Source organism: Pteropus vampyrus, unplaced genomic scaffold (assembly GCF_000151845.1).
Source record: "Pteropus vampyrus isolate Shadow unplaced genomic scaffold, Pvam_2.0 Scaffold66, whole genome shotgun sequence".
Taxonomy (NCBI): domain Eukaryota; kingdom Metazoa; phylum Chordata; class Mammalia; order Chiroptera; family Pteropodidae; genus Pteropus; species Pteropus vampyrus.
The window spans coordinates 1,063,070-1,188,529 of NW_011888847.1; the positions used below are offsets into that span (position 1 = coordinate 1,063,070).

At 36.7% G+C, this 125,460-nt stretch overlaps 2 protein-coding genes, 1 non-coding gene and 4 pseudogenes across 10 annotated transcripts in view; 2 read left to right on the top strand and 5 right to left on the bottom strand.

Moving 5' to 3' along the window:
* The window catches only part of PPP1R21 (protein phosphatase 1 regulatory subunit 21), a 51,890-nt gene extending 30,693 nt beyond the window's left edge, over positions 1–21,197 (bottom strand). The window contains exons 1-9 of one of the 2 annotated variants that reach the window (XM_011361301.1): positions 20,979–21,197; positions 12,346–12,414; positions 9,509–9,655; positions 7,234–7,335; positions 5,768–5,932; positions 5,524–5,582; positions 4,415–4,509; positions 645–697; positions 1–146 (exon numbers count right to left, since the gene is read on the bottom strand). The exon at positions 1–146 is cut by the window's left edge and continues 4 nt beyond it. In XM_011361301.1, the coding sequence (XP_011359603.1) occupies positions 1–146; positions 645–697; positions 4,415–4,509; positions 5,524–5,582; positions 5,768–5,932; positions 7,234–7,335; positions 9,509–9,655; positions 12,346–12,414; positions 20,979–21,035 (893 nt within the window). In that variant the 5' untranslated portion in view covers positions 21,036–21,197. Of the gene's footprint in view, positions 147–644; positions 698–4,414; positions 4,510–5,523; positions 5,583–5,767; positions 5,933–7,140; positions 7,336–9,508; positions 9,656–12,345; positions 12,415–20,978 lie in introns of those variants that run through there. The other variant, XM_023531278.1, reaches the window with a different exon arrangement.
* An 11,638-nt stretch (positions 21,198–32,835) lies between these two features.
* Positions 32,836–32,951, top strand: LOC111740620 (annotated as a pseudogene).
* Positions 32,952–50,402: 17,451 nt separating this feature from the next.
* Positions 50,403–105,790, bottom strand: FOXN2 (forkhead box N2). 7 transcript variants are annotated; one of them, XM_011361306.2, is made up of 8 exons: positions 105,595–105,790; positions 104,399–104,493; positions 98,668–98,734; positions 74,618–75,168; positions 63,259–63,383; positions 61,056–61,120; positions 56,083–56,151; positions 50,403–54,752 (listed from the first exon to the last, which is right to left on the bottom strand). In XM_011361306.2, exons 4-8 carry the CDS (start codon positions 75,152–75,154, stop codon positions 54,229–54,231), a joined length of 1,320 nt encoding a protein of 439 aa, XP_011359608.1. In that variant the 5' UTR covers positions 75,155–75,168; positions 98,668–98,734; positions 104,399–104,493; positions 105,595–105,790; the 3' UTR covers positions 50,403–54,228. The 7 variants fall into 7 exon arrangements, with proteins under 7 accessions (XP_011359608.1, XP_011359605.1, XP_011359610.1 ...); XM_011361303.2 differs by lacking the exons at positions 98,668–98,734; positions 104,399–104,493 and adding an exon at positions 80,896–81,024; XM_011361308.2 differs by lacking the exon at positions 104,399–104,493.
* LOC111740656 lies at positions 66,273–66,391 on the top strand (annotated as a pseudogene).
* LOC111740625 lies at positions 69,389–69,507 on the bottom strand (annotated as a pseudogene).
* Positions 77,895–78,013, bottom strand: LOC111740681 (annotated as a pseudogene).
* On the bottom strand, positions 91,318–91,436 carry LOC111740635. The gene has a single exon (XR_002780699.1). It is a non-coding gene; the product is annotated as a 5S ribosomal RNA (ribosomal RNA).
* Positions 105,791–125,460: the final 19,670 nt, after the last annotated feature.

Sequence of the window (125,460 nt, forward strand, 5' to 3'; positions counted from 1 at the left end):
TGATTCAAAGGCGATATAGTGTCAATGGCAGAATCAACAGGAAAAATCTGAATCCTCTGTTCTGTATAGGTATGAAAGTTCAGAAGAGCCATCACAAGATCTTGAACAAAAGCCAGGGCCTGCCCGGCAATGTCCCGCATCTTCAGCTTTAAAATGAAAAATATATAATCAACTATCAAATTTTTATTCTCAAACTACTATATTAAGATTACTTTTAGAGAAAACATTTTAATTCTAGCATAATTATTCCTCAATTTATATTTATTTGTTCCTACTTGGATTTTAGTATTCCCATCTAAGTAAATTAGAAAGCCACCAGTTTGGGCAAACACCCCTCTTCCACTTAACCAAGACCTTTTAAGTGAAGGTCCACCAACCTAGAAGGAAGGCATGGCTCATAAAATTAGTGCATTCCATAATTCAGTTCTAATGTTATCAGAAAAAGAAGATAACAAAAATCTATATTACTTATTAATTCAATAAACAGCAGGTTATGCACTTTTAAAAAAAAAGTATGAAAAAGTAAAGCAAAAGTTAAACACAATGGTTTAGTGTATTAAACAGAAGCCCAAACAGCTAATTTTTGTTTCTGAGAAGTTTGAAATGCACATTGCTGAAAACAAAAACATGTACTTCATCTTTACCTGATGTCTCCTATTATGGAGTGGAACATTCAGAGCGTTATATTGACTATATTCTACAAAACAAAAATGGATGTATGTTAAACCTCTAATTTTACATTTATAGAAAAAAAAGCTTAGTTACAAAATAACGATCTGCAGCAAAATCATCTTTACCTAGAATTTAAAATTATCAAAGCCACAATCACAGTATAGGAGAATAATAGAATTTATAAAGAATTAGTTGTTTCTCAGATAAAGTAATACTTATACTTTACCTTTAGAATAAAAAAAAAAAAAATGGAAAAAAAATCCCTGTGTTTCTGTTTCTAAGAAATTATTCAAAAAGTTCTTTGGGGCCTAGCAAATAGATTACTTAGAAAGGCTCATGATCATGTTATCTTCACTCATTCTTTCTTCTGAAATACCCTGCACACAGCTGCCACACTAATCATCCTAAAATACCATGCTGTCATGACACTATAATATTTGAAAATCTATCACTGTCTGCTACTGGTAATCCTAACTTCTCTGGGTTGGTTTCCCTATCGTTCTCATAGTTCTCTCCTCTACCCTAGTCTGTCATCAATCTCTGACAGCTTCCCAATACCTGGCCTCACACTTCTTTGTTCTCCGTATTTTAATGACCTTCACCCTCTACTAATCTCTGCACACCATTTCAACCACTCAAACCTTCACTCCTCTGCCTGTAGTGTCAGTTAGAATGATCCCAGTGCCAAAATCTGATTTGGAAAGTCGCTAAAACCATTCTTATCTAATTCTCTTATGTTTTCAATTCTATTAAATCAACTTGGTCTCCAGTCCACAACCAGTCTCAATTTTCCTATCAGTCTTCTTAGAGCCTTGCTTGTTTTCCTTCCCAGCCTGGTCCACCATTTTCAACAATGTTCTTGCTAATGCAAAACCTGATCAGGGTCCATATTCTACCTAACTTAAGGGGAGTTTTGACATTATTTAGCAATCCATGATTTTATCGCTGTGTCCCTATCATACTTCCATGATTTTTACTCCAAACCTTTCCCATTTTAAGCATCTAATACCATTCATTCCTCTCCTTCATGAGTGAGTTGGCCTTCCCTACAATGCCAAGAAGACTAAAGCCAAAGCACAAGGGGTTCCTTCACTCCCTACCCTCCACCTCAGAATCTATGGCTTCATATGTCCTCTACTCAGCTAACCTTCCTCCTAACCCCTAGCAACAGCTCCTCCCTCAGGGCCTAGTCCATCAATAACCCCCTCCTTCCTACATCTTCAAAATTACCTCATGACAAAAAAAAAAAAGAAAGCATTAATTGTAACTTAACTCTATCTCTGCAGTGATTTTTCCTACTTTATTTATATCATACTTAATTCTCTGCCCTCCCCCACCCCTTGCACACACGACCTTTTCTTTGACTCCACTAGAGTACTGAGCTCTCATCCTTTCCCACCTCTTTCATTCCCACTGTTCAAAAAACAGCATGTCTCTGCCTGTTTCCTCAACATCCACTTCCCTTGTGCTAGCAAGCTAGTGTCCACCTCTACCATGCACAGAAGCAATTCTTTCAAAGGCAACACTAGTTCTCTCAAAGTCACCAAACCTAGTCGCCTTTATTGTCATTACTCTACCTGACTTCTCCACAGCAATGGGTAGAAGTGACTGGCACCACCAGGGCGAACACTCCCTTCTCCAGCTTCTATCTCACCTCCTTTTCCACCTCCACTTCAGCCTCTCCTCTTCCTGATCACTGTCAAGGAGAACTCTCTGAGGATCCTACACAAGCCTCTTTGCACTTAGTACTCCTTAGTGCCATCACTCTCAACAGGGGAGATCAGCCATCCTAAGAGTGTCAACATCATTTCCTCTCTGAAGGTCTAGGCTTTTATTTGTTAACGCAACACCAGTAGATATATACATATACAACAATCTATCTGACAGAATGTTAAACACCAAAAAAGTTAACCATATCATCTTTCCCATAAACCTGCTCTTGTTTGCCTCTTGATTTCTGTCAACTACACTGCATCTTTCCACCATACTGCCTTCTCCTTCTCTGCTGCCTCCTTGCATCTCCCTGACAACTCGGGCTCAAGTCTCCATAACAGCATATCAGGACTATCATCACAATAGTCTGGGTCCCCTTTCCCCATTCCAGGTTAGTCCCCATTCTTGCTAGATTTACCTTAGAAGTACACAAATCTCATAATGACATTCCCTGGATCAAAAGGTTCTCCAACAATACCCACTGCCTTGTGAATTAAATCCCAGGTCCTTTCCCCAGAAATCTGGGTCTAGTCCACCCACCCTTTTAGAACCTACTGTCATTGCCTTCCACATCCCACTCAATTTGGTCCCCTTTCATACTTTACTATTTACTGATCAATAGGCCATGACAACACCTTTTGTCCTATGTACCACAGTCCATGCAATTCCCTGGCTCATTCTCCTTCATCTCTGCCCAGTAAAACCTACCCATGCATCCAGGCCCAGGTCGAAGCACAGTTATTCCAAAAGGCTTCTCCCAAACAACCCCACCAGCAGTAATCTGTCCTTCCACTGAAACCCCAACAGGTTCTCTATGGAATAGTTTAGCTTACGTTATAGACATTTCTATATATTATTTCTCTTCTACTGGACTATGAGTTCCTTGAGGGTATAGATTTTTGTTACAAATTTTTGCATCTTTTATGCTCCCTATCCATCTGGGCAAATGATCTCTAAATATTTCAGAACTAAAACAAGTAGCCCACAACAATATGAGGATCTAAAGCAGAGAGAAAACTAGTATTGGAAAAAGATAAACCCAAAAAGAGATTCAGAAGAAAATTATTAGAACCTGATGACTAACTGATACAAAAATTAAATGGAAAATAAAATGCCAAGGTTTCAAGTCTTGTAGATAAAAGATTGCTAGTGCTATTCACACTAATGTAGAAATTAGGAACAGGTCTATTTCAGAGGAATTTAGGTTTCTAATATAATAATGACATGTGCTGATCTTAGTATTAGATCAAACTGCTACTTTTATTTGGTGTCTTTTCTTTCTTCTTTTTTTAGGTCTTCTCCAAGAAAAATTTTAGGGGAAGTAAAAAAATTAATTTCAATCATGCGATTGTAAAAAAAGAAAGCTGTACTTATTTGAATATAATTTTCAAAATCCAAACAATTAAACATTTGTTTTCAAGGTTCTGATTTAATTCTTGTCTAATGGTTACTATTATACATGTAAGTTGATTTTTTTTAAGTCCTTTTTATTGCTCTTGGCTGTATAAATTAGCAGGAAGAACAGGGAATGGGATTTATCCAAGTCATCTCCCTATCACTGGGGATTGTCCAGGGGGCAGCAGATACCAGGCTCAGAAGATCCACCTCCCACCCGCTCCACCATGAACAACTTTTCTTGTACAAATTTTCAGGTATTTTATGTATAGGTTGGTTTTTACCTTGGGATATGGTAAATATACACAATTTTAAAATGTGAATTTGGGTTTTTTCCAAGAAGGCTGGTTTTGGAGTAGTTACATGACAATTTAAGATTTCCTATGAAAAAAAAAAAGAAAAGAGAAAAAAGAAAACAGAAGAAAATGAACAAAAAATTTTTAAAAACTCCCTATGAAATATGAGGGCCCAAGCTAATCAAAAGAACAAAAAGAAAGCAGCCTTCTGTTTGGCCAATGAAGTTTTTTGCTAAATTGATTAGAAATTATTTTAATTAGTTGGCTACCACAGAGAGGTTCAAAGTCACAAATAGTGAAAAGAGGTTCAAAGTCACAAATGTACACATAATACCTACTTGTATCATTAAAAGGTACTTTTTCATTGATGATGGATAAGGATTCCTCTAATCTACCTGACAAATCTTCATGAAGATTCTTTAACTGTAATTGGCTGAGAGAAAAAAATATAAAACCACATTATCACCAATCAGACAGTGGATTCTCATTTGCTTGTTAACTCAACAGTTAGCACCAGATTTTCAGAGAACTGAGCCTGACATCTAGGATACTCTTGGTGGTAGAGAGTTATTAAAAGATGAAGATAAGAAAAATAGTAAGTCTTGATTCTAAATCCCCTGGAACTTCTGTTTAATGATGTTGAAGTTGAAAAAATTTATCATAGTCTCAGTATCTTATATAATCTTAAATTTATTTCCCCAAGCGCAAAGTAATCTCAGAGTCACTTCAAAATCATAAATGTTCTCTTTACGACACATTTGTTCAAGCGTTACAGTAAAGTTCTTTTTTGAAGTATTATATAATTTTTTCCATCAGTTCAAAATCAGCTAACTTTCTTGATTTTGATTCAATTATGAAGTATACATCTAAACAATGCATGTTATTCTACCAAAGCAACTAAATTGAAGAAGCTTACTTGACCGAGTCTATTAAAACCTAAAACAGTGTATCATTTAACAAATAAATGTTTAAATAAATAAATAAATAAATAAATAAATAAATGTTGGAGTAAGCTTTTACCACCAATGATAGGCAGTATTTTAAGATTTAGGTATCTCTAAATTAGATCACATAACTTCTATCTTATTCAAAATGGGCTGTTAAAAGGTTGGCACAGTGATTATCAGTCAGTTTTCCTGCCTGGGATTACCAGAGGGCTCTCTCTTTAGTGTAGTCTGAAACAGAAAGTATCCAGTCCTTAGTACAGAAGCCCCAGAACACTATCTGCCATGGCCCCAAACATCTGTAGGCTCAGGACTAACACACAAGCCACTCTATCCAGAATGCGTAAGGCCCAAGAGATAACAGAATTGAAAAGAACCCTGGAGATTACCTACTCCCATCTCATTTCAAATGAGAGAAAACAAAGACACAGGAGCAGCTAAACCAAAAGTCAGGTCTTCTGATTCTTACTTCAGGGCCCCTTGGAATTCACGTTTCCACATACCATTCTTCTGTTCGAAGCCGACATTCCTTGGCCTCCTTTTCTAGAGCCTGAGATTTTACCTGAATTTTAGAAGAAAAAGAAAAGCAGATGGCTTGGGCTATAGTTGAGAGCACACTTAGGAGACACTGCAGGCAACAATCTCACCTTTAATGACTAACTTTGTGCTCTATTAAGCGCACAAATGATTTATTTTACAAAAGCCTTGACTATTTCTCAAGGTGCTCTCACCAACAGTGGGGCTTACTTCTAGTTTAGCCTTGTCGTTCTGCAGTTTTTCAATGGTTTCCATGTACTTCCGTGTCAGGCCATCAACCACAGCTTGGTGCTGAGCTGCATCCGTCTCCAGAGTGGCCAGCCGACTCCTCAGCTCTGCTTCCACATGCTTATGTTGTTCATCGGCTTCAAAAAACTGAAAAGAAAAGATCATTTTCTCTTCTCACAATATCCTAATATAAACAAATGAAGAGAAAAACAACAGCAGGGACTATTCACTGAGCAACTTCCATACGGTTCCAAATGCTCCCTAAGCATGATCGCAAAAGCATGATCACACTGAATCCTCACAGTATGTCAGAGGTGGTGCTATTGTTAGCCCTCCAAAATTTAAGGGGGGCGGCTACATAACTTGTCAAATGTTACCAAAATTTAAGGGGGGCTACATAACTTGTCAAATGTCTCACAGCTGAAATATAGTAAAACTGAGATCGGAACAACGGAGACCTATTCCAAAGGCTACACCTCTTTCTTCTTAGTCTCATAAATTTCTATTTCAAAGAGTTTCTGGCACACAGATAATTCAACTGACCAAGGTATAACCTTTCTACTAGGCTAACCTCCATAATTAAATAATCAAAATTCGAACAGATTTTACGTCAGTTTAACGAACTTTAAAAATTAATAAATACATCTAATTAAGTTTTAAAAAAAAATAAAACGTTTATAAGATGAAAAAAAATTCGAACAGATTTTATTTCTAAAAGGTAAAGGTCTTTTCCTTAATGAGCATTTGATACAAATTAAGAATTATGACTACCTAACACAAAATGCACTGAGGTCAGAAATTCATTTTTTTTAACACTTCCGAAGATTGAGAATTAATGCATATTTTCCACTATTTGACTATGTCCATCATTTTACCAAAAAAAAAAAAAACAGGAAGCATAACTGGATACACTACACTATGACTCTTACAATATGCTGAATGTTTAGAGGCAAACATTAATTAGTCAACATTACATTAATATTTGAGGTCCTGCCCTGAGTGAGGCCCTATTCTAGGGCTGGGCATACAAAATCAATATTATCTATACCCTAATAGGCCTTACAGACTAATAGATGTACAGATAAAAACCAACTAAACAGTAATAAATTAAAAAGCAAACACTACTTATTGATAAGCCTCTATCTAAATGATCCATCCACTTATTTCCTATATAAAATGAACAGTGCCCAGTATATTTCTCTATTGTTGTTACAGTTATTCTGTTATCCTCTAAACAAATGTATACTTCAAAGCACATGTCCATATTAAAAAATATATGAGATTTAAGAAATGAATAAATAATAGTGACATATATATCTAGCAACCATAGGAGACATTAAAACACCCATACATACACGGAACACTCTATCTTGAATTGGTTTTTCCACATTCCAGATCATATGACCCATTTTTTTAATTCATATGGAAAAACAGAAAGATCTTCTCACTTGTATATGCAACCGTTCATTCTCTTCTATCTTCTTTTGCAGATCTTCATCGAAAACACTCTTCTGCTCTTGACTCAGCTGAGAAGAAGAGTCTCCACTTTTCTGATGGAAAGAATAAGTTATGTCCACATAACTTTCATTCTTTAGAGAGAAACATCCTAAGGTACACAGACTCTCTATCACCTTATTAGCTTGTCTCTTCTACATGTTCACCATTCTCAAACAATTCTGCAAAAGGTATATAGTCCATCATTTTTTCCTATGTGACATACAGTCCATCAAATTTTCCTATGTGACACAAGTTGAAACTGCAAATATTGCAATGGGCAGGAAAGCTTAAAAAGAGAGAGAGGAAAAAAAAAAATAGAACAGATAAGGCTCGCTATTCTTTGCAGATGAATTCAGGAGTAGTTCTATTGGAAGACAAAGAAGACCCAAAAAGCTAGCGATATAAATATTCTTTTGGTTTGGGCAATGACAATTTTAGCAATTCCATTAGTCTTGAACTGTTAAACTCCTCTAAGATACTATAATAAATTACTTAACATTCACAAAGATAAGTTCATACAAAAGTTCAGGTAAGTTTCTAGTTAAAAAATATATAAAGCTGTTATAAGCGGAAGGAAAAAGCTCAAAGATGATGAAAAATACCTTCCTTTTGCTTTTCTTTTTTTTTTTTTAACCAATATTAACTTTTCTACACAGAAGAATAGCACTATTTAAAAGAGCCAATAATGAACATTTGTTTTCATGGAATACAAGAACTGAGACTATTCAAGGGACAGCCTAACAATGAAACTGTGTTGAGACATCCTTTCTCTGCTTTTCTTATGCCCTCACTCCTCACTTCAAATGAAGTCACTTACTAATCCAATGTGAACTAATGATTAGACTAGCTATATTTTTAAAAAAGAAATTAAATATCCATCCTGTTTGGGACATAAGAGGTACAAAGGAGCACTGCTGAATGACATAATCTGGGTCCTCGGTGCTTCCAAACTTGGAAAAGTTTAACATGAATTCAGAAGTGCTACCCTTACACCTCTGCTACAACAACCCTGGGAGGGCACCTCGCTAAGCTGGGGAGCACAAGTGAAGTATAGATAGCTATTCCGTCTTCAAGGGTCTTTCAGAATTTCCAGAGCACGTGTATTTTGAGACAGTTTTCTAAGTGATTCTAATACCTATCTGTTTTGCCCTCTCAGTTCCCATTCGAAAATTACCACTCTAGAGAATTCTTCCATGTAAAGAAAATGCATATGGAAAGGCACTAACATATAATTACGTCAACTGCCAATCATATGGCAAACACAGTCCTAGGCACTTTTATATAATTCCATGATCACAACAAAAATGAGAGTATCATCCTCATTTTTCTGATAGAGAAACTGAGGTTGCAAGGCTAAAAAAAAAAAAAACAAACTGCCTGAAGTCATAGAACTATAAATGGCAGACAAAGAATTCAAGGCTGAGCTTTATTTCAAAGCCTGCACTCGTCCTTCCATACTGTGCTATTACTAAATTACTGTGGGTCTTCTTCCCTCCTACCATTCTATTATTACTGTCTTAAATCTACACATTTCGGGGTGGGGGGGTTCTACACACAAATACACAAATACACACACACACACACACACACACACACACACACACACACCTTAAAGATTCAATCACTAGCCCTTACCCTCAAAAAAAAAGTAACTTCTTAATCACCAAATATTCAAAAGTATCAGATCATCCATCTTAGAGCAGTAAGAATCTTGCCTCACTATATAAACCATAGGGGAAAAGCTTAATTTCTACATCTTTGGACAAGAATACCAAATTGGCCTCATAATAAAAAGCAATAAGAAAAAATACCTGCAGTGAACTTACAAGCCTAAAGTATATAACTGCTACTTTCACATGAGCAGTTACACTTTGACAGTATTTTTCATTTTACTTGCCCTACCTTGAGTTAATGGAGATTTGGTATTAACTGAAAGGCATCAATAATTTTGACCAATCTCAGATATTCCATTCAGTTTTCTTAGCCACTAAATCAAATAAGTACGTTTATTCCCAATAAATTCTTTTAAACTCACACTCATAGGAAAATGCCTCTAATATTTAGTACATATTAATAGCAAATATCTGGTTTCTTGACCCAAAATCTAGGTGTAATAATAGAACATTAGAGAATTTGGAGATAGGGTCTTCTGTTACAACCATGATGGCCTAGAGAATGTCTGTAACTAATGACAAGTTCATACTAACTTGCTCTTATCTGACCTACCTTGTTTTTCTTGCCTCGGGGTTCACTTAGAGCCAGTTCATCTTGAAGCAGTTCTACTCTCTTGGCAAGCTGCAGATTTCGAAATGTCAAACTGTCCATTTCCTGCTGTAATTTTCTCAATGACTGATCCTTCATTTTTAGCTGTTCCTACATCAAAGTAAAAACAGATCGTTCTTTGTAATTTAGCCTGAAGGTTTAAAAATAATGAAAAAATTATTGTGTTTCAACAAAATATAATCAACACCAATAACTTCAGGGAATTCAAGTTGTATGTTTATCATTTTAGTTCCTATGTTTTTAGCTTTATTTTGTGACAAAATTGTTTTTTGACCAAACTAAGTAAATTTAAAAATAAAAAAGTATGTATATCAGTTTAGTATATACTAAATTGACAGTCATCAACTTACAGTAAAACATCCACAACTATACGTTGTTATATAATGCTGTTACATATGAGTTTGGTAGTGAGAAGACAGAAAGCCTGAGGTTACAATTTTATAAACTTGAAGTTTTAAAGAGAATCTCACAATTATGATGCCCTTCAGTAAACAAGAACAGAAATACAATTGTACTCATTTTTTTCTATAAATCCTCCCTGAATTTTAAGTCAGTTGAAATGAAGTCTTTTCTTAATTTTACTTTGAACTATTCTAATTTGTCAAAGATAAAAATCATTGTTATCCGAACCCAAGAATATTTTCAGTTGCTGTTCTGCAACAATTCATTTTAAAATTAAGTGAAAAGATACACAAAATCTAAAATCTAAACAACGCATCTTGTGCCTACCATTCTGTACTGTTTATACCGTAACAGGATTAAGAAAATGGGAGTCTTGCAAAATATCTAGTGTCACTATTTTTAATAAAATATTATTCTAAGTATATTTTACTTAGGACGTTCTGACATCTTTGTGTTCACTGGTAATCAAACACTAATGGTGATATACTACTGTATATTTAAAGAATCAAACTTTTATTACTTTCACCAAAAAACCACTGTAAAGCTAAGAAGAGGTCAAGTTTAAATGAATAGGTTTACTAAAACAGCAAACCTAAAAACCATCAGCTGGTATCTGCAGTCTACTGACATTATTTACATGTTGAGAACAGGACTAGAGGGACAGAATAATGTTTCTATTAAGCAGAAAGACGCTTTTCTCTTCTACTGTTTGTTTGTAAGCCCTTAATATTTACCTGAAGTCCAATGGTAAACTTAGGCCCACCCCATGTCTCAATTATCATATATTTCAAATTAAAGAAATTCAAATGAATGAATGCTACTGTCTCCAACAACCCACTGAAGAGGCAAACCCAATATAATCAAAAGCCTACTATAACAGAAGACATCCTAACATTCCTGTTGAGCAAACTGGCAAATTGTCATTCTTACTATAATTACGATGACCACTGCAATGAATAGTAAAACAAAAAATAATTGCTTTACATTCTTATTATTAGCTAATCACCCACTGACTAATGCTCCAACTCAATTAACCAATCAGTTTCAGGAGACATCTATCCCAATCTCTCTGCAAATCCTACTTTCTGCAATGGGGATGACAATGTTATCTGCCCTCATGAGTTGCTCTGTAGGCTGAGATCATGGATGTAATATGCTTATTTAGGACAATGCCTGACAGTCAAGTGAGTGCTCAATAAATAGAGCTGTCACCATCACCAATGTCACCACCATCAGAGTTACTCAAACACAACCAGCAACAGGGGAGTATGATATACCAGAGTGGGGTACAAAGACAAGCTAGGAAATACTTTGCCCAGGAATAGGTTTTAAACATCATTAAGAGAAATAACGATCATTCCTTTAATGATTTAGGCAGAATAATAAGTTGACTAACACATCTTGACTACGAAGCTTATTTTTCATTATCTTGGTTTGGGCGCAGAGAGCTTTGGAAGTATGGGTAAGGTGTCCTGAACGATCTCTGCCCTGAGTCTGTGGAACAGCACCCGAGGAGGGAGCACTCCCAAGAGGCAGATTTCTCCAGTAAAAGGTCCAACACTGGCTAAGTAAAACAATCTGCTTCTGGGTCTTGATTACCTGAGTGGAACTACCCAGCATACACACCAGTTGGGGGCAACTCTACAAAGAGATAAGGGCAAAGGGAATCCTAATCCCTTTGGTGTAAAGAAGGAGCAAGGGAGAGAGAGCAAGAATGAGGCAGGCAGTATATTTAACTGAGAATTGGCCAAGAAGGAATCCATATCCTAGAATTAATTTATCAAATTCAAAATATCACTAAGCCATATTTATTGCCTACTAGAATGAGGGAGAAACAAATTCCTACATATTTCTCCCCTTAGTTAACAAAGATGCTGATGATAAAATGCATCACTCAGTGTCTCTTGATTAACACAGGTTATTACTATTAAATAGCTCAACCCAAAAGCAAGATTAATGGACTAAATGATTCACACTTTCGAATCCATTTATTAGGAGACAACCATCTGCTGAATGCAGGATATAGAAACATGAATATGATATTGCCCCCCTCAGAGTGCTGTCTACTGATTTAAACAGATAAGAAGCCCCATTAATTCAGATGAATTTAGCTAAATAAAGGCCTTGAAATATAAGAGAAATGCATTAGATAGTCAAATAATACATTTTTGTAACTTTTAGCTCAGGAAATGGAAGCACATCATATTCATACTGAAGCAAGTAGGAAAGTTAAACACAAAAAATATATTACTCATTCCTGTACCTAGTGAATCAGCATCAGAATTGTGACTTTAACCCAAACAACCAGCCAAATTCCCCGTTTTGAGCATTACCACTCACTCGCTTAACCCTCACAATACAACTGTCTTGTTGCATACCTTTAAAGCAGCAGAATTTGCCTGTTCATCCACAACACCTTTTTTCAGGACCTGATTCTGTGCTCGAAGCTAAAACAGAGTAAGCGATAATTAATTTTTAATATAAAGCAATCACTTAAAACAAGAAAATCACTTAACATTACAGGAATCGTTATGCTCAGTAATTATCTTCTCACATATAGATTTAAAAAATATTAGCCTAGAGGAGGATAGTAGGTATTATCATTCTGCCATTTTACAGATATGGAGAGTGCCTGAGCTGCCAATAGCATAATACTAATCTGTTGCAAATTGAGACTAAAATCGAGGTCTCTCAACTTCCAGGACATGGTTCATTCTAAGAAATCAAGTCACCTCCCTAAATAAATACTATTTTCCTTGAAACTCTAGCACACCATTCATCTCTAAAACACATATAATTGGACCAATAATAAGAATTCTACAGAAAATCAAAGTGTAGGTTATCAACATACCCGGCAGGACACTGGGCCTCATATTAGTCATATAAATGTCATCAGGAATGGAAGACTTGTTTTCAGGCATCAGCTGAGGCAGTGTATGAAAGCAACTAAGAAGCAGGCTGAATTCAGAAATTAATAATAACAGCAGCTAACTTCTGAATGCTCATTACATACCAGGCACTGTTCTAAGAGCTTTACATGTATTATCTCATTAATCCTTATAACTCTATGAAGTAGGTACTATCTTATCTCTATTTTACTGATGAGCAAACTGAGGTACAGAAAAGTGACAATGCTGAGATTCAGACTCGAGTCAATTTGACTCCAGAGTCATAATGCCATTAGACAATACTACCTACTATTTTATAAAGCTACATATAAATGAGAAAAAGAGTGAGTTGGGGCGGGTGGGGGAAGCCTTTGAAGAGATAGGACTTGGTTATTTTTCATAGCTAATTTTTAAATTGTGGTCTAACTTTATTTTACATAATGTAGGCAAATCAAAAATTATACAGCTTGATGAATTTTCATCTGTGTATGCATCTATATAACCACCACTGGCAGGGCTTTGAAAGATAAAACTTGAGCAGTAAGTAATCCACTTCTGCAATAAGAGGAAAGTTCTCAGCAAAGATAACACAGAGCACAGAAGTATAAATATACCAGTTCAATGTAATTAAAGCAAAAGGTTTACAGACTAATAATCTGAGGGTTCAGACCATTAAAGACCAGGTTCTTCTCTGAGAAACTAAACAAATGGGATGATTTTATTGAAGAGCTTAAAAGAATCTAAGTCTGCAAGCTCAGACCTGTCTCCTGAGAACAGAAATGACCTTTTTCTATGTCAAAAGAGCAGGAACATTTGAATATTAAAACAAACTGAGTATGTGAAATGCAACAGAAAATTTAGCTAAGATTTTTATGAAGAAAAGCAAAATACTGCAAGATATTCAGTTTAAATGAGTGACTCAAAAGATGAACTTCTATTTCTAGAAAGTTAAAGATCACAGTTCACTAACAACAGAAAGAAGGCCCAAATCTTCCATTCACTAGAAATATAAACTTGAGAAATTCACTTAACCCTCTGAGTCTCAGTTATATGGTCTATAAAATGAGTAAACACATCTACCCTATCTTCCTTCTTCTGAGGTTGTTGTGAAAACCAGATAAGAAACCTATGTCAAAACACTTCCTAGACCATAACGTGCTCTACAAATGGAAACAGAGCTCTTACTAGAATAGAATATAAGGCAGAACAGATATATTTATAATAGTTTGCCTGTGTAAGGCATTGAGCTAAATGATATTGGGAAGAGAAAGAAATAAAAGTGGTCTCTGTTTTCAAAGAGCTTACAGTTTAAAAGGGAAGATAAAAAGGTAACTAGCAATCCTAGTATGTTCACTTAAAAAGAAAAAAAGCAGTACAGACATTAAATTCTCTAGAACCGGGAGTGGCAAACTAAGGCCCATTGGTCAAAATGGCCTGCAACCTATTTTAAAGTTTTACTGGAACAAAACCACACTCATTATCTAGGTATTATCTATTGTTGCTTTTGAGCTACCATGACAGAGACAAGTAATTTCAACAAAAACCATATGGCCCCAAGCCTAAAATATTTACTATTAGGCTCTTTACAGAAAAAGTTTGGGGACCTCTGCTCTAGAAGTTAAGAAATACCCCTTTAATGTTGACTTATATCATGCAGTATTTTACTTTTTAAGCAATATCAACATACTCTTGGATAATGTGCTAACAAAGTAACAGAATTCAATAAAAACTTTCAAACCCATTTAGCCAAAAGACAGCAATACTACTTGGATATTTAGGTTTCATTTCATACCCCTGTTCTCATTTTGATCTATGGTCTCTTACATGTCTTCTGTGTGTGGTTTTCAGAAGCTCCTAATGACTGCTTCAAGGCTTAAGGATGAAGCTTGAACTCAGCTAATTTTCTGTAGGACCAGAACTACAGCAATTAAAAAAAAAAAGTGGGGGGAGAATCATGATTCTGAGGTCTGGTGTGGACACTGGAATGACAGCACAGAATAATCTATGACTCCCAGTACCTTAAAAAAAAAAGGCACACTTAAAAGATACCTAGAGCAAACTGAACAGCCTACTTTGTTAAAAAGCAAAAACAAACAAGAAAATGTTCAAATTACTGTGGTTTGGAATTTAATCTGATAACAAGAAATGATTTTGATTTTCCTTTGGAAAATACTTTTTGCTACATTAGTAACAATTCAAAAACAGTTTGAATGAAACTGCTTAATATGAAATGCAGCTTTTAGAAATATTTATCTAAAATGCCTTTCTAATGTTTAGTAGGTAGACAAGGATGACAATAATAAACCATATATTCCATTGCCACGTTAAGTACACTTTGTCGCATTTGGTGTTTTCCTACATTTCAGCATCACTACTGCCACACTTCTGCATTACTGAACCAGCAGCTTGTCAAATGCTGATGCTGCTGTGATCGGTCTGGTCTTTTAGAATCTGTCTCCTCACCAGCATTCACCAACAGAGGGGAGGCAAATGCCCATTGTTCCTGTTTTAGAAACAGATACACCATCACCAAATGGTTCCTAATGCTGTTAGGAGACTCCAATGCACACAGAGGTAACTGAAAAACAAATGCCCTGGTCTCCATTGGGACAGGAAAACTCTCCAGAAGATGATGCTGCCTATTTCCAGCAGCTGTGCACCAAGCTATTCCATTTCCTTCAGCAGAGGAACAGTACCTTTGAATCCCACGCTAAAGCGCTTAGTCTGTTTACACCTTATTTTCCATTGTGTTGTAATCTTATGATTAACCTTACCTTTACTCTGAAAGCACAGCCCTTCCTCATTTTGACCAACCAAATCCCAGCTGTTTAGTCTACTTCCTACCTCTGTCCTACTTCCTCCATAAACTTTTCCTAACTACTCCCTGTGGTCTCCCTATGATCTACAGTGAGCTTGCCCCTCAGTTCTCTGGCATTTACCAGTATAGTAACAAAACATCTCTTATTAAACTGGTTTTAATTTTACTTTTTAAAGTAGTAAATTTTACATTTACTAATTTATGTATGATTTATGATTAACTTATGATTTCTCTACTTATCTCCCACCTGCCAACTAAACTATCCTTCACAGTAGAGACTACAGTATAACTCTTCTATCTCCTGCCTACAATGAAAGATCAATGCTATGGATAGAGAAGGTATTCAATAATTTTTTAGATAATCAGATTAAATACTGTATACAAAAGGTGTTTCAACATAACGCATTATACAACTATAAGAGACTGTCATTACTTTAACAGTCCCTAAGACCCTTCTCCAAATACTTTGAATCTCATGGTCCTACTGGACTCAAAGTATCCTCAAAAGCCCTGAGCCTAACTCTCTAACAACCACTGTCCTGACCTCTTCTATGAAACTTTGGTTCAGGAACAGCTCAGCCTCAGTGAGGCTTATCACAAAGCTGTTTCTCTAGGGACAGAGAGTGGCAGAGAGCCAAGTATGATCTCTCTCATGCCACTTTGACAATCTGTGGTAGGATAATTGGTCCAAGATTAAGGATTTACAAACTTCGATCATAAATTGTTAGAAGAGTTTGTGGGGAAAGCAATGAATCATCTATAAACATTTTCTCATCTAGTCCTCAACAATCTTCTGTGTAAGAACCACTCTTACATAGATATTTTCCTGCAATGGACATTTTGATATTTGTACATGTTTTACAACCCTATAAAACAAGTGTTTAAACATACAGCTTTTCTTCATTACAAAGTAATGTGTGCAACAGACAACCTGAAGCAAATCCCTAACCTAGGCCTCACCAAAACCTTGATTTGCAGCTTCAGAATACTGAAGTCATCTGCAGGCCCTAGCTTCAGTATCTCTGGCCTGTATGATCCCTAAAACTCATTCCAGATCTAATATTTTAAGTATTCCAAAGTGCTGGGAATATCACTTAGTCTTTCTCTCTCTACTTACTTGTTCCTCCCCCTGGAGGGGTATAAAGTATCTTTAGACTATGTATTCTACGCATTAGTGGCTGAGGTTATTTTGTCATTGAGGCAGGAAAAAAAAACCCTCTCCTCTCAGACTTACCCTTTTTCTTGCTCCTGCTCCTGTTCCTCTGCAGGGAAACGCATTGGGACAAAACCCCCAAGCCCCAGTCTAGCTGCCCCATCAGCGACTTGGATGGGTAAGTCCGATGAATTGAAGAGGAAGACTGGGATACTCCTTGTCTTTCTAGGGCCTTGCTAGTCCAAGTGTGGACTGTGGACAGCTGCATCACCTGGGAGCAGAATCTGAGGCCCCACCCAACCAACTGAACCAGAATCTGCAGTTTAACAAGGTCTTCTGTGAGTCACATAGACATTCATGTTTGTGATACAATGATCTAGGAGCTAAGCTAACAGAGCAGCAAACAGCTACATGTACCTATTTAAATTTAAATTATTTTAAATTAAATAAAATCTAAAATTGAGTTCCTCAGTAGCGCTAGCCACATTTCAAGTGCTCAGTAGCCCCACATGGTAGTGGTTACCCTACTGGACAGCACAGATACAGAGTATTTGCACTCTCATGGAAAATTCTATTGGATAGCACTTAACACAAAGCTATTTTCCAATCCAACTTCAGTAGTCAATCCTATACATCAGGGTGAAAAAAAGCTGATACTTGATTTTAATCCCAGCTCCTGAATCTGTTTCTCTTAGGAGGGAGAAATTAATCAGGTTTCCAGGCCCTACTATCTGGAAAGCAAACACATAGAATCACAACTGGCCCTTTCCCAGTATGAGTAGTTCTATACTAAAAGAATAATCTGAAAAGTTCCCAAAGGTGATATCCTTTGTAACTAAAAGCATCAATTGCAAAGTAAACTGTTAGAGAAATAAAGGATGTCTGATTTTCCCATTGGTTTTTGTTTTGAAAAGAGTTTTTAAAAGATTACTTTTGAGCAAAAGCTACAATACTGATATCATTCCTTGAGCAACCATTCTCAAACTCTGATGTGCATCCAAATCACTGTGGAGGTTTATTACAACATAGATTGCTGGTTCTGACCACCAGTTTCAGATTCAGTAAGTCTATGGTGGACCCCAAAATTTGTATTTCTAACCTGTTCCTAGATGTTAATGATGCTGATCCAAGGGCCACGTTTTGAGAACCACTGACCCAGAGTAACACAAATACTGGAAAGACAGAACTTGAAATGTGCTTACACATGTAGTACCAGGCAAGAGTGCAGGAGCCCCTACAAAGAAAGCAGGCTGAAATCAAATGAGCCAAGACTGAGTGCACTTAGCTTCCCTTCTCTATAATGAGCTATACCAGAGCATCAGAAGAAAAGCAGGTAATAGATGAAACACCAAGTAAGAAATGGTCTTTGATTCATCTTCAGTGTACTAAGGCCCTAAACAGCTTTCCCTCAAATCTTAGAGAAGTAGCCTCCATCTATTACCTATTAAATTCATAAACCTCTGAAAATCAGCTTCTACATATCTTTCCCTTTCCCCAAACTCCATTAAACCTGAAATTTTAAAAGCTTCCAATGATCTCCTAATTGCGATTAAAAAGGATATGTTCGGAAATTTCCATCACATTGTCATTAAAAGGATGAAAAATGGTCTGACCCAAAAGGGGGAAAAAAGCTCAACTCTGGCAGACCTGTTACAGTCTCTTTAGCATCTTCTCCTCCTCTTGTCACGTCCTTCCCCCAAGTGTTCCTCAAAAAGTCTATCTAAAATGTTCTTCCCTAATTAACTCTTAAAGTTCCACTATTGTCTTTATGGGAATTTTTCCAAAAGCTCTGGCCTTTGTCCCAACTTTTAGGTAGTCCATCTACACCAGAAATTTTCAGCAATTACTCCAATATTATCCCAAGCTACTAAGCAAGTAAGATAGCTTTAATATGCATTCCAACCCAAAAATTTTATGATCGCATCTATCTTTTAATCCACCCTTTCGCTTCAAATTGATTTGCCTCCCTGCCCACCCTCCTCTGTCAGTGTCACTCATGTTCTGTCATCTCAGAAATTCGGGGTCAACTCTTAGCCTTTCCTCACTCATCACGTCCTGCAGAATGAATAAAACACAAAGATGGGTACCTCATGCATTCCTTGTATCTGTCTTAAGTTTAATGCTATGCAGAAAGCAGGTATTTGGAAAAGAAGCTAAAAGTATTTTTTAACCATGATCTAGGCCCCTTCTCCACCTCAACTGTCACTATATTTAATCCTATATTACTCTCCCCAAAACTATACCAACAAACTACAATCTGGTCTTCTTTTCACCAATCTTCCCTAGTACAATCCATTCTCCAAATTCACCAATTTCCCTCCTAAAAGTATTGTCATTCCTGTTTAAAAAGCTGTCTCTCTATTACTCAAAAGATAAAGTTCAAACATCTTATTTGACATCCACAGCCCTTCATGATCAGGTCCAATTTACCTCTCCAACCATATTCCACCACTCTCTGCCATGTATCTTAATATGCTTTAAGAATGTCAGCAATCATAGCCTGTTCACTTTGCTTATAATGCTACCGTCCCTCCCTCCTTCCTACTTCCGTACTCCCCAGAGTAACTTCTACCCTCACCCTCCATGTCTTCTGTGCTCCCACTGAACTATCACTTGTCACACTGTATCATAATTACGTACAATATTTGACCATTCTGTTAAAGGGATCTCCTTAAATTGGAACTCCACCTCACTCAACCAACTCTGGAGGACTGTTCGCAGGGGCACCTAAGTGTTGAATGGAACAGCTTACATGTTCAAAAGGATAAAATCTTTCTAATTTTTTATTACTTTGAGAGGTTATACATTTATTTAATTTTTGGCACTCTTTCGCCATTTGGAATTGCCTTCTGAGTTTGTTTACTCTCTGGAGAAGAAAATCAGTCCCCTTACTTTATACTTATGAAACATTTTCACTCCAAAATAGTAGAGCCAACTTTGTATACTACTGCCATTCTCCACCCATCCCACTTCATCATAAGGGTTTGTTCCAAACAACTTCTGGCCCCTTTCAAACAAGAAAATATTCCTTCAAAGGATGAAAACTTATCACTGGCATTGTGCCATAGACTCTCAAGACAATTTCAAATGGAAACAAAGTTTTGCCAATGGGAGCACTGCTGGAGTAAGTGTAGTATCTCAACAGGCTCTCATTTGTTGGTGAAAAGACTAGTATGGTTAGGCACAGGTTTTATTTTTCAAAGGATATTTCATTTCACCATGCTGAATATTAAAGTCGTGAGAAAAAAATTTGTCTGTTTCTCCAAATTGTAAAAAGGGAGCTGTCTCCCCATTGTCTCCATAAATGCCAACATCACTGAAAACTAAACTTAATGACTGTTGACTCGACTTCTAAAGATGTAAGATTCTGCTTTTATAACTTCATTAGAATATTCTTAAGACAGAAATACCCTACCCAGAAGCAGCACTGCCTTTTTCCAAGGAAAGAATTCCATCATTTAAAAGACTGATGGCATAAATACGACAAAGGGACAGGTCTCTATTTTGCTTAATTCAACATGTATTGAACACCTGCTGGGGGCTCTGTCCCACTCCAGGTGACCGAGGGAATAGAAAGAGAAAAGGACACAGCCCTAGTACTCAAGCTTTCAAAATCATTTCCAGACAACATCTTGCTAAATCACTGAATATATTCATAACCATCCATGCCTGGTGAAGCAGTTTACATGCATGACTCTATTTACTCTCCGAGATTGACTGGGGGCAGATAAATTTCTTTATCCTCATAACATCCCTGTGGGAAGGTGAAAAGCTTGATCTTCCCCATCACTCGGCTGGGAAAACTGAGGAAGCAGCAGACGAGGGGTGGTCCTCACCTTACCCTTCCCCTCCGGGCCAGCACCAAAGACAGAAGCCAGATTTCTGACATCCCAGTCCCATGCCCACTAGTTCAGTGAGAAGGAAGAATCAAACTCCTGCTCCTTCCCGCAGACACGCACACGGACTCAGACACCGCCCGGCCCCATCTCTTGGGAGCTGCAGGTGGAGGCATGGTAATGGTGGACATGGGCGGCGGAGGAGAGAGGAAGGGTGCGCTCGTGGCCCCTCCGCAGTCCCCCACCGTCCCGACAAGTCAAAGCAACCCGAGGCCTCAGGGCCGGGGACCCCGTAATCCCCACCGACAACGGGTACCTTCGAGTACTCCTGAGCCAGCTTCTGGTACTTCCCCTGCAACTCTGCCGAGGCCATGGCCTCTCCCGCCCCGTCTAGGCCAGGCTGCCCAGGCCGCTCAGCCCCGCCCCCCGCCCCCAAACCCAGACAAGCTCCAGGGTACGGCTCCGCCAGCGCCTGGCCGCTTCGCCACCGCCGTCGCGCCTCCTCCTCCACTTCCGGGTTCGCCCAGTGGGAGGAAGGTGGAGTGGGACCAGGGCGGAGAAACTACCGGGGGCGGAGCGACGTCTTAACGTCACGCCCCACCCACGGCCCCCGAGCACGTGCGTGCGCAGCCTCTCTGGCGCGCCTTGGCTCTTCCTCTGGGACCAGGGGGCGCCATTTTGCATGGCCCAAGATGGCGACCTAGGACGTAGGAGAGAATCAGAAGGGGAAGACAATGATGAGAGACCACAGAATGGGCGGGGAACCGAGGAAAGGAGCGGTGGTTGCGAAGAGCAGAGGCCCGGAAGAAGAAAGTCTAAGCGTACCAAGAATTCTGGCTGATCCTCCCTCCCCTCCCCGCTGGTTACCAGGGCAACCGTCTGGAATTTGATGGTTACATCTTTCAGAACGCGCAGAGAGAGAAAGACCACTAATTCCGCTGTCTCGTTATCCGGATGTGGTAGCATGCCCTGCGCAGTAAACTCTCAGACCACCTCCTAATTTATAATGCTTGCTGCTGCCACCTTCCCCTGCTCCACATTAAACAAACCTTTGTTGTCTTATATTTTGACATTGAGATTTCTTTGTATCCTTTATCTATCCACTCCATCTGCCCACTCCTCCCATTCGCAGACCACAACAGAGCCTTGGGTAAAAAGCGGTGGGGGAAATATCAGGAATGACGCCTGCCACACATGCAGATAGGGTGAACATTAACGACAGATGCATGGAGAACTAAGACAAAAAAAGAGTCGATCTGAGATATTTTAGGCCACTTCTGCTTGTATTAAAAGCCTGTCTCCAATAATTTCTGAGTGCCTGGTTTATGTTTAATGTTCTAGGCATTTCATTTGTTGCTACACAGAAATATTCATTGATAGAGGAATGAATAAATAAATTTAGAGCATATGTTTGCCATAAATTACAACACGGCAGTTAAAACTAATCTAGATCTGTATATATCTGCATATATCAGTAGATATCAACATGACAAAACACTTTAAAATCAAGTTGCAATATAACATGAAAAGATATTTTAAAAATGTGAAGCAACATTTGTATTGTTCATGAACACATGAATATGTACTAAAAACAAGAACTGGAAATGTACACATCAAATTTGGATATTGGTTGCCTCCATTAAAAAAAAAGGGGGGGGATGAAACAGGAGAACAAAGGAACGTAAACTTTATTTTGTAAAAGTAAATATGACAGGATGTTAACATTTATTATCTAGGTAGTAGGTACCAGGGATATTACTTATATAGGCATTTTAGAATGCTTGAAATTTTCCATGATTCGAAAAAACCACTTGTGATTTCCTGGTTTCTTGTTTGGCTGTAAGCCTGATATTTTATAGTGAAAGATTGAGCCCATATGCATTTTTCAGCCACTTTAATATGTAAAAGGATTACAAACTTTTACAAATGTTGTTTATATTTTTCAATTTGCTAATAGCCAAGTCCTATTGTTCCACAAACTTTAAGAACAATTTTTGTTATTATTAGTTTTCCATGGCACCACCAAGCGGCGAAATTAATTATTGTATGTATATTTCTGTGGTTTGAAATGTAATGGAATTTTCAATCATTTAAAAATAAAATGCCATCTCAGAAATAACATCTCAAAGGAAGAATGTGAAACTTTAGCTATAGAGCCTGTATGAGTTCATTTTACTGATTTGAGAAATTTATTTTCCATTGCTTAATCTAGTTGTTCTATCAAATGAATTAAGTTTAAATACCAATTGATAAGTCTGAATACATTAAAGACTCTCTTCTTCAAAAGACACCATTTAGGTGAGTGAAAAGGCAAGCTACAGAGTGAGAGAAGATGTTCGCAACATATGTATCCAACAAAGGTCTTACGCAGATACATAAAGAGCTCTTACAAATCAAAAAGGAGAAAGATAACCAAATAGAAAAATGGGCAAGAAAATTCAACAGGCATTTTACAAAAGAAGATACACAAACGGCCATTAAACGTACAAAAGGGTGTTCAGTTTCATCAGTAATCAGGAGGAAGTGAAAGTAAAACCACAATGAGATACCATCCACACCCACACAAATGGCTAAAATTAAAAAGACTAACAAGTATTAGTGAGGATGTGGAACAAGAGAAACTCTCTTAAAATGTTGGTAGGAATGAAAACTGAAACGATCATTTAGGAAAACAATTTGATATTATTTTCTCACCTGAAAAGATATATACTCATGATCTAGCAACTTTCTTACATATATACTCAAAAAAATGTGCATGTATTCACCAAGAATATTCATAACAGTGTTATTTATAAAAGTTAAAAGATGTCTATCAACAGAATAGATAAAGATTATACATTCATATTATGGAATACTAAACAGCAATTTAAAAAAAAAATGAACTGCAACTACAGTTAACTACTGGATGAATCTCAAAAAATAATTTGGAACAAAAGAAGCCAGATCCGAAAACATGTGTTATACACATGTATGACTTCATGTGTATAACATTAAAAGGGGGGGCAGTTTTCAACTACAAATTTTAGGGATATATGCTTGGGAAATAAAACTAGAAAGAAAAATAAAGAAGTGATAACCATAAAAGTAGGGAGTTTGATTACTTTGGAGAGAGAAGAGAATGATAACTATTGAGAAGGAGGACGAGATGGGCTTCAAGGGTGTTGGCAATGTTCTATTTCTGTGAGATAGTTACCGGGGTACTAACTTTGTGATAATTCCTCATGAGATACATTTTTGTTTTGTACACTTCTTTTATGGGTGTTACATTTCACAATTACAATTTTTTTAAAAATCTCGACTCTCTCATATACTTGCCAGCAAGTAGTTCCCAACCTATAAACATAGTATACTTGTGGGGAGTGGTGTAAATGAAGGTTGCTTGGAATTATTGTAAATATACAAGTGCTGTGATAATCATTAAAACACTTAAAATCATACTGTTTTGGTTTTTTTTTTTTCACTTGCAGGTGTCAGAACTGATACTAGATTGCACTCAGAGTGGGTATTTACTAGAAGGATATATGACTAAATCACAGAACAAAAGGAAGAGGACGCTGAGTGAAGCTTAGACCAGAGATCTGAATGCCTCTGTAACTTTCATACTCTGTGCATCATCCTGCCCATCTACCTCTGCTTCTTCTGGGTATTAAGCATAGCAGCCTCAAAGCCCTGAGCCTCTCATCTCATAATTTTGCCTCCGAAGAGGAACTAGGTTGCTTAGTTCCAGTTTGAAAAATCCCAAGGAAGTTCCCTGCTGGTCCCTGCTCGGTTGAGGTACATCCCTGGGTCAGTCAGCTCTGGCATGAGGTCTCAGTCACATTAGACAGGCCTGTCTGCTGGGAGAACCCCTAGGCCATGACCAAATTGAGAGAGACTAGATCATTCTTTCCCCAAATGAAGACTTCTGTGGCCGGTCAGGCAAGAGACCATCACTACAGAGGCCACTGAGGGCCACAAAGCAGCACCAGGACCTGCTCGATATATATCCAAGGTTCCCTGTGCTGCCCTCAAAGGCAGTGTCTTCTCCACAACCCCAGAAGTCATCTTGGAAGGTTAAAAGGGAGGGAACAAAACTCAGAACAAATAAGCATTTCCTGAAAGGAGAGACTGTTGTAAACTAAAGAAAACTGCTTTGACTGAACAGACTAGGGAATTAATTGATGAATTAGGCTTTCTCCTTTAAAGGAGAGACTGTGAGGAAAACCAGAATTGTCATAGAGAAAAGAAAGGCTCCATTTTCCCTATACATTTAAGTATAGTTTGAGACAATTATGGTCTCACAGAGTAAGCAAGAAAAAGTTTGAGGTTGCGTCATTTATACTCCATCCTGAACAATAAAAGATCTGGCATAAAACAAGACTTGAGGACTTCTTTATGCATTGTGAAGGAATAAGGATAGAGAACAGAGCCATTGGCCATTAGTTCAATGTTGATGAATTGACAGTATATCTTAAATAAGGCATCTTTAAACAGAAACATACCTAAAATAAAGTGTTGATTGGTTGATGAGAAGCTCATAGAAACCTGACCCTTTATTTTCTCTTGGAGCAATATTATTTGCTAATTCAGTGTTTGTGGTGATTTTATAGATTTTATGAAACATAACTACTGCAAATAATGGGAATCAACTGCATGTAGATAGAGAACAGTGTGGAATTTCCCTTAGTCATATGACAGTGATCAATTATGCCAGCAGGTTACTTAGATAACACTGTCAGTCTCTGAGTGAACGTTATTTCATGGTACAATAGAGTCATGTGTTTTCCACCTTTGCATACATCTGAAAATCAAGAACTTCTTTCAAGTTTCAAAGCTCTGTCTTTTGAAATTATACATTCTACTTCATAATAACCTGCAGGTACGTAGCAGTTACTACAGTGATGTCGGAAGACCAGCTAGCCCCACCAGCATCTCCCTACACAGTCATTAAGATAACTGAGTAAAGATTTTCTCTGGCATGGTTTCACAACCCCCATGGCTGGTCACCACTCTTGATTACTGAGATAATGGACAACAAAGAGTGTTTATATAAGGAAAGGATTAAAAAAGGCAACTTGTGAGCCTTTTATTATGACATATTGTTCTCGTCATTATTTATATTTTTAATCTGGTGGAAAAATGCATATCGCTCTACCACGAAATTAAAAGAAGGAGGTTGAGGGTAAAAAGGAACTTTCCTCCACATGATTTTCTCTTGAGCAGCTGGCTCCAGAGTTCAGGTTTTGTAATGAGTACGCAATGAAGCAAAATCTTTAGATTTGCAACTTTGAGGAGCTCTACTAAAAATAGAAATTCTGGACTTTGAGATTTTGCAACTTCTTCCTTTAGCTGTGCTCCGATGCGTTGCCTATCTCAGTCACAATGAGACAGAAGAATGACAGAATAGGCACAGAGCCCGAACATATCTTGTCAGAGTCACACATAGCAGACACTGGCAGAAGCAAAACTAGAACCCAGGTCCTTTGCCTTTGCTGCAGTCTGTATTTTCTCTGTTAGGTTAAGTGCATACACATGGGAAACCCTTTACCATTTAGCTTAAATGAGCAGAAGGTGATCCTCACACCTAGCCTAGAGTCCTAGGCTAGGTGTGAGGATCCAAAAGGTGCATTATTCTCCTTGATGTTTGTTTGGACTTGTCCCTTCATGAAATAGATACCATTAGAGCTGTTTAAAGTGAAAGGAGCAGCAGCAAAATGTTAATCTTGATTATCTCGAAAATCTCTTAAATGTTAATCTTAATAATCTATTACACTTTGATATTAAAGAATTGCATTTTCTTAAGCATGGTGCCTTCTCTTTCTCCAGTTTTCTACCTGCAAATCTTGATTTTTGCCCTCTCTAGTGGCGTGTTAGTCTGTAAAGTGGCTGTAAAACCAAAGAAGTATACTGAGGAACAATGAGTGATAAAACTAGATATAGGAGGACAGAATGTATTGGCTTTTTAAGTTTGGCCTTTGGACAATGGGGTGGAGGGAGGTACAAGAGGAGGAATGTAAAGATTTAACTTTCATATTTCTGGAAGTCCACTCCTGAATTCTACGGTATGAGCATCATCAATTTGTGTATGTGGGTGTGTGTGTGAGTGCGTGCATGTGCACGCACGTGTAGTAAACATGTCTAACATAAAATTTACTATTTTAACCGTTTTAGGTGCACAGTTCAGTGGCATTAAGTATATTTACGTTGCTGTGCAATCATTACCACCATTCATCTCCAGAAGGTTTTCAGCTTTTCAAATTGAAACTCCATATCATTAAACAGTAACTCCTTATTCCCCTCTCATCCAGCCCCCAGTGACCACCATTCTATTTTCTGTTTCTATACATTTGACTACGCTAATATCTCATATAAGTGGAATCATACAAGCTTTGTATTTTTGTGCCTGGCTTATTTCACTTAGCAAAATGTCTTCAAGATTCATCCATGTTGGAGCCTGTGTCAGAATTTCCATTTTAAGGCTAAATAATACACATTTTATTTATTCATTAATGCATAAATGGACCTTTTTTTTACAATAGCAGTCCTATTGAGTGCAAAGTGGTATCTCACTGTGTTTCTGATTTGCATTTCCCTATTGATTTGTGATGTTCAACATCCTTTCATGTACTTATTGGCATCTTTAATTATTAAAGATGTTTTGCCATTACCCATTGTTTATTTGCTTACTCTATTGCAAATTTAAACATTTTATTCCTTCCCAGTACCACACAAAGGAACAGAGTAAGGGCACAGGCCTTTCTGACTCTTTAAGTGACCCTTTTGGAACAGCCTTTCTCCACAGCTCTGCAAATAGTACCAATCATCAGTCCTCACCTGAGGCAACTGGTCTACCTAAAAATGGCCTCCTAACTATCTTCCTTGATTCCAAGCCACCCTCCTTCTTACTACAGATTGCTAGCTTCATAAATCAAAAATAGCTTCCAATTTCCATAGGTAAACACATGAATTCCTGGGCCCCACTTACCTTTCCCACATTCTGTTTCTCTAATTTCCATAGGAAAACACATGAATTCCTGGGCCCCACTTACCTTTCCCACATTCTGTTTCACTGGTTGTGATTTCCCATCAGCTTTTCCAGAACCCCTCTGTCTCTGTGCACACCCCCTCTCTCGCTCTAAATGTCTTCCTTGCTTCCCACCATCTAGACAAATGCTTCTCCACATTGACTTCTTCTCTTCTGCCTGTTATCCTTTCTCTGATGTCCTTTAGCATCAGATTGCAAAAATCTGGACCATTATTGGCACTTATTTTCTTTAAATTGTTAATTGCTTATTATACCAGGTTTAGACATGGGCCCTCAACTAAACTGCAAAATCTTTAGGATGAGAACTATCTCTTATTTAGTCCTTTAAGGCAAACATCATTTGAAACCATTAGATGAAGGATTGATGGGGAAGTTTACACTGGGGGGGATCAGGCTGCCACCCCCTGGGTCTACTGATCAGTCTTGGTATCTTAATTAAGAGTAGCCACTTATGTGCTTTCCAATGAGATGTAGAGGAAATTACACAGCATTATTTCTCAAGCATTCTCGCCAAAGTATTTAAACTGAATCTCATCCAGGTTTTAGACAAAACTTGTTTACAGAAAACATAGGGGTTAGAGGAACAAGTTAAGAGATACCACAATGTAGAACTATTGGACAATTGAAAAAGTGCAAGAGCAGGGAGTGCTTATGAGAAAATTTTGTAAGAAAACCCTAAGTTTGTAAGAAAACTTAGGGTTTTAAATATATACCTTCACTGTGACCAGTTATTTTACTTTGGAGTATTTACCCAAGAGAAATGAAAACGAATGTCCACATAAAAATTTACACAAAAATATTTATAGCAGCTTTTTTCATAATAGCCCAAACTGGAAATAATTCAGATGTCCAGCAACGGGAGTGTGCATAAGCTTATTGTGGTACACGCATACAACGGAATACAGCTCACGACAAAAGGAATGTGCAACAACATGGGTGAACCTCAAAAACATTATGCTGAGTGCAAGAAGCTACACACAAAAAGGTACATACTGTATGTTTCCATTTTATATAAAATTCTAGAACAGGCAAAACTTATCAATGGTGAAAGAAGCCATAGCACTAGTTGGGGGTGAGGGGAGAGTTGGCTGTGAAGACACAGGAGGAAACTTTTTGAGGTGATAGAAATGCTCCCTATTTTGATAAGGATGTAGGTTATCAGACATATGCATTTATCAAAACTCTTCAAACTATATACATAATACCTGTGCATTTCACTACACATAAGGATAAGTCAATTAAGGGGGCAGGGGAGGGGGGAGGAAGGGGTAGAGAAACCAAACAACTAAATGCAATGTGTGAACTTGGATTCACAAACAACTGCAAAAAGACAGTTTTATATTCAAGGAAACTTGAATTTAAACTGTTTGTATGGACATTTAGATGCCTTCAAGGGATTATAAATGTTTAGATGTGATAATGGTATGTGGTTATGAAACAAAATGCCCAGGCTTTAGAAATGCATTCTGAAGTACAGCACAGTATTTAGGGTAAAGTGACATAATGTCTGGGTTATAAAATTTATGGGGAAAAAAGCAACCAAAAAATTAATGAAATATATAATGCAAGAGTGACAAAATCTTGATAACTCCAGAACCTTAGTGGTGAGTATACAGAGATTTATTGGTCTTGTCTCTATTTTTGTGTATATTGGAAAACTTTTGTAATAAAAAAAATTCAACTGCCCTAGATAAACAAAGAGAAACATAATACCCAAAATGCAAAAGCAGAAAGTATATGGAAGCTCTCAAAGTTATGTTCTCTTTCCTTATCAGACCAGATATCAATTCTCCCTGCTTTTTTTCTCCCTTGGTATTTTCACTGTTGATTAATATTCACACATTCCAAGATCACAATTACGAATGGATTATACTAATCACTTTAATTTTATATTTCAACCAAGAAATGTTTGTTGAGAAATAATCATTAATATTCCTCTCTGAGAACGTTCCAAAAACATCACCCACGCTTTAAAACACTACCCAGAGGAATCGCTCACTCAGCAGAATGGGTTTTCTGACTGGTATAGCCTCTTCTTACCAGTAGGGGGCGCGCCTTCACCAAATTTGCTTTGGGAGAGAGGAAAATCAGATCCACAGACTGAGTAGCTGGTTACCAGCCTTGCCGCACCCATGACCAGTGTTTGTAATCGTTTAGGCACGTCTCTGGTGACTTCATCCTAGCTACACCTGAGTCTTTTTGAGGAAACAATTAGCCTGTTTGAACAGAACAGGTAAGGCAAATTAGTAACTGGAAAATTATTAAGTTGTTCTACAGGACGTGTTAGGACATCCTGTATTCCCTTAAGGCTTAGAGTTTGGGTGTGGACACTTCTTCCTCACTTGATGGCTGGGAAAAGAAACAAGTCACCTCTCTCCACCGGGTGCAGCCCATTCTTTGTCCTGGGTAGGCAGAGCAGGAGTAGAGGGGCCCCTCCAGCTACCAGCTCTGGGGCCACAAGATACAGCTTTCAGAAGCCTCTGTGGAAGGGAGGACCTCAAAGAGGTGGGGACTTCTCTACACTGCCATGTGCTCTGAAAACCCCAGAAGAACCAGCTCTGGTTCTGTCTGACCATGTGCTGAGACCAGTGGGTTCCAGGCCACGTTCCTGCTCCAGGAGTAAAGCCTTTGAGAACACAGGGCTTGAGAGAGAGGACGAGCAAAGGAAGACTCTCTCAACTGCAGTTTGATCCTGCTACTTATTCCTCAAGTAAATCCTTCAGTGAAAATGGGATGCTTTGATGGCTCCCTGTGGCTTTTAGGGTAAGGAACAGATCCTTGCAATGGTCTGCAAGGCCTGCATAATCATCCCCTTCCTACCTCCTCAGTCTCATCCTAACCACTCTCCCCAAGTTCCCTGCAATCCAGTCAGTGTGGCTCTCAGTTCCTGGGCTGCCCTGTGCCTGCCAATATGCAGCTTCCTCTGCCTGACACTCTTCCCTGCCCACTCCCTGTCCGCTCTCCCAGCTGAGCACCTCCTGGGAAGAATTCTTCCCAGACCCAAGATTTTCCTGTAAAGCTTTTGCCGCAAACCATAATCCCCTACTCCTGATTCCTCCACTAGACTCTAAGCGACATGTAAAGTATTTACATAAGATTTTTTGAAAAATTAAAAACACTTCATACACCCATCACTACCCCAGTGGCAAACCAGTAAGTGAAAATACTGAAGGATCCTGGCTGCCCCCCACCCCAAAGACTCCAAAGAGACATGGAAACAACCTAAGCGTCCATCATCAGATGAATGGATAAAGAAGATGTGGTGTACATATATAGACACAGTGAAATACTATCCGTAAAAAGGCTGAAATCCTTTCATTTGTGACATGAGTGGAACTTGAGGACATCGTACTAAGTGAAATAAGTCAAACAGAGAAAGATAAATACTATAAGATCTCACTTATATATAGAATCTTTAAAAAGAAAATCAAACTCATAGAAAAAGAGGTTAAATTTGTATTACCAGAGGTAGAGAGTGGAAGAATTGAATGAAGGTCGTCGAAAGGTACAAACTTTAAGTTATAAAATACATAAGTCCTAGAGGTGTAACATACAACATGATGACTATAGTTAATGTTGCTATATAGTATATTTGAAAGCTGTTAAGGGATAGATCCTGAGAGTTCCTACCACAATGAAAAAACATTTTTTTGTACCTCCATGAGACGATGGATGTTAACTAAACTGACTGTGGTAACAATATCATAATATATGTAAGTCAAGTCATTATGCTATACACCTTAAACTTGTCCAGTACTGTATGTCAAGTATACTTCAATAAAACTAGATTTTAAAAAAAGGAAGACGCTCAAGGAAAGTGGCACCAAAATAAAGTGTTTAGGAACAGAGAGCCTTCCCAAAGGGCCCAGATCACACCACTGAGGCTGCTCTCCTCTCCCTGCGCGTAAAGCTGCCCCTAGCCTGGGATCGAGGCAGATCAGAGCTTACGAAAAGCAAGAGTAATGGCTGAGGCGAGACAGTGCAAGGAGCTTAATAGAAAGAAATATAAACAACTGGCTCAGAGCCCAGAGCACAGAAGACCCGCTCTCGCCCTCCACACTCAATGTTGCTTCTCCCTCGGCGGTAGCTCCCAGCCCTTCCCACCTCAGGCCTTCCCAGCAGAGCCATCACCGGAGAGGGGCTCTGGATGAGAAAAGGAATCCATGTGAGAATTACATTCTGATTAGCATTCGTTTATATGTTCATGCATTCATTTAACAGATAGCAGTGGGGGTTGTGTGTGCCAGGCGTTGGGATAGGTGTTGGAGGTGCCTTTGAAGAGCCTACAAACAGCCATCTGGTGGGGAAGGCAGGTAGTAAAAAAAAAAAATCATTATGATAGGGCAGAAGTATTTTAGTAGCTACAGGTACAAAGAGGACTCTATGCTAACAAAGGGAAAAAATCTGGATCTTTTGCAAATGGAGAGCAGGAAAGTACAAAGTTTAGGGAAGTTTGCAGAGGAGGTGGGCATTTGGAGATTCCGTCAGCCAGTCAGCCAATACGTGCTTACTAGTTGCCTTCTGTGTTCCAGGCACTGTTCTAGACACTGGGACGCATCAGTGAAGAAAACACTCCAAAATCCCTGCCCTCATGGAGATGGCATTTCAGTGAGGGAATGCAGAGCATAAACAATAAATCAAATCAATAAGTAAATTTTGTAATAGGTTAGAATGCTTGGGGGGAAACAAAACAGCTAAGGAAGGTGTTAGAATTTATAGTGAGGAGGTTAGATAAACCTCATTGACTAGTCGACACTTGAGCAAGGACTTCCAGGAAGAGAAGGACTAAGCAGCCCCCAGGGGGCAGTTATCTGGGAGAGTCCAGGCACAGAGGCAGCCAGGGCCAAAGGTCCTGAAGTGAGAGAGTATGCTGGCATGTCTGAGGAAGGGCCAGGGGGCCAGTGTGGCTGGAGCAAAGGGGCGGGAAGTAGGAGATGAGGTTGATTAAAGAGGGCATTGCAGGCTGTCATGACAACTTTGGCTTTTACTCCAAGAGAAATGGGTCACCATTGGAGCCGTGGTGTTCTGGTAAATTGAGTCTTAAGGAAAAAGAACCCCTGAGGACGTGGTTCCAGAGTGTAGCGGTTAGCACGTCTGCTTTACACGCAGAAGGTCCTAGGGTCACACTCCAGTGAAGCCACGGTCCCTAGTCTATGGCCATGCCACCCTGAACAAGCCCAATGTCTGAACTTGGCAGCTAAGCAGTGTCGGGCCTGGTTAGTACTTGGATGGGAGACCACCTAGGAACACCAGGTGCTGTAGGCATAAATAATAAGAAAGAAAGAAAGAAAAAAAGAAAGAAGCCCCGGTTCTTTAGCATTTGCCAATTTCCATAGCGTAAATACTCCCACCATGTTCTATTCCAAGCTACCCATGTGACAGCACTGGGCACAGTAGGGAAGGCGTGTGTGTGTGTGGGGTTGCCTCTCACCAGCCAGGACAAGCCATTCCAGCCCACCATCGCTTTGGAGGGTTTCGAGCAGAAGTGTGACATGATCTGACTTGTGTTTTATGAAGGTCCTTCTGGCTGCTGTGTTGAGTGGACCATGGATGAGGGGAGGACAGAGGCCAAAGCAGGGGGCCAATTAGAAAGCTAGAGCCACGATCATGGTGAGAAAGGACAGTGTCAGGGATTAGTACTAGTGGAGACAGGGAGTCCTAGACAGATTCTGGGCACGTTCTAAAGGGCGTATGTTGAATTCCACCTGGATTTCTTGGCAAATCAAGTATGGAGTGTGAGGGAAAGAGCAATACAGGATGGCTCTGGGGTTTAGTGGAGGGTTTTGGGGGAGAATGAGAAGAAAGGCATTCCAGGCACAGGAATAGTAAATGAAAGCCACATATGTAAGTACACATTATGTTTCTGAAAAAGAAACAAGGGGGTGTGGCTCATGAGCCAGTTATGCAGGTAGAGGTGGCAGGCAGGGCTGGAGAGGAGAGTCCTAGCAGGTGCACCACAGAGAGGAGCTAGGATTCAGTGAGAGAATGCAGTGCTGCTGGAGAGCCACTAGTGGGGATTTAGCAGAGAAGTATGTGATTAGGTTCATAATATTAAAAAATGACTGGAGAAGCTGGAGGCAGTGAGGCCAGTTAGGAAGCTGTAGCATTGGTCCAAGAGAGGGAGAAAGTCTCATCTGGACAGAGGCCAGAGAGAAGAGGAAGAGATGAGAGTCTGAGGGTCGTGGCACCAGTTCCAAGGCCAAGTGTGCATGTAGATCATGGAATGCTGAGCACTCCATACGCGTTTGTTCAATCAATGAACTAATCAGCTAGCTAACTGATGTAAGTCCTATCCATACAAACCTCTTCCCATCCCCACAGTGAGCTCCCAACCGATAATGTCTTTTCCTGAAGACAAATAAATTAATTGTATGTAAATGTGGTTCAAACGCATGTGCGCCCATGAAGGAGCCAGAAATGTTTTCATTCTCAACCAAGGTAGTTGCTTGGTTCTTCAAATTGTACAAGGCAGATCTGTGCACCTCACTGGCCATGGTTCCTGATGGAGCGCAGAGCCCTTCCTCAGAGCCCTCGTTTCCAGACAGGAGAGACCAGAAGTATTGGGCTAAGACGGAAGGAGAAAAGGGAGCATAGATAGAGCAAAACAGACTCTAAACTTTCCCCACTTGTTTGCTGTTTAAAATTCATATGGCTGGGGTTATCTGTAACATCTACATCTTTCAACTTAAGTAACACCTAGGTTAAGGTGTGTTAGGTGGGGAGAAAGGACTAGGCCAGTACTTGGCAGCTGGCACAGCATGCGACACGCAGAACCTACATTTGTCTCTTACCAAAGCCGTGTGGAACCATGCCAAGATGCCATTTTTGTAGTGCCATAAACCCTGTGTCAGCTCCCCGGGTTCATCTATCCTGGAGGAAGCTGACTTTCTCTCAAATCATTTTCCACCCCCAAAATGGCTTCTCTTCTCCAAGTCTGGGGCATAAGTGTCCCCCTCTTCCACAAAGCCTTTCTGCACAGCACTTGCAGTCATAGACCCGGAGACTGTTGCAAATGGATAATGGAGGCCAAATCCTACCTACACCATAGGATCCAATTATCACTTACTCAAGCACAGTCTTGGGTTGTTCTTCATACTTTGAAGGTTTGTTTCCCCAGTTAGCTTGGAAGTGTGAGTTCAGCGGCTGACCTATCCAGGGCTGGACTCTCAGAGGCTTTAAGAGATATTTCCTGTTCTCAGATAATGATCAAAGCCAAAAAGAACAAAAAAAGTTACCACTTTTCATACTCAGACTCTGAAGAGAATATTCGCCCATCTCCACTAGAGTTGGATTCTCTGTAAAAGGACCAGAAGTGTGTGTGTGTGCGTGTGCACACTTGTGTGTTTGCTGGTTTGTAGGTATGAGTGTCTGTTTTTGAGGGTATAAATACATTAATAACTATTATTTCTTAGATGCCTACTGGGTGCCAAGAACTTGATATTCTCATCAAATCCTGAAAACGGCCCAGTGAGGAAAATGTTATTATAGAATCTGTGATTAATAAATTTGTTTACAAGCCAGTCATGGGAATGACATATAACTTCCTGATTTGTTTTCTCTTTGGAGATGTTCAATGATTTTTACGGCTAGGCCAAATTTTTTCCACTTTACTACTTTTATGAGATTACATTGTCTATAATTCAGATTAAGCTATGCATGATAACCAAGCTTAATAAGAAAAATATAAGTGCATTTCTGCATTTAAACATTTTAATGAATGGTAATATTAGTCATGAACAGCGTTAAGTCAAGTGATTTTATTAAAAGAAAATGCTCACTTGAGTAACTATTAGATCATGAAAAATAATCTTGAGCAAAAAGCAAAATAATAAAAATAATAATACTGTCTGTTACAAATGGGTATTGGTGTACTTTGATAATTTGTCCTAAATTTTCCCTGAAGAACACATTACTAAATGCCACAGTTTCTACACTGATACTAAGGGAAGTAAAGAGACTTGCCTGGGGTCACATGGGCTCAGTCTCTTGGTTCTCTTTTTCTACCTCTTACTGGACAGAGAAAGGCATGCAAGAAATACAGCCATCTCTGCCCTCCCTGTGGGCATAAGCTGGGGACTGGGCTCCTTGCTGTTCACGATGGAAATCCCTGGGGAACAGTCATCATAAACCAACCCCAAGCCAGGAGCAAATGAGGATGAATCTTTCAAAAGAAGTACCATTCCAGAGCTCACACGTGAGGCAGGGGCGGGGGTGGGGGTGGAGGGGTAGGGGGGGGGTAGCGGGGGACATTGTTCACTGACCTTCACTTCCTTTTCTGACCTGAGCACATGTCCCAACAAAGGGCTTTCTAAGAATAAAGATTCTAAAGGGTGGCTGGGAAAGAGCCCCTGGCAGTCACAGGGTTGTCATCCGGGGATCACTTCACTTACCACATCCTCAGAAATAATGACACCTTCACTGGTGTTTGGTTTCTGTTGTCCTGACAACGGCCATCTCCAAGCAGTTCCTCTCCCAGGCATCTCTGAAAGCAGATGGGCTTAGGACTGGGGCGGGATATTTCCTAACCTGAAATCAAAGTTGTTTGAGATTTATCTGGGGAGAAGGTGAAGATTTAAACCACCCTGCAAGGATTGTTTATGTTTATTTATTTTACACCCCTCTCATTCCCATAGGGGTTCAAGGAAGCAGGTATAGCCCCTGGCAGAATTCTACCCACAGGGTAGGCATTTAAGCCTCTGTGGATTGAATGGAATGAAGTGACATGATTTTAAAGGGGCTTTAACATTTCCCGTCCCCCACCACCCAATTGTTTTACAGATGAGGAAACAGAGACTCAGAGGTTAAACTGGTTAAATTGCTTGCCCAGAGTCACAGGGCAGTTTAACCACTGAACCCAGCCTTAGAGCTGCAGACCATCATCTGCTTCAGCTGTCTTTCCAGGAGGCTCTCACCCGCCTGTGGTTTGCACAGGGTTCTCCATTCCCCCGGCTTTGCCTGGGCCAGGCTCCATAGGGGACACTGTCGCTTTGTGTCGCCCTCCTTGGCACAGGATGAAATCAGGTGGTCCCCATTCTTCCTGTTCCACTCAGCCAAATCTATCTGAACACATTTCCTGTGCACACAAGCCAGCTCGCCAATTATCTGCTCCAATTAAGGAGTGCGAGATGTGGTTAATTCAGTTACTTCAGTGGGGTAACCAAGGCGAACGGTGTGCTGGCCGTGCTGCTTCAGGTCCCCTTGGTGGCCCGGGGCCATGCTGTTTCCCCTGGCATTCTTCCCCTTCCCCCAGATGGCCACTGAGGTTTCTTCACCTCCCTTTTCCTTCCTTTCTGAGACCCTGGAGTTGCAGAACTGTGCCTTGTACTGCCTCCCCCTCTATCAACAGACTATTCTGTCCTAAATCTGTGTACTTTGAGAAACTAATATGTACAGAATTATCAGTGGTAGATCATGGATTAATACTCATCTCTCTCAGAGATAATTGGCACACACATGAGGCACCTTCCGCATTGATGCCCAAAGCCAGGCTTGCCACAGATGAATGTAAAAATCATGCCTGTTTTGTTTTGGTATACAGACCTCAAGCACTCAGATCTCTGTTGCTAGTCCTTTCTGCTTCTTAGCATTAAAGAGAAGAAAGCAGATGAAAGCTGAGTTGTGTGTTAGTGCGATCAATTAGGACAATAAGCACTGTCCTAATGGCCAATGGCCCCTCCCTCTGGTAGAATAAATATTATTATCCTGAGATGAAATGTGTAGATAATATAACCAACCTATACCTACCTTCTCAAAAATAAAATCAGCACAATGCCTTGACTGGAAAGATGCAAAGGAGATATAAAAGGAATATAATTTATAATAAAGTAATATATATTTCATCATGGAAATGCTTGGGCCCAATTACCTTAAAAAATTAAAACGAAGAAGTCAAATGCTATAATTATTCATACATTTACCATAAATGGGACAACTATAAACACAGATCAATACAGGTGGGTTATACTGCATACAACTAGTGTTGTCATTGGTCATGTAATTTTGGGAATGGTGAGCAAATCTTAGTAAGTCTTAAAAATTAAAGAACGAGACTTTTTTTTGTTTTACATGGCAGTAGCAGTCCTGGAATAGTAAGTGTAAGTGAAACCATGCAAAAATTACATTTCATTTATATGTAAAATATAGTTAGGTTCAAGACACAGGTAATTGTAAACATTTTGTTGTTGTTGTTTTAAATCTGCATGAGCTTCTGAAACAGGATCTTGTCTACTACATATGAGTAGTACTTCCATTTATTGTGACGACAAAAAAATATATAACCATCCTCCAACTTTTTTTCCCCAAAATGCTCCCAGAGGGTAGTACTGTGCCCTTAACCCCATAGAAAGTCATTCCATTAGCAATTACCTTTGGCCTCTACTAACAGAGTCCTCAACTGACAGTAGCTTAAACAAGATAGGGGGTTGTTTTTCTGTCAAGCAAAATAAATCTGGAAACAGGCTGTCTTGGGCTCATTGGTCCAAGGCTCCTATCTTTTCTGCTCTAATTTCCCTAGTATTGATTTCCATTCTCAAGTTCATGGTCACGAAATGGCTGCTGGAATTTCAGCTAGCATGTCTGTGATCTAGGTAAGAAGAATAAAGAAGAGAGGAAGACAGTAAGCGTAAAGCCACCTAGCAGATGAATAAGGCTCCTTTAAGATTGTTCCTGAAAGTTTCATTTGACAATTCTCTTTATGACTCATTGGTTACCTCTGTCCTCAAAACAAGTCTGGGAATGTAATTTCTTTAGTTAGGTGCTTTGCTATATTTAATAACATTGGGTTTTCTAGTGCAGAAACAGAGTGAACGGAGATTGGGTAGGCAGCCAGACATCTCTACCATACTGTTTCATCTAGTGACAATTTCCAGGGAACCTGCTGAAGCCCAAATGCAGATTCAACACACAGGTCCCAAGAGAAGTATGCAGTTTTTTGGATTGCTTAGCTCAGGGTCTCAAGCTTATACGGCCTTCAATTTTTTGTCTGCTATTCCATGCAAGGGAGCAGAGTGAAGCCTCATCACAATGATCTCTTCTGACTAGATCCTGGTACTGACCAAACCTGGGGATAGCAGACTAATTGAAGAAAGGACTCAAAATCCAAAATCTGCCTGAGCTTCCAGTGTGAGAGTCAAGATGACAGTGGTTTAGCTTCTCACATTTGACATTAGTCATTTAAATGTATGTATGTTTTCCAGAGTTTGTGCCAAACCCTTTAGAATTTTCCTAGGGAAATTCTGCTCAGTTTCACAAACATGTAATCCATCTACTGCATTTCTCCTGCTGTGTGCCAGGGATGCAAGATGAAGCTGACAAAAGCTGTTCCCTGGAGAGTCTGGGCATGGGGGAGGTGGGGAAGTGGGGAGGGAGGGGAGGAGGCGGCAGGGACAGGCCACTGCTCTCTAAAGTGGTCAGTGCAGTGGAAACAGATATGCTGAGTATTGTCTGTCCGAGACAGCCAGCTCAGTGCCACACTTAGTAGGTGTTCAGTAAATAGCTGTATTTTGACTTGGAACTCTTCTCTGTGATGCTTGGAGAGGAATCTGTTCTATTCCAAGCAAAGTTTTCCTGAGCTGAGCAGTTATTTATCACTGCTTCTATTGCTGAATGCTGTTTTCCCTTCTGTTTCAGTGAACTATGCCCTAGAAAAAGTTCCTGAAATATGGTTTTATTTTCAACCTTGCAGAAATCCTTCTTAGGTTGAAGCCATGCCAAAACTCTTGGAACTGGGAAATATCCAGAGATATGCAAAGATGATAAAAATAATCTTTCTACTTAGAAATTCCTAATTCTTTGTTAGCCTCCTCAAAATCCCTCCAGAGGACAATTTGGCAACAATTTTCAAAGTTTTAATGAAACATTCATATCCTTTGACCCAGCAATTCCTCTTCTAAGAACTTATACCAAGAAAATAATTAAGGATATACACAAGATGCAAAAATAAAGGTATTTGTTCAAGCCTGGTTTGTAATATGAAAGATTGGAAACCACCTAGATGTGGTCGTTTTCAGTGTATTCTAACCAATAATAGATCAATGAATAAATGTAGTACATTGTACATAACACATTTCATCTACTTGAAAATATTTCATTTAACAATTGTGTATTGATTACCTGCTTGTACCAGGCACTGTTGTAATAGAAGGATATATTAGTGAATAAAACTGTATGGATCACACCACTGGTTATATAATTGTATTTATTGACATGAAAATACATTTAGGATATATTGTTAAATAAAAAAGGCAGGTTACAAAATTATTATTATCATAACTGTTAATAATAGCTAACACTTATATAGCATTTATTATGTGCCAAACATCATGCTAGAAACTTTACACATATTAAGTCATTTCATTTATATAAAGACCTAGGTATAATCCAATACTTGGTTAAAAATACTTTTGTATTCATTACTATTTTGTTGAACAAGATGAGCACTAGTGCAATAATAAAGCAACTGTTCCTTTCTCTCACATTTGCTTCAAACCCACTCTCTGGATTTGTCCTTTTCCTGCCCTTGGATGAAATCTCCGGCAGGTTTCAAAGCTTTTCTGGTCCCTTTCAATCACCTGGACAGTCTTACTTCAAAAATTAGACTGTCCAGTCCAATCTGAACTCCTTTCCACTGAAAGGGAATCTCCTCCTCAGGCCAATCTACTGAGAGCTTTGAGTCCTAGAAGGGTTAGTGATTGCTGTCTCCCTCTCATAGCTCCTCCTCTTCCCTGTCTCCAACACCCCCCAGCCTGAGCCTGTGAGAGGGGACTGGGGAAAGGGCGGTCTTCCCTGGCAGGTACAGTCTGGACCATCATTGTTCCATGAGTTTGGCAGATGCACCTATGCAGCCTCTTTCTCTGGCAGGTGCCTTTACTGGTTCCTCTCAAGATTCTTTGTTGAGGATGTCATTTCTCCTCCCAGTTCTGCCTTCAGCCTATGGGGTTTCTAGGAGTCTCCCTCATACTAACCCTCTCCTTTGGGCCTTTTTCCCTCTCACTCAGGAGTCCTCTTGTGTGGTTCAGTTTTAAAACAACCCAGGTCTTTCCTCGGGTCCACATGGGCCTAATGAAGCTCATGTGTCTTCACCAACCACTGTGGACCTGCAGCCCCTCTTTCTCCTTGCTGGTGGGTAGGCTGAGTTCCGGCTAGTCAGCTACCTGTAGGCTTCTCTCGGCCAAAGGGATACCAGTCCCTAAACTCCAGGAGACACGTACCATGCTTTCTGTGAGTCTCTAGAAAGCCTTCTCACTTGACTTGGGATGAGGGGATGTACTCCCTTCTGTTCCCTCTGAGGTGGGCCAGGACCCAGGCCACTAACAGGCTTCTCTCATTACTCACTTTTATAAGTTGGAGGGCTGATTGCTTAATGCTGGCAGAACCTGTTTCCTAATCTCTCAATCTACCTTGCATAGATTGTGTAGGAGTCATAGAACCTCACTTTGGATATTTAGAATGTGGGATCCTTGTGCACCTATTGCATTGTTATCAGCCTTTAGGGCATCAGCTAATAGAAAGCAGAAATATCCTGTTACATACATATATATGTGCACATATTTGAAAATTGCACTTCATATTGTTATCAATTATTTTCCGGTCATGGAGTTATTATTTTTCTTTTTTGTTTATCTGTACTTTATCTGTACCTGGACTGAACATGTATTAAAAGAAATTCTTAAAAGGAAAAATATTATTTCACATGCAAAAAAAAAAAAAAGAAAGAATCTACACCCTTCACAAAAATTAACTCAAAATGGATCGCAGACCTAAATGTAAAACGCAAAACTGTAAAACTTTTAGAAGATTACATAGGAGAAAATCTAGATGAACTTGGGTATGGCGATGACTTTTTAGATACAACACCAAAGGCATGATCTATGAAAGAAATAATTAATAAGCTAGGCTTCATTAAAATTAAAACCTTCTGCTCTGAGAGACAATGTCAAGAGAATGAGAAGATAAGCCACAGTCTAGGAGAAAATATTGACAAAAGACAATCTGATAAAGGACTGTTAGCCAAAGCACACAAAACTAAAACTCAACAATAATTAAAACCCGATGGGCCAAAGACCTTAACAGACACTTCAACAAGGAAGATATAAAGACAAAATAAGCATATGAAAGATGCTCCACATCATATGCTATCAAGGAAATGCAAATTAAAACAAGATACCACTCCCTACCTATTAGAATGGCCAAAATCTGGAACGCTGACAACACTAGTGCTGAGAAGGATGTGGAGAAACAGGAATACTCTGCTGGTGGGACTGCAAAATGGTACAGCAACGTCGTAAGACTGTTTGGGCAGTTTCTTAGAAAACTAAACATATTACCACACAATCCAACAATTGAACTCCTTGGTATTAATCTAAATGAGTTGAAAACTTATGCCCACACAAAATCATGCACGCAGATGTTTATAGCAAGTTTATTCATAATTGCCAATATTTGGAAACAACCAAGAGGTAAAGTGAATGGGTAAGTAAACTGTAGTACATCCTGACAATGGAAGACTATTCAGCCCTAAAAAGAAATGAGCTATCATCCATGAAAAGACATGGAGGAAACTTCAATGCATAAACTAAGTGAAAGAAGCCAATTTGAAAAAGCTACATACTGTATGAATGATTCTAACCATAATACATTCTGGAAAAGGCAAAAACATGGAGACAGTAAAAAGAGCAGTTGCCAGGAGTTGGTATGGGGGAAGGGATTAATAGATGGAGCAGAGAGGATTTGAAGGACAGCGAAAATACTTGTTGTGTACTCTAATGATGAATACATGTCATTATTAATTTGTCCAAACCCATAGAATGTACAACACCAAGAGCAAACCTTAAGGTAAACTGTGGACTTTGGGTGATTATGATGTATCAGTGTAGGTTCATCAATTGTAACAAAGGTGCCACTCTGATGAGGGATGTTGATAGTGGGGAAAGCTATGCATGTGTGAGGGCAGGGGTATATAAGAAATCTGTCCCTTTTTCTCAATTTTACTGTGAACCTAAAAAATAAAGTCTTTAAAAAGAAGAAAATATTCTTTTAGAAAAAATATTTATGCACACGCATTTATTTTCTATTTCTTCTTGAGTCAGTTTCAGTAATTTGTGTCTTTCCAGGAATATGTCCATTTGATCTAAGTTATCTAATTTTTAGCATACTGTTCTTTAAGTATTTCTTTATAATTCTTTTAATTTCTGTAAGGTTGGTAGCAACGTCCCTATTTCATTCCTGATTTTAGCAATTTATATCTTCTCTCTTTTTGGTCATTCAAGCTGAAAGTTTGTCTATTTTCTTGATCTTTTCAAAGAACCAACTTTGATTTCATTATTTTTCTCTATTGATTTTTAATTTTATTTATTTCTACTCTTATCTTTATTATTCCCTTTCTTCTGCTTCCTTTGGGCTTAGTTTGCTCTTTCTTTTCCGGTTTCCTTATTTTTACTTTTCAATTAGTGTTGACATTCAATATTTTATATTAGTTTCAGGTATACAGCATAGTAATTACTGTATATAATTTATATAATTTATAAAGTGATCCTGATTAATCTAGTACCCACCTGGCACTATACATATTCATTATAATATTATTGACTATATTCCCTATGCTGTACTTTATATCCCTGTGACTATCTTTTCCAATTTCTTAAAGTAGAAGGTTAAGTTATTGATTTGAGATCCTGACTTTCTAATACAGGCATTTAGCTATACATTTCCTTTTCAGCATTGCTTTAGCTGCATCCCATAGGTTTTGGGATACTGAGTTTTTGTTTTACGCATTTATTCTCCTACTTTCCTTATAAGTTTCACTTTTAAGAAAGCTTAGTTGAACAGACTCAAATTAACGAAATGGGAAGATAGTCTAGATTCAATCCACCTAGTAATGCCCTTTATACAGTGTCCTACCCTGCCATATTTTGGCTATATGGGCTCCCGCTGGGATTGGTTTGAACAATGGGTGCTGTTTAACACATCTATTTGCTGCTTAAAATTATTCTTAGGGCTTCGAATCCCTTTCTGTTCACTGGTTCACATGGCTATAGGCAGCTACCTCCTCAGCACTAAAATACTGGTAAATCGCCCATATATCGAAAGCTTTGAAAATTTAAATGCATTTTTGAGTCTACTCTTTTATTTTAACCTTTTATTCTCTGAAATATTTATTAAGCACCTGCCTTAGGCCAAGTACTGCATCAATCCCTAGAGGCCCAAAACTCTCAAGGGTTTTTTTTTTGTTTTGTTTTATTTTTAACATTGGGGACCATATTAAAATACTTAAATTCATAAATTTTAAATGTGTAACACATTTATCTATGCTTCTACATGTAGAAATTTGGAAAAACTCTTTTAACTCTCAAAGAATTTTAATAAGTTATAGACATCACAGAAATCAGTTTTCCAGTGACTTTCCACATATATTTGATTTTGGCTATACAAGGGTTAAAAGTTTCATTTAGACATTTTTTTGTAAGTAAGCTAAACATGATACAGATAGACAAGGACACCAGATTCAGACTTGTTATGTACACCTATCTAATTTACAATAGTTAAATGCAAACAGGGGGCATAGGGACCAGGAAACAGACCAAGTGTTACAGTACGATAGTGCCATGTTCGGGTGCTAAAGGATCATGCAAGAGGGATGCCTCGTTAAAGTTTTGGGATTAGAGAGGAAATGACATCTATTGAGGTCTGAAATTTGCTTGGCAGTCAGCCCCTGGAAGAAGCTAGGGCTGCGCAGAATTCTCCCACGTGCCACAAAAAGTGTCACCCAGAGATAGCTCAGTTCACAAGTTCAGTTCAGCAACCAGACTGGTCTAAAAACTACACACACCATTTTAGAAGCTCACGCAATGGTTGAACCCAATGGAGACCCTGACCTTGTGGTCCTTCTATCCCTACCCTGTCATCTCTTCATGAGAGAAATTCTGTAAGACATTTTTTTTTCCCCCTAGAAACAACCCAAAACAATTTGAATGTGATGATTCTGTAAATCCACTTTGGAAACAACACCACTGGTCACCTCTGGGTCTGTCCAGTCCTGTGCTAAACTCTCTAGCATAATCAAGTGAAAAAGAGGAGGGATAATCTTGTAGACCTTTCTCGCTAGTTGCAAAAAAATAAGCTATATTTTCAGGGTCCTGCACCCAAGAGCTCATACAGCAACTTTGTGCATATTAAGACAAAGCACCCCCTCAAGGCAAATTACAAAGTGGCATCCCATTAGGGCAAAAAATTAAAGACATCTTTCTTGAGATTGCTTGAACAAGGGTGTGTCTTGGTCCGTGCAGTATAGGCTGATTTCAGCTCCCTTGCGCCCTTGTAGCATGACCTTGTCTGAGGCACAGACGACATACATGTGTGACAGCCTGGCTTATGGGGAGCAACTCAGTATCACTTCTAAACACACTGAGGAGATAATCATGGGCTTATACTGTGACCCTTGTGAAAAAGAGGCTTTAAAGATTTCTAACTTTACATAAGTCTTTTCAAACCCAGCAAATCCAGTCCTAAACAGAAAGATTCCTCACATTGCCTCTAGAAACATCGCTTTAGAAAAGAAGCTGCATGATTCATATTAGGCCCTTTGTCCAGGGATGACTGCCATGTCAGCAACAAGAAGCCCTGACGGCGTCAGGGTTAAATGTTTGAAAATTCTCTTCCAATGAAGGCTAGATTCTGTTGCTTAGTGACTGCTGCCATTGCTTGCTGCTGTCACTCACCTTGTCTCCAGAGAGTTATCCCCCACTCTCATAAGGAAGGTTATGATTGGACAAAGGTGACATCATATTACATAGAGGAATGGTATCTCTTTGTCAAGACAGCACCAATAAGATGACTCAAGAGTTGGTAGTGAAGTGTTTTGGTTCCTTTGTTTTGTTCCTTTAATATAGAGCTAACAAATTTGATTAATTAAACACTTTCTTCATTTCTTGCAGAGCCAATTTTGCAGGTGTTAGTAGTAGATTTTTGCCCATAAAAATATTCCTTGATAGCATATGGATTATCTTCACATTCATATAATCAACGCTAGACTAGCCAAAGCCTTTTCCTCCGCTCATGCACTTGGTCAGCACTTGCGAAGCTGAATAGATGATAGGCAGAAAATGACTACCCCTCAGCTCATTATCACACCATTGGTTGCAGAGTGGAATTTCACACAGGGTAAGTTCTTCTTGGTGCTTATCTGAGAAGTACCTAAAGTGGTTCCAAAGCATCAGTTTCAAGGACAGCCCCATAATAAGACTTCAGGATACATGCATAAGGCTTCAAGGAGTGGGGAAAAAAAAAATCATTTAAAATAGAAAGCACATCTACTTTGAAAATCAAGCAGTTGGAGAAATTGCATGCATTTTAGATAATAAAAAAATCAGCTCTTTGATTACTTTTGAAATTTACGTAACACATTTGTACTGTTTTGAAAATGAAGCCTGATAGTCTTGTTTTTTGCTCTGACATGAGCTACCAGTGTATTCTTCAATATTTCAGCCCTTGAAGACACTAGCTCTGTGACTGGAGTGTCGGTTGCAGATTCACAATGCCAGGCTACTATATTAAATCATCTGTTAAATGTGCTCTTTTCTTGGTAAATATTCAGTATATAGCATATTCACAGCTGGTATAATTGGGTAATTGTTTCCAATTAATGCTGTATTTTGAAAGCTGCAATTCCATATAAAGCTTATAGTTGAGCTGTAACAAAGGCAACCCCTTCCTGAGAAACAGAAGAGTAAGAATTCCTTTCTGCCAATTCTACTGGAAAGCAATTAGAGAGAGAATACTGATAACATTGTATATGGCCTTGTATATTTACCTCCACTGATAAAGAATCTGTAGTGTGTCAGTCGAAATGTATAAGAATACCCCTGCCTCTCCCAAGAGCTGGCTGCAAGTATTTGAACATTGCAATTCCTCCTTTGAATAATCAACATTGTTCTTAAAGTAAATTACAGCTGATGATACATTTTGTGGGGAAAATTCATCTAAAAGAAGAGAAAGATAGTATTTACACAGAATCAATTTTCAAGGAGTCATTTATTCTCAGAATTATCAGCAAACACATTCAGGAAAAACCAATTTAATATATAATTTCCTTTAAGAATTCAGATTGGTGGACAAGTGAAAGCAGAAAGTGAGTGGGAGTTCTTTAAATGAAATCTTAACAGGTGTGAGGGGAAAGTTCTGCTGCTGCTGTGGTTCCTGCTCATTTGACTAGAAAGATACCAAACATCCGGGTTCTTAAAGTGTTTGCTTGGTAGCAGTAAATTATGGTGTTCTGAAATCAATCGTGCTATAAATTGATCAAGATTTGGTTTTATATTTACTTTACCTATTAAGAGATTTAATACTGTAAACAACAACATGAACAAGGTGCAAGCAAATATGTCTGACCTTTGCCCTAGAGGGAGCCATTATCTTTATTACACTAGACATCAAATGAACCTGTTCGCTCTGGAGGGAAACAACTGTCTTCTATGGTTGTTCACTATATAAACATCCTTGAAAATAAGTCTGGAAGATTGTCAGTGCCTCTGTTTTCAAGACACACAAAAATGTGAGACCCCTTACTTCACCTCCATTAGGATGACTATTATAAAAAAAGAAAGAAAGGAAGAAGGAAAGAAAGAAAACAAGTATTGGGGATGATCTGGAGAAACTGGAACATTTGTGCATTGCTGGTGGGAATGTAAAAGGGTGCAGCACTTGTGGAAAACAAGTTCCTCAAAAAAGTTAAACATAGAATTATCATGTCATCCAACAATTTTACTTCTAGGTATACACCCAAAAGAATTGAAAGCAGGAATTTAAACAGATACTTGTACACCAATTCGCATAGCAGCATTATTCGCAAGAGCCAAAAGGTAGAAACAACCCAAATGTTCATCAACAGATTGAGTAAACAAAATATGGTATGTATTATGGTATGTATACATATATATATACACACAATATATATTATTCATATTAAAAAAGGAATGGAATTCTGATACATACCATCACATGGGTGAACCTTGAGAACATTAAATAAAATGAAACTGGCACAAAAGGACAATTTTCATATGATTCCACTTATATGAGGTATCTAGAGCAGGCAAATACAAGGAAATAGATTTATGACTGTTGATATTGACCAGTCACCAGGCTAAAGTAGTGTCTGTCAGCCTTCTCCACTGTGAAATTACCTCTCCACCCCTTGCCCCACCTCCATACTATACTCCTTGGCAGGAAGTCATTACATGAAGCCCCTACCTTTTCCTTTAGAGTGGGGTATTTACATAATTTATTTGGAATTCTTCTGCATGTGAAATTTGTCTCTTTTCCTCCATTTAATTTATCCAATCATTATTTATATCGATGTGAACTCATGGCTATTTATTTTATATTTTGGGTTATAATCCAATACCATTTAGTTTGTTTTGTTACTCAAATTGTTCCAGCTTTGGCTATTGGGAGCTCTTTCAGTTGCAACATTTTTTTTGTTTTTGTTTTTGCTTTATTTTTAATAGACTTTATTATTTTAGAGCAGTTTTAGGTTACAAAAAGTAGAGTTCTCACATACTCTCTTCGAGCCCTATTCCCCACACCCCAAGTATCTCTTATTATAAACATCTTACATTAGTGTGGTGTACTTATTACAATTGATGAGCCAATATTAATGCATTATTATTAACTAAAATATAGTTTACATTATGGGTCACTCTTTGTCTTGTACATCCTATGGGTTTTGACAAACGTATAGTGACATGTATTCACCATTATAATAGCAGAGTAATTTCACAGCCCTAAAAATTCCACTTTTTTCAGATTGGCTTCTTTCACTTAGCAATATGCATTTAAGTTTCTCTCATGTCTTTTTGTGGCTTGATATATCCTTTATTTTTCCTTCCTTACTTCTTTCCTTCCTTCCTTCCTTCCTTCCTCCCTCCCTTCCTCCCTTCCCTTCTTCTTCCCTCCCTCCCTCCCTCCTGTGGCAAAATACACATAAAATTTATCATTTTAATCATTTTTAAGTGTACAGTTCAGTAGCGTTAAGTACATTCGCGGTTATGTAACCAATCTCCAGAACTCTTCATCTTGCAAAACTCAGACTTCATGCTCATTAAACTCCCCATTTTCCCCTTCCCCCAGCCTCTGGCAACCACCCTTTCACTTTGTCTCTATCAGTTAGACTACTCTAGGTACCTCATATAAGTGGAATCTTACACCATTCATCTTTTTGTGGCTGCCTTATTTCACTTGGCATAATATCCTCAAGGTTCATCTGAGTTGTAGTATGAGTCAAAATTTCCTTCCTTTTTTAAGACTGAATATTTCAGTGTTATGCATACTACATTTTGTTTATTCATTTACCTGTCAATGGATGCTTGACTTGCTCTTTTTTGCTATTGTGAATAATGCTGCAATGAACAGGAGTATACAAAGATCTCTTTGAGATCCTGTTTTCAATTCTTTTGGGTATATACCCAGAAAGATAATTGCTGGATCATATGGTAATTTTAGTTTTAATTTCTTTAGGAACTTCCATATACTTTCCATTGCAGCTGCACCATTTTACATTTTCACCAACAGTGCACAAGGGTTCCAATTTTTCCACTTCCTTGTATGAGGTGGTATCTTATTGTGATTTTAATTTCCTTTTATCATTATTGGTGATGTTAAGCATCTTTTCAGATGCTTGTTGTACATTTGTGTATCTCCCATGAAGAAATGTCAATAGCTCATTTCTTTTTTTGGCTGAATGATATTCCATTGTACGGATGTTAGTTTTTTTAATCCATTCACATATTGAAGGACATCTTTGTTGTTTCCAAGTTTTGGCAATTATAAATAAAACGTCTGTAAATATCATGGAGTATGATTGTTGGGTGATAGAATAAAAGCATGTTTAGTATTGTAAGAAACTGCAAATCTGACTTCTAAAGAGGCTGTGTACCATTTTCCATTCCATACAGCAAATGAACGAGAGTATCTGTTGATCCACATTCTTGCTAATATTTGTTGTCGGTGTTCGTGGATTTTAGCCTTTTAATGGGTATATAGTGGTATCTCATTGTTTTTAAAATTTACATTTCTCTAATAACATATGTTGAGCATCTTTTGCATAATGCTTGTTTACAATCTGTTTATCTTCTTTAGTGTTTATTGAGATATTTTGCCCATTTTTAAATTTGTATTGTTTGTTTTCTTATTGTTGAATTTTGTTTTTTGTATATTTTTGGTACTAATCTTTTTTGGTGTTCTGCAAGTATTTTCTCTCAGACTGTGGCTTATTGTCTTATTCTCTTAACTTTCAGAGAGCAGAAATTTTTAATTTTAATGACGTCCAACTTACCAATTTTCATAGGTTTCATCTTGTTGGAAGGTTTTAAATTACTAATAATTATTAATTCAATTAAAAATTGGCACTAGATTATTCAGATTTCTACTTCTTGGTTTATATTTGGCAATTTGTCTTTAAAAAATGTGTTCATTTCATCTAAGTTGCTGAATTTATTGGCATAAAGTACTTAATAATATTCTTTTATTATCCTTTTAATATCTGTAGAATCTGTCCTTATTTCTTATTCCATTTTTTATTTTAAAAAATTCTGAAATTGACACTTCATTTTTCATTTGTATGTCTCCAACTTGATAACATTAAAATGGAAAGTGTATGTGTGTATAGGAGTATGAGTCACCCATGTCTACACTATCCACCCCCAAAGAACAGAGAAAGCACAAAAATGTTATAAAACAAGCTTTATTCTGCAATACTTTATCATAATGAATTGCATCTCTTTGGTAAAAATAAACTTTATAAACACTTTAATAATCAGAGATTAGATACAAAAACTAAACATTTGTTAAGTTGTTTTTAATATGAGCAGTGACTGGCAACTGAGAAGTGGTTCACTTGGACTGGTCATCTACTGGCAGTTAAAACTCAAACTCAGGGGAAATTTTTATGCTACATTAGAAAAGAGGATAAGGAAACAGTTTAATTCAAATTTCTTGAATCGGACAGCATTCTTACACTTTCGTTAAAAATAAATAACAGTTACAATGAATTGGCAATTATACATTTTTATACATTATTATGATGGTAACATCATACTTTAAAATTAAGCACTTAGTTTAATAAAGAAACGTACAACAGTTTAAAAACAAATTTTGACAATGGCACTGGCAGTTAGATGCAAAAAAATATGCTTTAAGAAAATAAAGGCAGGTACACATTAAAATACTCTACTTTGTTTTTCAATAAATATTTTGACTACATCATTAACATAATGAAGTAAACTTTGTTTAAATCAAAGCTTACACATTTCAAACTAACAAAAACTAAAAAATACATGTAAACCAGAAAGCCTCAAAGTTTCTTATTTAAATGCTATGGTCTTCACAAAAGGTAGTTGAATTACTGTAGTATTTAAGACAATAGTCTTATAGATTTGTGAAGCATTCACATCTGTTGCTTAAATTGCTGGGAAAGGCCTCCTGGTCTACCAAGACACACACATTCCCTCTTTAACACTTTCTCTAGCTTTGAATTTGCACTAACATAGATTTAACTGATCAACTCTTTACATAATGCCTCAGAAAGTAGCGAAAGAAAAAAAATATATATTCTAAACTTTACTATATACAAAGAATTCTAAGAGAAGTCATGCTGGCAAGGAGAACAGGAAAGGCTCAAAGGTGGAAAAAAAGAAAGTGATCCACCAATAATTAGCTTTTGCATGAATATGAGTAATATTTTCTTTCTCTGAATTTGAAGAGTAAAATAAAATTTAACTAATTTAGTAATATATTGCACAAATATATTTCAAAAATATATAGTATTCAGGAAACACTGATTCTATTTGGGATGTGAAAGATGAAGATTTTTTTGAGGCAAAATTTTTACTAGGGATCTATTTATAAACTGGAATTGGTTGTAACGATTTATGTCGATGTAAGGCAAATTATAGGTTTGCTTAAATCACAGTTTTAAAATGTTGGAAAATATATAACTTCTCCAGGATTGCCAACTTGTTTTTATTACAGTAAAATTTGTTAGTAATATACTATTGGAGACACAATTTCCAGTCCATAGGACTTGAAATGACTTTCCTTAATTGGGTGGTTATTAGCCATGTTTTTATCTCAATACACCTGAGAAATGGTATCATAATGACTATGGAATGTGGGGGGCCGTAATTAAAATGGTTCCTCCCCTTGAAAATAGCTGTGTTGGTAAATCAGCAAATGGAAAGTGAAGCACTGAATTCTGTACAAGAATTAAGTGTAAAATATGTGTAACTTCTTACTGTTAGCTTTCAGTGCAAAAGTTTTTATTGCCCTTGCCAGTGATGAATATAACCTAAACTTTTAAATTTGTGGGAGGAGTACACGAAGAGGGAGAGAAAATCAAGTTTAAAGAGCTACTATTATTTATATTAAGACAAAATAATTTTGAAGATCCCTATTAGAATTGGGGACAACTCTCCCTCCTTATCTGAGATCATCTTCCTTTCCTTACGAAGAATAATGATCTAATGGACAGGAACCAGAGAGAACATTTGTAGTACAGAATTTCAGTAGAGCAAAATAAACTGGAACCAGATCATTGAAACATTGCTACTAAGTTCTATCCAGAGGGCCCTAGTAAATAGCTTAAAAATAGTTACTAAAATGATTTTTATAAAAATCTGTGTATTATTTTATTCTGTGTACTATTTTATACTGTGGTAAAGCAATTTTTGGTGTTATATTCATTGTCTACAGCAAAAGGTGTTAACTTGGGTTGGCCACTTTCTGTAGTAGATGTGACACATACAGAAAAAAAAAAAATTCAAATGCCTCATCCTGCGTACTTAAGGACTATTTTTCGTCATTGACAAATTTAAAAATTACCAAATTTCGATAGCACCAATTCTATTAGTGTGGCTATCCAGGTTCAATTACAATTAACATAGAAATAGGACAGATAATATTAATGTTATCCCTGGCTTAACGTCTTGCCAATTGAAAAAGACGTTTTCATTATGCTTCTCATTTGACAGTTTTGCCCTAATAAAATTTAGAAGTTAAAATATTTCTCTTTAAAAAAATCCAAGTAAATGCTTTATAGTCATAGAAATAGCTGAAAGTAACAAATCAAAATCATGAGCCTATGTGTGTGTGTATGTATGTATACATATATGAAATTATCAGAAAATGAAAACAGGGTCATTGTCTCTGAAACAGGAGAGAGCATAAGACTGAACTTACAAAAAGTTGCTTCTGTCATTGTAAAAAAAATATAATGAATAAATTTAATTTTATTAGTATCCTGTATTCCTTCTGAGTAATATAGTCAAACTATACAAACGATATGAAAAAATGTCTCATACACGCAGGTAGGTTTGTTTGAATACTTAAATGCCTTAGTCAATCACGTTTAGAACTGTAATATAAAATCTTTTTGCATGGGTTAATAGCACATAATAGGTATTACACTGACACCTCAAAAGGGTGAATTATATAAGATTTAATTTTATATAAATTTTGAAATCCATAAAGGTATTTTGTCCCTAATTTTGTTACATCCTTTTAAATTTAATTGGGTATACATACAAGTTTAATTCATATAAAGCTTGAAAAGAAGTTTTTTCCTAAATAATCCACCTTTACTCATGACAACATAAGTATTCAAAAGGGTTACTTTATACTCCATTCCTACTACAAGATTCTCAGAATGTAGAACACTTGAGCAAATGAAAGATGCTCATTGCAAAAGTGTGTCGAAACTCCGTAACACACTCTATGGCTATATCCTCTCATTGGATAGTTTCAGTTCAACAAAGACAGCTAGTGGCTAATATTTAAATGGTGGTTGCAAAGCACTCTAGGAAAGAATAAAAGGCCCCAGTAAATGCTGTGCAATATCTGGGAAGTAAAAAAATTTCAAAGATAATATTGTAATAGGAATTGGAGTGCTCTTGGATGAAATTACACCACAAAATTGCCTTTTCTAAATCTTAGAAATCTTTGCTGTACTACCTCTGTAACCAAAAGAAAATTTTGAGACATCAAGGATCTTTTACAATTTATATTCAGCTTTGTCATACTTCAACAAAAAAATTAAAAACAAAAAAAAATTCAAATATCACCCTAATAGATTGCATATGTCAGAAGAGGAGTATATGAGAAAGACATGAGCAAAATTTTTAGCTGGATCAGTAGTTAATTACAGATTGAAAAAGAAAATAGACACATTTTGACATATTAATAGAATAAAAGAATTTTCCTAAAAGTCTAAGATAGAGACTAGGGATTTTCTTATATAAAAATTTCTAAATCTTGGAGACACTTATCACAAAAATTATGCCTTTAGGACTTCGCATCGTATTTAGGTGGGGCCTGATCCTAACAGCAATTACTTAATAAAGTTTAAAAAAGAAACAAAATACTTTAAAATAAACAAGTAATTAACACCCCTCCCCCACCCTAAAACAAAGGAAGTCCATATGGCTTTAGTATCCCTTGTAAAGAATTATGTAGAAGAGTATTGCCACACTTTAAAATAATTTCACACTAATAGGTATTTCTATTTTTTCCTCAGCTTTTGATTTTGTGTCTTTGCAGTACTTATTAGGGAACCCAAACATGTACGAATTCCAGCCAGGTGGAGCAGAGATCCAGCTGCCTCTTTGAGCTCCTCATCGATTTCTTGACATGACTGTTTTCGCATCTTTTTGCCTGACCGCCCTTTTTCAGAGGTATCTGCACAAGCCTGTGATGCAAAGCCACTGTCTCCAAGAGGATCATCTTCGTAGTCAACATCTGTATCTTCTTCACTGTGAAATCCTTCGCTGCCATCACTTCCCACGTGGCTACTCTTTGGGATAAATTCATATACCTCATCCACTGAGGACAGGGAAGACATACTAGACCTGGACGCACAACGCTGTGCTGCCATGCTACTTGCACTGTAATTGTGGTCTTCTTTTGGATCAATGCTAGTGGCTAAAGAATCACTCTCTTGTAATCGCATAGCACTGGGATGATTAAATGCATTGCCATAACTCCTCTTTTTCTGCATTGCTGTTTTAAGAGGAAGAGGCTTCTCACCTGTGAAAAATAAAACTTCCACCAATAGGTCAGATGTATTTGACTACAAAAACGAGCCATTTAAAACTACTATATCATTCCTGAATAGTAAGTGCTACAGATTAGTAATGTTTTATACTTCCTTTATTTTTTAAGGAAAGAAAATATCATTCTGTAGGTATTAATCTGAAACATTTTTTTAAAATCTGAAACATTTTAGACTACTTAATGATGTCTTGACCTTTCCATGGAAAACAGAATTATTTTGAGCTGTTTGCACAGAATTCCTCAATATAAATGTATCCCTACACTTAATGTACCACTACAATGGTTTGCTAACCATTTCCTTGTTGATATTTAGGTTTGTCACCACTACAAATGACATTGCAGTGAAAAATTCTTCTAGATGCCTTTTCTCACAAATATGCAAATATTTTTCTAGGAGAAATACCAAGAAATAGAATTATTAAGTAAAAGGATATATACATTTAAAATTGTAGTTGGTATTTCCAAATTGCTCTCCAAAATGGTTGTACCAATTTATATCCTGCAGTGTATGACAATACTCAGTTCCCATACTTAACACCTAACAGTGTCAATTATTTAAATTTTTCATAACCTCATGGACAAAAAAGGAATATCTCAATATTGTTTCATATTGTATTTCTTCAATTTCTAGAAAGGTTGCATATCTTTTCAAATGTGTGTTTTCCACACGTTTTTCCTCCTCTAAAACCCACCTATTCACATTTTGCTGGCTTTTTTGCTGAACTTGTTTCTTATATCTTACTTATAAATACATATACTCAAAATTAATCCTTTGTTTTATATAGTAAAAAAAAAGTGTTCTGCCAGGGTTTGCTTATGTTACTTTTCTTAAAGATAACTTTTGTTGTCAGAATGCTAAAAAATTTTTTTTAAATAAATTTATTTATTTAGTTTCAAGTGAACACTAAAAATTTTGGTGTTTAATTTACCCATCGTTTCTTTCATGAATTTTGCAGTTTGTATTTTAAAGAAGGTTTTTCCTATTCCAAGATTATACTTTCTTATATTTTCTTATTTATAGCTTTCATTTTTATTTTTAAATCTTCTAAAAATGCTATTTCTAAATATGCTATTTATTTCTTCATTTCTTGGTCAATGTAACATTGATAGCATTAACCTCAATTTCTCCATTGCTCACTAAGTTAATGGATATATAATAAAAAAGAAACTAAGTTATTCAGATGACAACAGTTTAGCTAGAAAGAATAATTTTACTGTAACATTTAAATATCTTGCATTCTAAATTACATTTGAAAAGGCAGTAGCAAAAAAGTATTTTAAAAAGAAAAGCATGATTACTTACATTCTAGAATTCCCTGTTCTATAGAAGTATTTAAAAGCATCATTGCAGTGGCAGCATCAATATCAGATTCTTAAAAAGGAAAAGAGTGACAATATTAATGTTTTTTATCATAAGGTTTTGCAAAGAAAAAATATATTAAACAAAATGAGGCATACCTTGTTTTGCAATCTGTATTTGTTCACTTAAAATTATGAACAGTTTTGTGAATAGTACTGTGTAAAGGAGAATTGAGAGGTACGAGAGATAATAAAAGTTCTCTTTAATTATTCACAATGAAAATAAAAACATGAACTGCATTTCAATAAGGTTTGCCCCTAAACAGACAAAAATTACCTAAGAATGTGCATTAAGGCATTATTACTTTTTTAGCATAAAAATGCTAAAACCTTTTTAGCATTTAAAAAATATTTTTACCTATATATATCTGCAGTTAGAAAGTACTGCATTAATTACATGCTAGTTACAGGAGATAAAAAATATATGTAATTGATCAGTCTAGATCATGTGAGTCTACAAAAGCTAAATGAATAATTATTGCTGGCACAAAAATATCAGTACTAACATCTTTCATTATAATTTTATTTGAGCCTGTAAGTACTATAGATTTATATAATACTCAAGAGATCAAACATAATTATGGATAGTCCATAAGAAAAACGGGCTTTAAAAGACTGGTAACGTCAGTAGGTTCTATTCCAGATAGGATCTTTATGCTCTTGTATCTACTTTTACACTGAAATTTCCTCTCCAACATGGTGCTCTATTAGTCCAAATAATTGTCATTGAATAAAAGTAAAATGGTATAATCCAAAATGTGAAGGAAAAGTTAAAAAGTATTTAAAAATTTTAGATTATAAAGGATAAGTTTAAAATAAGACATGAATATAAAACCTCCCATTTCTATCTCAAAGTTGAAAAATTTTTACTATCCCAAAGTTTTCCATTTTACTTGCAATATTTAATTATAATGTTATTTTAGATAATAAAGCTGTGAAGATATTAACTTGGTTTTTTTCCCCCAACTTGACTGTAAACTTTGTGAAGGCAGGAAATATTTCTGTTATTGACTTTTTAAATAAGCCCGAGTAAATCAGAGATGGTTGCTATGAAGGAGCACATAATATTAGAGGTCTTTTCCCTTAAAATGTCACCTCACAAAACAGTGTCTCTACATGATCATCTTTCCAATTAGACTGTCAGCTTCTTAGGGTAGAAACCATGTCTTTATCATCCATGATAGCTGGGACAATAATAGGTTCTTAATTAATGCATAAAGAATAAATATATTACATCTATGCCCTTCTTTCCTTAGATTAAGCTGATTATCACCAAATTACAAACACTGAGTACTTTCAATAATCTTGGCATGTTTTAAGTATTATTAACTCATCTAATCCTCACAACTTTGTGATATGGGTACCATTAGTATTCCCATCTTAAAGATGAGAAAACAGACACAGAAAGGTCTCTAGGAATGCCAGAGGTAGGATTTAAACTTCAGTAGTCTACCTCCAGAACTCAGGCCTCCAATTTGTTATTCATTCAATAAACTGAGTGTCCTGTTATGAGCCTGACATCATTCTACGTTGCGGGAATACAGCAGAAAACAGACAGGAAAATGCTCAACCTCTCAAAACTCAAAGAAATAATTAAAACACAGTAAGTAAGAGAGTGATAAACACTAGGGAGAAAAATTAAGAAAGAAGGGAGATAGAGAGTATTGGAAAAAGTGGTTTCAATTTTAAATACAGAGGTTAGGGAAGGTCTCAAGGAGTGGGTAATGGTTGAGCAAAGACTTCAGGATGGTCAGAATGAAGCCATGTGAATATCTGAAGGGAAAGCATTTCAGGCTAAAAGAACAGCAAGTAAAAAGAATTTGAATCAATGATTCCCCACATATCATAGCCAAGAGGCTAGTAAAACAAAGACTTCTCTAATTTCTGTCTTTTACAATGAGACCTGACAACAATTTGATAGAGTTTAGTATTCTAATGTGTCTTTGAAGAGAAAACGGTACAGCCACTAGCCCATATTGTATCTCTGTGTGAATTGGAAAAAAGGCAACTCTGTCTCCAGGTGAATGCTTCCCTGTATCAAGGCACACAGCTTGAAAACTGAAGTGTGGGCTGGGTTTCAGACCCCACTCATTGTCTCAGCCAGGTGTCCTTGTGTAGGGCACAACTTGCATGACAGTATACAAAAGCAGTGAGAGGTTGCTGTTCCATAAAATAAAATTTTTCTTTTAACAGAAAAAAATCTTTCTTATTTCCAATTACACACACACACACACACACACACACACACACACAAGGAGGTGGTGGTGGTGAGAGAGACTCTAACACTAAAATGCATTATAATGAGTAAAGTTTCAGAAAATTTAAAATCTTATAAATGAAGCATCTATAAAACCTTATTAAAAAATTTAGTATATCTTTAACTTGTAGTAAACTTCCACTACAATTTAAGGAGTCATATTTCTGAAAACTACACCTAAAACTAAAGAAAACAGATAAGAGGCTTATCCTGACAATATAAGAAAGCTGTATGAACACCATTTCTTTTCTTAGTTTCCAAATATTTAAAGTGATGACAAAATTAGGTACTGTTTCTATAAGAGAATGATAGTATTCCTTAAACACATTTATTTCTTGTTGAAAATTTATTATAGCTTAATTAATTTAGACTCTCCCCATGGAATTAACTTTATGGAACCAAAAACTTCTTTGCAAAAGGATTTTATCTACCTCTGATTTGCTTGGTTTAGAACATTTGTAAGTATGCTTCCCACAATGTCTTGCCAACTAATGCTGATGAAAAGTATAACTTTATTAAAATATGCTTTAGAGAAATGACCCATACCATTTGGTAATCAAGAATACCTGATTATCATCAACTTGTGGTTCCTAGCAGCTACCTTCCATCAAACCTCTACCCAAGGTTAAGTATCCTTCCACCTTTTGAGGTCCAGCTCAACCATCACACTTTCTTCTCTTAAAGGCCTTTCTTGACTTACCTCTAAGCTTAATGTGCCACTCACATCCCCTCCCACTACCCTCTCACGCCCGCCCATGTACTCTGCATAATTCTAGCCAAATTACTTCAATTAAACTATATATTTTCTGAGATCAGGGGCCTGGTTCTTTCATTTCTGCATATCCCAAAGCACCCACTATAGTGCCTGGCACCATGTAAGAACTCAGCAATTGTTCGTAGAATAAACAGGTTAAGTGTTTAATCCATTTAGTATTGTATTTTTTCAAACTTTTCCCTAGAAGTAGTATCAAGAGAGAAGAAAAAGCAAATTTCCTCGAAAGTCTATGAATATGCCCTAATGCAACCTGATTTAAATATAAATTTCCTTAAGTCTTATGTTTTTCTCTTAAAACTCATGAGAATTTTGTATTCCACTCCAAGTCAGACCTGCATTTGTTTTAACCCAGAATACCAACTACTCTCACCACCAAGTTAATTATTACTAGGGGAATAGGTCTAAGACTTATGAGTATAGAGATACAGGAGGGATGTAAGGTATTAGCAGCACTGGGGACATGATGCGTAATATGTATAAGTCATTAGATGAAAGAGAAGTACCTACGCTCTAGTTATGAAAAATTGTGACTGAAACCAGAAGGAGAAACTTGTGAAAGTGTCTGCTCCCCAAAGGAAGCAGAACTTAGATGAAATAGAACAAGAATATGATAAGATTCTAAATAAACCCCAAAATTCACAAAGAAAACATTCTCAAAATGTGCACATGAACCGATCTTGAAAGATTAAGGATAACAAATTAATGAGGTAATAAAAAAATAAAGAAAATTTCAGCAATACCTAAATGTAAAGAGAAACCACATTTACCCATTAGGTATGAGGAAAATGGATACCTTACATTATAGTTAAGACTGAACATGTGTGAAGTAGACTCCATAGCCACTTAACTTCTTTGTAGAGTTCTCTTAAGCTTTTTCACATTCTTCTCTCCCTTATTGTTACAGACCATCATTACACTGCTTCCTATGCTCAGCTTAGGGTAGCTCCAAAGAGCCAAAATGTCTCTGATACACAGAAAGGTTTTTGTTCTAAGCATTTCTATTTTTAAAGGTTATAGAAATGTCTCTAGATGCCAAAGCAACAATGCTAGAAATCTTTATGTGAATACATTACTAATCTATAATATTAATTATGAGTAGGAGAAAAAAACACTAATTCAGAATTTTGAAATACTTTCAAAAAGAAGTCTACAAAATTTTAAAAGTTAACGTATTGTCTTCTTAAAGTTATTTACACTTAAATAAACAATAAAAGAAATATTCTAAATTACATTCTAATACAGGGGCTAGCAAACTTCTTCTGTAAAGGGTCAGTAAGTAAATATTTTAGGTTTTGTGGACCGAGAGGTAAAATCAAGGATACAATACAGAGGTCTCTGTTGCAGCTACTTAACTCTGTTGTTGTAGCAAATTTTCACAAGCCTTGAAATATTATTTTTATTTTTTTCAACCACTCACAAATGTAAAATCATCCCTAATTTACAGGCCATATAAAAACAGGTGGCAGGCCAGATATGGCCTATGGACCACAGTTTGCCAATCTCTTAGTCTAGCCTAAGTTGTACCTGAAAAGATAACTCAATATTACTGATGAATATTTTCCTATTTTCAAAGGAGAATACACATGAAGGAAATAAAAAATGGGATATAAAACAGTATATACAGTATGAGCTCAGTATTTGGAGAAAAAGCATATGTGTGTGTCTGCATGCATGCAAACTTAATCTACTCATGTATAAGCCATAAAAAGGACTAAAGCAATTATATCAAAAGGTTAACAGTAAAGGGTAAGTTTTAGTTTTTCTTTTATGTGTTTTTATGTTCCAAATTTTCTGCAATAAACGTGTAATTACTTTATAATTAGAAAAGTTTTTTAATTCTAACTTTTTACCATTTTTATGATTGAAATACTGATCTTATACATACCTTTGAGGGTTCGCACCTGGTTCTGTGTGAGTACAGAACTTAAGTAGTGAGGTGATAAAGAGCCACTGAAAAACAGAGATACGACAAATGTACTTACAAAAATTTAATTTCACTTTTTATAGAGCTTAGTCACAAATATGACTAATTTGTACAACCCCCCCCCCAAACTATTTTACCTTGTTTTCTTTGCTAATACTATTCAGTTTAGGAAGAGTCTGCCAAAGGAGAAAATGCGTAAGATCTAAGATTAAATCACAATTTTTTGTGATTTAAAAATATTTAATATTTGGATATTCTTAGGCAAAATAATTAATCTGTAAAATAGGAATAATTAAACCTCCCCACATAAGGTTGCTGTGCTAATTAAATAAGAATAATGCATTTAACATGCCTGGAACAATAGACAATACACAATAGTCACTAATTGGTGTTGTGTTGGATGCTTAAGTTTGATATAACATCACTACAGGTGTTACCACAGAAATGAAAGTGTTTATTAAAACAAATGTTTGAGGAGGACTTCATGGTAATGATGGAAAATAGGTAAGTTCCTGATTTTATTGGTAAATATTATTATCAAATTCGACTTTCTATATTCATGAAAAGAGACTAGTTTTTTTTTTTAATTCCAAAAATTAAAATACTTTTGAGACAAACTATTTCTGTTTTTTGGAGTTTGTGATAGTATAAAAAAAAAATCTGCTTTGCTAACTAAATTACAAGTCTATTTCTTAGTCACGGTTTTATGTACACTGTATCACATTCTCATCTTCAGACTTACTAATTATGACAGGAAAGGACTACACAAAGGCATGTCAGAAGGAACTGTCATTTTGCCAAAAAATGAAAAAGAGAAAATGTTTCTAAAAGTATTAAGGTAATGTTTTAAAGTCATAGATTATAATCTTTATGCTGTCATTGTTTTATCTACCTGTTTTTAATCCACAAAATCATCTTTATTTACCTCTAAACATATGATAAAGCTAAAAAATATAAACATGAAAATGCAACATATCAAAGGCGCATTAAAGTATGCTTTTGATGGTATACAAATATTGCGCCAATTCTCTCATTTAATCTTAATAAAAACACAGCATAGCTAAATAAAACACATAAGTGACCATCCCAGAGCTTACCATTAGTTTCTAAATTATTATTATTTTTTAACTGGAACATAAGCACCAACATTAACTAATAAAGAAGATACTGACTCTCAAATAATGAGGATATAAACACTGATAAATTCTTTTCTAGATTTCATTCATAAAGATAAACCACTCAGTAGTTCTTATTACAATGATCCTTCTATCTACTTAAAAATCTCAAAAGTACATATATACACATATATATTAACGACATTTCAGCTTTAGCCTTACTAATTTTTTACTATTTCAGTTACCATCACACCTCTAAAATTTATAATACTTTAAGAAATTAACCAGTATATGAAATGGTGATAATTGTTGCAGCTGGGAGCTCATTATAACTTTGTATTTTTGTGTATGTTTGAAAATTTCCATTCATTTATATATTAAAAAGCTTTACATTAAAAAAAATTATTAAGCATTATAGACTACCCTTAAAAGTATCTTGGCAAAATGTGGCATTTTTAACTCAAATGAATGTACATAATTCAAAAAGATTATGAAGGCCTCTTTAGGAAAATGAAACAAAATTAGATTTAAGGAGGTCATATTATTTTCAGATGTGACTTAAAATGAGAAAGCCATAAGACCAATAAGAGTCACTGAGTTTGAAAGCAAGAGCCAAGGAAATACATTACAATTATATTTGCCAGCAAAAACAAAACAAAATGTTACAATGACAAACTGTTAATATCTTATTTTAAAATTATTAAATATACTTTTAATATCTCACATCTTTAGGTCAACATTATTGCAGGCAAATAAAATGATTTAACCATTTGTACCTGAAATCATATAACTTTCTTTAGAGTTCAGTTATAATACATTCAGTATTGACTACATTTTCTAGAATTTATGTTCTTACCTATCCAATATCCTGTTTCCTAAGAACACAAATTAAGATTATAAGTAAAAATCCCTTAGGCTAATGTCTTATCCATAAATAATTCTCTATACAATAAAAAACCCCAAACCCCTACAACTTTTTTTTAAGTTTCTCCATCTCATACAAGGAAATTTATAAATCACCACTGACAGTAATATGGAAGATCCTGTACCTTTGTGGAGATGCAGGAGGGGTGTAAAATGTTAATGCTGAGGAAGAAGGTTGCTTCTGCAGTGCCTGCATAAGGTTGGGTTTATATTCTGGATTAACACACCATAAAGAACCTTTTCCATTAACCTAGAATAAAATACACAAGAATTAATAACCTGGAACTTTAAGACATACACATCAGTATCTGAATGTTTTTAATAAATGTATGAGGAAAAAAACTCCTATTGTACCTTTGGAATACAATGCAAAGGATGAAACTTGCTAGGTAATCACCCGATTTAAAGCCCTGGAGGCAAACTGCCTGGGTTCTTAACTCAAACTCTGCCATTTACCTGAAGTGTGACCTTAGAAAAGTTAACTAATCTCTATCCCTCTGGGCCATTATTCTCTCACTTGCAAGGTAGGATAGTAACAGTACCTACAGATACTCATAGGATTGTTAAATTATACATAAAGTATACTGCACAGTGCCTGGCAGTATACATAGGGCCACAGGAATGCAGAACTCCAGGAAGTCCCATTCACATCACAGTCTGTGAGAATGGTACAACCCCAAGGTGTGCAGTGAACAGCATGGAGGACAGTACAAGGTGCTCCTCCACACACTAAGATGTCAATAAATGTTAGCCATTATTATTACTGTTACAAAAAATAGGAAAAATTAAACTTTCTATACAGCATCATTTCTCAAAAAGTATTAAAGAATATGATACTAGGTGAGGCATCAAAGAATAATTTTTACTTTTAATGACATTAACAGTAATGTTTTAAGTTCCCATTTAAAATAAGTTTATATTTAAAACACAAACAATTTAATGAAAAACATGGGAACTGAGTGAGGTATGGAAAAGACTCCTGTAAAAAATAGAGGAAGAAGCATCATTCCTTCCCTCAAGATAGTTAAGTTACAACATTTGAGGAACTTCTGGATAATATGGCGATGAGCACATAAGCCCAGATGCCACTGAAATAATCAACAGAATCTAAAAATAATGAAATTTTTATGATTACTGGAAACTAGAGAACATATAAATAAAAGTGCCTGCTAACTTACGAATGCGAAGTGCCTGAAAGAAGGGCCTGCCTGATCCACAATTCCAATAATAGGAAGGAACAGCTTACCAAGAAGGTACGTGGACAAGATACCTGAAGAACGTCACTAATATTATCTAACATGCAGAGAATAGGCCAAGCTATATGATAATTTCCTTGAATAGGTTTGAAAATGCTGCATATTTTATCTCCCTCCTTCTTAGGTCATACTACACATTAGCAGATTAAGGGATCTAAGTAGTGCTGCTATAATTAAACCTGCTTTATGTGGTTTCCCAAAGTTATCTGACACAGAATCTCTTTCAGGCAACATTGGAGGAGTTAGTGTCCTACGGATTATCTAAGAGAAAAACTGATGTAATTAACGAACTCTTGTAGAATATATTCCCAATTATTAATGGGAAAAATCTACAATGATCATGCCATAAAGAAAAATAAATTCCCTTTTAAAGATCATAATTTTAGACTCTAGTACAGAAGAAAAAAAAATTAACAATTCCAATAACAACAAAATTCCCTAACACTTGGAAATTTATACACTTCTGGACGGAAAAGATTTCTAAGCTACAATTACAAATTATCTAGTAAATTAAGGGTATAAGAAACATTGTGATATCAAAACTAAACCGATGTCTCCATGGCTCTACTTAAAGGCAAATTTATATATCCTCGAACACTCTCATTCTTAAACCAGAACTGAAATAATTTGAAACAAGCTTTTATCATATCTAGGAGGAAAAACGGAGAATGAAAATTACATACTATTATATAATATAGACATATTACATAAGATTATATAAAAAGAAAACTGATAACTTGATAAACTAGGAATTAGAAAAAGAATGGAATTGATAAATAAATTCAAGACAATATTCTAAAAAACTATCAGTATGTTATACACACACTGAGCTAGTGAAACAAAATAACTGAATTTTAGGAACTGTCTATCACCTGCTAACACTTTCTTCAGGATAAACCTTTGCTGAACATCCCTACCTCTGCACATCCTTAACAGAAGCCCAATTACAAGCATATCCCTACAAACGTACCACATCCACACAGTTTACACGCAGCACTTCATAGCCATGTAAGGCGGAAGTCCAACTGTAACCTTACCCCACTTCCCTGGAGCTATTTGTAGAGTGGTTAAGAGTACAAGCCTTGGAGCCAGATGGCTTACTTTGGAATCCTGGCTCTATCACTTAACAGCTGTTTAACCTTTAGAAAAATGTCTATGTTCTCTGTATATTAGTATGCTCAAAATATACATATAAAATAGCACCAACTTCAAGAATTACTGTATTATAAGTTAATTCACACAATGAGCTTTAAACACTGCCAAACACATAAGCACTCGATAAATGTTGGCTACTAGATATTTTTTCTCTACAAATATTGAAAATATAAGGCATAACCCAGTCCCCTCTCCCACCTGTGATAGACAAAACTTCTCAGAAACTCAGAACTAATTAATGAGATGAGTGAGATTCAAACTGCTAATTTTTCTATTTCAAAACCATTTCTTAAAATTTGAATTACTTTAAAAGTACATTAACAATTTACTTAGACAACAATAATATTTACATGTTTTCTGTTCCTCTGCTTTTTGCCTATATAAAATCCTATATGATATAAACTATTATGATGCTGAAGATTTAACATGATGAATTTCAGAGTGCTTCCATTTCCCAAACTTTTTTTCGAGGTAATATTAGTGTATTACTGAGGCTTTTTTATTTTTGAATATCATGTTATAATTGTTATAGCAGAATGACATAATGAAAGAACACTGTTCTGCAGGTTTAAAAACTGAGGTCCTTAAAGCTGCTTATTGATTGGCTATGTGATATTGGACAAATCATTTAATCTCTAAGAGTTAGTCATCTTATTCATAATTTACCTATAAAATAAGAAACCAGGTCACTTGACTGAGTTGTGAAGAGATTCAAAGAAGGTAATTTAGTCTATGGCCATGCCACCCTGAACATGCACGATCTCCTCTGATCTCGGAAGCTAAGCAGGGTCGGGCCTGTTTAGTACTTGGATGGGAGACCACCTAGAAATACCAGGTGCTGTAGGCATTTAAAAAATTAAAAAAGAAGGTAATTTATATGAGTGACATGGAGCTGCAAAATAAATATTAAGGGATTATTCTGAAATCGGCATTTGTATATTCCTACTCCTTTACTTTTAAAAGTTGAAGGAGTTTTAAAAAATCAGTAAGAACAAAAATCAATTAATTCTGAAAAAAAGACAAAAGTTAGGTAGTGAAGAACAAAGGATAAACTAAATTTGGAAGGGAAAAAGCTCTTGTTTGAGGAAAAGTATGGTAATTGAGTGTTAGGCAGTTTTTAACATCCTAGCAACTTAAATACACAGGAAAAGAAAAACCATGGGTGTCATATCACACTGTAATATAGAAAGAAATATACTATATTCCAGATGAAACTTTTTCCCGGCCTTCAATGGCAAGATATCACATGACCTATGCTAAACAAGTATTTGAAATTTTGTCTTTTTCCCCAAAGGAAGTCAAGTATTACAAATGTATTTTTAGATTAAATGATGAAACTTCTTATATTAGATATATATTCAGTCACTTGGTCCAAATGATAAATGTGTTTTGATAGAGAAATAAAACTTTAAAATGTTAGCACTCACAGCATCATTATGTTTCATAGAGAAATAATATGCATGATTTATTATTCATATATTGACTAAGACAATTATTTTAATAATTCTAGCCATGTTCTATCTTGGTATTCCTGAGATTACACTCCTAGAAACTATATAGTTCAAGACTACTTTTCAAATTCTATTGTGCTTTCATTTCCCAAACTCTTTTTCAAGGTAATATTAGTGTATTACTGAGGCTCTTTTAATTTTGAATATCATGTCATAATTATTACAGCAGAATAGCATAATGAAAGAACACTGTTCTGCAGGTTTAAAAATTGTGAGAGTTGCAAATTGTTTTGATTGTGGTAGAATTGCCATTTCCTTGAAACAGCAAATTAGAAGAACTGGTACTAAAAACTTGCAGTTCAGGGAAGTTAAGTATCTTGAATAAGGTCTCCAAATAACAGTCTGGTTTATGTTACCATGGCAGTACTTCCTTTCACTGGGTCTGGTCATGAACTAGCAGAAATAAGAGATAAACCTATGCCTTTGCTAATCTGTTTTAGAATCTACAGCAAAAAGAAACTTACTTTTAACTAACTCGCACCTAAAAACTTTGCCTCCTTATTATTGTGCTTAGATAGAAAACAAATAATAAAGAGCTTTAGAAGTTAAGAATTGTTTTAAACTAAATTCGCTTAGAACAAGATAAATCTTTTGTGCAATGGAAACAGGAAATGTGCATTATTTCATTTACTATTATGCATTTTGGAACTCTAAGGCTTCTGGACTTATTTGGTAGAGAACCACTGAAGGTTTTGAAGAAATGAGGAATATAAGAACTGAACTTTAAAAAAGGTTTATCTTAATGGAAGTTGTAAAGAATAGATTGTGAGAAGAGGCAACGTTCACTACTCCTGAAATGTTATGTACTTGCTCTGTATATTTTAATAGTTTCCTCCCTTTGATAACCTTTACTGTGGTTTTTAGAACCACTGAATTAAAAAGAATTAACTAATTAAAAAAGAGTATTCATAACTCTTGCTTATAGCATGAATTTTTACAGTGGCATAACATTTTTTCCTGGGATTTAGCTACTGAAACAAGTCATCGCCATACAAATGTACAAACAAAAATTGTACTAAGTTAGGTAAAATGTCTAATTTCATGTTTTCCAGCTAAAATCTTACAGTTACAATGTTTTAGTTTGGCTTTATAAAAATTTAGAAAGTAGATAAAAGACTTGGATGTTAACATTTAAAACATTAAAACAAAAACAAAACAAAAACACATCATGTCTAACTTTTGTGACTTTAAAATCCCGAGACAGATAAATAACAAACTGATTTTTAGACCTGTCTTTTGAGAGTAGTAACTATGGTATGGGTAATAGGGGAAAATCTAAACAGAAGCTATATCAGCTGATTTGGTATCATTACCACTTTGTAATTCGAGCCAGACCTTGTCATTTTGCCTTCTTTTTGAGATTATCATCTCTGCATAATAGCTATTCATCAGAAAAGTGCTGTCAAGGTTGCCAAATTCATTTCTAACATTTAATGGAAGTTAGTGCAACCTCCTTGCGTTCTGCAGACTGGTAGAGAAATACTGTCATTTTGGGGCTTTGATTCAAGAAGTATTTCATAAAATTAAAAATATCCATAAACATTCTCAATCCTACTTGAATGTGTCACTTTCTGTCCAAATTTGAGCAGTGGTCTATTGATATTTGTGAAGACCATCACCTTCCCTCCCACTCTGACTTGTGGTGATAGCTTAAGTTTTGTTCCAATATGTAACAATTTCTGTATTTATCCTCGTATTCTTATCTCATAACATGATTTTTTCTTTTTACCACACTCTTCCTAGACTTTATGCTCTAGACTCTGTGCTTTCCCATTTGCTAGCTCTCACTTCCTTAATTTCTTTTTTTCTCTGAGCATTCAAAAACACTCGGGAATAACGCACACATTTAAAAATTATGGATAAGAACAAGTCTCATTTGATCACTACTACAAATCCTACCATATTGGACATGTTGTTCTACAACTTTTAATACAAACATCACAGTGAATATTCTTATATATATCTCCTTGCATGAAAGTATGAAAGTTACTCTAGGGAAGAAATCAGAATCTGGTCTGTTAGATTAAAAAAATGCACATTCCCAATTCTAACTTCTGCCAAGTTGCCCTCAAGAATGATAATACTAATTTACACTCCTTTGTAATCAAGTGTGAAGCTACTGATATTTATTTCTTCATTTCTTCACCTAATTTGATATTATCAAACATTGAATTTTTACATGCTAATAGGTAAAAACTGATCTTTTGTTTTTTTAATTTGTATGTCCCTGATTACTAACAAGGATAAACGTCTTTACATATGTTTGTTGGCCATCTATATTTCCTCTTCTGTGAACTGTTCATTTTTCTATTAGGTTTTTTTTTTTTTTTAAACGCCTACAGCACCTGGTATTCCTTGGTGGTCTCTCATTCAAGTACTAACCAGGCCTGACCCTGCTTAGCTTCCGAGATCAGATGAGATCGGGCATGTTTGGGGTGGCATGGCTGTATAAGGTTTTCTTTTTCTTATTGAATTATATGAGTTCCTTAATACACAGTGTATGCTGATTGTAAACATCTCATCAACTTCACATTTAAGGTTGGTAGCTTGAGACTGGCCATGATGGAAATGTTCATACCTTGGAAAACTGCAAAAGATAAATCTCCATCCCCACTCAATTCTTTAACATTTACCAGCACACCACTGCTTATATATTTTGAATCCTAATATTTTGGCTGCTATTTGTCTCAATGACTTCATCTTAGCCAATCATTTTCAAGTTTTCTGCAACATTTGACACTATTACTCATTCAAACTTAAACTCACCTTTCTTGGTTTCATTATACCCTTCTTTTCCTAGATTCTTATACTGAAAAATCAGTGCTGAATTCCACATTTAGAGCTTTCATCCCACAATATCATTACTATTTATGTACCATATTTCTAAATACCTAGTAGACAGTTCATCTTTTATTTCCCATCATGTGTAAACATACACTAGAAAATAATTAAATGACATAATTAAAAAATAAAATCTCATGATGCACGTTGGAAAGGACCTATCTAATATTTCCAACATTATCAGTCATCTGAAAGGAAAATTAGACTGGGGCGGGGGAATCTGCTTCTAAGATGGCTCATTCACATGGCAATCGGTAGGAGGCCTCATTTCCATACAACATGGGCCTCTCCACAGGGCAACTTAAGTGTCTTTAGGATATAGCAGCTGGCTTCCAATATAACAAGTTATTTAAGGGTTCAAGATGGAAGCCATGTTTTTATGACCTAGCCTCAAAAGGCACGCTCCATCATTTTCACAAAATCCTCTTTGTTATGTAAGTCGGCATTGGAGGAGACTCTACAAAGGCATGAATATGAAAGGCAGAGCTTATTTGGGGGCCATCTTTGAGCTGACTATAACAGAGATTAATCCTTTGAAATTCCTGAGGCTTTTTAAATGGCCCAGTACATATTCAAACTTCGTACATACTCCATGTATAGCACAGAATGTGTAACGTAACAGTTTGTTACATAGTAATAGGTAACTAATACAACCTCCTCTAAGTTAACTATAAGATGATGATGTGTCTTGATGTCTTGCTAGTCAGGGTGTGTCCATGGAATCAGGATCACCTGGGAACCTGTTAGAAATGAGAGCCTTAGTCTCCATCTTGGGTTTGTTGAATTCATAATCCACATTTTAATAAGACTCCCCAGGTGATCAGTACATTCAAGATTGAATATCACTATCCTAGAAAATCCTTCAGTCACCTAAAAATATAATGATTTACTCTTTTAACTTTTATTCCAAATAAGAATAGGAGACTTCTGCTACCACTTAGGGTACAGAAAGCCATAAGAGAACATCACTCCTAGCCTAACAAGAAAAAAGTAAAATGATGTGCAAAATCATAATTTTTTTGTGAGCTTATCTGAGAGCTAAGGCTGCAAAGCAATGGAAAGAAATGAATTCTAAAGTGAGACAGGGTCCTGTGAGGAGAGATGGAATATATGAACTGTTTTACCTGTGGCAGAGCATGGAAGAAATGGCAGTCACAAAAGAAGGTAAAAAAAAAAAAAATCTACTCAAAATTTAATAAATTCTTAAAAGCCAAGTGTGAACCAGCAAGATAATTTAGCCTCCTTGACACTCTAGACAGAAAGTCTGCATCCACTAGCCAGTATTTTCCCTTGGGTCTCTATCAGTGCTCCAGAGGAATATTGTAAGCAGGGCAGGAGACCTAAAAGAGACACCGATGGAGATGAAGATAGATATCCAGAATCTACCAAGGTTTGTGGCTGGAGCAAAGATATCAGGCAAAGTTCACCTATGCTCTAGGCCTTGATGAGCATAAGGTGAGATCAGGTATTGCTATAGGACAGATACTCTACCCACCTCAGTCCCAGGCAAAGGATTGGCTGCTGCCAGGAGAGAAGTGCAAAACTAAGTTATCTTCACACTTCACTGACACTAGGCAATGTGCCAGGTGTCATTAGTTGGGCAGAAAATCTACTCTTGCCCAGATCCTCTGAAGATACAAAGCAGAAATCTGCTGCCACTGAGAAAGAAAATGGTCACTCACTTGTACCCAAGACCTCCCACTGATATTAGCCAGAGTTTACCTACCGTGACAGGAATGAGTAGGAAATTGGCCTGAGCTATGGAACAGCACTGTCCAATACGACTTTCTACAACGTCAGAAATATCCTACATCTGTGCTGTCCGATATACCAACCACTAGCCACATTTAGATAGATAACTGGTTATTAATGAGTGCAACTCTAGATTCCACTCCAAGTAGATGGGAGAAATTGTCCGCTCCTAAAAAGACCCACTACTGAGGCATAGGCATATAGAACCTGCTTAAGACTAAAACATGACCAGAAGAACTAGGAAAACCACGCTACACACTGAAAGCCTTACAACAAGAAATAAGCAATAACAATCTATTGCTATGGGAGGGGCAAGAGCATAGAGAGAAATGTCCAAACTCCCTCCCTGCTCCCAAGTGTGGCACAAGCTGAGAAATGAAGATAAAGTAGAAATGCTGAGAAAAATTATCTGATGCTCTAGTCCTCACACGAAGCACAAAGTATCAGTAGTCCAACTCTGTAGGAATTTGAAGCCTGTGGTACACTAAAGGTAACTATGACAACCACAAAACCCGATCCCAGTACAATTATTGGATTGACCAATACCTGCTCACACTAACGACCTGACAGAAGTAGAGGCATGTCTATTTCAGGGTAGAAATATTACTTATCTCAGTCTCTACCATTCTTTTACAACTGACATTCAATTCAAAATTATAAAACACATACAAAAACAGGAGGTAAAATAATCATCAAAAATCAGACCCAGAGATAGACCAGATATTGAAAATATCAGATAATATAACTATGATTAATGTTTTTAGATCTAGTGGGAAATTTTAGCAGAGAGAGACTATTTTTTAAAAGGCAAATGCAAATGCTAGAAATAAAAAAATGTAAAGAAGTCTTTTATCAGGCTTATTAGCAGAATGAACATAATAGAGGAAAGAACCTGTAGAAAGATCAATAGAAATTATCCAAACTGAAACAAAGGAATAAAATAGGAAGAGGGGCAGGGCAACGAAGAGGTGAGACAATAGCAAGCAGTCTTGAAGAGGAATTTTCACTCAAAAGACTAACCTTATAATCTGCTCTTTGTTCTGCTTCTGTAGATATGCTGCCGCATAGGCCGTAGGGCAGGGTGACCTCGAAATTAAGTAAAGACTCATCCTCCCTTTTGCGTGTTCTGTCTAAATAACAAATGTAACTGCTTGCAACCCATAGCAACTCCCGTGCTCTGTAACCGTCTGAGGGCAAACTAACCAATCGGCCCATGCCAAAGTGCTATAAAAGCAAAGTTGCTCCTGAGCTCAAGGCCCAGATCTTCAGGGCGCTAGCTATTCTGGGACCGCCGGCATAATAAATCTGAGTTCTCCAACTCTCCAAGTGGTGCTTGGTTTCTCACTGGTCTGATTTTTGCAACATTTCTGCAATAGTCTAACATATTTTTACTTGGAGTTCCAGAAGTAGGAAGTCAACCACAAAATATATTTGAGGAGATAATGAGCAAAAATGTTCTAAATTTAATAAGAAAACAAACCATAGATCCAAGAACCTCTGAAAAACCTAGACAGGATAAAAATAAAAATACACCTAGGTGCATCACAGTCAAACTGCCGGAAAAATGTGATAAAGAGAAAAATCTTGAAGACAGTAAAAAATGAAGCATTACAGAGAAACAAAGATAAAAATGGCAGCCTACTTCTCATTAGAAACTATGCAAGCCCAAAGACAAGAGAGCATCTTTAAAGTAAAGTAGTTCCCTCTTATCTGTGGTTTTGCTTTCCATGGTTTCAGTTACTCTTAGCCAACTGTGGTCCGAAAATATTAAGTTTTCCCAACCACTGACATCATCTGATCTTGAGATCTAACCATCAATGTTGTCATGGCTCAATGATCCAGGATCACCAAAGCAGATGATTTTCCTTCTGATGTATCTCAGAAGGTCAGCAGTAGCCTAACGCTAAGTCACAATGCCTATATCATTCACCTCACTTTATCTCATAACGTAGACATTTCATCATCTCGCATCATCACAGCAGAAGGGTAAGTACAGTACTATATTTTGAGAGAGAAAAGAGATCATATTCACATAACTTTTATTACAATATATTATTTAATTATTCTATAATATTATCATTTATTATTGTTAATCTCTTACTGTGACTAATTTATAAATTAAACTGTATCATAATTTGTATGTATAGGAAAAATGTGTGTATGGGTATGTGTATATAGGGTTCCATACTATCCTGTTTCAGGCATCAACTGGGGGTCTTAGAACATATGCCCCAACAGATAAGAGGGGACTACTGTACTTAGAAAAAAAACCTGTCAACTTAAAGTTCTATATCCCTCCTCTACAAAAAGGTTTAAAAAAATTTCATTGCTAGCAGACCTGAACTATATAAACTCCTCCAAGAAAAAGGAATCGATCCAGATAGGACATCAGAATTAGTCAACTAAATGAAATGGTGTAATAGTATCTGAAGGTAGACTGTTATAAAGATATACATTGAAAAATTTATAGTAACCACTAAAAAAAGTAATAGCTAATAAGCCAATAATAGAGATAAAATTGAATCATAAAAAATTACTCCACCTAAAAGAAGGTAGGACAAGTGGGGAAAAGGAAAAAACAGAGCAAAGAGAAAACAAATAGCATGGTAACAAATTTAAATCTAACCATATCAATTAATGTAAATAGTCTACATTCCAATTATAAGGCAGAGGTTGTCAAATTGAATAAAAATAATATATTGATAAAAGGACAGGAGCACTATAGAAATTAATACAAAGTTGGAACATTAAGAAAACTAATTTATGTATTTACAGTAGACTGCTAGATTTATATCAATATTTCAGAAATTTAAAAACATTTCAAATGAAAGCAAATGAATATAATTACGCTCAAGCTGAAGTAATCTGACTTGGCTATTTCTTCCTTTGATTTCTCCATATTTTAAGGTCTCCATGTTAATTAACTCTCCCCTACTTCCCCAAATATAGCAATATTCATAAACACTGACCTTGCCATGGCTTCTTTCCACTTTCTGAAAACATTTATTCAGGGACAGATTATTTCGAACAGAATTCTTCCAGCCTGTTGGTGCAGTAGCAAAATATGGGAAGCGGTCCAGAATCCAGCTATAAATTTCTTTGACGGGCAAACATTTATTTGTAGAGTGTTCTATAGCCATATAAATCAGAAGACTAAAGGAGTATGGGGGCTTTGAAGTTGCTGATATTTTTTCTGGGTTCTGGTAGCAAGATGGTCCTAAGGATGGCACATCATCTCCCTCTATGTCATATAAGGGACTAACAATTGGAAGACCCTCACTTCCGAAGCTGAAGTTTGTTAGAAGATTAGTACTTTCATGAAGCCAGTTCAAGTTTGTGAGTTCATCATCTGCTGGCTCACTGTCCACTAGAGTGGCCTTTGGCCTGGCAGCATCAACAGCTTCAGGCAAGCTTCCCATTTTGTAAATCTGGCTTAATCCTGCAAACTTTTCAGCTCCTGGAGTTTCAGCTCTCTTTTCTGGAGTCATTCCAATTATTGGACCCATTTACTCTTATAGTTCTGCAACAAAAGAAACAATTATCAATCAGTGTAATGCCTAAGATTCTTAGGCTAATGGAAAAAGAAAACACGTATTTAAATATCCCCAAATCAGAAAAATTTTGCCATCAATTATCCCACATAATATTTAAGCACAATCTTTGTACAACAAAGACACTAAAGGTTATAACGCAAGGAACTCATTTCATATTATTTGAAATGACTGTAAATAAAATGTAGTATTATAGCACCATATGTATGGGTGATAGAAACAAAATTAAATAATGTATTTTGAATACTTATTAAAGTCCCAGATCAAAGTAACTGCCTAATAAGTAATTATTATTGAAAACAGACTATTTCTTTGAATTATAACCTTATAATCTATGCATTTTAAGAATCTGTCTTTAGTATAATAGTCATATATGTGGCTCAATACAGAAAATAACCAAATTTCAAATGTTGCTTAAACAATAATTCCAAATAAACCCTTTTCGCAAATCTGAAATATTTACTATAAACCATTTCTAATATTTATAGCATATCATTCAAAAGAAAATTTTTTTCACTAAATTCACTATCAGCAAAATTATATTTACTATAAATTGTTTCCTTTGAAAAGTCAAGTATTTAAAAAAAAATTCCAGTAGTTTTAACTGCATTCTATATAATTTCATCAAGTACTGACACTGAAATGTTGATATTCTCTTAATAAAGTTTGAACTGTCACTGTATTTTCAAGGAGAAAAAAACCATTTCTAAACTATCCTTTTTAATTTCTATTTTCTCAAATAGAAATTTGTTTTGCTTTTTAAGCACACTTCAGTTCAAATCACTTATCCTAGGACAATAACTGATCGAAGAGGAAAGTGATAGAACTAATGTGCTATTTAATTCATTGTCAGTGGTTCATAAAGTATCTCATTTCTGAATTCAGTGAAAAACCTCTGTTTTCCATTATCCTATTCAATCTACTTATGCTTATGGAACTGAAATAGAAGTACCACCAAAGTTTTATTTTGCTTAAAATCTTGCTGGCAAGTTATTCGAAGAATTATGAAAAGTGGTCAATTTTAGATGTAGGACAATCTATCTGGATTCTGGTAGATACTAGTAGATGTAGTCTCAGAGCACTTAATTATCAATAGCATTAGTTACTAATCTGTGGGCCAGCCATTGTGCTAAATACTATATTCTATATATCAATTAACCATCAACTAAACTCTATCAGCAGGCACAATTATTAACCCAATTTTATAGATGAAGAAAATGACTCAGAGAGATAACATCCTGTTTGAGGTTGCCTGACCAGTAACTGGAAACACCAGAGTTTAAACTCAGGTGGACTGATTTCAGAACCAAAACTCTAACCACTACATCATTCTGGTAATAGTATATACACACTACCTATGAGTACCAATGACTCAATCCTATCCATTTTAAATTTTGTCATTGTTCTCTCCATATCTAGTTCCCATCTCTCTCACGTACACCTGTCTCTATAACTTCACACACCAAGACACTGTAAAAAGGAAAAGATCAAACTATAACAAATTTGGTTTCTATTTCAATTATGAAAACCACACACACGTGCATATATGCACATAATATATTTCAGAGATGACATCCTGTCCTATATGTAACTGATCAAATCATTCATTTACCACCAAAGTCTCTCTACCCATAATTTTAAAAATATGATAGATGAAAATTCATTGAAGAAAGTCTTGCTTTAAAAAAAAAAAAGTTCAGCATTTAGTTCAAGAAGAAAATAACTAATTTCTAACTGTCCACTTTTGTCTTTTTACCTTTATCTCTAGTTACCTTCAATTACATATAGAAATTAGAGTGCCAAATAGCAATGGCTAACATTTACTGAGATTTTACTATAATAACAGACTCTATAGACTTTAAAACACATCATCTCTATTTATTCTGAATCACTACTTAGCTCTATGCATGGTCCTTTCTTCCTGACTGAATTCCATAAGGGGAAAGTCTTACTTTTGTATTCCGAATAAACCTTAACAAAATGTTGGTGTGAGTAAGCACTCAAATCATAATTATTTCAAACTGAAATTAACTTACAGTCAGCATGTATGTCCACTCTGTAACAAGCGATGTGATACCTGCCTTTATTTTTAGATACAAATCCTTAATGGTAGGAAACAGCCTCACTAGTAACAATCAGAAAACTGAAATTCACTGTTATAAATAAGGAAATAGAAGTGACTTAAGTCATTTGCCTAAGGTTCTAAAACTAATAAACATTAAAGCCAAAATTATAAACCAGGCCGAGTTCAATATTCGTTTTGTCCATTAAAGTACACTCAGTCTCTTAAGGAATTTATATTTTAGCAATGCTACTTACAACAGATACTATTGACAGATATTCTCAGCAGAAACTAATTTAGATGGTTGAAAATACATTATTCCTCTGAGTTACAAGTTTAGGATAAAATCTTATTATCCTAAGATGTAAAGTATATAGGGAAAAAGATTTTCTCACCTCATTTTCTCCCTCTTTTACACAACACACACCCCCCCACACACAAAGATGTTCATCCAAGAATTATGAAAAATACATGACTTACATAAAAATTGTTAAGTAAACTAAATATGTAGTGGTCATTAAAGATGACTGTCTTGAAGACTGTGAAATAAACAAAAGTTTATTAAAAACTGGTATAAAAGTAGAAAATACACAAAAATTAACAGTGGCTTATTTTATTTTAGTTTTTTTTTTACACCTACAGCACCTAGTCTTCCTAGGTGGTCTCCTATCCAAGTATAAACCAGGCCCAACCCTGCTTAACTTCCGAGATCGGATGGGGTTGGGCATGTTCAGGATGGCATGGCCATAGTTACAGTGGTTTATATTAGTAACTTGTTAATTTTTTTCCTTTGTCCTTCTACTTTCCAGTATTTCTTTAATGTGTTTATTATTTTTATAGTTTAAAATTAAAATAAACTCAAAGGGGAAAGGTTGTGGTAGATTAAGTTAGTTATAGTATTTCCATTTCACAAAAAATCAAATCACAAAAAGGTCACAAACTTATCAAAGGCCTCAAGTCAAAAACAGAAGCTACTTCTTATAGTCTTAGTACAGCCTATTCTGTTACCCAGTTTTTCTGTTACATGAATTAGCTCACTGATAAATAGGGGAACAATTTAGTATAATGTGAAAATCATACTGGTCTGTACATGATTTTTCTCAGTATGTGTTTTCGTACTACTAAATAACAACAGCTGAACCCGAAATAGACTAACACAATAGAAACCAGCGAGCTGCTGAAAATACAGGACTGTACACAATTCTCATTCAATCTATGTTCCTCTTCTTGGCACAGCTTGGCCATATGCATTTTCCTGGAAGTGCTTAATGAGCTCTTCTCTCAAAAATCTTTATGCATTTTACTCTGGCCTGCATACTCCTGTATCTGCAACCCTTTCTTACACACACTTCCATCAAGATACTTCCACCTTTTTCTTTTCATCCTAAAATGACTGTTTTTATATTTATATATTAAAAAAATTTAATATATCTTTTAAAATACTCTAGTATTCTTATTAAGATTTATTTTTGTTAGCATCATATGTTTTGGACGAGGTGTCCCATCAGCTGTGCATAATTTTAGTATTTTCAAAAATATATAATATGTAATATTACAATAGAAAGGTCTATATATTTCATACCAAAAATCAAGAAACATTTAATTTTATTTGGAAAATTCTAGTTTTATGAGAAACTACTTAAAATGAATTTAAACCATTCAGCAGCAGATCATTAATAATGTGTATGAAAGTTTGCTTCATAAAGCAAAACAAAGAAATAAAAGGAAATCTTGGCTAGAGAGTAACATTTCCTTTTATTAATCTTTTAAGAACAATGCTTCAACGAACCACATATAGTTACACATAATAAATGTTACTCAAAATAATCACTTAAGGTCAAGAGAATATGACTTGGGATTTGAAAAATATTCTAATTTCTTAAGTGTATAATGAGTATAACCCAAGTTATGAATATATCCACTAATAAACCAATTTTCTAAAACGAAGACATTGCTACCAAAAAAGTAGGTAAATGTACAAGACAATTTAGCAAAATACACATTTGTGTTAAGGCTCCAAACTGTCTACATTTCATAAAGAACAGAGTTTCTTCTCAAAGGAGAATTTTGAAAGTGGAGAGTTCAAATAAACTCAGTACAATCACTCTGGAACCCTTGTCTAGAGCTTCAGGGTATGATGGCCATGGCAGTACCTCGAGAAGAGAGCTCAAGATAAAAAAGTACCATTTTTCCCACGGCTGTGCAGCTCACTCATCTCACAAAGGTTTCTATGTACCATGTTCAATGTTACAGTGATATACTATTCTAGGACAAGAAAAACAAAATTCCATATTGAAATTCTTAGATCATTTCCCAAAAGGTTAGAGGAAAACACTTTTACTTAGGTTGATATTAACAATGGTGTGAGAAGAAATGCTTGACGGAGACTAAATGAGAAGGAAACTAAGGCACAGAATTTTCAGTATAAAACATAAAATGCTACGTTATATAGAGGTAGAGGTGTTGCCCAAAATAACGAAGGAATCCCCTAAACAGAAAATGTTAGTTATAACCACTTACCACTATCTTTGATCATCGTTCCTTCTTGAATCTCAGACTTTCTATGACCCTTTTCCTTCCACTTAAAAAGCAGTCTGCTAGTGAACTTTCAGATTTTATTTCTCTGAGCATGTGTTTATTTAGCTCTTGTTCTTGAAAGATATTTTTGCTAGCTATAGAATTCTATCTTGAACTACAATAGGTCATAGTTGTTAGATTTATTTTCACTGAGTACATCATTTGATGGTCTTCTATTTCCATTAGGTATTGAAACCTGATAGTCCTTTGAAGGTGTTCTGTTTTCTCTTTAAAATTTCTTTTATTAACCTCTTCTCTATTTTCCACTTTGTTGTCTCTCCGTGTTGCAGTCTGAATTTCTTCAGATTTATCTTTCATTATATCAATTTTTCTTCACTGGGGTCTATTTGCTTTATCTATCCCTTGAATTTTAATTTCAATTACAGTATATTTTCATTTCTAAAACTGATTCTTTTACAGAGTGTTTGCTCTTTTCCTCATTTTTAAGCTTTCACAGAATGTTAAATATATTTTATATTTTACATCTGTTAATTCCAAGATGTGCACTATCTGCGGGTCTGATTTTGCTGATTCTCTTATATTGTGTCTTGTTTCCATTGCTAGTTCATAAATTTTTATTATAAGCTAACCATTTTCATTAAAATTTTACCAATGGGAATTATATGATGATGATGATTTGTGTTGCTTCTAAGCAACACAAGTTCCTGGGAACAGTAACAATCCAGGATCATTTAAAAATCTTAGTATAAGGTTTAGTGTGAATTCAGACTGCAAACTAGTGTGAGGGCTGATTTGTGGTAATAAAGTTTCAGTAGAAATTCAATTTTTCCAGTTAGCAGAAATACTCTAGAAAGATACTTTTGTTATCCTTGGGGACACTAAGTCAAAGAATTTCTAAATCACTCTTGTACCTAGAAGGTATAGTTATATGAAACTCTAAGTTAATGGGGAAGACTATTTTATGCATGATGTTTTACCTTGGCTGGGTTTGGGCTTTGCTTCCTGATCCCTGAGCCCCACAAGGCCATGTAAACAGAAGCTCACTAGATTTGGTAAATACCCTCAAGGCAATAGCCAGCTTCGGCACTCAGCTTACCTCACTAGGTTTCCAATTAGTGTTTGGTCTAAATATTCTTTACTTTTGTGCCAGAGCACTGATGCATTTTATCCAGCATTTTAGGTTGTTTTCAGCAGAAAGCCTGGTCCAGGCATTTAGCTCACCATGCTGCTAGAAAACAGATGTTTACATTAGTTTCTGATGGCAAAATCTCTAATGTACATTACCCTGTATCTTAGACTTAAGAGCATTCGTTCTTAGAGCATTGGTTCTTAAGTTTCTTCTGCTTCAGCACACTAGAGGAATTTGACTTAGTCTTATCAGTAAAAGTTGCTCATGACAAGGATTCCCAACTCAAATTAGGTAGAGAACACTTTCCTGGAGGTTGAAGGTGGTTATCAAAGACTCAGTGCAATTTTTAAAAAGAGGGTACTTGTTCTCATCCTTTTAAAAAACCATACTCTTAAAATAAAGATATTTTAACCATTTAACTACGATTCAGGTCCATCATTATAAACAAAGACTTGATAAAGAGTAAGGGGCTGCTTAAGTATATAGGACTATATGCCACTCTATTAGTGTTTCTCAATTCAGGTTGTCTCACGGGTATATACTCAGGGAACCATATATTTTGTCAATTTTCATTTTGTGTTTTTATTTCAATAACAGTGTAAAAATGTATTTTACCATTTTCAAAGAGAAGAATGAAAAGACTTTAAAAAACTACGTGAGGAACTAAAGTCAGCGATTCCCAAAATGGGATCTATTTTTTTTAGAAGAGATCCATATTACTCAAGTTGAGAAATATCTCCACACTAAAAGTCCTCCTCACATTGCTTGAGTTACTTAATTAATCTTAGTTCTATACCTTAGACCTCATTTGTACTGTAGTCATTTTACACCTTGATTGTACTGGTATATAATCCGTTAACCAAAATTCTTGAAAGCACATACATTTCAGAATTCAGAATATTTTGGATTTTAGAAAGAGACTGCAATGCAAATATATGTTATATGGTATGTCAGTGAAGTTTGATGCAGCATTCCATAATAAACATGTTAAAATTTCTCCAGCACAATGTATATTCACATTAAAAGGGGGATGGTTCATAAAGAGGGAGTCTTTATAAATCATCAGTAGTCTTATTATCAGTTTAGATCATGTTTTGCCACTAAATAGGTTAAGAGAAAACTTTTGGTCTTCAGAGCATTTTAGATTTCTAGACCTTGGGGATGGAATTATATAACCATTGTTTGCTATAGATTGGTAAGCCAGATAAATTTCATTAGAATTTCATATAAAATCAGAGTAAGATCTGATAAGGGCTCACCTTAAGGTGCATGACTTTAATTCACATGCTCTGTAATTCCCATCCCCCCATGACATAAGTCTCTTTTTGTCTATTGTTTAATAGTTGAAGATACAGAATAAGTAAGCTCCTAATAGACAGAAAATGTATTATATTATGAATTTGAAAATGTCAGAAGTATATAGGAATTTAAAATACATTCCAAAACCAACATATTAACCAGATTGAATTATGATTACAATATCTCTATAGCTAGCAATGTGGAATAAAAGGTAGAGAAAAAGAAGTACAAAAAATATACTATTCAGAATAAACTCTCCCCATCCTTTTCTGAGAAGCTTCAAGGAGAAACCTCTTACCCCTACTACACTCATGGCTGTTGTCATGGTTGTTAGATGCTGCAATAACAAAGTGTACAACTATAAAATGAAAGGCATCTTCCTTGAGAAAATAATATATGTAACACTAGGAGATAATAAACAGAAACTTGAGGGAGCAGTATATTTGAAGTTGTCAGGGATAAGCAATTCATATAAAAATCTTAAAAGTAAAATCTAAATCATTATTCTTGATACTAAAATCACATTTGTAGGCAGTGAAGCAGAGGGTTAAGAGCATGAGCTGTGAAGACATATTGCCTAGGTTCAAATCCCAGCTCTGCTACATAGCAGGCCATAAGACCCATCAACTTAGAATTCTAATAATACCTACTTTCATAAGATTATTAGTACAAATTAAATGAGAGTAAATTTAAATTACTAAGAATAGAGGTAGAGAGTAGTATAAAAATAAATACTATCTTTAGAGATTGTAATTATGTTATTAATTTTTTAAATTATTACTAGCTTTCTTCCTAAAGAGGATTAGAAATGTTATATATTACAAATATAAAAATTAGGGTAAAAATCAGTAACTATACTTTGTTTCCAAGTTTGGAAATTTAAAAGAAAATCTAGTATTAAAGATGGGTCTCCCTCATGACCAATGACACCCACTGGCAAGGCAGCTAAATGAAATTAGGCCTTCTCAGAAGAGTGATGCAAGAACAGTTTCATCATTTTCTTTATGACGCGATTTTCACTTCCTTATTCTATTTGTGTCCATACACTTTGTTAGTTATGTCCATATTTTACCAATCATGATATATGACAGAACCCTTCAAATCTTTCTAGTTTAAATAATATAAAAGGACTTAAAACCATATAAACGTTCAGAACATTTTTTAGTATTTTATTATTTAGTGGTCCCCAAAAATCTAAGTTCCTTTATTAATACCTTTACCTGATACTAACATTCTCACGCACATATGCAAATTTTATTTTAAAAAAATAAAGAAAATAACTACACTATCACTGAAATAAAAAATGTTGAGTTTTCACTAGTAATGACATTTTCAATAACAAAAAGAAAGGGCAATATAGTAGCAAATATAATGTTATAATCAAAACAGGATAGGAATATAAATATCTACATATATAGTTACTTTCATTTGTATCCAACTAATTCAGAATCTACTATCATGTTAAAGAATTCTTACAAAGTTAAATTATTCAACATAATTTTCTCTACTCTCAAGATATTACTTATATTGTGAATTTCAGCATTATTCTATAATACATTTAAAAATTGGTTCATAAATATAAAATTTAATGACAAAATATCTGGTTCTCAGTCTAGCAATTGTCATGAATGTAAAAGCTTTTAAGTATATACTTTAGTAAGTAATATAACTCCACAGCAAATATGGAATAATTGCAATTAACTCAGTTCTATTAATGATATTTAAAACTTTTAAAAAGTGCTTTTCAAATTATATTACTGAATCTCTTCATGTTACATTTTTCAATTTTAATTAAGTTTTTATCTTATCCATATAATTATAAGAGCCCTAAATCTGTTATTTGAGATAATTTTTTAATTGCTAAAAATTATATTTTATTATAATTATTATATCTAAGAATTCTTATTAGAAAATAAAAAATAACACTGAAAAAAGATTAAGATCAAAATAAAATATGATAATCAAATCTTGATATCCCAAAGTAAATTTATTTCAATTTATTTTTTCCTTGCACCCCTGAGGCAATCATTGAATATTACTTTCCTCATTACCTGGACAAGGTAATAAGGACAATCAATTTTACTGTTTTTAAAAAGCTTTTAGTACACTGGAATGAAAAGCAACATTACATCTGTAATGTTCTACTAGAACTGGGAAGAAGTTAAAACCAACACTTGAATAATTGTTCTGAGAGGCCCTGAAGATGACCTGTAGTCAATCACAAGCTCAAAGCAAGGGAGGACTAACTATATGGCAACATCTGACTTAGAGATAAGGTTGTTTCTCACTATTTTCACCCCACTATTCTAGCTTCCTTCTTAAAATCAACTCATTATAAATATTTTAAACATCTAAATTCCTGAAGCATGTAACAAACAATCATGTTTTTTTGGTTATATTTAATTAAATGCATTTATGATTTCTAATTCTGTCTTTTACATGGTCTTAAACCATTTGGAAACTTTTTTTTTATTTTCTAACCATTTTACCTCCCACCAAGAACTTAATGTCATCAGTGAATCAAATTATAAATGTAAAAGAGCAACCAGAGAGTAGGCCTTATGTCAGATTTGTGGCTTTCTCATCCAATCACTTTAAATTAACCAGTATTAAAAACCATTTGACTTGGGCTAAGACAACTCTAGCGAAGGAAATAGGCAGTCAGTCATTCACTTAGTTCAGACCACTAAACAATGTTTTTCATAGAAAAAATATCTACGACAGAGCTATGGCACAGAAATCCAAATGTTTGTGCATTTTATTAAAACTGCCTGGCAATTACCTCAATTCTTTAGTAAAATTGAAGCTTTGTCTCTGATTAAGATATATTACATAATAAAAGAAATTTCCATTCAATTTCCCTCTCCTTACCTCCAATTTCTTTAGGAATGAACCATTTTTATTAATTATAATAAGAAATAATTTCTCGACTGTAAACCACTGCATTATATTTCCTAGACTTTTTCAACAGTATAATAAGCTTTATTAATAAACTCAACATGAAATATTTTGGCAGTTTACAGAAACATTATATTCTAAATCTTGGCAGTTATTCACTTTTGTAAAAAGGAAAACAATTTTATTTTGTTAATTTATCGCTTTGGTAGCAAAAATAAAGTAACATTTATTGAGCACATACTATTTGCAAAGCAAGTGTAATAAACCTAACAAATGCTAGAACTTTAAACATATTCTATTAAATAAAAATATCTGATAACTTTGATAACCCTTAGTAAGAAAAAAAATAAGACATGTAAAAGGAAGGAATGCATAATCTTTCCCATTAACAATACATTCTTTGTTTTGATTAAGATTCTCCATTATTAATACTGTCCATCCCATAAAATCCAATACTGAGATTAAAATCCCAAATGTACTGCAAAAAGACGTATGTTTGATTATAACGCTACATGATGTCATGTATCCAAGACAACTGATGCATTATGTTAGGGATAAAACTGCCTCTTAGTCATAGATTTAGGTGACACAGCATGTGATCCATTGTCTCTAAACAGAACAAAAAAAATGTGTGCAGCTGCATTTTCCAGTTAAGAAAGGGGGGTGGGGAGCAGAATACAAAAGGGTCAAAGATTTGTCTCATTGGGAAACTGTTTTTCACATAAGAGCAAAAAAAAACCCCATAAACTTGAGTGGGGTGAAAAACCTTTCTCCAATTCATGCTAAAAGCAGAAAACACTAAAATCTGTGAGGGAAAATTTCTGTTGTGGTAACCTTCCACTAAATTCACTTTTCTCCCATCCTAACTTGCTCAGACACATTGCGTAAACCATGGTTTAAATGCATCTATCTAAATAATTCTGTACTATTTGCACTCAATGTATAGAGTTCCTCTATACGTTGTTGCAGCACTTGTCTCAAAAAAAAGTAATAAAGTCTAAGTGTTCATCAATTTCTTGGAGAAGTTAAAATGAAGCAATAGTTTTATAAGTAAAAATGAAACATATTTGCTTCTAATCAATAAGCAAACCTGGTATTTTCTGTATAAAGATCAAATACTTCTCTTTACAATCAATCCCTACCACATAACTTTTCTTTGCACAGAAAAATACTGATTTAAAAAAGCAGGTCTAAATTCAGTGACAATTATTTTCTCTAATAAGGAAAATGGCTATTTCTAATAAATGTTAAAAAAATGTTGATGATAAAGTAACTTGTAAACTCCTATTAGTATCTAAAATATAGCACTAATTTACCTTACATGTTATTAAATATAATTAAAGAAAAGGAGCACTACTGAGTAAATCTAGCTTAGAAAACTTACCTTCTCAACTTCTAGGATTATAATCAGTGCCGTGTTTTGATTAACAAAATATCTTAAAGGCTAAAAAACTGACTGCAGAAATCAAAGGCTAAAAAACTGACTGCAGAAATCAAAAAACAAAAATAATCACTAATGGAGGAAAACATCCTTACCATCTAGAATTAGAAGTAATACCACCTGTGCTACAAACCATATAGTGACTAGTTAGCCAACCAGCACTTTGGTTCTTTTACAGCCTTGTACTGCACTTGAAAAGTAGTGTCAAAAGGAACAAAGTTACAGAAACCTGAACGTCAACAGATCTAATGTCCTAAAGTAAAAAGGTAAATTTGGTTGGCATTTGAATAAAAACAGGTGGCATTCTTTGTCATCAAAATTTATTTATGTGCAATATGATTTTCAATGCCTTGAATATAAGCCATAATTAGTCATGGAGTAAATCTCTTACAGCCAATTAAACTGTTACACTGAAAATAACCATCTCTTAAAAGCACATTCATGATCAGAAATACATTCAAGAAAGGCATAAATGATATGTTACTAACATCCTCTGGTATCAAATTTGGAAAGCAAGAGTAAAACTTAATATAGTAAAACTGTAATGGTTGATTTAATATACCGATTTTATGTATAATTTTAAAAACAAAACAAAAGTATGATTAACTTAACACAGAATTGTCTATTTTAAACAGGACTAAACTAACCCTATATGTACACTTATTGAAGTAAAATATATTTATGCTAAAAATTATTAAAGATATTTGTTATCAAATAGATGATCTCAAGAATACTTTAGAAAGTAACTTACCCTAATAAACATTCAAGTTTCTAAATAAACTTACATAGAATATAGCCTAAATTCTAAGTAGCTATATCAACTGCAGTTAAATATAGCTAAGCCACGTAGTTAGCTGTCACCACGAGGAGACAGGATCAGCAACTGTTAGTTCCACTTGATATAAAGAATATTGAAGGAGAAAATGGCTGTTTTTCTTCTTGGAGGTAGGTCAATGTTTGTCAGAGATTTTTTGATTTTTGTGTTTTTTTGTTTTGACCTGCCGAGTTTGAGATGCTTGTGAGATATTCAAGTAGAGTAGGCATTGAGATATATACGATCTAAAAGTTCAGGAGAGTGGTCTGGTCCAGAGATATATTTTGGAATAGTCAAATCTGAAATCTGCCCATCTCTCTTCATTTTCACAGTCACAACTGTAGTCCCGGTAAACATCATCTCTCATCTACACCACCATAATGGGAGTCTATATGAATGGTACCCACTATGGTTGTGTTCTGCATAAACATAAACAGTGGCTCTGACAATATCTTCCTAGTCTCCCTGCATCTATGCCTGAACCTCTCAATTTGTTCTCTAATATATAACTATAGTAATCTTACAAAATGTAACTCTAACAATGTCCCTTTCTTGCTCAATCCATCAAAAGGACCGTTAGGTCAAAGTCCAAAGTTCTTAACATTGTATATGAGACACTGCATGACTTAGCCCCTACCTAACCTCTCTAGCCACATCTTTTGCCACTTTCTCCCTTGTTCTACCCACTTTAGATTTCTGAATAGACAGATCATGCTTTCTCCTCCCTCAGGGCCTTTATAAATGCTACTCCCTTTGCCTGAAACGCTCTTCACTTCATCCAGCCCTGGCTAACTATTTATCATTCACATCTCAGCTTGAAAATGTTAAGGGAAACCGTCTCTAATATTCCATACTAGAGAATATTCCAAATTATATACTTCCATATCCTGAACTTTTGGATAACATTTATCACACATCTTTCCTAACTGACTGAAAGCTCCATAAGGGCAGAGTTGGCTGTCTGTTTTGTTTACTGCTTAAATATTTGTTGTCTCACAGATCTTGGTTCTAGCTCAGCTACCATATAACTCTGACATCCATAAAAAGAGGGTTTTACTTTCATTCTACAATAATCTAAATGCTATTAAAAACTTTAATTTAAATATTAATAGCTTTCCTGCAAATACATATGTGGTAAGACCTACATTTCCTATCCATAAGTATATATCCTACATGTGAGTATGTGTGCATAAATTATGTGAGAATTATAATATAAATGTGAGAACTAGTACTTTCTTATATTAAAAAATTAATTTAATGTATATTGATACCATGTATCATTTTAAGTGCTTCATTAGTATTAACTCCTTTAATCTTCATAACAACCCTACCAGGTAGTTTCTATTATTAGTGTCCATTTTCTATGAAGAAACAGATACAGAGAGATTAAATGGTATGCTCAATACCACGAACCTTGAAGTGGCACAACTGGGATACAAGTTCAGTGAGTATGGCTCCAGAGCTCACATTCTTCACCACTACACTACGTGACATCCTGCCTAAATTGTTTCATAAGTACAAAACAAAGACTGAAAAAAAGCACACACTACCATCAATAAATGTGATTCGATATCTACATCCTCAAGTTAATGCTCCTCTACTTAAAGTTAGTCCAAACTAGACTAAGCCAGTTCAAATACTTCCTGTGCATTTCTCTATTTATATGCTTGCTCCTGCTATTCTAATATCTGGATTATCTACCTTCCCTACCACCATTCAGCCCAAACCCTAATATTTAAGGCTTAATTTAATGACAACTCCTCAATGTTATCCCCAAACTTCTTTTAGAGATTTTTTTCTCTCCTATTATATTCCAATTGCATTTATATGTCCTCCTTTTACTGTAGTGTTATGTCTCAGTCACGCAAAAGAAACAGTAGATATGAAATTACTTTATAAATGCTAAGTTCTATACCTTATAAAGTACTTAATTCAGACTAAATAAAAAAAACAGAGAATAGAAAACAATGAATACAGCACCTCTAAGCAGAGTACTTCAAGCAAATACGACCTGGCTCTAACTTGCCCAGAATAGAACAGAGTCAATCAGAAAGCCATCTACCATTTTTTTACATGCTAAAAAAAAAAAAAATAGGACTCTGCGATGTTAGAAGAGTTACCTGAACCAGGCCTCCTCCTAGAAGTTCAAGAAAACTAGTTTCATATAAGGAAAGGAGTAAAAGTATTGATGTTGAATATCGTACAAAGTTATAATAAGTTATAATATGGAAAATAGTCAAACTCATAGAAACAGGAAAATGGGGAAATGGGGGGGCTGTTCAATGGGTATAAAGTTTCCATTATGCAAAATGAATCAGTTCTAGAGATCTGCTGTACAACAGTGCTTGTAGTTAATGATATTGTATTGTACAGTAAAAAATTTGTTTAAGATGGTAGATCTCATACTAAATATTCAAACCACGATTTAAAAAATTAAAAGAAATCAATAAAAGAAAAAAATAGGGAATAACATCCCACAGATAATGAAAGCATGCTAGAAAGAGATGCTCACAGGAGAGATAAAAAGAAACTTAAAAGAATTATATAAGACATGCAAGAAAAATATGTATCCCATTTAGAAAAGCTCAGAAATAAAGTGACAGAGCTCAAGAAAGAATTTGAAATAAAATGAAAAAAAAATCATATCAGAAATGAAGACTTAAGTTAAAGGAATATAAGACAAAATAAACATAAGAAAAAGCCTTAAGAGAAGCAGACAATGAAAAGAAAAAAAAAAACGGTCAAAAAGAAATAAAGTGATCTTCAAAAAAAAGTCAAGACTGGTTATTTTTTGAAGGAAGGAAATTATGTTTGGGAAGCGAGACATGGAAGGGCTCCTCAGATGGCTGGCAAAATTCTATTCCTTAACCTGGAAGATGGCTATATGGGTATTGGCTTTACAAAAATTCACTAACCTACACATTTGTTTACGTGGTTTTCTATATCTATAGTTGATTTTACAATAAAAAAGGATAAAAAAGGAATTTAGGAAAATAAAAAACTACAGGTAATATTAATTTAAAACTACTTCTAGGTATCAGTAGAAAACAATAACAAAAAGCTTTTGGAATAATCTTCAAGCCAACTTAATAAAATTACATGGCAAATCAAGACATCAATTTTCCCATGATGTTTTGTCCTGATGTTTGGCAAACAGAAAAGTTAATTAAAGTCTATTATCTTATTATATAGTAGCTACCTGTTCTGTTTCTCATATGTAACACATGCTTTAAAAGTACTCGACATTTTCTTATTTTTAGAATTGCAACCAATACTTAAAATGTATAAAAAAGTTTTTAAAAAGAAATGCATAAAAAATGTATAAAATACATTTTTAAGAGGTACTCTAAAACTGAAAAGAAAACTCATCTTTGTGACAAACATGGCAGTCTTAAAAATAAATGAAATTAAATTCAATAATCATCTGACTAGCACATATTATATATGAGGTATTTACAATTTAGTTGAAGGGATAAGTAATACATATATATGGTAGTACTTTGAGAAGTTTTATGGTTCAGAAGCAGAAAAGGACATCTTACCTGCACTACTGCATTAAAATTCCAACCAGATCCTTCTCATATTCTTCTAATCTATCCTCTTCAATACTGATAGAATCTTTTCAAAGATCAAAATCCCCTTTTAAAAACACTTCACCAAGTACAATACGTAACAGGCAATTCAAATGCCTTACATGGACCAGGTAGGGAACAAATGATTAGAGCTTACTGGTATAAGACAACAGAGAATGATGGAGACTGCCAAAAAGAAGTCCCTTACTTATAAGCATTAGCCAATTCCAACTATGTAGGAATATGAAACCAATTCTGCCACAATGTTCAATTTTTTTTTTTTTTTTTAGGCGAGGCACCCCTTGGTTGACTTCACAGATTGCAAAGACCCTGTTAGCTTACAATCCCTTATTTTTTATTTTTTATGCCTATAGCACCTGGTCTTCCTAGGTGGTCTCCCATCCAAGTACTAACCAGGCCCAACCCTGCTTAACTTCCAAGATCAGATGGGATCGGGCTTGCTCAGGGTAGCATGGCCGTAGACTCAATTTTTAAAGAGCTGACAGAACTCTAGATATTTTGTGTGAAATATATCAATATTTAAATGTTGGCAAATAATGCAAAACTTGAAAAAATATTACAAGCCATACAAAACATAATTGTAGTTAATATTTGCCAACTGAGGCTTACAGAAATGGGTTTGATATTAATATTCCAATAACTGGCCCCTAAGTGTCCTCAAAACTGAATAATGGTTGTCTTCCTAATTCAAAGGAAAAGAGAACAAACACCTTTCTCTAATATAATGTTTTCTTAAAACTTTAGTACCTGCTATCGTTAGTCTGCTAGCAATAGCCAGCAGATGACAAAACACACCAAAAAAAAGCAGAAAAGGAACTTTTTACAGTCACCTCATAACTGTTCAACCATTTTTTGACTATGATTGACTTTACCAACAGTTGCGCATATAATCACCATTTTATACTGCATATATGTTATATGGCAAAATTTTCTGTTCCTAAAATTGTTTCTAGATTGTAGAATAGAATCAAATATGTAAATATATTTGCTCTTTAACAAAAGAATACCAAGAGACTCCAGAAAAACCATGGGTCTAATAAAACCTAAAATCTTTGGTATAGTGGTCTACAAATTCTGTAAAAAAATCTGCCTCCATTTGCCACTATTTCACACCACCCCAGCTTCCTGAATATACTATACTCTTTCACTCTTTCATGACTTTAGATTTATTTAAAGCCAACTACTCCATGTGTGAGAACTGCTCAAAGCCATTTCTCCGGGAGCCTTCCTTAAATTATTCACTTTTTCCATTACACATCCTATATAAAACTCTATCATATAACTTACTTGCTATTTATGATTATTCATAATTACTTGCTTATATTACAATCTCTGCCACTAGACCAGTAGTTTTCAAACTATTAATGCTATTCCCCAATAAGAAATACATTTACAGAGATCTACTATACATATACACAAATAACTGGAAAAACAATGAATAACACATTTACCCTCATCACATACAACACATGGAAATTTTCTATTCAATTCTTTAAAAGAAATGCTAGTCACAATTTACTACATCGATTCTACTGTCTCCTTAAGAAATACTGAACTAGAATATAAACCCTTGTAGGCAGAAACCAGTACATCCATTTTAATGCTCTAGCACAGACTATTTAGTAAGCAAATGTTTAAATGAATGAGTAAATATAGCAGCATACTGTTCTAAAAAAGTGAAAAGAGTAAGGCTTTGAAATAAAGCAGATGCATCAGCCACCAACTTACTTATACATCTTTGACAAAAGACTTTTAACTTCCTTTGTTGCAGAAATGTTGCAAAAATCAGACCAGAGAGAAACCAAGCACCACTAGGAGAGTTGGAGAACTCAGGTTTATTATGCCGGTGGTCCCAGAAGAGCTAGTGCTTTGAAGATCTGGGCCCTGAGCTCAGGGGCATGCTTGCGTATATGGGGCTCATCCGTGCAGTTACAGCTGGCCAGTTGGCGTAGGCCAATTGGTAATTTGTTCTCAAATTACAGAGCACAGGAATTGCTATGGGTTACACGCAGTTACCAAGCTCAGGAGCTGCTATGGGTTACAGGCAGTTACATTTGTTATTTAGACAGAACAAGCAAAAGGAAGGATGAGTCTTTGGTTAATTTCCAGGTTACCCTGTCCTTTGGCCTATGCGCAAGCATATCTACAGAAGCAGAACAAAGAGCTCATTATAAGGTTAGCCTTTTGAGTGAAAATTCCTCTTCATTTCCTCCTTTTGATGCTTTAAATTCTTATAGGGCATCAACTTCCCAATTTTTTTGTCCTAGGGGCTGATATAAGGGTGGTCTGGATGTCACAACCATTTGCAACTTTACAGATTCTAGGCTTGAGGAGACAAACTTGACAAGACAGTTCAGGATACAGGGACCAATCAAGAGAGCTATGAAGAGCATGAGGAGAGGACCTGCAAGTGGGAGAAACCAGGATCCCCAACTCCATATTCTGGACCAGGACTGCCGTGACTAGTTCAATTGTTGGCGGATTTTCGAGGCTCTATCTGTAAGCCTCTTGGCTGCATCTCTAACTATACCAGATTGATTAACATAAAAACAACATTCTTCTTCAAAAAATAAGCATAACCCTCCTTTTTCAGTTGTTAGAAGATCAAGTCCCCTCCAGTTTTGTAAAACTACTCCTGCTAAGGAATCTAATTGGCTTTGTAAAGTGACAAGGCTTTTGGATATGTCTTCTAAGTGTCAAATAGGTCCTTAGATAAGTTTTGGTAATAAGACAGGCAGGAGGCTAGGCCAGCTGTGCCAGTGCCTACCCCTGCGGCGATGCCAAGGCCTATAAGAAGGGGAATGAATTGCTCATTTGGTTCTTGTGTGTATTAGAGGGACAGTCATAGACTGGTTGTTGGGAGCGATGTTTATGTCAGGGGCCAAGTAAACCAAGGTACAGGTTCCTGTCCAGTTAGCTAGGAGACAGAGATATGAATTGGTTCCACAAAGAAAGAACGTACCTGGGGTTCCAAGGCAAAAACTCATCTCAATGGTAAAAAGGTGATCATTCGGCCTTATGCTGTTTTCAGATTCCCAGGTCAAAAGTGTCCCTGCTAGAACTGCCCCTGTGAGGGTTTGGAGGGGTCCACAGGAATTATCTTGAGATGCTCCAGAGGGTCCATTCAGTGAAGTTTTCATATGCTGGTAAGAGTAGGTATTCTTCTTGGGAGGGTTCAGAGCAGGATTCCCAAGGAAAAATGTTTAAACTATCATTTGGCTTCCCTTGACAGTAATCTGAATTTTTGTTTAGTAACCTTGTAGTCTTTATGTTGGGTTTCCATGAGAATCGTACAGGTTTCTTAAATGGAGCAGCCTGTGTTACTTGGAAACCAGACCAGTCCTTTGAAGATTGTATTTCTATAGTATAATTGCAATGAGAATCTTCAAGGGAGCCTAAATTTTGGCTCTGGCTCAGGTCTTGACTTCTCTTGATACAAAGGGGTGCCTGAAACTTAGGATTTGTATGTGTTGATATTGGTCCCCAAATTGGAGGCTCAGGAGAGGCTGCCTGAGTTAAGTTGGTTCTATAGGGCATTCAGAAGCTAACTGCCTGTCCTGTCAGTAGACCTTTAGTCATGTCAGTGATTTGGAAATCAAATAAATTTTCTATATTCATCAGTTCCAACAGGTGGCCTCCCCAATACTTGTTGCCCAATACCAGATGGGGATGGGGACAGCTGAGTAGCAGGCAGAAGATGGAGATAGGCAGAACCAACAATCTTTAGCCAACTCACTGTTGGAAGAGTTTAAGAGATGATAAGCTAAATTAAGAGTCTTATATAAGTACTTGGTATCCATAATTCCCTTGTAGGGTGAGTTAAGATACACCATTACCTGAGTATAAAATCCTACTAGAATTAACAAAGAAAGGATCTTCCTCATGATTATAACCAATGGCAGTTAGACAAAGCCTCTAGAAACGTATTGAAGAGGGGTTTAGCCTAAACATACAAGAATTGAGAGGATCCCAACGTAGGCTAAATAGGTCAGGGCTAAAGTGACTCTTTGACTCAGGATCCAATTGGAGGGTGCTACTGAGGCCAACTCTGAAGCAAGCAGCAGGACAAGTGTACTAAAGAGGGTTAGGGCTAAAGGATGATAACAATACATCTGGACAGTTCGGACGGTTGGTTCTCAAGCTACTGCTATGTGTAGACTGGCCTGCTTCCATAGGTGGCTAGAGCAGGGCCGAAGGTCACAGGTGGATCTCTGTTGCCCCTGGAACGGGACTCGGATCGGCTGACCAGGAAGAGACTCTGCAGTTCATGCCTCCCATTCTTCCGGAGGTGTCGCTCTCTTTACTCCAGTTTGGTGGTGATACCTGCAACCTTAACAGCAGTGGGAGTTGCTACTATAATAGTGTGAGGGCCTGTCCAGATTGGCTGGAGTAGCTCCTTCTTCCAATCCTTAACTCATACTTCATCTCCTGGAATAGACTGAAGGTCTTGCGGTGCACTGTGCTCGGAGTAGAGCCAAAGGCAGCAAGTCAATCCAAGGTAACTGGGTTTCCTGACTAAGCTTAGCTAGAGTAGTCTTGAGGATCTGGTTCATGAGCTCAACTTTCCCTGAACTTTGTGGCCTGTAGGCCATGTGGAGCTTCCATTTGATTTCCAGAACTTTGGACAGAATCTGGATTATCTCAGACACAAAGGCAGGTCCATTGTCAGATCCTATAGAGGGGCCGTCCATATCTTGGAACAATTTCTCTCAACAAAGCTCTAGCTACTTCTCATGCCTATTCAGTGCATGTAGGGAAAGCTTCAGCCCATCTGGAGTAGGTGCAAACTAACACAAGCAAGTACTGGTGGCCCAGGCAGGGGTAAAGTTCACTTCTAGGTCTTTGAAGGGCATAGTCTCAATTGTTTGCAACCCTGGATTGGATTTTGGCCTTTGGTCGGCATTGTTTCGTACACAAGTTACACATCTAGCTCTGATCTGGGTGCACAAGGTTGAGAGCTTGGGTATGAAACACCAGCGGCCTAACAGGCTTTCTAAAGTACTCTTCCCTAGGTGAGTCAACTCATGGTGTTGTGTTACCAGCTGAGCTGCCACCGCAGTGTGAATAAAGAGTCATTGATCTGGAAGCTCCCACAAGCCCTCCTTTCACTTGGTTCCCCCTTCACTTAAGGCCTACTGTTCCTCTTCCTTGGTGTATGTTGGGGATAGAGGCAATTCTGGAGCTAGGAAAACCTTAGAGATGGGCCCAGGACCCATTGTGGCACTTGGTTGGCTGACAGCCTCCCTAGCTGCTTGGTCTGCCGGTCAGTTCCTCTCTGGTGGCCCTTGCAGTGAATGACTGCCACCTGAGAAGGCTTCAAGACCACCTCTAACAGTTGAAAGATTTATTCTTTGTTCTTGATTTCTTTTCCTCCCACTCTCAGTAGTCCTCTCTTTTTATAAATGGCTCCATGTACATGCAAAGTAGCAAAGGTGTACCTTGAGTCGGTATAGATGTTGGCCCGTTTCCCTTCAGCACCTGAATGAGTGCCCTCAGCTCTGATCACTGCATCTGTGGTTATTATTGCGTAGCCGGCTTTGCACTGTCCTTCATGGATGAAGCTGCTCCCATCAGTTCTAGATTCTGAAGAGGAACATCTGTCAGTCTGCTTGAGTAGACTTCATCCATGACCTCTTCGCAATCATGGTCGGAAGTCCCTCCTCAGTGGGCAGAAAAGTAGCAGGGTTCAACGTCCGCACAGTCTCGAGGTGGACACATGGATTTTCACAAAGCAGTCCCTGAAAATGAGTTATCTTGGCACTGGTCAGCCACTTAAGTCCCTGGTTATTCATTAATGCAGTAACAGCATGGAGGACCTTTACATTTTAGATTCTGTCCCAGCATGAGCTTGTCAACTTCTCTGACCAGGACTACCACGGCAGCTAAGGCCCAGAGGCACAGTGGCCAACCCACGGCCACCAGATCTAACCATTTGGACAGATATGCAATTGGGTGCTGCCATGGCCCGTGTGAGGACCCCCAGTGCAGTATGATTCTTCACATATACGAAGAAGTTAAAGTCCCGTGTCACGTCCGGTAGTCCTAATGCTGGAGCATTGGTCAAGTCTCTTTATTTCTCTGAAAGCTTTTTCTTGTTTGGAGCCCCATTCCAGGGGGTCTTTACTGGACCCAGCTGTGGCCATGTACAGTGGCTTGGCAATTTCAGAGATACCTGGTATCCAGATCCGGCTGAATCTGGCGTCATTCTTTGGTGTTGAAGAAAGTTAGGAGGAGTTGGCGATAGTCATCCCAGGTAGGCTGATGAGTCTGGAAAGTGGACTCGAGCAAATCAATCATTGCCTGGGGTTTCTCCGAATAGGATGGGGTGTGCTGTTTCCAGTTGAGGAGGTCAGTTGTGCTGAAAGGCTGATAGTAGAGGGCAGGGTTGCTTGGCTGGAATGTGCTGTTTTCTCTAACCTTGAAAGGGCCTCGCGTCTCTCAGAGAGGCTTCTGGAGGGTCGCAGGCTGTTGGGCTGGCTGCACGGCTGAGCAAAGTTGCCATGGACTTGGGCTTGGCGGCTGCTCTGGCTGTTGGGGCGGCGAAGGCACCAATGGAGGAGGGCTGTCCAGTAATTGGGGGTAGAGTGGCTGCGCAGGGACTGGAGAGCTGTTGGGATGTATGGCGGTGAGAAGAAAGGTTCTTCCTCAGGGTCCCACTGGTAGGTGACTTTTGCTGGCTCTTCCTTGTCCTTTCCCTGAGTCAGTAGGACCACAAGTACCTAACTCTGTCCCTTCCTATTTGTACTGGCCCAAGGGGCACTACAGAAGCGATCTGCAACCATGAGTCTATGTATGGAAACTGGTCTGGATTGCCAGGGGTCCCTGTCACTACCTGGTACACAGCTTTAACAGTAGGGAGGTCCAGGGTCCCTTCTGAAGGCCATCCTACCCCTGAAGATGGGCCACTCAAGCTCACAAAGAGTTTTCCTGGGGTCAACTTAACCCCATAAGCCCCTGGAAAACCTTTCTTAAATTTTTTCAATATACATTTAAGACAGTTGGCTTAGAGGAACCTCCACCCATATTGCCTCAGGGAACTTCCTAATAGAGGGGGAAAATAGACCTTAAGATTTCAAGAAAATAATTCAATAAGGGCCACTATGTCAAAAGGGCTGTTTGGAGATAGATAATTCTTAAGCCAAATCAGTAATTAATTGCCCGCCCTGCCTCCATGTATATCACCCTGTGTCAGTGACACAAAGAAAAACAGAAGTGAGTGCCTCCTCTAAAAAGAAGACCACTCAAGTGGCTTGTCTTGCCGTGTCTTGAAGGGTCTTTGGTGATGTCTGGCCTTAGCATACTCAGCTTTGTGACTTACAATCAGACACTAGTCCAATGCAGCCCTGGACCGTATTCCGTGCACCAAAGAATCGCAGACGAGCCCACTCAGACTCCATAGCCTTTAGGGTGCCTTATGGGTGCCCTGCCGTGAAGCCACAAATTCATACCTGACCAAGTTAAACCAGCTAGGCCACTCATTCACTCACACATTCACCCACCATAGGTTAAAACACTGCCTCACCCCTTTTTGGAAGGCCCTGACCTTTGTCTTCTCCCGCTAGAAAGACCCTGATGTCTTTCCCTGCTGGGAATACCCGTACCTGTGTCTTCTAACTGAAGACTTTAAGAGGTGATCAAGCTCCTTTTCCATCCGGAACAGAACCTGACTGGAGTGCTGAGCCCCTGGGCTTTACCTTATCCTGTGGCCGTTCCTGGTGAGTTGGTCTGTCCCTCCTTTGAGTCCAGTCGGGGCTTGGCCATCTGGAGAGTCAGAGCGCCAGTCCAAAAGAGAACCCAGAATACCGTTAGGTGGTGCACCTCCTCATTCGTCTTAGAGCCCCTCTGGCCCGGCCCGGCCAAGCCACCGGTCCAACGGCTCAAAGGGCCAGTATGGTTTGAATCTCACTGGGGCCTCCAGAAATGTTGCAAAAATCGGACCGGCAAGAAACCAAGCACCATTCGGAGAGTTGGAGAACTCAGGTTTATTACACCAACGGTCCCAAAACAGCTAGCGCTCTGAAGATCTGGGCCCTGAGCTGAGGGGAAACCTTGCTTTTATGCTTGCTTGTCCACACAGTTACAGTTGGCTAGTTGGCAAGGGCCGATTGGTTAATTTGTCCTTAGGTAGTTATAGAGCCAGGGAGCTGCTAGGGGTTACACGTAGTTATATTTGTTATTTAGACAGAACAAGCAAAAGGGAGGATGAGTCTTTGGTTAATTTCAAGGTCACCCTGCCCTGTGGCCTATGCAGCAAGCATATCTACAGAAGCAGAACAAAGAGCTCATTATAAGGTTAGCCTTTTGAGTGAAAATTCCTCCTCACCTTGAGACCCAAGGAATAACACCACTTACTTAACTCACTATAACAATAAAGTAGAAGCATTCCTGCCACAGAATGGGGTTCTAGAAACATCAGTTTCCTCGTCTTAGCCTGTATTCTTCCTTACTCCTTCTGGGGGACAGATCAAGATGTAAGCAACTCATCCTGGCAAAATCCATTTTCAAAGACTTTAGGTTACAGTACAAAAAATATGAATTGACAGACTTGGGTTCAAATACCCAACAATGCATTTACATAACATCTCATTATGTTTCTTTAGCTATAAGAATAAAACACTTCCTGTAGGGTCGTTATGGGGAATGAATTATATGCTCATATGTTTAGCATAATATCATGTCAGAACATAGTAGGCACTCAATAAAAGTAGCAATTGTTGCTATGATTATCAATAAATACTGTTCAGTTAGCATAGAGGAGGTAGCATTTAAATTGAACTTTTAAGGATGGAGGAGCTGGACAAAGGTACGGGGCAAACAAAAAGGACAGTAAAATCTTAATTTATAAGAAATCTCTTCCCTTTTTTTCTGTGTATCCTCTTCTAAGATAAAGAAACCACAAGGATTTGTTTATCAATTTCCTCAATTCTCTACCTCCAAAGTTATAAACATAACTCAAAATTATATTAACTTTCAAAGTTCTAATTTAAATATTAAATTATACTCATTGGGCTGTGTGATATAGTATGAACGCTGCAAATGTATAAATACATTTTTGAAAGAATGAGTTCATTTGAAAGAGTTCAAAGAGTATACTGCAGTTAATCCAGTTAACTAGAAAAAAACTGAAGTCCTCACTCAACAAGTCTAGTTAATCAGATTTTATTTTCCAATAAAATCAGTATTGTTTTATTAATATTTCCAATAACATTTCCAATGTTAGAATGACATTACTTTTCTACTGTTTTATTAATTATCTGATTTCCCTCCAAAATTCTTTTTAGCACTTTCAAAACTTTGATTAATATTCTTTATTTTCCTCATTTTCTTATACATAAATAATCACACCCTCTCATAAAGAGAGCTCAGAGTCTCTCTTCTTTTTCGATGTATTTTCCCCAACAAACCTTGTAAACGCCTTCTCAGAAAAAAAAAATCTTCTAAGTGGCAAAAGCACCAAATATCTATGAAAATACAATCAAGAAGCTAAGAATTTTCTTATGCAATATGCAACCTTTATAAGATATGAAAATAATTAATGGTAATTAAAGTGTCCTGGTAATTTAACACTAATACATTTGCTTAGAGAAAATAAAAATTTTCCATTATGTTGGTAGCAAAAGGGTGGTTATTTTTATGGTACATATACTTAACCTTTATAAAAATAGCATATCTTTGAGTGACTATTTACGAGCTTTATTTAGAGTTTTAGGCCATACAGTAATACTATAATTGTCAATGAAGTCAAGACCTACATAGGTGATAGGACAAATTCTACTTTATGTTTATATCAGGCAGACTCCAGAAGAGTAGAAATGAAATCTCTTGCTCACCACTATATTCTTAGCACTTAAATACAGTAGATGCTCATAAATAGCTGTGCAAGTTTAAATGTTTATTTATGAAAAAGAAAATTAGGTTGAGGGAAATAAAAAATACATGAATACAAATTAGGTTAAGGCCTAGAGCATGGGCTGTGCTTAGTGACTTGCTTTCAAAGAGTGGAATACAGAAGAGGTAGGGGGTTGGGTGTGAAACCTGGCAAAGACCTCAAACAGGTATTCAAGGTTAACATAATCAATTTTACCATAGTGTTAGTATGTATCCTTGATGTAATGTGATGAGAATGACACTTCATTTGTTGTCATTCATGATCTCTGAAACCCATGACCCCAGTCTAATCACGAAAAAAACATCAGACAAATCTCAGTTGAGGGACAGTCTATAAAATTTCTGACTAGTACTCCCCAAAATTTCTGACTAGTACTCCCCAAAACTAGTACTCCCCCCAAAGAAGAAAAGTCTAAGAAACTAGAATTCTGGGACAGAGAAAGGACACTAAGGAAAAATTAGTGAAATCTGAATCAAGCACGTGGTGTAGTTAATAGTAATGCAGCAATTGTTTCCTTCGTTGTGACAAATATAACACAGTAATATAAAAAGTTAACAATAGGAAAAACTGGATGAAGTATACTCTGTGCATTATTTTGCAATTTTTCTTTAAATGTAAACTTTCGAAAATAAAGAGTTCGTTTAAACGAAAAAGGTTAGGGTAAGGAAAATAAGGAATATATGAATCAAAATCCCTTGGAAATGAATGATGATAAACATTCTTTTGGTCCTTTTATATTTGGTGGTAAGACAGAGATAGCATTCTCATATAATAAAAATAAACTATTAATAAAACAATAACATTAATATTGTCCGAGTCTACAATATTAATTAGGAAGTCACATTTGACCAAAGCAAATTCCCCTTGAATTTTAGCTTCTCAAAGTATCATTCTTAGTTCTCAACACTTGAATTATGAACTCTGTGACAAAAATTCATAACATTTGCTCTCAGCTCTATATTGAATGTATTATCCCACACCTCTAATCTCTAGTCACTAAAGGTCAAACTTACATTGATATCTCCCATTTACCTTACACTCAACTAACTAAACTCACCATCTTCTTCATGATGCTCCCCTTCTAAACCTCCTTCTCAAGGTTATTTTTTCTTTAATAGATCTCTCTTTCCTATTCCTCTCCATTCCTACAGTTAATAATTAGTCTTGCACACTGCTGTCAAATGAACCTTCCTCAAAGATTTATCATATCATTTCCAGGCTCAAATGCCATCTTTTGTTTTTTGTTTTTTTTTTTAAATAATAAACCATATTTAAATTTAGAAGTGGTGTCTTCAAGGGCACCCATAATTGGCTAATCTTTTGTACCCTCTACTTGTAAAGAGAGACCTTTCTATCCATCTCTCTGCCTCATACTGTAAGTTCTGCCTTTCCTTTATTCAGAAAATAATCAAATAGCCACTAAGTATATAACATATCTGAGAAGATAAGACTCCTCTGGGTGGTCAAAGACTTTATAATCTTCTTGGGCTGATAAAAACCTAAAAAGATAACTAACAAAGAATATGGGAATTTGTCTTATTCAAGGCTGGATCCTCAGTGCCTGGTACATTTAGTAAATGAAAGCAAGGCAGAATGTTAATGCCCAAAAGGATTATATGCTATTAGAGAAGGGAAAGAATTTTCGGTTGGAGAGATGAAAGCTGGTCTAAGATTCTATTATTCTAAGGCTCTTAGGACAATCAAAATTTCAGCCAAGCCTCAAGCTTGAGTAGATCTTCACAGTTAAGAGGTTAAAATGTGTATAGGTACATTTCAACTGAAAAATGTTATATCAGTAAAGGTTAAAAGAAGTAAAATTGTTATACCATATTAAAGTAGTGAATAATAAACAGTTCTTACAGGTTAGTGGAAGATAAGATGGGAGAAGACAAGAGCCAAAATTTGAAGTCTTGAGAAGAAATTTGGTATCCATGCCTGATATAAAGGGTTTTGATCATTAGAGTGATATAATCTTCAGGAAAATTAATCTAATGGGAGTTAACATGAAGGTTAGATTTCAGAAAGCAAAGAGCCTTATTTCTTCAAGAAGCCTCCCCTATCTACTCAAACCCTCTAGTTTTCTTAACTCTTACAGCACCTGCCTGCATCATATAATTTCTCCTTATTCTATTTCCTCACACTGTAAACTCTTATTTTCATGTGTGCTAGTCTCTTCAAGAATAGGGATCAAATCTTAGACCTCTTTTTCATTCTTAAGAAATCAGTAAAGCATTGGGCCATCCAAACTTAATTTTTGGAGGACTTGTTTGCATTTATGCAAAACCCAGTTACTTTTATGACAACAATCTAAAAGTGACAGACACAGAACGAGTAGCTAAGCAATAAGTACCATAAAAATAAGATTAAATCTTGTTTGGATGGCACTTTTTAAAGTTTCATTTGGATCCCATAACTAATACTGTAGTTACCTTCCAGCATACGTTTTCAGTGCTTTCTGCTTTATATATTTCGTGACCTCATTTACTTTTCTTTCTCTCAATGGTCAGCACGCATACTCATTTTTCAATTGCATTCATTGCCTTTCCTGCACTGAAGCCTCGCCAATATTTTTATCTATTAACTTCACTGATTAAGAACCAGTGTTATGGAGTAATTAATAAATGGTGCTCCTATAACTTTTCTACACAATTCTTTTACACATACTAAATGTTTCCTGTGGTTTAGCACTCTTCAAATAAAACTGATTCAAGTAAGAAAACCATGTTACAGAAATAATTCAAATCCACCAAAGCATTCACAAAATGAAATATGTATTAGTAACCAGGGACTGTACTTAAATTCTAAATTTTTCCAAACTCTCCAAAAGTTTGTATTTTTTTTATCTTCAACCCTTTGACGTTTTACATTTATATATTCTAAAAATTAAATTTCATGGCTTTAAAATAGTCTGTTCACGTTAACATTCATATTAACTGTTAACATTTTTCCAAAAAAAAGAAAAAGCTTAAGAAAGTGAACACGCAAAAATCAAATAAGTATTTATTTCACCGCTAAAGAACTATATTTCACTTGTAATATAGTTATCTTTTCAGATAATTTTTATGTAAAAAGAAATTTTTTTTTATAAAACCACAAAAAAGAAATCCTCCAGAATATGATTATTTCTGATTACGTTAGAACCTCTCATTAATGGTTTTGAAAGTCAAAAGATTTCTCCTCCAGATTTGGGAAACTCCATAATGTACTATTTTATTCCCCACCATTCCTTAATGGTACTTAATACTGCTGAGATCTTAAAGATGAATCATCAAAAAACGGCAATATATACGTTACAAAGGCTGTAAGGAAACAGGTAAGTCTTAAGATTTGGACACGCACAGGTCAGCTTTTTCCACTTCCGTCTCAGAAAACACCCAAATAAATGTGGGTGCAAAGCTACGGGAAGGTTACAAAGCCCTTGACTACTACCAGGGAAGCCTCAGCCCCAGTGGTGCTAGGGCAGTCTCTTATAAAACTCAGCCGGCCACGTGGCTGTCACAATCAAAAGGAAGACAGGAGAAACAGCGTAAACTAACCTTAAATAAATAACTGCCCTCCTCCCTCCGCAACTTGGAGTTGGAGTAGAAAAAAGTATGTCATTTCTTTGCACGCTAAGGCTAAGACTTTTTTCCTGTAAGGAGAAAGCGAAGTACAGGGCTGATTTAAAGAGACTTTAAACAGAAATCAGGTCAACGAAGACCCCGAGAGTGTGCCCCCAAATGAATTAGATACCCCAACTTCCGTGAGCTGCGGTGGGAACAGAGGCATTCTGCAAAAGGGTAAAAGGGGTGGAGAGTACTAAGACGGCGCATTAAGCACATGGGCCGCTTTATCCTGACTCCCACAGTCCTTCCAAGTTCCATACTCGCTGCTGCTTTGGTGGAGCGAACTCAGAAGGCTGAAAAGACTTGTACACGCCCTTAAACCTCTCACCTTTCCAGGAGGGCAGAGGTAACCACGGCCCTAAGAGAGCAGGCGAACGGGAAGTGTCCATATTGCATAACTGAAACCCTAACTTCCACCTCGCCAAGAAAGCCACCCTCGGAGGCCCGCAGGGCGCTCGCTGGAGGAGGGGCCAGAGGGTGCCGGGGTCGGCCACCCCCACATCCGGAACCCTAACCTGCCCACCCCAACACCTCGCCGCCGAAGTTAGGTCCCGGCGGCGCTCAGCGCCTCCCTAGACGCCACTTGGCCGGGCCCAGCCAGTCCGCCTGCGGCCGGACGAGGACTCCACGCCCCACACGTCTCTAGCTCCACTTCAAGTCGGGGGAGGGGGCGTTGCAAAGACTATCGAGGGGCTTGAGGCACATCCCTGAACAGCAGATAAGCCCTGAGTCGAGCCCTAAGCATCTTCAAGCCCACCTCCGAGCTTTCCTGGAGAGACGGCACCCCCTCGTCGAGGTTTTCGCCGCGCGACACCCGCTCCTAGGGTGTCATTACCTTTCAAGAAAAACTCCGAACTCCACGGGGCCGCACTCCCTTCAGTTCGATACCTCCAGGGAACCAACACACAACCCAAGCCGCGCACTAAGGAGAACCCCGCGTTACGGGACAAAAATGTCCGGACAAAAATGTCCGGGCGCGTCACGGGACAGCCGCCTCCGGGCCCCACGCCCGGCGCCCGCCGCACGCGCTGCCCTCCACGCCCGGGAGCGTCGCCGCCGGCAGGGACGGGAAGCGCCGACGGCGGGCAGCGCTGGCTGGGGAGGGCGTGGATCCGCTCCGGACTCACCGTCAGCTGGGCCGCCGCAGCAGGGAGGCGAGGACGGCTAGGGGAAGACACAATATGGCAGAGACTGCAGCTGCTCCCGGCAGCTTCCAGCAGCCGCCTCCGGGAAGAAGCGGCAACAAGCAGGCAGCGGCAGCTGCGGTGGCGGCCGCGGCAGCACCACATCCCCCTCCTTCTCGCTTCCTCCCTCACCCTCCACCCTCCCCCCGCTGCCATGGCAACGCGGCGCCAAGGAGATTAGCCCCGCCCCTCCCTTTCGTCTCCGCCTCCCGCGACTTCTCGGGAGGGGTGCTCGGCCCGCCCCTTCCCGTCCCCTTCCACCTCCTACCAACGGGCCGGGCCCGGGACCCGGAGGCTACCTAGAACGACCGGTTGGGAAGAAAGGGGGGCGGATGCGGTGTCCGGAAGGGCGGGGCTCGCACGGAAGGTAGGGCGGTGACTTGGTGAGCCAGTGCGGGTTTCGGGTTGAGTAGGGGACGAGGAAGGCGGGAAAATGGAAAGGCCTCGCCTGTCTTGGGAAGGACCTATAGGAGTGCGGCGGGGCGCGGCGCGGCTGCTGACTGGCGGAGAAGGTGCAGGGGCGGAGCGGTCGAGGGTGGCCGTCCCGGCCCGTCCGACGGTGACGCCAGTCTTCTTGGACTGCAGCGACAACCCACAACTGCTCGAGCTTCTTTCTGTTGGTGTCTCCAAGATCTTTCCGCCACTGGCCAGGGTTTTTGAAAGCGGTTTAGAAACGATAAAGCACTAATATAAACTTAGAGTATTATTGCCCTTGCTGACTGAAATTTTATGTGGAATCTGAGCTCAGCGTGTTTGTGGTAAAAAAAAAAAAAAGATTGTAATCAGAACCAAAATTTAATAAGCATAACATTTACTGAGCGCTAAGTGCTAGGGACTGAGTTAAGTCCTTTGCATACATTGTCGTAACCATAATACTAACAGCGTTGACAAATAAAATACAGGAGTACCCAGTTAAACGTAGCATAATTTTTTAATAGAATGTTCCCTTTAGGATATTCTTCCTGTTTTGTTTTGTTTTTTTGTTTGTTTGTTTGCTAAATTTGCCAACCCTATCCTGACGCTTACAAATTCCCACTTTACAGATGAGGAAACTGAGGCTTGAGAAAATAACCAGATATAAGGTAAGTGGCAGAACTAAGGGTCCATTTTACTATCATTATGATACTGATAATTAAATCTCAGAATATCTATAACCACATCTTCAAAAACTAGAGTAGGGATACATACCTCACAAATGTATTGAGTAGATTAAAAGAAAAGGCAAAGAAAGAATAAAAGATATATGAAAGAGACCTAGGCAGTCACTGGTGCATAGTAGGTGGTAATAGAAATTATTTCCTTCCTGAACAATGAATGTTAACTGGATATTCACTATGTGCCAGGCTGTAAGTATAAAGCGAGCTGAGTATGGAACAAGCTGCCTACTGACAATAAAACAAGCTGTGAGAATGACAGATATAGAATTATAGGCATCAGACTATATAAAAACAAGAATGGAAGTGTTTAATCCCTAGTACCACAAATGAAAACACTGCATTCATTTACATGATTTGTCCAAAGTCATCTATTCTATTCATTTTTCATTACACTGTCCTGAAGGGCCTCATAACGGCATTCAGAGTAAGAACATGGTGCAAATATACAATGCTCCTCAACTGAAGCAAGAGTTACTTAATTTTCTCCCTTCAAAGCAATTACTGTCGGCTGCTCACGTGGGCAAATTGAAGAAAGTTCCTGGAGGAGTGCATAGAAAGGAGGAAAGAGCAGAGGAAAGAAAGAAGGGAAGATTGAGAGAAAGTGGCTTCTAGAGAACTACCACCTCCTCAGACCTCAGTCTTGTTTAATCTCTGCTGGCCATTGTCATGGTGGCCACTAACAATATAGGTTTTTACCGCCTTTCAGATTATTGTACTAATATTATATATATTGAACTTAAGTTACTATTTTTCCATCTATTTTAAACTCATGTGGCTAAACAGGCCCCTTCAACTCTAGAAGAATTACAGAATTTGAGAGCTGGAAGTTATATATATTTTAGAGATATATCATCCAGGAGTCAAATCTATCATGGATGAGGAAACAAATCCAGAAAAGGTATATAACTTGCCTAAAGCCAAATAGTGAATATACTGCATCCTCATCCACTAAGTTCTCTGTGCTGGTCCTCTCTACTCACTCATTCACCCCAGAGAGGCCGGGCGTGTTTAAATAATCTCTGTGGGTAAGGTTCAGGTCTCTTAGGAAATCTGTCACACTTAGTTTAGAGGTTTAATTTTTAGAGGACTTTGAACACATACCAAGAAAAAGTGCTGATTAAAAATAGTGATGATTCTGAGTGAGTAGCTTTTCCCAGGAGTTTATAAGAGTAAAATATCTAGAGAACCAGAATTTAGTTCTTTAGGAGAAAGAGGATCTTGGCATTTATGATTTCTTATAAAACTGTATTCTTATTTCTTCAAAAAACTTTAAAGGAACATATTCAATAATAAACTTTATTGCGGGATTAATGCATTAGAAGATATATTGTTTGAAATGTTCTCGTGTTTAGACAGAAAAGTGATAGGAACTCAAATATACATATTTATATTTAAATTTTTTTAATCATTTTATTACATTCATTTAACAAAAGACTTTTTTGATTGTGAATTGATGACTCTAAAAATAACCAGTTAACCAGTATGGAATCTAGACTTCAAATCCCTTGAGGTCAATGACCATGTCTTTTTCTTTATAGTCTAAATTCTTAGAACAGCTTTTAGAATAGAGATGATATTCAATAATACTTGTTAATAAAAAAGTAACTTGCCTCAAATTACATGATACCAGGACTAGCATACAACATTTCTAAATGCTGGTCTGCCGCTTAGGCTAAATAGGTAAAATTATGAATGAAAATCTAATATTTTCCCTTTAAGGATCTTTTCCAGTGTACTTCTTCAAAGCAACTACCTATATTTAATAATATCTACATTTCTGTAAGCCCTGTAATTGGCAGTCATGTGGACAAATCTTCCTACTGAGGACACTAGAAAAACTCAAAAAATATTTAAAAATATTAGCTCAAAGGCATCAGATTGCTTACAAGGTAGAAATCACTAGGCCATGATCTGAAGAATGATGAAGCCTAAGGAAGTCCATTTATCCATTCCATAGTGGGTTTCTGAGAGGATGAGCAGAGATGAGGGATGGCAATTAGAGTTTGGGGTGTGCTAAGTGGGAAGAACTCTGTTGCAGCCCCATTGTTTGGACTGGGAATCCAAATGGCTACATCCTAGAAGTGAGGAGGCTACATCTATTTCAAATCATCTCAATTCCAGGATTGGATTAGTGTAATTCCTTTGACCTAATGCTCCCAAGCACTTGGCAAAAACAAGCTAAAATCCTCTCTGTAGTAAGGTAATATCATTCTAGGCCTCAAATCATCTCTATAAACAATTTTGCAAATACAATGTTTAGTACACAGTGAAAAATAATCAGTCACCCAAGGAAACAAGAAAAACAGCAGAAACAACAGAGAACAAAACAGACACCAAAGGGCTTCGGATAGTGAAATTATCAGATACAGATTTAAAAATAATGCTTACTATGCATACTTAAATACAAGATTAAAATTTTAGTCAGATAACTAGAAACTTAAAAAAAGAATCGCATGAAAATTTTAGAACCAAAAAATTCACTAATAGAAAATAAGAATATGATGGTATAATTGTATATTAGATGAAGATAGAGTTAGTGAAGTAGAAGATAAGTCAGAAGAAAAGATGCAGAATGAAGGACAAAAAAGAAAAAGAATAGAAATACAGAAAACAGGAAAAGCTCATGGAAGATACCATGATAAAGTTTAATATACATATAAATGGAATTCTAGAAGGAAAGAAAAGACAGTATTGGGCAGAAGTAATATTTGAACTAATGAATCCCACTCAGGATATATATATTTTTTAATCCACACAACACATAGACACATTATTTAAAAACTGCTAAAATCCCGGACAAGGAGAAAAATCTTAAAAGCAGCTAGAGAAAATAAGTGTTAACCTTTAAAGAAACAATAATTAGACTTACAACTGACTTTTTAACAGAACTACCTAAAGCCAGAAAATGATGGAATGATAACTTTAAAGGATCAAAAGCAAATGTTTTAACAATGAAGGTAAAATTAGGCAATTTTCAAACAAATAAAATAGGGTATTTGTCACCAGTAGATTCATAATGGCACTCTTTAGGTAGAAGGAAAATAATCCCAGTTGTAAGGTCAGAGATACATGAGGGAATAAAGATAAATCAAAATGATAAATATGTGCATAAATAAATGAATTTTGATATTGTCCATATAAGACAATAATAGTAATGCCTTCTGTATTTAAAATTATATAATAATGGTATAAAACTCAGAAGAGGGTAAATGAAATTGAATGTATTGTCTAAGGATGGAAAAAGTTATTAATAATAGACTGATGAATTAAAAATGCATCTTGTAATCTCTAAAAGAATCACTAAGAGTATAATAAAAGACTATATGTATAGTTAAGGTTCATCAGAGAAACAGAACCAACAGAATGTGTATATATACCAAAAAAGAGACACTTATTTTGAGGAATTTGCTCAAGAAATTGTGGAGGCTTGGTAAGTCCAAAATCTGTAGAGTTGGCTGGCAGGCTGGAGAGCCAGAGAAGAGGTGCAGTTTAAGTCCAAAGGCAGTCTGCTGGCAGAATTCCTTCTTGCTTAGGGGAGATCAGTCTTTGTTCTATTAAGGCCTTCAACTGATTGGATGAGGTTTACTCATATTATGGAGGGTAATGTGTTTCACACAAAGTCCATCAATTTAAATGTTGATCTCATTCAAAAATATATTCACAGAAACATCTAAAATAATGTTTTGGCACTGTGGCACAACCAAATTGACACAAAATTAACTATCACACTGTGCAATATTCCAATCTAAAAAGGAGAAACAGGGAATGGAGTAATAAAAAGCAATCAATTTAAATGCAAGATAAGAGAAAATGAGTACATATAACAGGCAGGACAAATAAAAAGTACTTAATAAGATTATAGATTTAAACCTAAATGAATCGCAAATTACATTAAATGAAAACATCCCAATTTAATTGCTTTGGTTACCTATTGCTACATAACAAAGTACCCCCAAATTTATTAACTTTAAACTATCACCATTTTATTGTGTTTCATTATTCTGAGGATCAGAAATTTGGATAGGAAACCAAAGCATGGCTCATTTCCTCTCTGAGTGATGACTGCTGGGGCTGAAGTGTCCCAGATAGCTTTTTCACTCTCATGTCTGGCACCTCAGTGAGGATGGCTCCAGTGGTGGGGGTTACCTGGACCAGCCTGACAGAGATCATATGTATGGGTTCTTAGTTCTCACTGTTGATTGGGTTCTTTGGTTTCTGTACAAGTAGTTCCACAACTTTCCTCTCTCCCTATGGCCTTTCCACGTAGTCTCTCCAAGGAGATAGGCAGACTTCTTACACACAAGCTCTGAAGGATTAGACTTGGAGCTAGCATATTGTCACTTTTGCCACATCTATTGGATAAAGCAAATTACATGGCCATCCAAGAGTCAGGAGAGGAAACTGTATGAGTATTAAGAGGTGTGATAGAACGAGCTACCAATCTGTGTAACCAGCTAGCACAGATCATAAAACTGGACCAAAAAAAAAAAATCAAAATTCATCTACATGCTGTTTACAAGGGGTATATCTAGAACATAAAAATGCAGAAAGATTGAAAGAAAGGGATGGAAAAAAACAACCATGCAATACCACCAAAGGAAAGCTGGAATAGCTATATTAATGACAGATTAAGTAGACTCTAAGACAGAAAAGCACTAGTAGATAGAGATTTTTCATAATAATAAAAATTTAATTTGCCAGGAAGATAAAAAAATCTAAGTTTGATTCCCCTAATAACATAACCTCATAGTACCTTAAGCAAAAATTACAACACTATAAGGAGGAATACAAAATCGACAATTTTAGCAGGAGACGTTAATATATTCAGTTACTAATAAAATAGGCAGACAGAAAATTCAATAAGAATATAGGTTTGAACAACACTGTTAGCAAAGTTAAGTATAGAGACATATTGAGTACATTTCTATAGTCCTTTACATAGGAACAAATTCATCAGTTTATGTTATTTGTTTGGGCTCGTTGAGCTGGAAGGGACAGCTGAGGATCCTGAACCTTTAGGCTGGTGAGAACCTATTCCTATTTTAGAGATATATTTACCATGTGTACCTTAACCTCATTTATTAAATAAACATATTAAGTTCCTGCTATGTGCCAGGCCTTATAATTAGCACAGAGATGAAAGCTATCATTAAAACTGCAGACAAGCAAATCAGAAAATATAATGTGGTATTATAAGTGCAGTGATAGAGCTTTACATATGGAGCAATTGGAACCAAGTTCTAACTAAGCCACATGAGATGATGCCTGAGCAAAGTTTGAAGAAAGAAAATGTGGAAGAGAAGTGGCAATGTGGGATGGAGAGTAGAACGGCACCTAGCAAAGCCTAGCTCTGTGAGAACATGACTGTTCGTCAGAGAACTGCCAGTCAATTGGAATGTCCAGAGTATAAAAGGTTGCTGGAATTAGGAGTTATCTGATTGCAAGAAACAAGCTCATGCCAGTTATCTAAAGTAAAGGAGGAACAAATATGAAAATAGGGATTATGTGAGACACAACTGTGGGAAGTACAGCCAACATTACAAGAGGTCTTTTCGCTTACTCTCTTTCTCATTGTCTGATCTTTAGTTTCAGCTTTTCTTCATTCCTTCTGCAGACTGGCTTCTCTGCTCACTTATCTGCTTGCATGTAGGGCTACTATTGCTGTCCCAAATAGTGGCCCCAGCTCTCTACTCTGGCCTCCACCCAGTTTGCCCAACTTTCTGACTTAGCAACGCGAAGTTATTATATCACAGCCTCAGCATTCCGATTTCAAATTCTGTAATCTGATTGGTACAGTTTCAACATGCATGTAGCTCAGGGGTCAGCAAACTATGGCCTGGGGCTAAGGGTAAGGGGTGTGCAATCTGGCCTGCCTTCCACTTTTGTAAGTAATGTTTCAATGGAACACAGCCACACACACTCATTCAATATGTATTGTCTATGGCTGCTTTGGCATTACGTGGACAGAGTTGAGTAATTGTGACAGAGAACCTGTGGACTGCAAAATTGAAAATATTTTCTTTCTATACCTTTACAGAAAAAGTTAGTTGGCCCCTGAATTAGATAATTGGATATGGAGACACAGTGCTGTGTAGAGGCTTAATGGGGGTCAGCTCTGGTAATTGAAGCTCTGAGAGTGGATAATCCCTCACTTTTTTTTTTTTTTTTTTGCAGAAAAAGGATAGTGTAGGGGAAAGGTAGCTGAGGAAGAACTTTGAGAAAGGAACTATTTGAAGGTCTTAACGTAGGAAAGAAAATAATCAGTCTCAAGTATACACTAAATTTTTTACACAAAGGGCGGAAGAATGTACGAGTTACTCTTTAATCTGAAGAAGTTCATTAGGATACTAAATTTAGGAGAGCATATCATTGTAACTACCTTTAAATAACCCACCTGTGGCAAATTTCCCAGACCCTCCATAGTTAGCTCTTGCTGAGATGAAGGGCTGAGGCACAATGTTAAGTTTACGGAAATGTTTTTAAATGCATGCCCAGGTTAATTTTATTTACCTTTCAAAAGAGAAGAGTCTTGAGAGAATGAGACAGATGAAAAGACAGAAGCTTATAGATTGAGACTTGAGGGTTAGGGGGAAGAGAAATCTAGAATTCACCATTTTGGTAAACTTAAGATCATTGTGGGGAAAATCTTTTATAAGCAGTCTTTTTTTGTTGGGTAAAAAAGTTTTAGAAACCTTAGAGATCATTCTAGTCCTTGCTACTCAAAGTGTGGTCTGAGCACACTCAGCATCACTGGCATCACCAGGGGTTTATTAAAAATGCAGACTCTCGGGCGCCACCCCAAACCCACTGAATAAGAATCTGCGTTTTTAAAGATCCTACAGATGATTCATATACACATTAAAGTGTGAGAAATTAAAGCACTGAATTGGAATAGTAGTTTTTAAAACCCTTCCAAGTAAACAATTGTGGTTTTGTTTGGTTTGAATGAAATCTTACATTGAGCCCAACTCTATAAAACAGATCAAAGTGAACCTGCTCTGGTAGAAGATGGGCAGCTGCTGAAAGGCAAGGGCTGAAAAACGTATGCATTTCCATCCAGTGTTCCCCCAGGAACACAGTTTGAGAAACTCTGATCTAACAACGAATAGAAGTAACACCAGAATCTTCAGGGCCAGGCTCTGTCAAACTCCCAGGCCACTTCTGTTGCCACCTCATTGAGAACTTCCACAATGAATCCCTGTTAGTGATGTGATATGTCCTGCCTTGAGAAAATTGGAATTTCTGAGCTCTTGGAAATCACTATTCTAGATCCCTTCTCTCAGCTTAAAGATGGGGAAACTAGAGCTCAGAATGTGACCAATGAGACACTATTAAATCACAGCCACATTTAAAACTATACTGATTGCCATCAAAGGGGCTGCTATAGATTCAATGTTTGTGTTTCCCCAAAATTTGTATGTTGAAATCGAAATACCTAATGCGATGGTTTAGGATGTGGGGACTTTGAGAGGTGATTAGGTCATGAGAAGGAGCCCTATGGAGTGAGAGTGTTGCCTTTATAACAGAGACCTCACAGAGTCCCCGCACCCCTTTCACCATGTGGGTTACAGTGAGAAGACGGCAGTCTGTGAACCAGGATGGGTTCTCACCAGACACCAAATGGTGGGACTTTCCATTCTCTAGGATTGTGAAAAATACATATTTGTTGTTTATAACCCCCAAAGCCTGTCGTATTTTGCTGTAGCAGCCTGAATGGACTAAGACAGAGGCAAAGCTTCAATAATTCTTAGGGACATGAGGGGTTCAGAACAAGTCTCAAGATGTGCCACTTTGGCATGTGAATTATTTATTTTAAGTTGAAGGCAGTTGTGACCCTGTGGGCTCATGAGAAACTTTTACCACTCCTTTAAATTTGGGGCCTTGCCCATAAAATTTATCACCAGAAATAACTTTTTATGACCTATCTATGAGGCAGGACGAACGTAATTACTGAACATTTGTTATTTTTATTATCCTGCGAATGACCTTCCTCCTCTCTGAAACCCCATGATGCCTTACCTAATCCTTGCTGAGAATGCCATGTATACCTCATTTTAACTTTCTGTCTCTGAACCGCTCATGTATGTGGGGTGTCTGACTCTCATGTATATGGGGCTCCCATACATAGGTATCTAATTAAATTTGGTTATTTTCTCTTGTTAATCTGTCTCATGTTGATTTGATTATTAGACCAGCCAGAAGAACCTGGAAGGGTAGAGGAAATTCTCTTCCCTCACAGGACAAAAAAGTGCTAAAATGCCATATTTTTTCCCCAGTCCTTCCCTTCTTAGCAATGAAGTAGAGAGATAGAAGCACTATAAGCACTATACTTAAATTCAGTACTAAATCCTGCCTCTGCTGCTTACTAGCCCAGGCAAAATATTTAAACATTTTTTTAACCTCTTCATATCTAAAGTGGAGATACAAATTCCAGCCTCAGAGGTGTGCTGTGCAGCAAATGTATGTGAAACAATTTAGCACACGGCCTGGTAAATAATAAGTGCTCAGTAAATGTTAGCTGCTATTAATATTTTTAAATGAACAACAACTAAAAAATCAACCTACTTTAATTTAGAAAGTGCCTAGAAGGATTGCACATGTGAAACTGATTTTCCTCTATTGCTAGAAGAGTAAAACAATTTATATTTGCAGCAATAGGCTATCTAGTATATAGAATTTGTTCAAAATTAAATACCGCAGTTGTGAAAATGATTTTTGATAAATGGGGCCAATATTTAGGGAAGGCAGTGAATTTAAAGAAATTCCAGGTTACATTGGAACACAAACACATTACTTTGTGTTCCACAGTAGTGTTGCATTTAGAGTTAGGCATTTTTAGTAGCTATCATTGATTGCTTCAATTTGTCTTTGACTGAGCAAACCCTAAACTTTGGAGTCATCTTTGGCTCCTCTTTTTATCTCATACCTTCAAAATATGTCTAGAATCTGACTCGTCTCCCTACCCTGGTGAAAGCCACAGTCATCTCTTACCTGAATGACTTTAATTGCCTCCTAACTCCCTGCATCTCCTCTTAACCCCAGACAGTTATTTTCTTACTATAGCAGCCAGAGTGATCCTCTTAAAATCTATCAGTTCGAGTTACTCCTCATGTTATTCCTGTAATCCTTCTAGGAAATTTCTAGAACTAATTAACAACTTCCCCATTTCACTCAGAATAATTTAATGCCTAAGTCCTTACAAAAGCCCACAAAGTCTTACAAGATCTAACCCCACCTCCCACCACCATTGGCCTGGCCTCCCTGCTCTTTCTTGACAATGATAGGCACACCCTACCCTATGACTTTTGCTCTCTGCCTGGGATGTTCTTCTTCCAGGTAGCATACTCTCTTCTTTAAGTCTTTGTTAAAATTTTACTTTCTTAGTGATGCTTGCCTTGTCCTCCTTACTTAATACTGCAAATTATCCCCAAACACATTCCAGGAATCCCAGTCCCCTTACTGTGTTGTACTTTATTTTTCCCATAGCAATCATCATCCTCTAACACACTAGATAGCTTATTTATTATGTTTTAATTGGATCTGGCACCACTACTAGAATGTAAGCTTCACAGAGGCAGCAGTCTTTGTTTTGGTCACTGATATATTCTAAGCATCTAAAATACTTCCTGGCATAGAGTATACACTCAACAAATATTTGTCGAGTTAACTAGTTTTGTGATTACTAGTTTTGTTTGTATTTGTTGCACTGTCTTACTTGAACAAAGACAAAACTAAATTGACAATGATTTAACAAAGCAAATGCATGAGTTGGGAGTTTTCTATTTTCTTTCTAGTTCTCTGTGTTTTTAATTTCTTCTTCATGCTACAATAAAACTCCCAAATGTCTTAAACACGATTCTATTTTAAACTGATGTGCACATTTCCTCACCTAAGAATTTATGCTCCTCATGTTGTTTAATATATACTTAGGCCATTTCCACTCCCTTTCTAGCGGTTCGCAGCCATATCTAATCTGTGCACAAAACAGAACTTTTATGTCCAATTATTCATCATTTTTAGAATGGTCAGGTCTGAGACCTGAGAGGCACTCATCTTCAGGCCAATATTCTAGGTTGGGACTATTGGAGTAAAGAACAGAGAGAACAGGCGTAGAAGTGCATTTACGAAGATGTGAGAATTGGCCTCTCTATGGGAAAATATTGAATTTCTATTATCCTTTCCCCTGTGGGACAAGAGGAAGAAGAAGGGGGGTGGGCATTAATAAAGTTGTGTGCTATAGAGCAAGGGTCCACAACCTCTGTGCCATAGACCACTACCAGCCTGTGGCCTATTATGATTTGGGCTACACAGCAGGAGGTGAGCGGCGGGCAAATGAAGCTTCATTTGTATTTGCAGCCGCTCCCCAGTGCTAGCATCACCACCTCAGCTCCACTTTAGATCATCAGGCATTAGATTCTGATAGGAGCATCAGTCCCTGGTTCCAAAAAGGTTGTAGACTGCTGCTATAGGGTGTAGCTTAACTCTAGCTTGTCTCCTTTACAAAATCTTTAGTAGAATCTACATTGTTTATAAATATTTGAAGCGTGAATTTTCTTTTGAAGAGATTAAAATATATTCTGATTCTTATTTCAAGACTGAGTTGGGGCAAAAATGGAGGCTTCCATGGCAGGGCTACACAAGAAAAATTTTAGGTGTAAGATTAGAGGAACTAATAAGGACCTATTCAAGTACCCCAGAGAAGTGTTGGCAGAGGGACCATAAAAGTGACAAAAATTCACATAATTGGAGTCTTCTTTTTGGGTTAGGACTCTTCCAAAAATATTTGTTTTAAATGTACAAATGTTGCTTATGAAGAGAGAAATTGATAGGTCCATCCCACCTTTCTAATACACTTGTTGAAGGTAGTTAGCTTTTTTAATAAACAATGAGCAAAGCCTTGACAGAAAAGGCAAAAGGAAAATATTTCATTGTTAGGATGGAACGGGAGTTTCAGAAATGTTTGCAGGCAAAGTATACCGCCAACAGGGTTAAACAGGCTTTGGCATCACAGTGTGTGCCTTGGCAATAGGGGGTGGGCATAGTTGAAGGTGCTACTCTTTTGTGTTAGAAGTGATCATGTTCTACTCAAGTACATTACAGTTTTTTGCCTAATTATCATTCTTAGCCTAAGGTTAATCATGGATATCTTCATCTCTCACTGTCTTTTTATTTACAATGAAGATTTTGCTGTCATTTAAGCAAGTTCTTAACAACAAACACAATTCGGAGCCCATTTTTTTTCTTAGTTATATACAATATAAGGCAGATTATTAAACCATGAGTAGGGAGATAAAGAAATCAGAAGCACAGAAATACTAGAAGATTCTAGTATTCTCATTAAATAAAATTCTGATTTGAAAACAGCATACATATTGTTGAAAGGTAATGAACAATAAACAGTGGTTATTAAGAGACAAGCAAACCTCAGATGGCTTTGAGAGAGTTGGGGAAGGCTCTAAGGAAAAGATGGGATTTGATTGGATGCTGAAGATTGGTGAGGATTACTAAATGGAGCGTGAGAGAGGAAAAAACTGACATTCCATTTCAGGTAGTAGAAGAAATTGATTTCCTGTAATTGAAGACTTGAAAGCCTCTAAAAATTAGGCATAGTTGTCTGTATTTCATATGGTAACTAAAAATTCTTTCAAAATTTAAGTATTTTGTACACAATGTTTTTCTGTTTATCAAAGCTATATGATGTTTTTGGAAGAATTACCTTTATTATTTTGACTGCTTGTCATTGTAATTTGATTTGAATCCTACCAGCAATAGTTTTTTATCTAAAAAGGTATTTCAAGACAGACATAAACATTTACATACATACAGATATTTGTGGATTTATTTTTGGCAAGCTCTGAAAGTAACTATAGTTCTTTAGGCAAGGTTGGCTTAATGGGTATGTAACCGGTACATTTCCTTGGACCTGGTGCTCAGAGGGCCTGCTTTTGGGATGTAATGCCTGCACTCTCCTCTTAAAATGTTTAATTTATTTTTGAATTTGTGTTTTGTTATTTCAGTGGAACAGTGGAGCATATGATGGGGGCTTAGAGCCTTAGCTCAGATATGGTCCTATCTCCTGCCATGTGCCTGCCTCCCAGGATGGGTTCTCAGCTGTTGGTTCCCCCATGCCCTGACACCCCAAGCCCCACCTGGCCTTACCTTCTTTGCCCCTGTCCAGGGTGACAACCAGGTCATGGAGAAGTAGGCAGAGGTTGCATTCTGCCAGCACCCTTGGCCTCCATCAAGGGTGTGGGGAGAGTTGGGGTTGGGCATGTCAGTCCAGCAGTATCTTTGAGCAGAGCATGAACATGGCCATCCCTGCCCTGGGCTGCTAGCACCACGGTGCATTTGGTGGATGTCTTGGCAAGGAGGATCTTTAACCCACCCAGTCTGGGTACCAAGTCCCTCCTACTGTGGTGATATAATCTTCTGGAGTTGCCTGTCTGCCATGGGTTATGGTGGCAGGCTAAAGGAAGGGAAGATAATTTCCTGCCCATGCTCAGGGCGCAGTGCATAGGTCCTGTGTCTGACACAGGGAGAGCACACAGTCATGGAATGAGGCCTTGGGGCACCTCCAAGTGGCTACGCTCACCCTGAAAGTATCTCCAGTCAAGGGAGAAAGACAATAGGTAGCAAATAAAAAACACCATGATGAGTTAGTTGAAAGAGAGAGGAAGAAAGAAAAATGTTTTATATTTTAGTATCTTTAACATTATGGTATGTTGACACTTTTCCTGCTTTTCGAACAAGGCACTACATTTTCATTTTTCAGTGGGCTCTGAAAATAATGTGGCTGGTTCTGACTGTAGACATTCTATTTCTTTCTCATTTCAAAGTAGCAGACTATAATATTACAAGTGGTGATATGTCTTCCATTAGTGAAAATAAGCCAATTTTTATAATACATAGTATTATTAATCTTCAATTACCTTTGATGGGTTTAGCAAAGAGGAAGCAATTTTTCCCAGACCCTAAGAATTGCTGTGCCATTAAATTCACTTTATTATATGATTTAAAATTAATAAGCAGGGAAGAAAATTTAGTAGTTGTCATTAAAATTCCATTTTAAATTGTAGCAATTTCTTTTCTGGATGTTCTTGATATCCAGCAGTCATGATATAAAATGTTGCTTATGTATAGGTATTATATTACATAGGAGAATTTATTTTCAGTTCTGAGACAGTCAGGTCTTCTAAGAATAAAATAAGCATTAAAAAATAATTGAATCTTTAAAATATGTATTTCTTGCTAATAAGATTGTTGTCTATTCTTCTGTTTGGGAAGTGGTATGGTTTGGTAGAAAAAAACAGGATTGAGATAGAAGAAGAAAATGGTCAAGTTATTTAATTTTTCTGGCTCTCGATTTTATCTTTGTTAAACGAAGACCTTCAGCTAACTAGAAAATTTCTCAGGTGTCTTCCAACTGTGGAGTTCATTGAAATTGGAATAACATGCTTTAAACACACACACACACACACACACACACACACACACACACACACACACAATTTACTGAAAGAATACTACTACTATTAAACTATCTTTAATAACCTTGGGGAATAGGAGCCAACTAAATTTGCTCAAGTAAAATTTCTGTTTCTCCTTTTGAGAAATTATATCATGTAGAACAAGAATTTATAAAATATACATGTATGAACATTAAAAATAATTGTAAAGTAACCACTACGCACGCTAAGAAATATAACACTGCCATACCTTATTAGTCTCTTGTTTGCCCCTCTTTGAAAACATCTCCCTCCCTCCCCTTCAGAAGTAATCATTATATTAATTTTTTGAGATAATCATTCTCTTGTTATTCTTTATAGATTTCATCATCTATATAGGTGTCACTAGATAGTGTTATTTTAAAAGGAGTTGTTTTATAAAAATATCATTTTGAAGTCTACAAAGAAACAGGGACAACAGAGTCACAAGAATGACAGAAATCTATACATTTCAGGACTCTCAGTATCCAGACATTAGAGACCTTTGCTCTTATGCTCCAGCATTAATGGCCTCAGCTACCAAAGTATTGAGATAGATAATCTGATTGGCTGAGATGGCTTGTTTCTCTTTAGTCAGATGTCTGCCTTTGATCCAACCAACTGTGGCTGTGGAGAATGTAGTGTTATAGAAACGGGGCAGCCAGAACAGTTCCAGTCAGGATTTTTCAAAGATTATACATACTGTTCAGGTAATAACTAGATACAATGTATAATTTAGCCAGTGATGTCAGAATAAGTCTGAATTGCCATTGGCTTTATTTTCTTATCAATAAATACTGCATTTCACATTCTTTTTAAAAATATCAGATCTCTAAGAGAGTAAAAGTGTTTAATCAAGTTAACTTGGAAAATGAAATAATTTCTCCTTTTTATTTACTGAGCCTTTCTTGGGTGTCTGTGTTGCCACTTAATGGAGAAATGTACTGCACTGCACCCATTGCTGCTCTGCGTTGTGCTTCTGCTCTTCAGCCAGGCCCTTATCTTCCTCCCTTTCCAAACCAATTAAGAAGCTCAAATGCCACATATTCAATAACAAACGTATAATGGAATGAAGTGCATTTTCTTCTATTTATCACATGACTTTAAACATAAATTGCATATTAGAGATGCAAATATGGATTACATCCGTCCTCTGTTCCAAAAGATTCTGACTCTTGCCTCCAGCACAACAGAGCCTTTGCTGGCCTGTTTGTATTTTGTGACCCCACCTCTTCTCTGGACTCAGGCAAGTAAGCTACAGATGGAGACTGGGCTGGCCCAAGGAGATGTATCCCTTTGCACAGCTAAGCCAATCAAATTCTCCTTTTGAACATTTAAGAAAGGAGACACAGAAACTTAGGAAGTGGGTAGCTGAGTCACTTTCATAAGGGAGCCCCAGAGCGTGACTGCTGTTACCACCCTTACCTTAAATTCTCTAAGATTAATATTCTTACAGTACTGATCAAGAGTATAATTTGAGTAAGTTACTTGAAATAAAGGGAAGTGATATGGCTTGGTAGAAAGAACCCAGGATTCTCAGTTCTTGAAATAAACTTAAAATCTAATTTGAGTAGGTTACTTGAAATAAAACTTGCTCTAAAACAAATTTAAAAAATAAATTTTTTTTTCCAAAAATAATCCTAAAAAACTAAGTCCCTAAAACAGTGTTTCTCAAACTTGAACCTGTATCAGAATCAGCTGGAGCCTTGTTAAAGCACAGATTGCTGTGTTTCATCCCACACTTTTTCATTCGGTACATCTGGAGTGGGGCTGAAGTATTATAATTCATATTTCTAACAAGCTTCCAGGTAATACTGATGTTCCTAGTTCAAGTAGCACTCCTTGAGAAACAATTCCCTGGAAATAAACATCTAAGATGACCACATCTAACATGATTTTTTTAAACCAAAAATTAAGATGCTTCAGAAGAGTGTAGTGGTTAAGAGTTCATGGCCTGGATGAAGCCAGATAACCTAGAAGCAAATCCTGTCTCTGCCACTTAGGACAAAGTAGGCGAGTTTGGGCAAGATACTTAACCTTTCTGTACCTCTTCATCTATAAAGTGGAGAATATAATAGAAAATACCAACAGGCAGCCTAGCACTATACAATTCCAGGGATCCCATTCATATAGCCTAAGATGTGAATGGCATCCCCTACAATTGTACAAAGGGGCCATCCTGTTATGAGTACTTACCTCATTGAGTTGTGATAATTAAGATCATTGTAAGGATTAAGTAGAGTGTAATGCATATGAAGGGTTTAGAATAGTACATGGTGCCTGGCACATTGTGAGGGCTCATTAGATCCATTAGAAAAAGGTCCATGTCTTGGCTATGCAAAGAAAATCCTGAAAACATAGTCATAGTAACTGTATCTCTAGTTAAGAATTAAAGGAATACACATATCAATATACAGGTGTGGTAGATTAAAAATGATTTTTCTAAGAGATTGTGTGCCTTGGAAAGCAGCGAAGTGGCAAAAGAAAATATGACCCTAATCCTCCCAGGGCACAAAACTATACTTTACCTCATGTACCATCTAGCAAATAGTCACAGCTATCTCCAAATTATATTGAATATCCTAAAACATTAATAATCTGGCTATCAAGAAGTAGTGCTCTGTATTGATTGGACCCTATTTTTTAAGTTAGGTCAATTTCCTTCTCCAATATTACTGAAGAGCACAGGTGGTAGACTGCACAATTTTATTTGACAAGATAATAAAGTGCTTTAAGCAAGGAAACAGTTTTAAAAAACCAAAGTTATATTTGGAGCTGTAGGAATAAAACAAGCCATGTGATCTTTGTGCCATAAGAATTGCTCTTTGAGACATGTATGTGAATGTTCATAGCAATATTATTCATAAGAGCCAAATCCTGAAACAATCCAAATATCCATCCACTGGTAAATGGATAAATGAAATGTGGTATATTAGCTACCTATTGCTATGACCAAATCATCCCAAAATATAGTGGATAAAAACAACACACATTTATTTTCTCACTCTTCCTGTGGGTGAGGAATCTGGACCCTGCTTCTTCGGGTAACTCTGGCTTAGTCTCTCCTAAGATTGTTGTCCAGGTGCTAGCCAGAACTGGAGTCCATCTGAAGATTAGACTGCAGAGTAGGGGTTATCTGTTTTCATGCTCTCACGTAGTGTTAACAGGCCTCAGGTTCTCACTGGCTGTTGTCCAAAAACATCACTTCCTTGCCATGTGGACCTCTCTCTGAGGCTACTCACAACATGGCAGCTCAGAGAGAGGAATTTGAGAAAGAGAGAAAGAATAAGAGCCCCCATGATAGAAGCCATAGTCTTTTTATAACCTAATCCCAGGAATGACATCCTACCATTCTATTCATTAGGAGCAAGTCACTAGGTCCAGCCCACACTCAATGGGAAGGAATTACACAAGGGCATGAATACCAGGATGCAGAGATCATTGAGGATCATTTAGAAGATGCCCACCAATGTGGCATATCCATATAATGGTACTATTCAGCAATAAAAATAAAACTATAGAGATATGCAAGTGGATGAACCTAAGAAACATTAGACTAAGTAAAAGAAATCAGACATAAAAGACTATGTACTGTGCGATTCTATTATTTGACATTCTGAAAAGGCAAAACTATAGAGCAAAAAGCAGATCGGTGGTTCCTGGGGGTGGGAGTGGGGGAAAGAGAAATTTTGGGAGGTGATGAACATGTTATAAAACTAAGCTGTAGTAATGTAAAATAAATAGCATAATTATATATTTACTAAAAATTATTAAATTGGACACTAACAAGACAGCATGGGATACAAAACAACTGGCCTGTACTTTAAAAAAAAAAAGTCAATATCATGAAAGGAAGAGGAATTATGTCAGATTAAAAGAAACTAACAAGGCATAGCAACCAACTGCAATGCCTGATTCTGGACTGGATCCTGAATGTGGTGGGGAGGGTCTGGGAGGGATGCCATAAGTACATTATTGGGAAAATTGGAGAAATTACTTATGGACTGTAGATTAGATAATTAGTTTTGTATGAGTGTTAAAATTTTCAAATAATTGTCTTTAGTTATGTAGGAAAATGCCCTTGTTCTTAATAAATACTTGCTATTTAGGGATAAAGTTACATGTTTTCTGCAAATACCTCTCAACAAGTTCTCAACTAGGGGAAAAATTATAAGTATTAGAGAATGTGGAGGAGTGATAGAGCAACTGTTAATTTAACAATTGGCGAATCTTGGTAAAGGGTATATGGGAATTCTTTGTACTGTTCTCACAACTTTCATAATTTTTAAATTATTTCAAAATAAAAAGTTTTAAAAAAAATAAAACAAATCTTTGAACAAAACTCTCCCTCTGTCCTTTAGCTTCCAGCCAAGAACTATCAACACAATTAGAAAAACCAACTGGAGAAAAAAAGAAAAAAAATTATTTTTCACCTACTACTTGTCAAGTACTGTTTTTCTTTGTTTTATTTAATTCTTGTAACACCCTTAGAGCACTGGTTTTTGACCTCATCTATACATTATAATCACCTAGGGAGTTTTAAAACTCCCTAAGCCCTGGCAACAACCATACCAATAAATTTAGAAACTTGGCATGGAACCTAGTCATCAGTATTTTTAAAGTTCTCTACGTGATTCCATTGTGCAGCCAAGGTTGGGACCACTGCTCTGGACCTAAAGTTTTGTCATCTCCTTTTTACAATTTCCAAAGTTGAGGCCCAGGGAAATTCAGTAACTTGCTTGTGGTTATGTAGCTAGTGAAAGTGGCAGAGAGGGTAGAGGTAGAAATGTCACACAGAAAAGAGGGCGGTGACCATGTTACCTCGTTTGGGGACTCTCTCTGGCCTTCTTGTGTCTTCACTTGGCCTTTTCCAAGCCTGGCCTGTAGGCAAATAGCTGAGCTGGATGCTGCAAAATACAATTAGGCCTGCTCTGGATTTTAAGGAACTTATAAAAAGACATAAGGATATGAAAGTGAGTGAATATTAAAAATTATTTAAAAGTACATAGCTGATATATGAACGGGTGAAATCAGCTGATGAGAGTAGGTTCAATCAAAAAAGCCTTCTTTGATAAGTAATCAAGAGACATTTACATCACTAAACATTTCTCCTCATGAAAACATATCTCCTTTAAACCTTTTATCCCCAACTATTTTCTTTGGCTCCT

Excerpts from the sequence above, each read along its gene's own strand:
- FOXN2 (XM_011361302.2), bottom strand. The coding sequence starts at position 75,154 with ATGGGTCCAATAATTGGAATGACTCCAGAAAAGAGAGCTGAAACTCCA. Across the intron at positions 61,121-63,258 it reads CCTCCTGCATCTCCACAAAG|TGGCTCTTTATCACCTCACT; the intron begins GTACAGGATCTT and ends TCTGTTTTTCAG. Across the intron at positions 54,753-56,082 it reads AGAACAGGGAATTCTAGAAT|GTGAGAAGCCTCTTCCTCTT; the intron begins GTAAGTAATCAT and ends TATTTTTCACAG.